General features: G+C 44.2%; 1 protein-coding gene across 5 annotated transcripts; it reads right to left on the reverse strand.

Annotated features, from left to right (window-relative positions):
- Nucleotides 1-451: 451 nt before the first annotated feature.
- On the reverse strand, nucleotides 452-114,297 carry klf8 (Kruppel like factor 8). 5 transcript variants are annotated; one of them, XM_020455719.2, is made up of 7 exons: nucleotides 113,954-114,297; nucleotides 70,177-70,359; nucleotides 24,492-24,773; nucleotides 23,866-24,103; nucleotides 14,911-15,022; nucleotides 6,699-6,841; nucleotides 452-4,692 (listed from the first exon to the last, which is right to left on the reverse strand). In XM_020455719.2, exons 1-7 carry the CDS (start codon nucleotides 113,978-113,980, stop codon nucleotides 4,511-4,513), a joined length of 1,167 nt encoding a protein of 388 aa, XP_020311308.1. In that variant the 5' UTR covers nucleotides 113,981-114,297; the 3' UTR covers nucleotides 452-4,510. The 5 variants fall into 5 exon arrangements, with proteins under 5 accessions (XP_020311308.1, XP_020311307.1, XP_020311309.1 ...); XM_020455718.2 differs by having other exon boundaries at nucleotides 24,492-24,776; nucleotides 113,954-114,293; XM_020455720.2 differs by having other exon boundaries at nucleotides 24,513-24,776; nucleotides 113,954-114,289.
- Between the last annotated feature and the right edge of the window lie 26,477 nt (nucleotides 114,298-140,774).

Genomic DNA, 140,774 nt, shown 5'->3' on the forward strand with positions numbered 1-140,774 from the left:
CAAAATTACCACGCTGCATTTTGGTCTGACTCTCCTTCGAAAGAAGAAAACCGTAACACTTAACCGTCATTTTTCTTGTCAAATAATATTTAAAGGGCGACATCTTTGTAATGCAAAAGATTTGTGTAAATTTGTTCAACAATGTGCGTTATAAGGAGGCGCTTATTTAACTAGAGTATAGTAAACTGAGCAATACATAAATAGTCGCCTCATTATAAACGCACATTGTCGAAGAAAAGTTTCTAATCATGCAGCCCGATTATTATGAGGTTCATGGTCATCTTTACACTTTGCACGATTATTTTAGCCTCGGCAGCCTGATCCCTGCATTCACCATTCTATGTAACTTACTTCAATGGTGAATGCAGTGATCCTGCTGGTTCCACCGGGATACAATTATTTTATGAACATTTCACCCGTAGTCAACAATAAAGACATTGCATCAACAATCTGCACCAAAAACCTTTTATTCTATAAAAGGAGTGGGGTAAATCTCAACTGTACAGGGGGAAACAGACTTAATGAAACACCATTTCTCACAGTATCAAAAAGCTCACCTTCTTCCTCACTGATCTTTACAGATTTGTTCTGTACAAATACAAAACAAATAATATTAATGACAATAACAATAACTGCATTGCACTGAGTAATATAGTACTGGCCCAAAAGTTAATGCATTCAATATAAAATACCTACAATTCTGGTTGTTAAAGTAACTGTCCAGTGACAATCTATTCTGTTAACTCAATAATGTTGTTGACCCATCCAATACTTGTATTTGTGGCCAAAGCATAATTTGGAGATTCTTTTCTTTAAAAAAAACCCAGCTCAAATGTGTATCTCAAACAGACCGTTTAAAAAATGCTTGCCATTTCCTCATAGAGGATGATGTCATCCTCCTGAAGGAGGATGAGCTGGCCAATCAGCGGTCTACTGGCACAAATATTTTTAATGACCGGTATACGCCCATACCATTCTGTTGTTGGGGTACACCTACACTATTGCAACGCAGAAAACCTGCGTTTTAACATAATGAATTAAAACAAACTGGAAGAAACAATTTCACTTGTTGTTATTAATTCTAGGTGATATGTCATAAAAATCTGCCAACACTAGACAGTTACTTTAAGAAAAGGAGTTTTGATTAATGATAAGAAGAGGCACACTCACACACATGCACACACACACACACACACACACAATCAATCCACGCTTACATTATGTGGTGCCATATTGTTGAAGTGAGGGGTGACTAGTGAAGTGGATAAATGGGCTTGTACAAATACAGTACAGTATAGAGTCTTAAGTCGTACGCTGCCATGGCTAAACCATAGATGGATCTATCTTTTGTTGGACAGAACATTTCTATATTGACGTACTGCATTGTATTGATCTATTCTGGTATTGTTTTCTTTGTGGTATATGGAGTAATACTTCACAATGGACAGTAAAGGGGAACTTGTATTGTACACATCAATGAGGTAAGGTGGGTTTGACCAATGATAACAGATGTTAGATCATATCAGATTTTCAACTCTGGGTTGACTAACACCTTTACCTCTCCATCCCCACCCATACTGTCTATGTCCCAACATTCCCTATATAGTGCACTACTTTTAACCAAAGCCCTAGGGGGCCTGGTCAAAAGAAGTGCATTAGATAGTAGGGTGCCATTTTGGACGGTTGTTCAGGTTGAGACGGTCCTTCATGGTTTTGTTGTTGCGTGTTGCAGGTCATTAGGACTGTAAGGTTAGGGCAGCATAATCACACCGACATGCTCACCAACCTCACAAAAACTAAATGTGCACGACACAAACGGGACCGATTTTTAGGACGTTAAAAAAAGAACACTTTTTTTTTATAACACATTTAAGTTGTAAATCCATCCAACAGAGTAGAAAATAAAATTAAAAAAAAAGATATTTTTCACATTGTTTAGTCAGTGTTAAAAATAGAACTCCACCTGTTACATGTATTATGCTTTTTGATTATATACAGTATGTACACTTCCTGCTCTTGAATTATTTCTCATAGTCCTTAATGTCTAATACCATCTAATAACAAGTTGCAATCAAATGCATGCCCTCTTCTGGAAATATGTGCTTAGTAACATTGTTAGGAGTTGAAGCAGAGAATGAGAGAATCTCATAGGAACATTGCATTGCTCTGTGTGGGGACCAATAAAATCCCTCTCTGCTTCAGGCATGCGCTCAACTCAACCCACAACAAGGCTGGGTTCCCAGTCAGAAAAGCACTATTATCTGCACTTTGTTTTTACATTGTCAACAGAAAAAAAGTAAAATGTTAAATTCAATCGTGTTTTATTTAGCTAGCGTTTGAAATGATGATGGCTGCTGCGACTGCTAGTGAGAGAGCCAAACACTTTGTTTACATGTTCTTTAGTATGCCCTCTGTACGCATGTACCATAGGAGCTGTACTTAGCCACTGACTTCAGAACAGCGCTTAAGAGGGAGGTTTGTGTATGTCCCAGTGTCAAGATGTACATTACCACTGACTCCAGAACAGTGCTTAGTAGCGAGTGCTGTATATGTTCAGGTAGCAACACATATTTAACCACTTACCCCAGTACAGCGCTAGGAGCGAGGTCTGTGGAGGTTGCATAATCAAGTGAACACAGAGAGCAGGAGCTAAAAACAACCACCTTAAGACATAGAGATCAGTCAGGCTCAGAGTAGGAGTACTGATCTAAGATCAGTTTAGCCTTTTAGATAATAATGAATGTGATAATATGGATCAGAACTCCTACTCTGAGACTCTTTGTGAATACAGGCCCTGATCTGGGTCGATATTGGGTAGAAATGCTGTGATGTGTCATCAGGGCAATGAGACGCCGTTTCCCGGGTAACCCTGAAGACCAAAACGAACGTGCGTTTCTAAAAACAGAGTTTCCCAGATTGACTTTGATTCATTAAGGCTCCGACGGGCTGCACCGAACACACACTTCTAAAATCCTCAGTTGTGATTATTTGTTACACACACAAACACAAGCTCCCCTAGTTTGTAATCTCAACCTTTTTCTTGTTATACTTTTACAGCCTCAAACACAATCTAAGGATATGAAATAGTCAAAAAAAGGGATGTTATCATGTTATGAGCCAATCATTAGCAAATAGAAAGAGAAGAAATTGAAAAAAACTTACAGAAGGCCTTTTTTTAAACAACACAAATACTGTTACTGAACAACAAGCTGTAAGTGAACATGATTTCATTTCTGATTGAAAATATTAATAAAACAGAATCTTCACAGTCTTGTAGCTCCCTGTTTTAGGAGATGGGGGGAGCGGAGAAATGGCGTGGAAGGGGGTTGAATAAGACGTTTCTACACCACCACACCCGAGGGGTCTGCTGACTCTGCTGAGGAAATGATATGTATGGAGGAGAGGACACGATGCATCATCAACTGTCTTTAAATAGCACACACTACACTAACACTCACACACAATCACACACACATACAGGCAGCTAGCCCATGCATGCAACGCAGGTTAGCAGAAGATGATAAAACACAGTAAACAGTTGCTAGACAGCTGAAATGTAATCTCTGAAGTGTTTTCCCCTCTCAAATAAACAAACATGCCTCCACCTCCTCTCTGTCCTCCTCCTCCTCCTCTTGCTCTGAGCTGAGTGTGTGATGTAGGTAACCCTGCATCATTTCAAAGTATGGCCTCCGCCTCTCTCTCTGTCCAGCCTGTCCATCTCTCTCTGCTGTATCCCAGGTTTGTCGATCTTCTGGATGGATAGGGTGCTGTTGAAGTAGATAGCCTCTGGCTGTGCACACTGAGTGGGGTGTGAGAGAGAAACGAGGAGGTAAACTGTGGGGTATGAGAGTTGTGGACTACCCCTTCAGGTGCTAAGCAACCAGAAAACAACAAACTCCTCTCATCCTTTTGGGATCTTCATTCTCCACCTATTTAATGTAAAGATCTCCACGATGACCCACAGTTCAAAATGGAGGACGAGGCGTAGCGTAGAGAAGATTAGGTCTAAACAATGGACCAGCAATGCGATCAAAAATGACAAAGTGAATTTTTGCAGTACAGAAAGCTTGCCATCAAAGTGGATAATAAACACAATCGAAGTGAATTTCAGCTAACTACTGTGCAAACACATAACTGTTTTACTGCCATTCTATTAATTTAAATGTATTTCAAATGATCTACAGCAACTTTATTACTTGATTTCCTGACCACCGGTGACATTTTCAATGCTAATCCTGTCGAATCAGCGCTGGTCCAATGAACAAGTTTATTTTCAAACGCTCCCGCATGGAACATGTATGTTGTCTTAACCTTGGTTCTTTTTAGAGAGAAGAGAGGAGAGGAGGGGGAACAGTAAAAGGAAGTGACACAGCAGAGAACCTCTAGGGGTCAGAGTTCAGGCCCTCCCATTTTAGTTCCATCTGAGTCCCGAGGGGGGCTGGGGAGGGAGGTGATGGGTTGGAGGGCGAAGGTAGTAGGGGGTTAAGGTTTAAAGGTCAGGGGTCATGGTTCACATCATGACGTGGCGTCTCCGGTGTAGGGCTAGGTGGTCAGACCGGGAGAAGGAGCGGTCACAGTCGGTGCAGCGGAAGGGCTTGATGCCTGTGTGTTTACGGAAGTGTCGCGTCAGCTCGTCTGACCGGGCGAACCTCCAGGTACAGCCCTCCCATGTACAGTGGTACGGCTTCTCTCCTACAGGGAAGAACATATGGAGATGATTAGTTGATTGGTTGATTGATTGTGAAAATATTGGATTAAAACCAGTTAAATCTAACTAAATGTAATATAAAACATAACCTAAGAAATCCCCAAAAGTAATTATTTATCCTGAGAGGGCCATAAACAATAACTAGTAATTATTTATCCTGAGAGGGCCATAAACAATAACTAATAATTATTTATCCTGAGAGGGCCATAAACAATAACTAGTAATGATTTATCATGAGGGCCATAAACAATAACTAGTAATTATTTATCCTGAGAGGGCCATGAACAATAACTAGTAATGATTTATCATGAGAGGGCCATAAACAATAACTAGTAATGATTTATCATGAGAGGGCCATAAACAGTAACTAGTAATGATTTATCATGAGAGGGCCATAAACAATAGCTAGTAATTATTTATCCTGAGAGGGCCATAAACAATAATTAGTAATGATTTATCTTGAGAGGGCCATAAACAATAACTAGTAATGATTTATTCTGAGAGGGCCATAAACAATAACTAGTAATGATTTATCTTGAGAGGGCCATAAACAATAACTAGTAATGATTTATCCTGAGAGGGCCATAAACAATAAAACTAGTAATGATTTATCCTGAGAGGGCCATAAACAATAACTATTAATGATTTATCCTGAGAGGGCCATAAACAATAACTAGTAATGATTTATCCTGAGAGGGCCATAAACAATAACTAGTAATGATTTATCCTGAGAGGGCCATAAACAATAACTAGTAATGATTTATCTTGAGAGGGCCATAAACAATAACTAGTAATGATTTATTCTGAGAGGGCCATAAACAATAACTAGTAATGATTTATCTTGAGAGGGCCATAAACAATAACTAGTAATGATTTATCCTGAGAGGGCCATAAACAATAACTAGTAATGATTTATCCTGAGAGGGCCATAAACAATAACTAGTAATGATTTATCCTGAGAGGGCCATAAACAATAACTAGTAATGATTTATCCTGAGAGGGCCATAAACAATAACTAGTAATGATTTATCCTGAGAGGGCCATAAACAATAACTAGTAATGATTTATCTTGAGAGGGCCATAAACAATAACTAGTAATGATTTATTCTGAGAGGGCCATAAACAATAACTAGTAATGATTTATCTTGAGAGGGCCATAAACAATAACTAGTAATGATTTATCCTGAGAGGGCCATAAACAATAACTAGTAATGATTTATCCTGAGAGGGCCATAAACAATAACTAGTAATTATTTATCCTGAGAGGGCCATAAACAATAACTAGTAATCCTGCATACTCCTAGAAAGGTTCAAATCATACCTTTCTGGTAAAAATAGTTATAAATTGATGAGGTGTAGTCACTTTTGATTATAAGATCTTATTTATTTTCTAAAGGTCTCTCCTGATCGAAATGTCTCATCGCTGTGAACGTCTCACAGAGCTCTAGCTTGGCTTCCTGAACTCGCTAGGAACTAGCCTTTCATCTCATATTAATATTGTCCATCTATGACAAACAGAAAGTGTTTTGTTTAAAATTATTTTAGATGAATGCCAATAAATCAATCTCTGAATGTGCTACCGTGATGAAACCACTCTCTCCTGCTGCGCTACGATGTAACGATTGCAGGCACGTGCTTTGTCTATGGCTGTGATGTAGGGTTCAGCGAGGAGTTGATGGACAGTCGGAAGAGCGAATGAAATGGTAAGAGGGACATCCCAGATTTCACATCCTACGTCATACAGACCCAGAAAAAAATACTGGTGTGTCCTTGGGAACAATGCAAGACATTTCGATCTACTGTATCCACAGATCGATTTATAAGAGAACATGTCATTCGGAGGCAGTACTTTAGGTAAAAAACAATAAGATATGAAGCTCTAGTATAGATCTACATCAAGTGTCTCTTCAATGGCTACAAAATGTGGGTCCTTGGGTCAGTCATTGGCTAAAGATTAGTATGTGGGTGGGACAGGGTCAGTGTGTGTTACCTGTGTGTATCCTGCGGTGGGCTTTGAGGTGTGAGCTCTTGGTGTACACCTTGTTACAGCCATCATAGTCACACATATGGACACGTCTCCTCTTCATATCTGGCGAATCAGGATCCACCTGCATGTCCATGTCTACGCCTGACCTGAGAGAGAGACAGAGAGAGAGGAAGGCAAAGGAGAGAGAGACAGAGAAAGAGACAATGGGAGAGAGAGAGAGAGAGAGGAGAGAGAGAGAGAGGAGAGAGAGGAGAGAGAGAGAGAGAGAGAGAGGAGAGAGAGAGAGAGAGAGGAGAGAGAGAGAGAGAGAGAAGGAAAGAGAGAGAAAGAGACAGAGAAAGAAACAATGAGAGAGAGAGAGGAGAGAGAGAGAGAGAGAGAGAGAGAGAGAGAGAGAGAGAGGAAAGAGAGAGAAAGAGACAGAGAAAGAAACAATGGGAGAGAGAGAGGAGAGAGAGAGAGAGAAGGAGAGAGAGAGAGAGAAGGAGAGAGAGAGAGAGAGAAGGAAAGAGACAGAGAAAGAAACAATGGGAGAGAGAGAGAGAGAGAGGAAGGCAAAGGAGAGAGAGAGAGAGAGAGGAAGGCAAAGGAGAGAGAGAGAGAAGGAAAGAGATAGAGAGAGAAACAATGGAAGAGAGAGAGAGAGAGAGAGAGAGAGAGAGAGAGGAAGGCAAAGGAGAGAGAGAGAGAGAGAGAGAGAGAGAGAGGAAGGCAAAGGAGAGAGAGAGAGAAGGAAAGAGATGGAGAGAGAAACAATGGAAGAGAGAGAGAGAGAGAGAGAGAGGAAGGCAAAGGAGAGAGAGAGAGAGAAGGAAAGAGATGGAGAGAGAAACAATGGAAGAGAGAGAGAGAGAGAGAGAGAGAGAGAAGGAAAGAGATGGAGAGAGAAACAATGGAAGAGAGAGAGGGAGGGGGGCTGTCATGATATGGGTAAGGCTGGAGTGACATGCATTGAGTCGTGTATTTAGTGAAATGACAGAATGTCAGAGGATCACCTGTATTAGCAGGATTACTAGAAAGAAGCGAGTTACCTGAATATGAACTGTTAGTGTTACCCGATCATATTTCATACATCTGACTAACACCTTTCCAGCCCCACCCATACTGTCTACGTCCCAAAGAACCCTGGAAGGAAATGACTAACACCTCTCCAGCCCCACCCATACTGTCTACGTCCCAAAGAACCCTGGAAGGAAATGACTAACACCTCTCCAGCCCCACCCATACTGTCTACGTCCCAAAGAACCCTGGAAGGAAATGACTAACACCTCTCCAGCCCCACCCATACTGTCTATGTCCCAAAGAACCCTGGAAGGAAATAACTAATACCTCTTCAGCCCCACCCATACTGTCTACGTCCCAAATAACCCTGGAAGGAAATGACTAACACCTTTACCTCTCCAGCCCCAACCATACTATCTATGTCCCAAATAACCCTGGAAGGAAATGACTAAAACCTCTCCAGCCCCACCCATACTGTCTATGTCCCAATTAACCCTGGAAGGAAATGACTAACACCTTTACCTCTCCAGCCCCACCCATACTGTCTATGTCCCAACTAACCCTGGAAGGAAATGACTAACACCTTTACCTCTCCAGCCCCACCCATACTGTCTATGTCCCAACTAACCCTGGAAGGAAATGACTAACACCTTTACCTCTCCAGCCCCACCCATACTGTCTATGTCCCAACTAACCCTGGAAGGAAATGACTAACACCTTTACCTCTCCAGCCCCACCCATACTGTCTATGTCCCAATTAACCCTGGAAGGAAATGACTAACACCTTTACCTCTCCAGCCCCACCCATACTGTCTATGTCCCAACTAACCCTGGAAGGAAATGACTAACACCTTTACCTCTCCAGCCCCACCCATACTGTCTATGTCCCAACTAACCCTGGAAGGAAATGACTAACAACGCTCCAGCCCCACCCATACTGTCTATGTCCCAACTAACCCTGGAAGGAAATGACTAACACCTTTACCTCTCCATCCCCACCCATACTGTCTATGTCCCAAATAACCCTGGAAGGAAATGACTAACACCTTTACCTCTCCAGCCCCACCCATACTGTCTATGTCCCAAATAACCCTGGAAGGAAATGACTAACACCTTTACCTCTCCAGCCCCAACCATACTGTTTATGTCCCAACTAACCCTGGAAGGAAATGACTAACACCTTTACCTCTCCAGCCCCACCCATACTGTCTATCTCCCAACTAACCCTGGAAGGAAATGACTAACACCTTTACCTCTCCAGCCCCACCCATACTGTCTATGTCCCAACTAACCCTGGAAGGAAATGACTAACACCTTTACCTCTCCAGCCCCACCCATACTGTCTATGTCCCAACTAACCCTGGAAGGAAATGACTAACACCTCTCCAGCCCCACCCATACTGTCTATGTCCCAAATAACCCTGGAAGGAAATGACTAACACCTTTACCTCTCCAGCCCCAACCATACTGTCTATGTCCCAACTAACCCTGTAAGGAAATGACTAACACCTTTACCTCTCCAGCCCCAACCATACTGTCTATGTCCCAACTAACCCTGGAAGGAAATGACTATGATGTAACACCTATAGCTTATAGTCGTAAAACCCTGAAATTACTTCTCTCTGGTTTGTTCAGAGTTTCCTATGGGGAAAATGAACGGGAAAAAATTGGGTTTTGGGATAAATGCCCAAAATATGGTTTGAGGTGAACACAAACTTAGGAGATCTTATATGTTTTGTTTTATGAGACAATATTGGGGCTCCTTGTGGCGCAGCGGTCTAAGGCACTGCATCGCAGACCCTGGTTCGATCCCGGGCTGTATCACAACCGGCTGTGATCCGGAGTCCCATAGAGCGGCCCAGTGCCATCCTGGTTAGGGTTTGGCTGTGTAGGCCATCATTGTAAATAAGAATTTGTTCTTAACTGACTTTCCCCTTTAAGTGGCTATGGAGTCTCAAAATGGACAAACACCACTATTGCTGCTTTTTTTCTCATTTTTCAAGTGAAGGTCTTTTAAGGGTGTATGCGAGCACACTTGTTCGGTTCGCCTAGCCGAGTTCAGCTAGGTGCCAGCCGAACTGAAGCATGCTGAGGCCTTAACAGAGCCTGACTCTTAATAATCACTGCAAATGAAGTCCATTTTTCATGTTCATCACATCTCATAGTGATGTCTGGTCCCTGGGTGAATTTACAGGCCACCAGAGAGGGCTAGACAGTAACTGTCAAAACCCCATACAGTTAGACAGCTTCCAGTTCAACGCTGATCTCTCACTCAATTCAATTCAATTCTCTTTATTGGCATGACGTAACAAAGTACATATTGCCAAAGCTTATTTTGGATATTTACAATATAAAAATAAATGAAAATGACAATCAAATTGTCAACTGGACAACAGTAACAACAATAACCAACCACTCTCTCTCTCTCTTCTCCCCAACTCTCCTCTCACTCTCTCTCTTCTCCCCAACTCTCACTCTCTCTTCTCCCCAACTCTCCTCTCACTCTCTCTCTCTCTTCTCCCCAACTCTCCTCTCTCTCTTCTCCCCAACTCTCCTCTCTCTCTCTTCTCCCCAACTCTCCTCTCACTCTCTCTCTCTCTCGCTCTCTTCTCCCCAACTCTCCTCTCACTCACTCTCTCTCTTCTCCTCAACTCTCCTCTCACTCACTCCTCAACTCTCCTCTCACTCACGCTCTCTCTTCTCCCCAACTCTCCTCCCACTCTCTTCTCCTCAACTCTCCTCTCACTCTCTCTTCTCCCCAACTCTCCTCACTCTCGCTCTCTCTTCTCCCCAACTGTCCTCTCACTCTCTTTTCTCCCCAACTCTCCTCTCACTCTCTCCTCCCCAACTCTCCTCTCACTCTCTCTCTCTCTTCTCCCCAACTCTCTTCTCACACTCTTCTCCCCAACTCTCCTCACTCTCTCTTTCTCTTCTCTTCAACTCTACTCTCACGCTCTTTTCTCCCCAACTCTCCTCTCACTCTCTCCTCCCCAACTCTCCTCTCACTCTCTTCTCCCCAACTCTTGCTCTCTCCCCCTCCCACTCTCCTTTTTTGTCTGTCCATCTCCCCTCCTTTACTTCCTCTCCCTCCCAACCTCCCTGTTCCTCGCTGCCATTCACTTTCTCCACCCTGCCAACTAGTTAACACCCTTTCCTCCTCTGCCTCTTCCTTTCTCTTGTTTTCACTGCCCAGCCATTGGCTCAAACACACTAAACCAGCACCAATAGAGCTAATATAATTCCTTCTTCATCCTATCCTGCCTGTTTAACACACTAACTCAACCCTCTCCTCTCCTTTTCTCTCTCCAAACCATTTATAAGGAGGTGTGATGGCAAACTGCATTACGTAATCTTGTTTACACCTGGTTCTGGGACAACCCTGCCCAGCAACACACACACACACACACACGCACAGCTAAGTGAACTCTCCAAGCACTACATTTCAGTTTAGAAAGAGTGACCTCTGTCTTCCCTGTTGCTGCCTCACTGCACGCACGAACATGCACGCACACCACACACACACACAGTTAAGTGAACTCTCCAAGCACTACATTTCAGTTAAATAGAGTGAGCTCTGTCTCATACAAAGTCACGCCTTTGGGGGTGTGGCGGCTGCTGCTCCCTCCTACCAAAACAATTACACATTTATACATTTTGTCTCCCCTGTTGCTGCCTCACTGCACATAGTGTGACACACACACACACACACACACACACACACACACACACACACACACACACACACACACACACACACACACACACACACACACACACACACACACACACACTCCTCTCCTCCAGTGTTCAGGGGTTACATAAGTGTCCAGAGCAGATCAGTGCTGCAGTAATGTAATTAGCGCCAGAGAGTGGAGAGGAGGGAGGAGGGACGGGCCCAGGTCACCACAGCCAAACCCCAAATGAAGAAGCAAATTCACCCTATATCATTATTCTCTAATAATACACTCAACCTTCCACAATCTTCCTGTAAAACTACTCATATATCAGGACTGCAAACTACCCTAAATATGTACCCCACAAAAGTCTGTTGAAATTGTGATAGCAATAAGTGTTTTATCGTATCTTGATAAAACAAACAATGGATCAATCAGCCACCATTATCTGACAATCACCCTGTGGAGGATGAGCCCTACAGAACCACCACCCTGTGTACTGGAGGACGAGCCCAACAGAACCACCACCCTGTGTACTGGAGGACGAGCCCAACAGAACCACCACCCTGTGTACTGGAGGATGAGCCCAACAAAACCACCACCCTGTGTACTGGAGGATGAAACCAACAGAACCACCACCCTGTGTGCTGGAGGATGAGCCCTACAAAACCACCACCCTGTGGAGTATGAGCCCTACAGAACCACCACCCTGTGTACTGGAGGATGAGCTCAACAGAACCACTACCCTGTGGATGATGAGCCCACAGAACCACCACCCTGTGGAGGATGAGCCCTACAGAACCACCACTCTGTGTACTGGAGGATGAGCCCTACAGAACCACTACCCTGTGTCCAGGCCCTGTGTACTGGAGGACGAGCCCAACAGAACCACCCCCCTGTGTACTGGAGGATGAGCCCAACAGAACCACCATCCTGTGTACTGGAGGACGAGCCCTACAGAACCACTACCCTGTGTCCAGGCCCTGTGTACTGGAGGACGATCCCTAAAGAACCACCACCCTGTGTACTAGATGATGAGCCCTACAGAACCACCACCCTGTGTACTGGAGGACGAACCCTACATAACCACTACCCTGTGGAGGATGAGCCCACAGAACCACCACCCTGTGGAGGATGAGCCCTACAGAACCACCACCCTGTGGAGGATGAGCCCTACAGAACCACCACTCTGTGTACTGGAGGATGAGCCCTACAGAACTACCACGCTGTGTCCAGGCCCTGTGTACTGGAGGTCGATCCCTACAGAACCACCACCCTGTGTACTAGATGATGAGCCCTACAGAACCACCACCCTGTGTACTGGAGGACGAACCCTATATAACCACTACCCTGTGGAGGATGAGACCACAGAACCACCACCCTGTGGAGGATGAGCCCACAGAACCACCACCCTGTGGAGGATGAGCCCTACAGAACCACCACCCTGTGTACTGGAGGAAGAGCCCTACAGAACCACCACCCTGTGTCCAGGCCCTGTGTACTGGAGGACGAGCCCAACAGAACCACCACCCTGTGTACTGGAGGATGAGCCCTACAGAACCACCACCCTGTGTACTGGAGGATGAGCCCTACAGAACCACCACCCTGTGTACTGGAGGACGAACCCTACATAACCACTACCCTGTGGAGGATGAGCCCAAAAGAACCACCACCCTGTGAACTGGAGGATGAGCCCTACAGAACAACCACCCTGTGGAGGACGATCCCTACAGAACCACCACCCTGTGTACTAGATGATGAGCCCTACAGAACCACCACCCTGTGTACTGGAGGACGAACCCTACATAACCACTACCCTGTGGAGGATGAGCCCACAGAACCACCACCCTGTGGAGGATGAGCCCTACAGAACCACCACTCTGTGTACTGGAGGATGAGCCCTACAGAACCACTACCCTGTGTCCAGGCCCTGTGTACTGGAGGACGAGCCCAACAGAACCACCCCCCTGTGTACTGGAGGATGAGCCCAACAGAACCACCATCCTGTGTACTGGAGGACGAGCCCTACAGAACCACTACCCTGTGTCCAGGCCCTGTGTACTGGAGGACGATCCCTACAGAACCACCACCCTGTGTACTAGATGATGAGCCCTACAGAACCACCACCCTGTGTACTGAAGGACGAACCCTACATAACCACTACCCTGTGGTCGATGAGCCCACAGAACCACCACCCTGTGGAGGATGAGCCCTACCGAACCACCACTCTGTGTACTGGAGGATGAGCCCTACAGAACCACTACCCTGTGTCCAGGCCCTGTGTACTGGAGGATGAGCCCTACAGAACCACCACCCTGTGTACTGGAGGACGAGCCCAACAGAACCACCACCCTGTGTACTGGAGGACGAGCCCTACAGAACCACGACCCTGTGGAGGATGAGCCCAAAAGAACCACCACCCTGTGAACTGGAGGATGAGCCCTACAGAACAACCACCCTGTGGAGGACGATCCCTACAGAACCGCGACCCTGTGGAGGATGAGCCCAACAGAACCACCATCCTGTGTACTGGAGGACGAGCCCTACAGAACCACTACCCTGTGTCCAGGCCCTGTGTACTGGAGGACGATCCCTACAGAACCACCACCCTGTGTACTAGATGATGAGCCCTACAGAACCACCAACCTGTGTACTGGAGGACGAACCCTACATAACCACTACCCTGTGGAGGATGAGCCCACAGAACCACCACCCTGTGGAGGATGAGCCCTACAGAACCACCACCCTGTGTCCTGGAGGATGAGCCCTACAGAACCACCACCTTGTGTACTGGAGGATGAGCCCTACAGAACCACCACCCTGTGTCCAGGCCCTGTGTCCTGGAGGAAGAGCCCAACAGAACCACCACCCTGTGTACTGGAGGATGAGCCCTACAGAACCACCACCCTGTGTACTGGAGGAAGAGCCCTACAGAACCACCACCCTGTGTACTGGAGGACGAGCCCAACAGAACCACCACCCTGTGTACTGGAGGATGAGCCCTACAGAACCACCACCCTGTGTACTGGAGGATGAGCCCAACAGAACCACCACCCTGTGTACTGGAGGATGAGCCCTACAGAACCACCACCCTGTGTCCAGGCCCTGTGTACTGGAGGATGAGCCCTACAGAACCACCACCCTGTGTCCAGGCCCTGTGTACTGGAGGATGAGCCCTACAGAACCACCACCCTGTGTACTGGAGGATGAGCCCTACAGAACCACCACCCTGTGTACTGGAAGATGAGCCAAACAGAACCACCACCCTGTGTCCAGGCCTACACCACCACCTTCCAGTCTGACACTCACCCTGTGTCCAGTCCTATACCACCACCTTCCAGTCTATGACACTCACCCTGTGTCCAGGCCTATACCACCATCTTCCAGTCTATGACACTCACCCTGTGTCCAGGCCTATACCACCACCTTCCAGTCTATGACACTCACCCTGTGTCCAGGCCTCTACCACCACCTTCCAGTCTATGACACTCACCCTGTGTCCAGTCCTATACCACCACCTTCCAGTCTATGACACTCACCCTGTGTCCAGTCCCGGTGTACTGAAGGAAGCTGAACCCGACTCTGTCCCACTCTCCACATCACTGTCACTCTGGTACTCCACTGGAGATGCCGAGCCAGGCTTGATACGCACTAGAGGAAAAGAGGGATACATGGAGAGGGGAAGAGGGAGGATGTAAGAAAGAGAGAAGGAGCAATGGGACAGAGTGAGAAGGAAAGAAATGAGCAATGTAGAGGAAGATGGAAAGGTTTACAGACAGAGAGGGGGAGAGAAAGGCAAAAACAACAGGGGGTTAGCAACTTAAATCCAACCACCATAACACATAGTACTTGGCAACACAAAAGGTAAGCCAGGCCTTCCCAGCTGAGTTGATTTGAATTTCTACTTGGGTGTGAGAGAACTCCCATTATACTTAGGTGTGGTTGGCTGTGCTGCGGAGGCAGGTGATTGTATTTGTGAACCCCCCTCTTTACCCTACCCCCATCCCTCTCTTAGTGGGTCAGAATGTGGCGAATGCATTGTTCAAAGTTTCTCTTCCCTGAGGATGCGAGGGGGTGGGGGTGTAGTGACGATGGAGTTGGGATTGGGGCGGGGTAAAGAACTGTCCTTTGTGCATGAGGACCCCCCCCCACCCCTATTACTACTGCAACCTACCTCATTCAACAACAAAATGACAAAATCTCCTCTGCATCTCCATAAACCACCTCCCGTCACACATACCCTCCTCACCACTGTTCTCTCTCTTCCCCCTGTGTCTTCCCCCCCTCCTCTCTCTCTCAATATAAAGGGCTTTATTGACATGGGAAAACACATGTTAAACATGGCCAAAGTAAGTGAACTAGATAATTAACTAAAGTGAAATAAACAATACAAATGAACAGTAAACATTACACTCACAAAAGTTCCGAAAGAATAAAAACATTTAAAATGTCATTATGTACAGTGGGGCAAAAAAGTATTTAGTCAGCCACCAATTGTGCAAGTTCTCCCACTTAAAAATATGAGAGAGGCCTGTAATTTTCATCATAGGTACACTTCAACTATGAAAAAAAATCCAGAAAATCACATTGTAGGATTTTTAATAAATTTATTTGCAAATTATGGTGGAAAATAAGTATTTGATGATTAAAAAAATGATGAAAAAAAAAAAATGATAAAAAAAAGGGGGGGGAAAAAATAGTTGTTTTGGTAAAGTTGCTTGTGGTTTCGTGTACTGTCGTCAGGTTTTCCGGCAGATACAGGCCTGAGCTACAGGCAGTTCGATTCTGGGTATGTCATTTTAGGCGAAAATTGAATAAAAAGGGGCAGATCCTTATGTTTGACCTAGTGGATGTTTGGAGAACTAGATATTCCAACACAAGACAGTATACATGGGTGAAGGCCTTTGGAACTAGGGTGAGTGCAGCCCGGCTTGATCGATTTTACCTGTCCAGGAATCAAAGCAATAGGCTGTTGGGCGCTACCATTCTCCCGGTGGGTTTTTCAGACCACATAACCATGTCTATTTCACCAGGGCCTCGGCAGGCATCCTATCCTCCCAGCTCCTTCTTCTTTAGTTTGGTAAGACAGAGCGGTGAAGCCAAGGGTATGCATTGTCTACAGCTGTCTGATGGGGGGGGGGGGGGGGGGGGGGGGGGAGTGACCTCTGTGGTGGGGGAGATGCGGTTGTATAGGGCAGAGTTGTATAGGGCAGAATTGTTTGATCCTATGTGTGCTCAGGTTTTGTTTGCAGAACTCCCTAAGCTCTGGCACAGAGGGATGAAATGGACATTCCCCTGTTGTCCCATGAACTGGCAGAGGCTGTAATCCAGATGTCCCCCGACTGTGCACCGGGGGTCGATTGACTCCCAGTGGAGTTTTATAAAAAAAATATTGTGAATAATTGGACTGGATTTATTCTGCGTGTTGCGTGAGTGCGTTGGGGTAGGAGAGTTGCTGATAAGCTGCTGTCGGGCGGCTCTGACTCTCCTGCCCAAAAAAGGGGACTTGTGTAAACTTAAGAGCTGGAGGCCTGTGGCATTGCTCTGTGCGGATAACAAGATATATGCCAAGGTCCTCGCTAACAGAGGTCCTCGCTAATATCCCATCTGGACTCTATAGGAGGACCAGACATATTGTGTTCCGGGACGCTCAATCACAGACAACTTGTTCTTAATCAGGGACAAGTTGGACTTGTCGAGAGGTTCTAATGTGAACTTTGGACTGGTCTCTTTAGATCAAGAGGCTTTTGATAGAGTGGACCATGAGTATCTGTTTAATGTCTGTGTTTGGGGAAAGGTTTTTGACCTGTGTGAAGATGTTGTATACTGGGGCGTCATATATGGTCAAGGTGGGAGGGGGGCTCAGTAGGCCAGTCTGGGTGAGACAGGGCATTAGACAAGGATGCCCTCTATCGGGCAGTTGCAGTTTAAGTCGGAGGTTTACATATACTTAGGTTGGAGTCATTCAAACTCGTTTTTCAACCACTCCACAAATAGTTTTGGCAAGTCGGGTAGGACATCTACTTTGTGAATGACACAAGTCATTTTTCCAACAATTGTTTACAGACATATTATTTCACTTATAATTCACTGTATCACAATTCCAGTGGGTCAGAAGTTTACATGCACTAAGTTGACTGTGCCTTTAAACAGCTCGCAAAATTCCAGATAATGATGTCATGGCTTTAGAAGCTTCTGATAGGCTAATTGACATAATTTGGGTCAATTGGAGATGTACCTGTGGATGTATTTCAAGGCCTACCTTCAAACTCAGTGCCTCTTTGCTTGACATCATGGGAAAATCAAAATAAATCAGCCAAGACCTCAGAAAAAAAATTGTAGACCTCCACAAGTCTGGTTCATCCTTGGGAGCAATTTCCAAACGCCTGAAGGTAACACATTCATCTGTACAAACAATAGTACGCAAGTATAAGTACCATGGGACCACGCAGCCGTCACATGTCGGTTCCTAACTAGGGAAATTCACAAGGCATGTGCTACTGAAATTGTATATAGTTAGGGACATTTTTTTTTTAAATAACAAATGCTCTTTCTCCCACGTTTGATAGTGGTCGCTGTACGCGGTTCCGAAACATCGGTCAGCGCTGTTGAATTGGTGCCTTTTCTTAGACCATGTTGCTATGTGAATAATATCAAAGTTAACCAGCATATTGGTGTTGGGACAGCCTCTTTACAATTCATTTAGCGTTGTTGACACTGTTCTGACTTATCCCCAAAATAATATTAATAATAATAATAATAATATCCCTCATTCTTCTTGATCTCCTTCTTATTGTTATTATTACTATTATGATCACCATGATAATAATAAGTCATGTCGTTATCATTAGTAGCCCGTAACAGCCTTGCATAACCACCATCGAGCTGTTGGCCAAAGAGAGCATCCTGTTTAGCCTTAATACCGTAACTTACTTAGGTCTTGTAGTTCAATGCTGATATAGGCTACTGTATCTGTCAGTCAGTCATTCGTTCATGTCATCACACAGCATAGAGTAACCCATGATTTGAAATGCAATCAAGCATTTTAGTTTTAAAATAAAATAACTAAGCGACCCATGAATAATTAGTGTTAACAATAAACTGTTCACAAAACAAAAGCAAATAGACAACAACAAAAAGACACTCTGGTACGCTTGTAAATGACGGTGTTCTGAGTTTATTATAAAACACGTTTATTGATGTGATTATAATATGCTGTAGGTCAGGCCCTATACACTTCCCAGTTATGTAGCAGCTTCAGCGACACGGACAGCGTAATAAACACTGTTGATGGTCTGTGGTGGTCGCTGCAGCAGGGAGGAGAGAGCGACAACGGGGGCAGGTCACACAGTCATCGCTGTCATTGTTACAAAGCGCAGCAAGTCTGAGCCCGGCACAATCAAATCAATAGCAATCGGACACCCTCTAGTCATTTGTGTCAACATTATTTTATCAAACAGCATCAGGCAACCTCGGTGCATTTAGTTGATTTGATTAAAACACATAGGATGTGTCTATATTTGGAAAAAATACAAGTATTATTTTTTGGGGGGAAAGAACAGATGACTATGGTCTCAGGCTTTGTCCCAAAAGGCACCCTATTTCCTATATAGTGCACTACTTTTGACCAGAGCCCTATAGGTCCTACCAGAGCCCTATAGTGCACTACATAGGAAATAGATGCCATTAGGGACACACTTCCTGACTCCTTTCAGGAAGAGATATACTGTGCTATACTGAGAGCTTTCCTGATAAATTGTATTACATCCGGCCGTGATTGGGAGTCCCATAGGGCGGCGCACAATTGGCCCAGCGTCGTCAGTGTTTTTCCGGTGTAGGCCATCATTGTAAATAAGAATTTGTTCTTAACTGCCTAGCCTAGTTAAATAACGTTAAATTAAAAAAAATATATATAGAAAAATATATATATATTTCAGTCTGTATATACAATGCATGTTTACTTGTGTGTGTTTTTGTGTGTTTATACACACACACACACACACACACACACACACACACACACAGAGGGAAAGTATTCAGACCCCTTGACTTTTTTTGACCCCACATTTGGTTACATTCTAGCCTTATTCTAAAATGGATTCAATCATTTTTTTCCTTCATCAATCTACAAAAAAATACACCATAAAAAAAAGCAAAAACAGGATTTGCAAATGAATTACTAATAAAAACTGAAATATCACATTTACATAACTATTCAATACTTCGTTGAAGCCCATTTGGCAGCAATTACAGCCTTGAGTCTTCTTGGGTATGACGCTACATGCTTAGCACACCTGTATTTGGAGAGTTTCTCCCATTCTTCTCTGCAGATCCTCTCAAGCTCTGTCAGGTTGGAGGGGGAGCGTCGCTGCACAGATATTTTCAGGTCTCTCCAGAGATGTTCGATCAGGTTCAAGTCCAAGCTCTGGCTGGGCCACTCAAGGACATTCAGAGACTTGTCCCGAAGCCACACCTGCATTGTCTTAGCTGTGTGCTTAGGGTCGTTGTCCTGTTGGAAGGTGAACCTTTGACCCAGCCTGAAGTCCTGAGCGCTCTGGAGCAGGTCTTCATCAAGGATCTCTCTGTATTTTGCTCCGTTCGTATTTCCCCTCAACCCTGACTAGTCTCCCAGTCCCTGCCGCTGAAAAACATCCCCACAGCAAGATGCTGCCACCACCGCGCTTCACCGCAGGGATGGTGTCAAGTTTCCTTCAGATGTGACGCTTGGCATTCAGGCCAAAAAGTTCAGATTGGCCTGGTGGCCAGCTCTAGGAAGAGTCTTGGTGATTTCAAACTATTTCCATTTAAGAAGGATAGAGGCCACTATGTTCTTGGGGACCTTCAATGCTGCAGACATTTTTTGGTACCTTCCCCAGATCTGTGCTTCGACACAATCCTGTCTCGTAGCTCTACGGACAATTTCTTTGACCTCATGGCTTGGTTTTGTCCTGACATGCACTGTCAACTGTGGGACCTTATAAAGACAGGTGTGTACCTTTCCAAATCATGTCCAATCAATTTAATTTACCACAGGTGGACTCCAATCAAGTTGTAGTAACATCAAGGATGATCAATGGAAACAGGATGTACCTGAGCTCAATTTCAAGACTCACAGCAAAGGGGCTGAATACTTATGTAAATTAAGGTATTCTGTTTTTTATTTTTAATACATTTTGAAAAAAATCTAAAAAACCTGTTTTCGCTTTGCCATTATGGGGTATTATTAAGATTTTTTAAAATCGATTTTAGAAAAAGGCTGTAACGTAACAAGATCTTTCCGAATGCAGTGTATACAGTGGGGCAAAAAAGTATTTAGTCAGCCACCAATTGTGCACGTTCGCCTGTAATTTTCATCATAGGTACACTTCAACAAAGACAGACAAAATGAGAAAAAAATTCCAGAAAATCACATTGTAGGATTTGGTGGAAAATAAGTATTTGGTCAATAACAAAAGTTTCTCAATACTTTGTTATATACTCTTTGTTGGCAATGACAGAGGTCAAACGTTTTCTGGAAGTCTTCACAAGGTTTTCACTGTTGCTAGTATTTTGGCCCATTCCTCCATGCAGATCTCCTCTAGAGCAGTGATGTTTTGGGGCTGTTTCTGGGCAACACAGACTTTCAACTCCCTCCAAAGATTTTCTATGGGGTTGAGATCTGGAGACTGGCTAGGCCACTCCAGGACCTTGAAATGCTTCTTACGAAGCCACTCCTTCGTTGCCCGGGCGGTGTGTTTGGGATCATTGTCATGCTGAAAGATCCAGCCACGTTTCATCTTCAATGCCCTTGCTGATGGAAGGAGGTTTTCACTCAAAATCTCACGATACATGGCCCCATTCATTCTTTCCTTTACACAGATCAGTCGTCCTGGTCCCTTTATAGAAAAACAGCCCCAAAGCATGATGTTTACACCCCCATGCTTCACAGTAGGTATGGTGTTCTTTGGATGCAACTCAGCATTCTTTGTCCTCCAAACACGACGAGTTGAGTTTTTACCAAAAAGTTATATTTTGGTTTCATCTGACCATATGACATTCTCCCAATCTTCTTCTGGATCATCCAAATGCTCTCTAGCAAACTTCAGATGGGCCTGGACATGTACTGGCTTAAGCAGGGGGACACGTCGTAACGTAGTAACGTTGTGTGTTACTGATGGTAGGCTTTGTTACTTTGGTCCCAGCTCTCTGCAGGTCATTCACTAGGTCCCCCCGTGTGGTTCTGGGATTTTTGCTCACCGTTCTTGTGATCATTTTGACCCCACGGGGGGAGATCTTGCGTGGAGCCCCAGATCGAGGGAGATTATCAGTGGTCTTGTATGTCTTCCATTTCCTAATAATTGCTCCCACAGTTGATTTCTTCAAACCAAGCTGCTTACCTATTGCAGATTCAGTCTTCCCAGCCTGGTGCAGGTCTACAATTTTGTTTCTGGTGTCCTTTGACAGCTCTTTGGTCTTGGCCATAGTGGAGTTTGGAGTGTGACTGTTTGAGGTTGTGGACAGGTGTCTTTTATACTGATAACAAGTTCAAACAGGTGCCATTAATACAGGTAACGAGTGGAGGACAGAGGAGCCTCTTAAAGAAGAAGTTACAGGTCTGTGAGAGCCAGAAATCTTGCTTGTTTGTAGGTGACCAAATACTTATTTTCCACCATAATTTGCAAATAAATTCATTAATTCTGGATTTTTTTCCCTCATTTTGTCTGTCATAGTTGAAGTGCACCTATGATGAAAATTACAGGCCTCTCTCATCTTTTTAAGTGGGAGAACTTGCACAATTGGTGGCTGACTAAATACTTTTTTGCCCCACTGTATATACAGCGCAAGTCCAAGGACTCACCTACTCATTCAAGGGTTTTTTACATTGTAGAATAATAGTATAGACATCAAAACTATGAAATAACACATATTGAATCTTGTAGTAACCAAAAAAGTGTTAAACAAATCAAAATATATGTTTTATTTTAAATTCTTCAAAGTAGCCACCCTTTGCCTTGATGACAGCTTTGCACACTCTTGGCATTCTCTCAACCAGCTTCACCTGGAATGCTTTTCCAACAGTCTTGAAGGAGTTCCCACATATGCTGAGCACTTGTTGGCTGCTTTTCCTTCACTCTGTGGTTGAACTCATCCCAAACCATCTCAATTGGGTTGAGGTCAGGTGATTGTGGAGGCCAGGGTCATCTGATGCAGCACTCAATCACGCTCCCTTTTGGTCAAATAGTCCTTACAAAGCCTGGAGGTGTGTTGGGTCATTTCCCTGTTGATAAACAAATGATAGTCCCACTAAGCGCAAACCAGATGGGATGGCGTATCGCTGCAGAATGCTGTGGTAGCCATGCCGGTTAAGTGTGCCTTGAATTCTAAATAAATCACTGACAGTGTCACCAGCATAGTCATTTTCAACATTAAGAATGTCTACACTGTATTTCTGATCAATTTGATGTTATTTTAATGGACTAAAAATGTGCTTTTCTTTAAAAAACAAGGACATTTCTAAGTGACCGCAAACTTCTGAACGGTGGTGCATCTCTTAACACCATCCATATTGGATTTCTATTTGCCATATGTTTTTAGTGTGTGTGTGTGTGTGTGTGTGTGTACATGCGTGTGTGCAGGGACAGGCGTCCTTATGAAGACAGTTAGGGACGGGTCACGTGTGAGATATCGTGACGGGGTGAATGAGAAACAGTGAGATATTATAACTGAAAGAGAGGAAAAAGAGAATGAGAATGTGCATGACAGTGAGATACAACAGGTGCATGTGTCTGTGAGAAAGAGCTTGTATGTCAGAGTGAGATTGTTTTGAAGAGAGTTAACATTGAAGAGACCCAGGAGAGATGTATTGCTTGCGAGAAAACCGTTCAGGAGGTCAAGTGACACCCGATTGTGCGATAAAGTGAGGAAGATGAGGAACGGCGTGTAAGTGAGAGAAATCACCTACTCCTTCCTGCTAGAGAAGAGGAGGATAGATGTGACCAGAGAGGACTCTATTATCGTTTCTCTATTAAAGGGATAGTTCACCCAAATTACAAAAGGACAAATAGATTTCCTTACTCTGTAAGCACTTTATGGAGAAAGTATGATAGCAATCCATGCTTTGGTTTTGTTCAGCTAACCACTGTTCCAAATGCAACATTTTTGCATTGTTGGCACAAATCCAATGCAAGTTAATGGTACCTATATTACCATTTCCACGCTTCATTTCCAAATAATCCTTTAGTATCTCAAAATGGATTGTTTCACTCAATGAAGTTACTTATAGATGTTTCGAAAATGAAGCGCAAAAATGCTAATAGGTGATTTGGGTGAATTATCTGTTTAACTTTGATGCTTTTTATTTCAAACATTATTTTATACTTCTGACGTTCGTATTGTGATCGTTTCAGCCTCATCACTTCAATGGACAAGAGCGTATGCTAACCGACTACAATCTATAACAAAAACCTCAAAGCCCCATCTCAACAACAGCACCATCCTCCCTGCATCGGACTCACCGGATCCCTCCGAGCGCCCGTCGCTCCCTATGAGCGGGACCGTGATGGCAGCGGTGGCCACCCCGTCCGTGGGAATGGTGGTGTAGACTACGGGCAAAGACTGGACCACCACGGGGATGGTCTGCAGCTGGCCCATCTTACTGGGCATGTTGACCGACGGGATGGTGTGGATGACATGCAGGATCTGCTGACCGCCTGCCCCCTGGGTGGACGCTAGGATGGACCCGGGGGAGAGCATCTGGAGGAGGGAGAGATGGATGGGTGGAGAAGAGGAGAGGGGATAGTGTGGGTATAGATGTAGAGGAGCAAGACCATCTGAAATGGCACTGTATTCACAGTACAATGCTTTTAACCAGAAAGGAGAATAGGGGACCATTTTGGACACAGACATTGTGTCAAGCATGAGAGTACTGTATTAGATTGTTAAACTGAAAGACAAAGCCTTTCAATAAAAACATTGTAAACTAACATTTACTACATAAGACATAGGAACCTGTCTTCCACATTTTTGGCAGGCCCTAATATGTGTGAGTGGTTTCACTTTTCAGCCAACAGACGCTTCTACCCATCATTCCAAAAGAGGAGCTAGCTAACAAGCCGACTGGCTTAATAACTGGCGTGGTTACCATGGTGTCTAGAAAGGTTACCGTAGGGATGGGGGTTGCCGACAGCGTGGGCATCGCCACGGAACTCGGGACGGGGTTGGCTGTCGGCGTAGAGACTGGCAGGGTGGAGCGAGGCTTGCCGAGTGACAGGTCGACAGGTTCCGTCTGGTCCTCCGGGGGGAGGGAGGAGTCGTCTGTTGTTGTGTCTGTGTCTGTGCAGAGTGGAGGGGGAGACACAGGTTGGGTCTTCTCGGTCTTGATCTTCAGGTCTGTAGGCTGGGGACACTCCTCACCTACATCAGCCTGCTAGAGAGAGAGAGAGGGAGGGGGCAGAAGAGGATGGAGGGAGGAAGAGAGAAAAAGAGAGAGGGAAAGGGAGATAAATAGAAGACCATGGAGAGGGGAAGAAAGAGAGATGATCAGTCAGCACATTATTTTTCTCCACACACACACACACACACACACACACACACACACACACACACACACACACACACACACACACACACACACACACACACACACACACACACACACACCTGACCCTGCTCTCCCCAGTGAAGTTCCGCTGTACTCTCTGGCTGCACAAACAGAGCAGGTTAGGGGAACAATGGTTGCTGTGTGGGGCCCTGGGAGCTGAGAGGGAGCTGGGAGGGAGAGGTGGAACTGAGAGGTGGAGAACAGAGCAGCAGACCTAGAGCTGGCACACTGCCATGAGAGAACAGCCCTGCGCTGAGGCACCGGGCCTGTTTGAGTGTTCACATAAATGACTGCAGAATGCAAAGCTCCAGTTTCAGTCATGTCTTTGGTCACGTTTGCATGGGTCAAACAAAAACACCCTAATGGTTGACAATAGAGACACAACGTAGGCGATGGTTGCAGAATTAAGTTAGTGAAGAGCAACTGCAGACAATTGCAGTCGACTGCAGTCAAAACCTCATGAACTTTTGAACAAATTATTTGTGTTAAGTTCAAACAGTTGGACAACTTTTTGCCCTAGAATGCAACACACTTTGAAAGGCGGTGACCAACGACTTGAAAAAAGGGATCCGCTCGAACGTGCCCACTGACTGCACCGTGCCCGCTGATCACGAGTAAGTACAGAGCATATGCTAGACCGACAATGCTAGCTCACAAAGCACGGTGTACAGTAGGACATACATTCAGCATAAAACAGCCTGTCCCTGGACTGACAGCACCCTGCTACAGCATACACAACACAGCCCTATCTAGCTTGGAGCAGTACACAACACAGCCCTATCTAGCATGGAGCAGCACACAGCATAGCCCTATCTAGCACGGAGCAGCACACAACAGCCCTATCTAGCACGGAGCAGCACACAACAGCCCTGTCTAGCACGGAGCAGTACACAACAGCCCTATCTAGCACGGAGCAGTACACAACAGCCCTATCTAGCATGGAGCAGTACACAACAGCCCTATCTAGGATGGAGCAGCACACAACAGCCCTATCTAGCATGGAGCAGTACACAACACAGCCCTATCTAGCATGGAGCAGTACACAACAGCCATATCTAGCATGGAGCAGTACACAACAGCCATATCTAGCATGGAGCAGTACACAACACAGCCCTATCTAGCATGGAGCAGCACACAACACAGCCCTATTTAGCATGGAGCAGCACACAACAGCCCTATCTAGCATGGAGCAGTACACAAAAGCCCTATCTAGCATGGAGCAGTACACAAAAGCCCTATCTAGCATGGAGCAGCACACAACACAGCCCTATCTAGCATGGAGCAACACACAACACATCGCTAAGCATGGAGCAGTACACAAAAGCCCTATCTAGCATGGAGCAGTACACAACAGCCCTATCTAGCATGGAGCAGCACACAACAGCCCTATCTAGCATGGAACAGTACACAACACAGCCCTATCTAGCATGGAGCAGTACTCAACACAGCCCAATCTAGCATGGAGCAGTACACAACACAGCCATATGTAGCATGGTGCAGTACACAACACTGCCCTAAGCATGGAGCAGCACACAACACAGCCCTATCTAGCATGGAGCAGCACACAACACAGCCCTATGTAGCATGCAGCAGTACACAACACAGCCCTATCTAGCATGGAGCAGCACACAACAGCCATATCTAGCATGGAACAGTACACAACACAGCCCTATCTAGCATGGAGCAGTACCCAACACAGCCCTATCTAGCATGGAGCAGTACACAACACAGCCCTATCTAGCATGGAGCAGTACACAACACAGCACTATCTAGCATGGAGCAGCACACAACAGCCCTATCTAGCATGGAGCAGTACACAACAGCCCTAACTAGCATGTAAAAGCACACAACACAGCCCTATATAGCATGAATCATACAACAGCCCTAAGCATGGAGCAGCACACAACACAGCCCTATCTAGCATGGAGCAGTACCCAACACAGCCCTATCTAGCATGGAGCAGTACACAACACAGCCCTATCTAGCATGGAGCAGTAAACAACACAGCCCAATCTAGCATGGTGCAGTACACAACACAGCCCTATCTAGCATGGTGAAGTACACAACACAGCCCTATCTAGCATGGTGCAGTACACAACACAGCCCTATCTAGCATGGAGCAGCACACAACAGCCCTATCTAGCATGCAGCAGTACACAACACAGCCCTATCTAGCATGGAGCAGCACACAACAGCCATATCTAGCATGGAACAGTACACAACACAGCCCTATCTAGCATGGAGCAGTACCCAACACAGCCCTATCTAGCATGGAGCAGTACACAACACAGCCCTATCTAGCATGGAGCAGTACACAACACAGCACTATCTAGCATGGAGCAGCACACAACAGCCCTATCTAGCATGGAGCAGTACACAACAGCCCTAACTAGCATGTAAAAGCACACAACACAGCCCTATATAGCATGAATCATACAACAGCCCTAAGCATGGAGCAGCACACAACACAGCCCTATCTAGCATGGAGCAGTACCCAACACAGCCCTATCTAGCATGGAGCAGTACACAACACAGCCCTATCTAGCATGGAGCAGTAAACAACACAGCCCAATCTAGCATGGTGCAGTACACAACACAGCCCTATCTAGCATGGTGCAGTACACAACACAGCCCTATCTAGCATGGAGCAGCACACAACAGCCCTATCTAGCATGCAGCAGTACACAACACACCCCTATCTAGCATGGAGCAGTATGCAACACAGCCCTAAGCATGGAGCAGCACACAACAGCCCTATCTAGCACGGAGCAGTACACAACACAGCCCAATCTAGCATGGTGCAGTACACAACACAGCCCTTTCTAGCATGGAGCAGTACACAACAGCCCTATCTAGCATGGATCAGTACACAACAGCCCTATCTAGCATGGATCAGTACACAACAGCCCTATCTAGCATGGAGCAGTACACAACACAGCCCTGTGTAGCATGGAGCAGCACACAACAGCCCTAAGCATGGAGCAGCACAGAGCAACAGCCCTATCTAGCATTGAGCAGTACACAACACAGCCCTTTCTAGCATGGAGCAGCACACAACACAGCCCTATCTAGCATGGAGCAGTACACAACAGCCATATCTAGCACGGAGCAGTACACAACAGCCATATCTAGCATGGAGCAGTACACAACACAGCCCTATCTAGCATGGAGCAGCACACAACAGCCCTATCTAGCATGGAGCAGTACACAACACAGCCCTATCTAGCATGTAGAAGCACACAACACAGCCCTATATGGCATGGAGCAGCACACAACAGCCCTAAGCATGGAGTAGCACAGAGCAACAGCCCTATCTAGCATTGAGCAGTACACAACACAGCCCTATCTAGCATGGAGCAGCACACAACAGCCCTATCTAGCATGGAGCAGTACGCAACACAGCCCTAAGCATGGAGCAGCACACAATACAGAACTAAGCATGGAGCAGTACACAACACAGCCCAATCTAGCATGGAGCAGTACACAACACAGCCCTATCTAGCATGGAGCAGTACACAACACAGCCCTATCTAGCATGGAGCAGTACACAACAGCCATATCTAGCATGGAGCAGTACACAACACAGCCCTATCTAGCATGGAGCAGCACACAACAGCCCTATCTAGCATGGAGCAGTACACAACACAGCCCTATCTAGCATGGAGCAGTAAACAACACAGCCCTATCTAGCAAGGAGCAGTACACGACACAGCCCTATGTAGCATGGAGCAGTACACAGCACTGCCCTAAGCATGGAGCAGCACACAACACAGCCCTATCTAGCATGGAGCAGCACACAACACAGCCCTATGTAGCATGGAGCAGTACACAACACAGCCATATCTAGCATGGAACAGCACACAACAGCCCTATCTAGCATGGAGCAGTACACAACACAGCCCTAAGCATGGAGCAGTATACAACACAGCCCTATCTAGCATGGAGCAGTACACAACAGGCCTATCTAGCACGGAGAAGTACACAACAGCCCTATCTAGCATGGAGCAGCACACAACAGCCCTATCTAGCATGCAGCAGTACACAACACAGCCCTATCTAGCATGGAGCAGTATGCAACACAGCCCTAAGCATGGAGCAGCACACAACAGCCCTATCTAGCACGGAGCAGTACACAACACAGCCCAATCTAGCATGGTGCAGTACACAACACAGCCCTATCTAGCATGGTGCAGTACACAACACAGCCCTTTCTAGCATGGAGCAGTACACAACACAGCCCTATCTAGCATGGAGCTGTACACAACAGCCATATCTAGCATGGAGCAGTACACAACAGCCCTATCTAGCATGGAGCAGTACACAACAGCCCTATCTAGCATGGAGCAGTACACAACACAGCCCTATCTAGCATGGAGCAGTACACAACAGCCCTATCTAGCATGGAGCAGTACACAACAGCCCTATCTAGCATGGAGCAGTACACAACAGCCCTATCTAGCAGGGAGCAGCACACAACAGCCCTAAGCATGGAGCAGCACAGAGCAACAGCCCTATCTAGCATGGAGCAGTACACAACACAGCCCTATCTAGCATGGAGCAGTACACAACACAGCCCTATGTAGCATGGAGCAGCACACAACAGCCCTAAGCATGGAGCAGCACAGAGCAACAGCCCTATCTAGCATGGAGCAGTACACAACACAGCCCTATCTAGCATGGAGCAGTACACAACACAGCCCTATCTAGCATGGAGCAGCACACAACAGCCATATCTAGCATGGAGCAGTACACAACAGCCCTCTCTAGCATGTAGAAGCACACAACACAGCCCTCTCTAGCATGTAGAAGCACACAACACAGCCCTATCTAGCATGGAGCAGTACACAACAGCCATATCTAGCATGGAGCAGTACACAACAGCCATATCTAGCATGGAGCAGTACACAACACAGCCCTATATGGCATGGAGCAGTACACAACCGCCCTAAGCATGGAGCAGCACAGAGCAACAGCCCTATCTAGCATTGAGCAGTACACAACACAGCCCTATCTAGCATGGAGCAGTACACAACAGCCCTATCTAGCATGGAGCAGTACACAACAGCCCTATCTAGCATGTAGAAGCACACAACACAGCCCTATATGGCATGGAGCAGTACACAACCGCCCTAAGCATGGAGCAGCACAGAGCAACAGCCCTATCTAGCATTGAGCAGTACACAACACAGCCCTATCTAGCATGGAGCAGCACACAACAGCCCTATCTAGCATGGAGCAGTACGCAACACGGCCCTAAGCATGGAGCAGCACACAACACAGACCTAAGCATGGAGCAGCACACAACAGCCCTATCTAGCAAGGAGCAGTACACAACACAGCCCTATCTAGCATGGAGCAGTACACAACACAGCCCTATCTAGCATGGAGCAGTACACAACAGCCATATCTAGCATGGAGCAGTACACAACAGCCATATCTAGCATGGAGTAGTGCACAACACAGCCCTATCTAGCATGGAGCAGCACACAACAGCCCTATCTAGCATGGAGCAGTACACAACAGCCCTATCTAGCATGGAGCAGTACACAACACAGCCCTATCTAGCATGGAGCAGTACACGACACAGCCCTATGTAGCATGGAGCAGTACACAGCACTGCCCTAAGCATGGAGCAGCACACAACACAGCCCTATCTAGCATGGAGCAGCACACAACACAGCCCTATCTAGCATGGAGCAGTACACAACACAGCCCTATGTAGTATGGAGCAGTACACAACACAGCCATATCTAGCATGGAGCAGCACACAACAGCCCTATCTAGCATGGAGCAGTACGCAACACGGCCCTAAGCATGGAGCAGCACACAACACAGACCTAAGCATGGAGCAGCACACAACAGCCCTATCTAGCATGGAGCAGTACACAACACAGCCCTATCTAGCATGGAGCAGTACACAACAGCCATATCTAGCATGGAGCAGTACACAACACAGCCCTATCTAGCATGGAGCAGCACACAACACAGACCTAAGCATGGAGCAGCACACAACAGCCCTATCTAGCATGGAGCAGTACACAACACAGCCATATCTAGCATGGAGCAGTACACAACAGCCCTATCTAGCATGGAGCAGTACACAACACAGCCCTATCTAGCATGGAGCAGCACAAAACACAGCACTAAGCATGGAGCAGTACACCACACAGCCCTATCTAGCATGGAGCAGTACACAACAGCCCTATCTAGCATGGAGCAGTACACAACAGCCCTATCTAGCATGGAGCAGTACACAACACAGCCCTATGTAGCATGGAGCAGCACACAACAAAGCCCAATCTAGCATGGAGCAGTACACAACACAGCCCTATGAAGCAGGGTGCAGTACACAACACAGCCCTATGTAGCATGGAGCAGTACACAACAGCCCTATCTAGCATGGAGCAGCACACAACACAGCCCTATGTAGCATGGAGCAGTACCCAAAAGCCATATCTAGCATGGAGCAGTACACAGCAGCCCTATCTAGCATGGAGCAGTACACAACAGCCCTATCTAGCATGGAGCAGTACACAACAGCCATATCTAGCATGGAGCAGTACACAACAGCCCTATCTAGCATGTAGAAGCACACCACACAGCCCTATATAGCATGAAACACACAACAGCCCTAAGCATGGAGCAGTACACAACACAGCCCTATGTAGCATGGAGCAGCACACAACAGCCCTAAGCATGGAGCCGCACAGAGCAACAGCCCTATCTAGCATGGAGCAGTATGCAACACAGCCCTAAGCATGGAGCAGCACACAACACAGCCCTATCTAGCATGGAGCAGCACACAACAGCCCTATCTATTATGGAGCAGTACACAACACAGCCCTATCTAGCATGGAGCAGTACACAACACAGCCCTATCTATCATGGAGCAGCACACAACAGCCCTAACTAGCATGGAGCAGTACCCAACACAGCCCTATCTAGCATGGAGCAGTATGCAACACAGCCCTAAGCATGGAGCAGCACATCTCACAGCCCTATCTAGCATGGAGCAGTACACAACACAGCCCTATCTAGCATGGAGCAGTATACAACACAGACCTAAGCATTGAGCAGCACACAACAGCCCTATCTATTACAGAGCAGTACACAACACAGCCCTATTTAGCATGGAGGAGTACACAACACAGCCCTATCTAGCATGGAGCAGTATGCAGCACAGCCCTAAGCATGGAGCAGTACACAACACAGCCTTATCTAGCATGGAGCAGCACAAAACACAGCCCTAAGCATGGAGCAGTACACAACACAGCCCTATCTAGCTTGGAGCAGTACACAACACAGCCCTATATAGCATGTAGAAGCACACAACACAGCCCTATATAGCATGGAGCAGCACACAACAGCCCTAAGCATGGAGCAGCACAGAGCAACAGCCCTATCTAGCATGGAGCAGTACACAAAAGCCATATCTAGCATGGAGCAGTACACAACAGCCCTATCTAGCATGGAGCAGTACACAACAGCCCTATCTAGCATGGAGCAGTACACAACAGCCATATCTAGCATGGAGCAGTACACAACACAGCCCTATCTAGCATGGAGCAGCACACAACAGCCCTATCTAGCATGGAGCAGTACACAACAGCCCTATCTAGCATGGAGCAGTACACAACAGCCCTATCTAGCATGTAGAAGCACACAACACAGCACTATATAGCATGGAGCAGCACACAACAGCCCTAAGCATGGAGCAGCACAGAGCAACAGCCCTATCTAGCATGGAGCAGTACACAACACAGCCCTATCTAGCATGGAGCAGTACACAACACAGCCCTATGTAGCATGGAGCAGCACACAACAGCCCTAAGCATGGAGCAGCACAGAGCAACAGCCCTATCTAGCATGGAGCAGTACACAACACAGCCCAATCTAGCATGGAGCAGTACGCAACACAGCCCTAAGCATGGAGCAGCACACAACAGAGACCTAAGCATGGAGCAGTACACAACACAGCCCAATCTAGCATGGAGCAGTACACAACACAGCCCTATCTAGCATGGAGCAGTAAACAACCGCCCTATCTAGCATGGAGCAGTACACAACCAACCTATCTAACATGGGGCAGTACACAACAGCCCTATCTAGCATGGAGCAGTACACAACCGACCTATCTAGCATGGAGCAGTACACAACAGCCTTATCTAGCGTGGAACATTACACAACAGCCCTATCTAGCATGTAGAAGCACACCACACAGCCCTATATAGCATGAAACACACAACAGCCCTAAGCATGGAGCAGTACACAACACAGCCCTATGTAGCATGGAGCAGCACACAACAGCCCTAAGCATGGAGCCGCACACAACACAGCCCTATCTAGCATGGAGCAGCACACAACAGCCCTATCTAGCATGTAGAAGCACACCACACAGCCCTATATAGCATGAAACACACAACAGCCCTAAGCATGGAGCAGTACACAACACAGCCCTATCTAGCATGGAGCAGTATGCAACACAGCCCTAAGCATGGAGCAGCACACAACACAGCCCTATCTAGCATGGAGCAGCACACAACAGCCCTATCTATTATGGAGCAGTACACAACACAGCCCTATCTAGCATGGAGCAGTACACAACACAGCCCTATCTATCATGGAGCAGCACACAACAGCCCTAACTAGCATGGAGCAGTACCCAACACAGCCCTATCTAGCATGGAGCAGTATGCAACACAGCCCTAAGCATGGAGCAGCACATCTCACAGCCCTATCTAGCATGGAGCAGTACACAACACAGCCCTATCTAGCATGGAGCAGTATACAACACAGACCTAAGCATTGAGCAGCACACAACAGCCCTATCTATTACAGAGCAGTACACAACACAGCCCTATTTAGCATGGAGGAGTACACAACACAGCCCTATCTAGCATGGAGCAGTATGCAGCACAGCCCTAAGCATGGAGCAGTACACAACACAGCCTTATCTAGCATGGAGCAGCACAAAACACAGCCCTAAGCATGGAGCAGTACACAACACAGCCCTATCTAGCTTGGAGCAGTACACAACACAGCCCTATATAGCATGTAGAAGCACACAACACAGCCCTATATAGCATGGAGCAGCACACAACAGCCCTAAGCATGGAGCAGCACAGAGCAACAGCCCTATCTAGCATGGAGCAGTACACAAAAGCCATATCTAGCATGGAGCAGTACACAACAGCCCTATCTAGCATGGAGCAGTACACAACAGCCCTATCTAGCATGGAGCAGTACACAACAGCCATATCTAGCATGGAGCAGTACACAACACAGCCCTATCTAGCATGGAGCAGCACACAACAGCCCTATCTAGCATGGAGCAGTACACAACAGCCCTATCTAGCATGGAGCAGTACACAACAGCCCTATCTAGCATGTAGAAGCACACAACACAGCACTATATAGCATGGAGCAGCACACAACAGCCCTAAGCATGGAGCAGCACAGAGCAACAGCCCTATCTAGCATGGAGCAGTACACAACACAGCCCTATCTAGCATGGAGCAGTACACAACACAGCCCTATGTAGCATGGAGCAGCACACAACAGCCCTAAGCATGGAGCAGCACAGAGCAACAGCCCTATCTAGCATGGAGCAGTACACAACACAGCCCAATCTAGCATGGAGCAGTACGCAACACAGCCCTAAGCATGGAGCAGCACACAACAGAGACCTAAGCATGGAGCAGTACACAACACAGCCCAATCTAGCATGGAGCAGTACACAACACAGCCCTATCTAGCATGGAGCAGTAAACAACCGCCCTATCTAGCATGGAGCAGTACACAACCAACCTATCTAACATGGGGCAGTACACAACAGCCCTATCTAGCATGGAGCAGTACACAACCGACCTATCTAGCATGGAGCAGTACACAACAGCCCTATCTAGCATGGAGCAGTACACAACACAGCCCTATCTAGCATGGAGCAGCACACAACAGCCCTATCTAGCATGGAGCAGTACACAACAGCCCTATCTAGCATGTAGAAGCACACAACACAACCCTATATGGCATGGAGCAGCACACAACAGCCCTAAGCATGGAGTAGCACAGAGCAACAGCCCTATCTAGCATTGAGCAGTACACAACACAGCCCTATCTAGCATGGAGCAGCACACAACAGCCCTATCTAGCATGGAGCAGTACGCAACACAGCCCTAAGCATGGAGCAGCACACAATACAGAACTAAGCATGGAGCAGTACACAACACAGCCCAATCTAGCATGGAGCAGTACACAACACAGCCCTATCTAGCATGGAGCAGTACACAACACAGCCCTATCTAGCATGGAGCAGTACACAACACAGCCATATCTAGCATGGAGCAGTACACAACACAGCCCTATCTAGCATGGAGCAGCAAACAACAGCCCTATCTAGCATGGAGCAGTACACAACAGCCCTATCTAGCATGGAGCAGTAAACAACACAGCCCTATCTAGCATGGAGCAGTACACGACACAGCCCTATGTAGCATGGAGCAGTACACAGCACTGCCCTAAGCATGGAGCAGCACACAACACAGCCCTATCTAGCATGGAACACCACACAACACAGCCCTATGTAGCATGGAGCAGTACACAACACAGCCCTATCTAGCATGGAGCAGTACACAACAGCCCTATCTAGCATGGAGCAGTACACAACAGCCCTATCTAGCATGGAGCAGTACACAACAGCCCTATCTAGCAGGGAGCAGCACACAACAGCCCTAAGCATGGAGCAGCACAGAGCAACAGCCCTATGTAGCATGGAGCAGTACACAACACAGCCCTATCTAGCATGGAGCAGTACACAACACAGCCCTATGTAGCATGGAGCAGCACACAACAGCCCTAAGCATGGAGCAGCACAGAGCAACAGCCCTATCTAGCATTCAGCAGTACACAACACAGCCTTATCTAGCATGGAGCAGCACACAACAGCCATATCTAGCATGGAGCAGTACACAACAGCCCTCTCTAGCATGTAGAAGCACACAACACAGCCCTATCTAGCATAGAGCAGTACACAACAGCCATATCTAGCATGGAGCAGTACACAACAGCCATATCTAGCATGGAGCAGTACACAACACAGCCCTATCTAGCATGGAGCAGCACACAACAGCCCTATCTAGCATGGAGCAGTACACAACACAGCCCTATCTAGCATGGAGCAGCACACAACAGCCCTATCTAGCATGGAGCAGTACACAACAGCCCTATCTAGCATGTAGAAGCACACAACACAGCCCTATATGGCATGGAGCAGTACACAACCGCCCTAAGGATGGAGCAGCACAGAGCAACAGCCCTATCTAGCATTGAGCAGTACACAACACAGCCCTATCTAGCATGGAGCAGCACACAACAGCCCTATCTAGCATGGAGCAGTACGCAACACGGCCCTAAGCATGGAGCAGCACACAACACAGACCTAAGCATGGAGCAGCACACAACAGCCCTATCTAGCATGGAGCAGTACACAACACAGCCCTATCTAGCATGGAGCAGTACACAACACAGCCCTATCTAGCATGGAGCAGTACACAACAGCCATATCTAGCATGGAGCAGTACACAACAGCCATATCTAGCATGGAGTAGTACACAACACAGCCCTATCTAGCATGGAGCAGCACACAACAGCCCTATCTAGCATGGAGCAGTACACAACAGCCCTATCTAGCATGGAGCAGTACACAACACAGCCCTATCTAGCATGGAGCAGTACACGACACAGCCCTATGTAGCATGGAGCAGTACACAGCACTGCCCTAAGCATGGAGCAGCACACAACACATCCCTATCTAGCATGGAGCAGCACACAACACAGCCCTATCTAGCATGGAGCAGTACACAACACAGCCCTATGTAGTATGGAGCAGTACACAACACAGCCATATCTAGCATGGAGCAGCACACAACAGCCCTATCTAGCATGGAGCAGTACGCAACATGGCCCTAAGCATGGAGCAGCACACAACACAGACCTAAGCATGGAGCAGCACACAACAGCCCTATCTAGCATGGAGCAGTACACAACACAGCCCTATCTAGCATGGAGCAGTACACAACAGCCATATCTAGCATGGAGCAGTACACAACAGCCCTATCTAGCATGGAGCAGTACACAACACAGCCCTATCTAGCATGGAGCAGCACAAAACACAGCACTAAGCATGGAGCAGTACACAACACAGCCCTATCTAGCATGGAGCAGTACACAACAGCCCTATCTAGCATGGAGCAGTACACAACAGCCCTATCTAGCATGGAGCAGTACACAACACAACCCTATGTAGCATGGAGCAGCACACAACAGCCCTAAGCATGGAGCAGCACAGAGCAACAGCCCTATCTAGCATTGAGCAGTACACAACACAGCCCTTTATAGCATGGAGCAGCACACAACAAAGCCCAATCTAGCATGGAGCAGTACACAACACAGCCCTATGAAGCAGGGTGCAGTACACAACACAGCCCTATGTAGCATGGAGCAGTACACAACACAGCCCTATCTAGCATGGAGCAGCACACAACACAGCCCTATGTAGCATGGAGCAGTACCCAAAAGCCATATCTAGCATGGAGCAGTACACAACAGCCCTATCTAGCATGGAGCAGTACACAACAGCCCTATCTAGCATGGAGCAGTACACAACAGCCATATCTAGCATGGAGCAGTACACAACAGCCCTATCTAGCATGTAGAAGCACACCACACAGCCCTATATAGCATGAAACACACAACAGCCCTAAGCATGGAGCAGTACACAACACAGCCCTATGTAGCATGGAGCAGCACACAACAGCCCTAAGCATGGAGCCGCACAGAGCAACAGCCCTATCTAGCATGGAGCAGTATGCAACACAGCCCTAAGCATGGAGCAGCACACAACACAGCCCTATCTAGCATGGAGCAGCACACAACAGCCCTATCTATTATGGAGCAGTACACAACACAGCCCTATCTAGCATGGAGCAGTACACAACACAGCCCTATCTATCATGGAGCAGCACACAACAGCCCTAACTAGCATGGAGCAGTATGCAACACAGCCCTAAGCATGGAGCAGCACATCTCACAGCCCTATCTAGCATGGAGCAGTACACAACACAGCCCTATCTAGCATGGAGCAGTATACAACACAGACCTAAGCATTGAGCAGCACACAACAGCCCTATCTATTACGGAGCAGTACACAACACAGCCCTATTTAGCATGGAGGAGTACACAACACAGCCCTATCTAGCATGGAGCAGTATGCAGCACAGCCCTAAGCATGGAGCAGTACACAACACAGCCTTATCTAGCATGGAGCAGCACAAAACACAGCCCTAAGCATGGAGCAGTACACAACACAGCCCTATCTAGCTTGGAGCAGTACACAACACAGCCCTATATAGCATGTAGAAGCACACAACACAGCCCTATATAGCATGGAGCAGCACACAACAGCCCTAAGCATGGAGCAGCACAGAGCAACAGCCCTATCTAGCATGGAGCAGTACACAAAAGCCATATCTAGCATGGAGCAGTACACAACAGCCCTATCTAGCATGGAGCAGTACACAACAGCCCTATCTAGCATGGAGCAGTACACAACAGCCATATCTAGCATGGAGCAGTACACAACACAGCCCTATCTAGCATGGAGCAGCACACAACAGCCCTATCTAGCATGGAGCAGTACACAACAGCCCTATCTAGCATGGAGCAGTACACAACAGCCCTATCTAGCATGTAGAAGCACACAACACAGCACTATATAGCATGGAGCAGCACACAACAGCCCTAAGCATGGAGCAGCACAGAGCAACAGCCCTATCTAGCATGGAGCAGTACACAACACAGCCCTATCTAGCATGGAGCAGTACACAACACAGCCCTATGTAGCATGGAGCAGCACACAACAGCCCTAAGCATGGAGCAGCACAGAGCAACAGCCCTATCTAGCATGGAGCAGTACACAACACAGCCCAATCTAGCATGGAGCAGTACGCAACACAGCCCTAAGCATGGAGCAGCACACAACAGAGACCTAAGCATGGAGCAGTACACAACACAGCCCAATCTAGCATGGAGCAGTACACAACACAGCCCTATCTAGCATGGAGCAGTAAACAACCGCCCTATCTAGCATGGAGCAGTACACAACCAACCTATCTAGCATGGGGCAGTACACAACAGCCCTATCTAGCATGGAGCAGTACACAACCGACCTATCTAGCATGGAGCAGTACACAACAGCCTTATCTAGCGTGGAACATTACACAACAGCCCTATCTAGCATGTAGAAGCACACCACACAGCCATATATAGCATGAAACACACAACAGCCCTAAGCATGGAGCAGTACACAACACAGCCCTATGTAGCATGGAGCAGCACACAACAGCCCTAAGCATGGAGCCGCACACAACACAGCCCTATCTAGCATGGAGCAGCACACAACAGCCCTATCTAGCATGTAGAAGCACACCACACAGCCCTATATAGCATGAAACACACAACAGCCCTAAGCATGGAGCAGTACACAACACAGCCCTATCTAGCATGGAGCAGTATGCAACACAGCCCTAAGCATGGAGCAGCACACAACACAGCCCTATCTAGCATGGAGCAGCACACAACAGCCCTATCTATTATGGAGCAGTACACAACACAGCCCTATCTAGCATGGAGCAGTACACAACACAGCCCTATCTAGCATGGAGCAGCACACAACAGCCCTATCTATTATGGAGCAGTACACAACACAGCCCTATCTAGCATGGAGCAGTACCCAACACAGCCCTATCTAGCATGGAGCAGTATGCAACACAGCCCTAAGCATGGAGCAGCACATCTCACAGCCCTATCTAGCATGGAGCAGTACACAACACAGCCCTATCTAGCATGGAGCAGTATACAACACAGACCTAAGCATTGAGCAGCACACAACAGCCCTATCTATTACGGAGCAGTACACAACACAGCCCTATTTAGCATGAAGGAGTACACAACACAGCCCTATCTAGCATGGAGCAGTATGCAGCACAGCCCTAAGCATGGAGCAGTACACAACACAGCCTTATCTAGCATGGAGCAGCACAAACACAGCCCTAAGCATGGAGCAGTACACAACACAGCCCTATCTAGCTTGGAGCAGTACACAACACAGCCCTATATAGCATGTAGAAGCACACAACACAGCCCTATATAGCATGGAGCAGCACACAACAGCCCTAAGCATGGAGCAGCACAGAGCAACAGCCCTATCTAGCATGGAGCAGTACACAACACAGCCCTATCTAGCATGGAGCAGTACACAACACAGCCCTATGTAGCATGGAGCAGCACACAACAGCCCTAAGCATGGAGCAGCACAGAGCAACAGCCCTATCTAGCATTGAGCAGTACACAACACAGCCCTATCTAGCATGGAGCAGCACACAACAGCCCTATCTAGCATGGAGCAGTACACAACACAGCCCTAAGCATGGAGCAGTACGCAACACAGCCCTAAGCATGGAGCAGCACACAACACAGACCTAAGCATGGAGCAGTACACAACACAGCCCAATCTAGCATGGAGCAGTACACAACACAGCCCTATTTAGCACGGAGCAGCACACAACAGCCCTAAGCATGAAGCCGCACAGAGCAACAGCCCTATCTAGCATGGAGCAGTATGCAACACAGCCCTAAGCATGGAGCAGCACAAACACAGCCCTATCTAGCATGGAGCAGCACACAACAGCCCTATCTATTATGGAGCAGTACACAACACAGCCCTATCTAGCATGGAGCAGTACACAACACAGCCCTATCTAGCATGGAGCAGCACACAACAGCCCTAACTAGCATGGAGCAGTACCCAACACAGCCCTATCTAGCATGGAGCAGTATGCAACACAGCCCTAAGCATGGAGCAGCACACGACACAGCCCTATCTAGCATGGAGCAGTACACAACACAGCCCTATCTAGCATGGAGCAGTATACAACACAGACCTAAGCATTGAGCAGCACACAACAGCCCTATCTATTACGGAGCAGTACACAACACAGCCCTATTTAGCATGGAGCAGTACACAACACAGCCCTATGTAGCATGGAGCAGCACAGAACACAGCCCTAGGCATGGAGCAGCACACAACACAGCCCTATCTAGCATGGAGCAGCACACAACACAGCCCTATCTAGCATGGAGCAGTACACAACACAGCCCTATCTAGCATGGACAGTATGCAACACAGCCCTAAGCATGGAGCAGTACACAACACAGCCCTATCTAGCATGGAGCAGTACACAACACAGCCCTATCTAGCATGGACAGTATGCAACACAGCCCTAAGCATGGAGCAGCACAGAGCAACAGCCCTATCTAGCATGGAGCAGTACACAACACAGCCCTATCTAGCATGGAGCAGTACACAACACCGCCCTATGTAGCATGGAGCAGCACACAACAGCCCTAAGCATGGAGCAGCACAGACAACAGCCCTATCTAGCATTGAGCAGTACACAACACAGCCCTATCTAGCATGGAGCAGCACACAACAGCCCAAAGCATGGAGCAGCACAGAGCAACAGCCCTATCTAGCATTGAGCAGTACACAACACAGCCCTATCTAGCATGGAGCAGCACACAACAGCCCTATCTAGCATGGAGCAGTACACAACACAGCCTTAAGCATGGAGCAGCACACAACACAGACCTAAGCATGGAGCAGTACACAACACAGCCCAATCTAGCATGGAGCAGTACACAACACAGCCCTATCTAGCATGGAGCAGTACACAACCGCCCTATCTAGCATGGAGCAGTACACAACAGCCCTATCTAGCATGGAGCAGTACACAACAGCCCTATCTAGCATGGAGCAGTACACAACAGCCTTATCTAGCGTGGAACAGTACACAACAGCCCTATCTAGTATGTAGAAGCACACCACACAGCCCTATATAGCATGAAACACACAACAGCCCTAAGCATGGAGCAGTACACAACACAGCCCTATGTAGCATGGAGCAGCACACAACAGCCCTAAGCATGGAACCGCACAGAGCAACAGCCCTATCTAGCATGGAGCAGTATGCAACACAGCCCTAAGCATGGAGCAGTACCCAACACAGCCCTATCTAGCATGGAGCAGTATGCAACACAGCCCTAAGCATGGAGAAGCACCCAACACAGCCCTATCTAGCATGGAGCAGTACACAACACAGCCCTATCTAGCATGGAGCAGTACACAACACAGCCCTATCTAGCATGGAGCAGCACACAACAGCCCTAACTAGCATGGAGCAGTACCCAACACAGCCCTATCTAGCATGGAGCAGCACACAACAGCCCTATCTAGCATGCAGCAGTACACAACACAGCCCTATCTAGCATGGAGCAGTATGCAACACAGCCCTAAGCATGGAGCAGCACACAACACAGCCCTATCTACCATGGAGCAGCACACAACAGCCCTATCTAGCAGTACACAACACAGCCCTATGTAGCATGGAGCAGTACACAACACAGCCCTATGTAGCATGGAGCAGTACACAACACAGCCCTATGTGGCATGGAGCAGTACACAACACAGCCTTATGTAGCATGGAGCAGTACACAACACAGCCCTATGTAGCATGGAGCAGTACACAACACAGCCCTATCTAGCATGGAGCAGCACACAACAGCCCTATCTAGCATGGAGCAGTACACAACACAGCCCTATCTAGCATGGAGCAGTACACAACACAGCCCTATCTAGCATGGAGCAGTACACAACAGCCCTATCTAGCATGGAGCAGTACACAACAGCCCTATCTAGCATGGAGCAGTACACAACACAGCCCTATATAGCATGGAGCAGTACACAACACAGCCCTATCTAGCATGGAGCAGTACACAACACAGCCCTATCTAGCATGGAGCAGTACACAACACAGCCCTATATAGCATGGAGCAGTACACAACACAGCCCTATCTAGCATGGAGCAGTACACAACACAGCCCTATCTAGCATGGAGCAGTACACAACACAGCCCTATCTAGCATGGAGCAGCACACAACAGCCCTATCTAGCATGCAGCAGTACACAACACAGCCCTATCTAGCATGGAGCAGTATGCAACACAGCCCTAAGCATGGAGCAGCACACAACCGACCTATCTAGCATGGAGCAGTACACAACAGCCCTATCTAGCATGGAGCAGTACACAATCGACCTATCTAGCATGGAGCAGTACACAACAGCCTTATCTAGCGTGGAACAGTACACAACAGCCCTATCTAGCATGAAACACACAACAGCCCTAAGCATGGAGCAGTACACAACACAGCCCTGAGTAGCATGGAGCAGCACACAACAGCCCTATCTAGCATGGAGCAGTATGCAACACAGCCCTAAGCATGGAGCAGCACACAACACAGCCCTATCTAGCATGGAGCAGCACACAACAGCCCTATCTATTATGGAGCAGTACACAACACAGCCCTATCTAGCATGGAGCAGTACACAACACAGCCCTATCTAGCATGGAGCAGCACACAACAGCCCTAACTAGCATGGAGCAGTACCCAACACAGCCCTATCTAGCATGGAGCAGTATGCAACACAGCCCTAAGCATGGAACAGCACACAACACAGCCCTATCTAGCATGGAGCAGTACACAACACAGCCCTATCTAGCATGGAGCAGTATACAACACAGACCTAAGCATTGAGCAGCACACAACAGCCCTATCTATTACGGAGCAGTACACAACACAGCCCTATGTAGCACGGAGCAGTACACAACACAGCCCTATCTAGCATGGAGCAGCAGACAACACAGCCCTATCTAGCATGGAGCAGCACACAACACAGCCCAATCTAGCATGGTGCAGTACACAACACAGCCCAATCTAGCATGGAGCAGTACACAACACAGCCCTATCTAGCATGGTGCAGTACACAACACAGCCCTTTCTAGCATGGAGCAGCACACAACACAGCCCTATCTAGCATGGAGCAGTACACAACACAGCCCTATCTAGCATGGAGCAGCACACAACAGCCCAACAGTGTTCTTAGCCCTCTCCTGTACTCCCTGTTCACCCACGACTGCGTGGCCACGGACGCCTCCAACTCAATCATCAAGTTTGCGGACGACACAACAGTGGTAGGCTTGATTACCAACAACAACGAGACGGCCTACAGGGAGGAGGTGAGGGCCTTCAGAGTGTGGTGTCAGGAAAATAACCTCACACTCAAACTGAACAAAACTAAGGAGATGATTGTGGACTTCAGGAAACAGCAGAGGGAACACCCCCCTATCCACATCGATGGAACAGTAGTGGAGAGGGTAGCAAGTTTTGAGTTCCTCGGCATACACATCACAGACCAACTGAATTGGTCCACCCACACAGACAGCATTGTGAAGAAGGCGCAGCAGCGCCTCTTCAACCTCAGGAGGCTGAAGAAATTCGGTTTGTCACCAAAAGCACTCACAAACTTCTACAGATGCACAATCGAGAGAATCCTGTCGGGCTGTATCACCGCCTGGCACGGCAACTGCTCCGCCCACAACCGTAAGGCTCTCCAGAGGGTAGTGAGGTCTGCACAACGCATCACCGGGGGCAAACTACCTGCCCTCCAGGACACCTACACCACCCAATGTTACAGGAAGGCCATAAAGATCATCAAGGACAACAACCACCCGAGCCACTGCCTGTTCACCCCGCTATCATCCAGAAGGCGAGGTCAGTACAGGTGCATCAAAGCTGGGACCGAGAGACTGAAAAACAGCTTCTATCTCACGGCCATCAGACTGTTAAACAGCCACCACTAACATTGAGTGGCTGCTGCCAACATACTGACTCAACTCCAGCCACTTTAATAATGGGAATTGATGGGAAATGATGTAAAATATATCACTAGCCACTTTAAACAATGATACCTAATATAATGTTTACATACCCTACATTAAGAGGCAGAACACAACAGCCCTATCTAGCATGGAGCCGTAGACAACAGACCTATCTAGCATGGAGCCGTAGACAACAGACCTATCTAGCATGGAGCAGTACACAACAGCCCTAAGCATGGAGCAGTACACAACAGCCCTATCTAGCATGGAGCAGCACACAACAGCCCTAAGCATGGAGCAGTACACAACAGCCCTATCTAGCATGGAGCAGCACACAACAGCCCTATCTAGCATGGAGCAGTACACAACAGCCCTATCTAGCATGGAGCAGTACACAACAGCCCTATCTAGCATGGAGCAGCACACAACAGCCCCATCTAGCATGGAGCAGCACACAGCAGCCCCATCTAGCATGGAGCAGCACACAGCAGCCCTATCTAGCATGGAGCAGTACACAACACAGTCTGCTGTGTGCTGCTCCATGCTTAGGGCTGTGTTGTGTACTGCTCCATGCTAGATAGGGCTGTGTTGCATACTGCTCCATGCTAGATAGGGCTGTGTTGTATACTGCTCCATGCTAGATAGGGCTGTGTTGTATATTGCTCCATGCTAGATAGCTGCTCTAGCATGGAGCAGTACACAACAGCCCTATCTAGCATGGAGCCGTAGACAACAGCCCTATCTAGCATTGAGCAGCACACAGCAGCCCTATCTAGCATGGAGCAAAACACAACACAGCCCTATCTAGCATGGAGCAGTATACAACACAGCCCTATCTAGCATGGAGCAGTACGCAACACAGCCCTATCTAGCATGGAGCAGTACACTACACAGCCCTAAGCATGGAGCAGCACACAGCAGTCCTATCTTGCATGGAGCAGTACACAACACAGCCCTATCTAGCATGGAGCAGTATGCAACACAGCCCTAAGCATTGAGCAGCACACAGCAGCCCTATCTAGCATGGAGCAATATACAACACAGCCCTATCTAGCATGGAGCAGTATACAACACAGCCCTATCTAGCATGGAGCAGTATGCAACACAGCCCTATCTAGCATGGAGCAGTACACAACACAGCCCTAAGCATGGAGCAGCACACAGCAGTCCTATCTTGCATGGAGCAGTACACAACACAGCCCTAAGCATGGAGCAGTACACAACACAGCCCTATCTAGCATGGAGCAGCACACAGCAGCCCTATCTAGCATGGAGCAGTATGCAACACAGCCCTAAGCATTGAGCAGCACACAGCAGCCCTATCTAGCATGGAGCAATACACAACACAGCCCTATCTAGCATGGAGCAGTACGCAACACAGCCCTATCTAGCATGGAGCAGCAGACAGCAGCCCTATCTAGCATGGAGCAGTATGCAACACAGCCCTAAGCATTGAGCAGCACACAGCAGCCCTATCTAGCATGGAGCAATACACAACACAGCCCTATCTAGCATGGAGCAGTACGCAACACAGCCCTATCTAGCATGGAGCAGCAGACAGCAGCCCTATCTAGCATGGAGCAGTATGCAACACAGCCCTAAGCATTGAGCAGCACACAGCAGCCCTATCTAGCATGGAGCAGTACACAACACAGCCCTAAGCATGGAGCAGTACACAACACAGCCCTATCTAGCATGGAGCAGCACACAGCAGCCCTATCTAGCATGGAGCAGCACAGAAAAGCCCTATCTAGCATGGAGCAGAACACAACGGCCCTATCTAGCATGAAGCAGTACACAACAGCCCTATCTAGCACGTAGCAGTACACAACAGCCCCATCTAGCACGGAGCAGTACACAACAGCCCTATCTAGCACGGAGCAGTACACACCAGCCCTATCTAGCACGGAGCAGTACACAACAGCCCTATCTAGCACGGAGCAGTACACAACAGCCCTATCTAGCACGGAGCAGTACACAACAGCCCTATCTAGCACGGAGCCGTACACAACAGCCCTATCTAGCACGGAGCCGTACACAACAGCCCTATCTAGCATGGAGCAGTACACAACAGCCCTATCTAGCATGGAGCCATACACAACAGCCATATCTAGCATGGAGCCGTACACAACCGTCCGATCTAGCTTGGAGCCGTACAGAACATCCCTATCTAGCATGGAGCAGCACACAGCAGCCCTATCTAGCACGGAGCAGCACACAACAGCCCTATCTAGCACGGAGCAGCACACAACAGCCCTATCTAGCATGGAGCAGTACACAACAGCCCTATCTAGCATGGAGCAGTACACAACAGCCCTATATAGCATGGAGCAGTACACAACAGCCCTATCTAGCATGGAGCAGTACACAACAGCCCTATCTAGCATGGAGCAGTACACAACAGCACTATCTCTCATGGAGCAGTATGCAACACAGCCCTAAGCATGGAGCAGCACACAACACAGCCCTATCTAGCATGGAGCAGCACAGCAAAACACAGCATAGTATACAACCCTATCTAGCACGGATCAGCACACAGCAGCCCTATCTAGCACGGAGCAGCACACAACAGCCCTATCTAGCACGGAGCAGCACACAACAGCCCTATCTAGCACGGAGCAGCACACAACAGCCCTATCTAGCACGGAGCAGCACACAACAGCCCTATCTAGCACGGAGCAGTACACAACAGCCCTATCTAGCATGGAGCAGTACACAACAGCCCTATCTAGCATGGAGCAGTACACAACAGCCCTATCTAGCATGGAGCAGTACACAACAGCCCTATCTAGCATGGAGCAGTACACAACAGCCCTATCTAGCATGGAGCAGTACACAACAGCCCTATCTATCATGGAGCAGTACACAACAGCCCTATCTATCATGGAGCAGTATGCAACACAGCCCTAAGCATGGAGCAGCACACAACACAGCCCTATCTAGCATGGAGCAGCACAGCAAAACACAGCATAGTATAGGGAAGGAGAGAAAGAACCCAACAGTAGAGAGAAGCAGCACAGCTTTGCCCTGGCCTAACCAAAGGCCAAGCACTGAACCCAGATCTTCTACACACATACGCTGCAAACTTGTCAGTGAGCGACAGCTATAAGGGATGATGTGCTATTCTTAACCCTACCAAAACTAGCCTACATCACAACAACGACAGAGTGGACACAGGTAGACCCAGAAAAGAGAGGGGATTCAGTCAGGGTTCAAAATAACAAATAGGCCAGGCTACATGTTATTGGTCAAAAAAAGAGTGAGAGAGCAAAGGAGTGGATGGGGGTGGTGGAGAGCGAGAGAGAGACAGAAGGAGAGTGGGTGGGAAAGGCCTCCAGGTTGCCATGGAAACTTGGAGGTATCAGCTGACTCGTTTTTTCCCTCATTATATCTTCACGCCCACCCACTCCCTTCCTCCCTCCCTTCCTCCCTCACCCCCTTTCCTTCCCTCCATCCCTCTCTCTGCTTCCACACCCTTTCACCTCGCCCTCTCATGTTAGTCTGTTTGTCCTCCACACCTTCCCTCCATCTCTCTACCTCTTTACTCCCCTTCTCTCTGTTTCTTACAATCCATCTCTCTCCTATATCCCCTTTCCCAATGGTTTAGATTAGACTCATAAGAATATTCAGACACCCACTGTTCTCAGCTGAAACACTTCAAACGGAGATCCTAACAATCTGTCAGAAATGAAAGCCCATTACACACTGACAGAAGAGAGAGGCTGTGTCAGAATGAAACCCCATTACACACGGCCAGAAGAGAGAGAGGCTGTGTCTGAAATGAAACCCCATTACACACTGACAGAAGAGAGGTTGTGTCTGAATGAAACCCCATTACAAACTGACAGAAGAGAGGTTGTGTCTGAATGAAACCCCATTACACACTGACAGAAGAGAGAATGTGTCTGAAATGAAACCCCATTACACACTGACAGAAGAGAGAGAGGCTGTGTCTGAAATGAAACCCCATTACACACTGACAGAAGAGAGAGAGGCTGTGTCTGAAATGAAACCCCATTACACACTGAAAGAAGAGAGAGAGGCTGTGTCAGAATGAAACCCTATTACACACTGACAGAAGAGAGGCTGTGTCAGAATGAAACCCCATTACAAATTGACAGAAGAGAGGCTGTGTCAGAATGAAACCCCATTACACACTGACAGAAGAGAGGCTGTGTCAGAATAAAACCCCATTACACACTGACAGAAGAGAGGCTGTGTCAGAATGAAACCCCATTACAAACTGACAGAAGAGAGGCTGTGTCTGAAATGAAACCCCATTACACACTGACAGAAGAGAGGCTGTGTCTGAAATGAAACCCCATTACACACTGACAGAAGAGAGAGAGGCTGTGTCAGAATTAAATCCCATTACACACTGACAGAAGAGAGAGAGGCTGTGTCTGAAATGAACTCCATTACACACTGAAAGAAGAGAGAGAGGCTGTGTCAGAATGAAACCCCATTACACACTGACAGAAGAGAGGATGTGTCAGAATGAAACCCCATTACACACTGACAGAAGAGAGGCTGTGTCAGAATGAAACCCCATTACACACTGACAGAAGAGAGACTGTGTCAGAATAAAACCCCATTGTACACTGACAGAAGAGAGGCTGTGTCAGAATGAAACCCCATTACACACCGACAGTAGAGCGAGAGGCTGTGTTAGAATGAAACCCCATTACACACCGACAGTAGAGCGAGAGGCTGTGTCAGAATGAAACCCCATTACACACTGAAAGAAGAGAGGCTGTGTCAGAATGAAACCCCATTACAAACTGACAGAAGAGAGGCTGTGTCTGAAATGAAACCCCATTACACACTGACAGAAGAGAGAGAGGCTGTGTCAGAATTAAATCCCATTACACACTGACAGAAGAGAGAGAGGCTGTGTCTGAAATGAACTCCATTACACACTGACAGAAGAGAGGATGTGTCAGAATGAAACCCCATTACACACTGACAGAAGAGAGGCTGTGTCAGAATGAAACCCCATTACACACTGACAGAAGAGAGGCTGTGTCAGAATAAAACCCCATTGTACACTGACAGAAGAGAGGCTGTGTCAGAATGAAACCCCATTACACACCGACAGTAGAGCGAGAGGCTGTGTTAAAATGAAACCCCATTACACACTGACAGAAGAGAGGCTGTGTCAGAATGAAACCCCATTACAAACTGACAGAAGAGAGGCTGTGTCTGAAATGAAACCCCATTACACACTGACAGAAGAGAGAGAGGCTGTGTCAGAATGAAACCCCATTACACACTGAAAGAAGAGAGAGAGGCTGTGTCAGAATGAAACCCCATTACACACTGACAGAAGAGAGGATGTGTCAGAATGAAACCCCATTACACACTGACAGAAGAGAGGCTGTGTCAGAATGAAACCCCATTACACACTGACAGAAGAGAGGCTGTGTCAGAATAAAACCCCATTGTACACTGACAGAAGAGAGGCTGTGTCAGAATGAAACCCCATTACACACCGACAGTAGAGCGAGAGGCTGTGTTAGAATGAAACCCCATTACACACCGACAGTAGAGCGAGAGGCTGTGTCAGAATGAAACCCCATTACAAACTGACAGAAGAGAGGCTGTGTCTGAAATGAAACCCCATTACACACTGACAGAAGAGAGAGAGGCTGTGTCAGAATTAAATCCCATTACACACTGACAGAAGAGAGAGAGGCTGTGTCTGAAATGAACTCCATTACACACTGACAGAAGAGAGGATGTGTCAGAATGAAACCCCATTACACACTGACAGAAGAGAGGCTGTGTCAGAATGAAACCCCATTACACACTGACAGAAGAGAGGCTGTGTCAGAATGAAACCCCATTACACACCGACAGTAGAGCGAGAGGCTGTGTTAGAATGAAACCCCATTACACACTGACAGAAGAGAGGCTGTGTCAGAATGAAACCCCATTACAAACTGACAGAAGAGAGAGAGGCTGTGTCTGAAATGAACTCCATTACACACTGAAAGAAGAGAGAGAGGCTGTGTCAGAATGAAACCCCATTACACACTGACAGAAGAGAGAGAGGCTGTGTCAGAATGAAACTCCATTACACACTGACAGAAGAGAGAGAGGCTGTGTCTGAAATGAACTCCATTACACACTGAAAGAAGAGAGAGAGGCTGTGTCAGAATGAAACCCCATTACACACTGACAGAAGAGAGAGAGGCTGTGTCAGAATGAAACTCCATTACACACTGACAGAAGAGAGAGAGGCTGTATCAGAATGAAACCCCATTACACACTGACAGAAGAGAGAGAGGCTGTGTCTAAAATATAACCCCATTACACACTGACAGAAGAGAGAGAGGCTGTGTCAGAATGAAACCCCATTACACACTGACAGAAGAGAGGCTGTGTCGGAATGAAACCCCATTACACACTGACAGTAGAGCGAGAGGCTGTGTCAGAATGAAACCCCATTACACACTGAAAGAAGAGAGAGAGGCTGTGTCAGAATGAAACCCCATTACACACTGACAGAAGAGAGAGAGGCTGTGTCAGAATGAAACCCCATTACACACTGACAGAAGAGAGGCTGTGTCGGAATGAAACCCCATTACACACTGACAGTAGAGCGAGAGGCTGTGTCAGAATGAAACCCCATTACACACTGACAGTAGAGCGAGAGGCTGTGTCAGAAATGAAACCCCATTACACACTGACAGAAGAGAGAGAGGCTGTGTCAGAATTAAATCCCATTACACACTGACAGAAGAGAGAGAGGCTGTGTCTGAAATGAACTCCATTACACACTGAAAGAAGAGAGAGAGGCTGTGTCAGAATGAAACCCCATTACACACTGACAGAAGAGAGAGAGGCTGTGTCAGAATGAAACTCCATTACACACTGACAGAAGAGAGAGAGGCTGTGTCTAAAATATAACCCCATTACACACTGACAGAAGAGAGAGAGGCTGTGTCAGAATGAAACCCCATTACACACTGACAGAAGAGAGAGAGGCTGTGTCAGAATGAAACCCTATTACACACTGACAGAAGAGAGGGTGTGTCAAAATGAAATCCCATTACACACTGACAGAAGAGAGGGTGTGTCAAAATGAAATCCCATTACACACTGACAGAAGAGAGGATGTGTCAGAATGAAAACCCATTACACACTGACAGAAGAGAGGATGTGTCAGAATGAAACCCCATTACACACTGACAGAAGAGAGAGAGGCTGTGTCAGAATGAAACCCCATTACACACTGACAGAAGAGAGGCTGTGTCGGAATGAAACCCCATTACACACTGACAGTAGAGCGAGAGGCTGTGTCAGAAATGAAACCCCATTACACACTGAAAGAAGAGAGAGAGGCTGTGTCAGAATGAAACCCTATTACACACTGACAGAAGAGAGGGTGTGTCAAAATGAAATCCCATTACACACTGACAGAAGAGAGGGTGTGTCAAAATGAAATCCCATTACACACTGACAGAAGAGAGGATGTGTCAGAATGAAACCCCATTACACACTGACAGAAGAGAGGATGTGTCAGAATGAAACCCCATTACACACTGACAAAAGAGAGGCTGTGTCGGAATGAAACCCCATTACACACTGACAGTAGAGCGAGAGGCTGTGTCAGAATGAAACCCCATTACACACTGACAGTAGAGCGAGAGGCTGTGTCAGAATGAAACCCCATTACACACTGAAAGAAGAGAGAGAGGCTGTGTCAGAATGAAACCCCATTACACACTGACAATAGAGCGAGAGGCTGTGTCAGAATGAAACCCCATTACACACTGACAGAAGAGAGAGAGGCTGTGTCTGAAATGAAACTCCATTACACACTGAAAGAAGAGAGAGAGGCTGTGTCAGAATGAAACCCTATTACACACTGACAGAAGAGAGGATGTGTCAGAATGAAACCCCATTACACACTGACAGAAGAGAGGCTGTGTCAGAATAAAACCCCATTACACACTGACAGAAGAGAGGCTGTGTCAGAATGAAACCCCATTACAAACTGACAGAAGAGAGGCTGTGTCTGAAATGAAACCCCATTACACACTGACAGAAGAGAGGCTGTGTCTGAAATGAAACCCCATTACACACTGACAGAAGAGAGAGAGGCTGTGTCAGAATTAAATCCCATTACACACTGACAGAAGAGAGAGAGGCTGTGTCTGAAATGAACTCCATTACACACTGAAAGAAGAGAGAGAGGCTGTGTCAGAATGAAACCCCATTACACACTGACAGAAGAGAGGCTGTGTCAGAATGAAACCCCATTACACACTGACAGAAGAGAGGCTGTGTCAGAATGAAACCCCATTACACACCGACAGTAGAGCGAGAGGCTGTGTCAGAATGAAACCCCATTACACACTGAAAGAAGAGAGAGAGGCTGTGTCAGAATGAAACCCCATTACACACTGACAGAAGAGAGAGAGGCTGTGTCAGAATGAAACTCCATTACACACTGACAGAAGAGAGAGAGGCTGTATCAGAATGAAACCCCATTACACACTGACAGAAGAGAGAGAGGCTGTGTCTAAAATATAACCCCATTACACACTGACAGAAGAGAGAGAGGCTGTGTCAGAATGAAACCCCATTACACACTGACAGAAGAGAGGCTGTGTCGGAATGAAACCCCATTACACACTGAAAGAAGAGAGAGAGGCTGTGTCAGAATTAAACCCCATTACACACTGACAGAAGAGAGAGAGGCTGTGTCTGATATTAAACCCCATTACACACTGAAAGAAGAGAGAGAGGCTGTGTCAGAATGAAACCCCATTACACACTGACAGAAGAGAGGATGGGTCAGAATGAAACCCCATTACACACTGACAGAAGAGAGGCTGTGTCAGAATGAAACCCCATTACACACTGACAGAAGAGAGGCTGTGTCAGAATAAAACCCCATTGTACACTGACAGAAGAGAGGCTGTGTCAGAATGAAACCCCATTACACACCGACAGTAGAGCGAGAGGCTGTGTTAGAATGAAACCCCATTACACACCGACAGTAGAGTGAGAGGCTGTGTCAGAATGAAACCCCATTACACACTGAAAGAAGAGAGAGAGGCTGTGTCAGAATGAAACCCCATTACACACTGACAGAAGAGAGAGAGGCTGTATCAGAATGAAACCCCATTACACGCTGACAGAAGAGAGAGAGGCTGTGTCTAAAATATAACCCCATTACACACTGACAGAAGAGAGAGAGGCTGTGTCAGAATGAAACCCCATTACACACTGACAGAAGAGAGGATGTGTCGGAATGAAACCCCATTACACACTGACAGTAGAGCGAGAGGCTGTGTCAGAATGAAACCCCATTACACACTGAAAGAAGAGAGAGAGGCTGTGTCAGAATGAAACCCCATTACACACTGACAGAAGAGAGAGAGGCTGTGTCAGAATGAAACCCCATTACACACTGACAGAAGAGAGGCTGTGTCGGAATGAAACCCCATTACACACTGACAGTAGAGCGAGAGGCTGTGTCAGAATGAAACCCCATTACACACTGACAGTAGAGCGAGAGGCTGTGTCAGAAATGAAACCCCATTACACACTGAAAGAAGAGAGAGAGGCTGTGTCAGAATGAAACCCTATTACACACTGACAGAAGAGAGGGTGTGTCAAAATGAAATCCCATTACACACTGATAGAAGAGAGGGTGTGTCAAAATGAAATCCCATTACACACTGACAGAAGAGAGGATGTGTCAGAATGAAACCCCATTACACACTGACAGAAGAGAGGATGTGTCAGAATGAAACCCCATTACACACTGACAGAAGAGAGAGAGGCTGTGTCTAAAATATAACCCCATTACACACTGACAGAAGAGAGAGAGGCTGTGTCAGAATGAAACCCCATTACACACTGACAGAAGATAGGCTGTGTTGGAATGAAACCCCATTACACACTGACAGTAGAGCGAGAGGCTGTGTCAGAATGAAACCCCATTACACACTGAAAGAAGAGAGAGAGGCTGTGTCAGAATGAAACCCCATTACACACTGACAGAAGAGAGAGAGGCTGTGTCAGAATGAAACCCCATTACACACTGACAGAAGAGAGGCTGTGTCGGAATGAAACCCCATTACACACTGACAGTAGAGCGAGAGGCTGTGTCAGAATGAAACCCCATTACACACTGACAGTAGAGCGAGAGGCTGTGTCAGAAATGAAACCCCATTACACACTGAAAGAAGAGAGAGAGGCTGTGTCAGAATGAAACCCTATTACACACTGACAGAAGAGAGGGTGTGTCAAAATGAAATCCCATTACACACTGACAGAAGAGAGGGTGTGTCAAAATGAAATCCCATTACACACTGACAGAAGAGAGGATGTGTCAGAATGAAACCCCATTACACACTGACAGAAGAGAGGATGTGTCAGAATGAAACCCCATTACACACTGACAAAAGAGAGGCTGTGTCGGAATGAAACCCCATTACACACTGACAGTAGAGCGAGAGGCTGTGTCAGAATGAAACCCCATTACACACTGAAAGAAGAGAGAGAGTCTGTGTCAGAATGAAACCCCATTACACACTGACAGTAGAGCGAGAGGCTGTGTCAGAATGAAACCCCATTACACACCGACAGAAGAGAGAGAGGCTGTGTCAGAATGAAAACTCATGACACACTGACAGAAGAGAGGCTGTGTCTGAAATATAACCCCATTACACACTGACAGAAGAGAGGTTGTGTCTGAAATGAAGCCCCATTACACACTGACAGTAGAGCGAGAGGCTGTGTCAGAATGAAACCCCATTACACACTGACAGAAGAGAGAGAGGCTGTGTCAGAATGAAACCCCATTACACACTGACAGAAGAGAGAGAGGATGTGTCTGAAATGAAACCCCATTACACACTGACAGAAGAGAGAGAGGCTGTGTCAGAATGAAACCCCATTACACACTGACAGAAGAGAGAGAGGCTGTGTCAGAAATGAAACCCCATTACAAACTGACAGAAGAGAGGATGTGTCAGAATTAAACCTCATTACACGCTGACAGAAGAGACACTGTTTCTGAAATGAAACCCCATTACAAACTGACAGAAGAAAGGATGTGTCAAAATGAAACCCCATTACACACTGACAGAAGAGAGGAGGTGTCTGAAATGAAACCCCATTACACACTGACAGAAGAGAGGTTGTGTCTGAAATGAAGCCCCATTACACACTGACAGAAGAGAGAGAGGATGTGTCAGAATGAAACCCCATTACACACTGACAGAAGAGAGAGAGGATGTGTCAGAATGAAACCCCATTACACACTGACAGAAGAGAGAGAGGATGTGTCTGAAATGAAACCCCATTACACACTGACAGAAGAGAGGCTGTGTCAGAATGAAACCCCATTACAAACTGACAGAAGAGAGGCTGTGTCTGAAATGAAACCCCATTACACACTGACAGAAGAGAGGCTGTGTCTGAAATGAAACCCCATTACACACCGACAGTAGAGCGAGAGGCTGTGTCAGAATGAAACCCCATTACACACTGAAAGAAGAGAGAGAGGCTGTGTCAGAATGAAACCCCATTACAAACTGACAGAAGAGAGAGAGGCTGTGTCAGAATGAAACTCCATTACACACTGACAGAAGAGAGAGAGGCTGTATCAGAATGAAACCCCATTACACACTGACAGAAGAGAGAGAGGCTGTGTCTAAAATATAACCCCATTACACACTGACAGAAGAGAGAGAGGATGTGTCAGAATGAAACCCCATTACACACTGACAGAAGAGAGGCTGTGTCGGAATGAAACCCCATTACACACTGACAGTAGAGCGAGAGGCTGTGTCAGAATGAAACCCCATTACACACTGACAGAAGAGAGGTTGTGTCTGAAATGAAGCCCCATTACACACTGACAGTAGAGCGAGAGGCTGTGTCAGAATGAAACCCCATTACACACTGACAGAAGAGAGAGAGGCTGTGTCAGAATGAAACCCCATTACACACTGACAGAAGAGAGAGAGGATGTGTCTGAAATGAAACCCCATTACACACTGACAGTAGAGCGAGAGGCTGTGTCAGAATGAAACCCCATTACACACCGACAGAAGAGAGAGAGGCTGTGTCAGAATGAAAACTCATGACACACTGACAGAAGAGAGGCTGTGTCTGAAATATAACCCCATTACACACTGACAGAAGAGAGGCTGTGTCTGAAATGGCAGCCCTGTATATCCTTGTCCCTGAGTGTGCCCTGGTCAAAAGCAATACATATGAGCAACACCAGGAGAGACAAACTCTCTCTCTCTGACCCAACTTCTTCTTAAACTTCTTAAACCCTCTCCTGTCTCTCGCTCTCCCCCATCTCTCTCTCTCTCCCCCAGTCTCGTCCTCACCCCCCCGTCTCTCATCCCCCATCTCTCCCGCTCTCTCACACCCCCCCTCCCATCTCTCACACCCAGTCTCGTCTCGCCCCCCATCTCGTCTCTCTCTCCCCCAGTCTCTCCCCCCTCTTGCTCACCCCCCCCCCCCCCCCCCCCCCTCCTCTCTCTCTCTCAGTATAAGGGCTTTATTGACATGGGAAACAAGGCAAGTGAAGTAGACAATATACAAAAGTGAAATAAACAATAAAACTGTAAACATTACACACCAAAGTTCCAAAAGGATAAAGACATTTAAAATGTCATCACATCCGGCCGTGATTGGGAGTCCCAAAAGCCAGAAAACAGCCGTTGAATTCCACAACCACCTAAAAGGAAAGTGATGCCCAAAACTTCCATCACAAAGCCCTAACCTTCAAGGAGATACCTAGAGAAGAATCCCCTCAGCCAAATGATTTTGGGGCGCTGTTCACAAATACACGAGCCCTAGGACAGCAACACAATTACACCCAACCAAATTACGAGAAAGGAGAATTACTTGATAAATTGTCAAGAATCAACCCAAAAAAACTGAGCAAATTGGAATTCTACCTTGCCTGAAAAAAGAGAGTAAACTGACCCAAAGCTAAGAAAAGCTTTGACTATGTACAGACTCAGAGCCTTGCTATTGAGAGAGGTCACAATAGGCAGACTGCCACATTTGGACAAACTCCCGTATCTGTTAGGTGAAATACCACAGTGTGCAATCCAAGCAGCAAAATGTGTGACCTGCTGCCACAAAAGTAGGTCAACCAGTGAGTCAGAAACACTAAAGTAAATATAACCTATATCTATCTGCCTATTTATTTCCCCCCATTATTTGTACATGCTACTCTTTGCACATTGTCAAAACATTGTATATAGCTTTTGTAACATTTTTAATGCTACACTAGATTTTAATAATGACATATTTGAAACTTTGTTATTCTCTTGAAACGTTTGTGTGTAATGTTTACCGTCTGAATTTTTGGTCTATGTTTTGTTTCATTTGCTTTGTTGGTATTTGTCGTTGTTTTGGTTGAGTTTTTTTTTTTTTAAGTTGCTTTGGTCATGTATAAACAATGCCAATAAAGCCTGGTGTAATTGAGTGAAATTGAGAGAGACAGAAGAAAAGGCACTGTCACCCTCGCTGGTCCGTAAAGATGGAGTGAACACTGTTGTGTTCCAGCTATAACTAGAGAGCGGAGGTGCATGTCGTCACGGGTTTCATCATAGCTATCGTAACTGTGTGTCTGGGCTCCACATCCACCTCTCTCTGTTTCTTTATCTCCTGTCATTGATACACTGGTTATGTTAGTTAAGTATGTTTCCAGATGGCTTGTTGTGGTAGTTGTGTTATATACAGAGGGTCCAAAAGTTATTGACACCCTCGATAAAGATTCTTATGAATTCATAAGTTTAGTATTTGGTCCCACATTCCTAACACGCAATGACTACATTAAGCTTGTGACTCTACAAACATTTTAGATGCATTTGCCATTACAAGCCTGATGTAGTCATTGCGTTCTAGGAATATGGGACCAAATACTAAACCTTTGACTACTTTATTTATAAGAATCTTTAGGCATCAAAATTATTGACACCCCTACCTTTTTGAGAGAGAAAAATATGACTTATTAAACAAAATCTATTTCGATGGGCACACTATATGTGATATTAGCTGTGGAGCACGCAGGAAGTCCGGCCAACACACAGCACTCTGCCGTCCACCCTAACTGCAACCTCTACACTGTATAAAACACCCACTCTGGTCTGACTGTACGTACCAACCAATCAACTCTTCCCTTCTCACAGACAACTTCAACAACCACTGAACACCGACCAGTGTGCCTTTATACTTGTAAATAATGCCTAAATAACAAAGCAGCTGTACTTGAACATGCTATACATGACGTCAGAGCTCAGGGTCTCCTCTTCACGCCTCTGTATGGGCTTTGACTGACATCCATTCTGAACTTGAGCACCACACGCTGAAAGAAGTTGCCCCCATCCCTAACGCTAATTGGGAAACTTTTGCACAATTGATGCTGTTTGAGTGGGGGAAATGCTATAAATTAAGCAGCTCAACGTATTTTGAAAGACGTTGAGGATTATAATAACAATGTTGCACCTATTCCAGAACATTCCTACTATGTTACTGAATGGGATCCAGAGTATTTTCCAGAATATTCTATCTATGTAACTGAATGGATCCAGAGTATTTTCCAGAATATTCTATCTATGTAACTGAATGGATCCAGAGTATTTTCCAGAATATTCTATCTATGTAACTGAATGGATCCAGAGTATTTTCCAGAATATTCTATCTATGTAACTGAATGGATCCAGAGTATTTTCCAGAATATTCTATCTATGTTACTGAATGGATCCAGAGTATTTTCAGATTTCATTATCAACACATACGGTGTAAAGTACAGTAAACATAAAATGCACATAAAATCAAGAGTGCAATGTTTGGATTTACTCATGTCAGGTCCTCACAATTAGTCTAATATTTTTCCCATAAACGACAAACTGTTCCACTTTGAAAAGAACGTTGATGACATCTGTTCCTCATTCACTAAGCCTATTGAGTCCACTGGTCCTACTCACACAGAACTACCCTACGGCTTTGACCTATTTCTCCCCTCTCTTTTCAGATGAAATCCTGCGACTCGTGAGGTCCAGCCGTCTGACAACCTGCCCGCTCTACCCCATCCCCTCCTCCCTTCTCCAGACCATCTCTGGAGACCTTCTCCCATTCCTTACTTCCCTCATCAACTCATCCCTGACCAATGGCTGCGTCCCCTTTGACTTCAAAATGGCCCATGTCGCTCCCCTCCTCAACAAACCAACACTCTACTCCTCTGATGTCACAAAAACTACAGACTCTTTTCTTTCCAAAACACTTGTGCGTGCTGTCTCTGACCAACTAACTCTCTCAGAACAATCTGCTTGATCCTAACGAGTCAGGCTTCAAGACGGCTCACTCAACTGAGACTGCTCTCCTCTGTGTCACAGAGGCTCTTTGCATGGAACGAGGCCCTCTCCTCTTCTATCCCTATACACCAAGTCACTCAGCTCCGTCATATCCTCACATGGTCTCTCCTATCACTGCTATGCAGATGACACTCAACTATTTTTCTCCTTTCCCCCTTCAGACATCCAGGTGGTGACATGCATCTCTGCGGGCCTGGCAGATATCTCAGCTTGGATATCACCACCTCAAGCTCACTTCGTTCACTTGACTCCCCCACCCTTACTAGCTCTGACTTTGCTGGTCATTTCTTTATTTTGACCATTTTTACTTACTGTGACTGTCAGACCTAGCTATCTTAAGGTACATGCACTGTAAGTCACACTGGATAAGAGCATATGCTAAATGACAAAACAAAGTGTGTATGTATATACAGTGGGGCAAAAAAGTATTTAGTCAGCCACCAATTGTGCAAGTTCTCCCACTTAAAAATATGAGAGAGGCCTGTAATTTTCATCATAGGTACACTTCAACTATGACAGACAAAATGAGATTTTTTTTCTCCAGAAAACCACATTGTAGGATTTTTTATGAATTTATTTACAAATTAATTATATACATGTATGTATACACACTACCGTTCAAAGGTTTGGGGTCACTTAGAAATGTGTTAGCTAATCCAAGTTTATCATTTCAAAAAGGCTAATATATCATTAGAAAACCATTTTGCAATTATGTCAGCACAGCTGAAAACTGTTGTCTGATTAAAGAACATATAAATCTGGCCTTCTTTAGACTAGTTATGTACCTGGAGCATCAGCATTTGTGGGTTGGATTAGCTAACACAATGTGCCATTGGAACACAGGAGTGATTGTTGCTGATAACGGGCCTCAGTTTTTCACAATTCCTGACATTTAATCGTGGTAAAAATTCCCTGTCTTAGGTCAGTTAGGATCACCACTCTATTTTAAGAATGTGAAATGTCAGAATAATAGTAGAGAGGATTATTTATTTCAGCTTTTATTTCTTTCATCACATTCCCAGTGGGTCAGAAGTTTACATACACTCAATTAGTATTTGGTAGCATTGCTTTTAAATTGTTTGACTTGGATCAAATGTGTTGGGTAGCCTTCCACAAGCTTCCCACAATAAGTTGGGAGAATTTTGGCCAATTCTTCCTGTCAGAGCTGGTGTAACTGAGTCAGGTTTGTAGGCCTCCTTGCTTGCACACACTTTTTCAGTTCTGCCAACAAATGTTCTATAGGACTGAGGTCAGGGCTTAAGCCATTTTGCCACAACTTTGGAAGTATGCTTGGGGTCATTGTTCATTTGGAAGACCCATTTGTGTCCAAGCTTTAACTTCCTGACTGATGTCTTGATGTTACTTCAATATATCCACAACCTTTTCCTGCCTTATGACGCTATCTATTTTGTGAAGTGCACCAGACCCTCCTGCAGCAAAGCACCCCCACAACATGATGCTGCCACCCCGTGCTTCACGGTTGGGATAGTGTACGTCGCCTTGCAAGCCTCCCCCTTTTTCCTCCAAACATAACGATTATGGCCAAACAGTTCTATCAGACCAGAGGACATTTCTCCAAAAAGTACGATCTTTGTCCCCATGTGCAGTTGCAAACTGTAGACTGGCTTTTTTATGGTGGTTTTGGACCAGTGGCTTTATCCTTGCTGAACGGCCTTTCAGGTTATGTCGATATAGGACTCGTTTTATAGATACTTTTGTACCCGTTTCCTCCAGCATCTTCACAAGGTCCTTGCTGTTGTTCTGGGATTGATTTGCACAGGCTGTTTAAAGGCACAGTCAACTTAGTGTATGTAAACTTCTGACCCACTGGAATTCTGATACAGTGAGTGAATAAATAAGTGAAATAATCTGTCTGTAAAAAATTGTTGGAAAAATTACTTGTGTCATGCACAAAGTAGATGTCCTACCCGACTTGCCAAAACTATAGTTTGTTAACAAGAAATTTGTGGAGTGGTTGAAAAACAAGTTTTAATGACTCCAACCTAAGTGTATGTAAACTTCCGACTTCAACTGTATGTATTACATTGATGGAAGCAACAATTTATCCGCAATATTAAAGCTGATCCACTCCCTAAAATTAAAAAATATATATATATATATTCATTATTACTAAAATGTCAAATGTAAAATGTTCCCTTTTAATTGCTACCAAGGTTATGCACATGCTTCCGATATTTCTTGTGTAAGAAACATTTCAAATGAGCCCTATCCATATAGACCAATTCCCATAGACGCATTCAGGCACACACACACACCCTAGGGTTAATACTTAAACAGCTGACTGACATCAAACTGTGTCAAACTGTGACTTTACAACCTAATTGTCCAAATGTTGACAGTGTGTTTATACCCTGTGATACTCCCTCAGCCTATAGACCTTAGTAATAACCTTCAATTAGCCTGTAATCTGTGCTTTAAAAGCAGGGTGGAACCCAACGTTGATTGTAGATACAACAGCTTAAAAACACAGAATCTAACACATCAACACACAAAATGAAGAGCCGTCGGTCAAAGACAACAAACATGTCAGTGTAAAGTCTTGAATGTTCTGACAACCCAACATGACACACACACATACATAACCTAACGTGGAGTTACTGTTATTTCTGGTCCAGGAGGAAAAATTGCTCGCACTGGCCAACGATGACATCATCACTCTGCACCATGACTGATTGTGGGTGAATAGGGATGGAACGCTAGCTGCATCCTAGCAATACTACAGTAATGTGTGGTGAGTGTGTGTGCGTGTAAATGGAGTGGGTAGAGTGGGGGTGTGTGTGTGTGTGTGTGTAAATGGAGTGGGTAGAGTGGGTGTGGTACGCATCTTTCTGCATTAGCGCTCCAGATAGCTGGAGGACAAGTCCCTGGGTGTGTGTGTGTGTGAGTGTGAGTGCTTCTGTGTGTGTGTGAGTGTGTGAGTGAGTGAGTGAGTGAGTGAGTGAGTGAGTGAGTGAGTGAGTGAGTGAGTGAGTGAGAGAGAGAGAGAGAGATTCAAATGAAAATGTGTATTTCTAGCAGGCAACAAGTTGTGTGTGTGTGTATGTGTGTCTTTGTGTCGGTTTATCTGGGTGTGCGCGCATGCGTGTCAGTTTTACTGTGTGTATTTGTTTGTGCCTTTGGGTGTAGTAGTGGTGTGTTGTGGGGGATGGAGGGGAGAGTTGCAGGGGGGTAGCAGTGAAGGGGTGGAGGAGGGGTGTGTGTGTGAGGGGTGTGGGCAGGCAGGCTCCAACTCCCACCAGAGCCCCGTTGCCATGGCTACCAGAGAGCGGAAGCCTCCCTCGATATATCCTATTAGGGCCTAGGCGAGACTCAGAGAGCAAGAGAACTTCTGTGAGTGTAATGTTAACTGTTCATTTTTATTGTTTATTTCACTTTTGTTGATTATCTACTTCACTTGCTTTGGCGATGATAACATATGTTTCCCATGTCAATAAAGCCCTTAAATTGAAAAAAAATGAGAGAAACTGATCGTGGTAGCCGGAGCGAGAGAGAAAAAGAGTGAGGGTGAGGAAGGGAGAGGTGGTAAGGGAGGGGAGTGACAAAGCAGGGTGTGAATGTACACTACCGTTCAGAAGTTTGGGGTCACTTAGAAATGTCCTTTTTTTTAAAGAAAAGCACATTTTTCATCAATTAAAATAACATGAAATGGATCAGAAATACAGTGTAGACATTGTTAATGTTGTAAATGACTATTGTAGCTGGAAACGGCACATTTTTTATGGAATATCTACATAGGCGTACAGAGGCCCATTATCAGCAACCATCACTCCTGTGTTCCAATGGCATGTTGTGTTAGCTAATCCAAGTTTATAATTTTAAAAGGCTAGTTGATCATTAGAAAACCCTTTTAGAATTATGTTAGCACAGCTGAAAACTGTTGTTCTGATCAAAGAAACAATAAAACTGGCCTTCTTTAGACTAGTTGAGTATCTGGAGCGTCAGCATTTGTGGGTTCAATTACAGGCTCAAAATGGCCAGAAACAAAGGCCTTTCTTCTGAAACGGCGAGAAATTGCCAAGAAACTGAAGATCTCGTACAAAGCTGTGTACTACTCCATACACAGAACAGCGCAAACTGGCCCTAACCAGAATAGAAAGAGGAGTGGGAGGACCCGGTGCACAACTGAGCAAGAGGACAAGTACAATAGAGTGTCTCGTTTGAGAAACAGACGCCTCACAAGTCCTTAACTGGCAGCTTCATTAACTAGTACCTTCAAAACACCAGTCTCAATGTTAACAGTGAAGAGGCGACTCCGGGATGCTGGCCTTCTAGGTAGAATTGCAAACAAAAAGCCATATCTCAGACTGGCCAATAAAAATAAAAGATTAAGATGGTCAAAAGAACACAGACACTGGACAGAGGAAGATTGGAAAACAGTGTTATGGACAGACTAATCTAAATTTGAGAAGTTCGGGATCACAAAGAAAAACATTTGTGAGACGCAGAAAAAATGAAAAGATGCTAGAGGAGTGAACCATCTGTCAAGCATGGTGGAGGTAATGTGATTGTCTGGGGGTGCTTTGGTGTTGGGAGATTTGTACAGGGTAAAAGGGATCTTGATGAAGGAAGGCTATCACTCCATTTTGCAAAGCCATGCCATACCCTGTGGACGGCGCTTAATTGGAGCCAATTTCCTCCTACAACAGGACAATGACCCAAAGCACAGCTCCAAACTATGCAATAACTATTTAGGGAAGAAGCAGTCAGCTGGTATTCTGTCTATAATGGAGTGGCCAGCACAGTCACCGGATCTCAACCCTATTGAGCTGTTGTGGTACGTAAGAAGTGCCCATCAAAGCCAATCCAACTTGTGGGAGGTGCTTCAGGAAGCATGGGGTGAGATCTCGTCAGATTACCTCAACAAATTGACAACTAGAATGCCAAAGGTCTACAAGGATGTAATTGCTGCAAATGGAGGATTCTTTGATGAAAGCAAAGTTTGAAGGACACAATTATTATTTCAATTAAAAATCATTATTTATAACCTCGTCAACGTCTTGACTACATTTCCTATTTATTTTGCAACTCATGTCATGTATATTCTCATGGAAAACAAGGACATTTCTAAGTGAGCCCAAACTTTTGAACGGTAGTGTGTGTACTGTACTTCTGCATCTCATTGAGTGTGTGTGTCTCTCTTTTCCCCATCTCCCTCTCACTATGTCCATCTCTTACACCCTTTCCCTTTCTCTCTTCTCTCAGTCTCTATCCATCTCCCAGTTCCTAGTCTGGTAAGGTCCAGACCAGGGTCCTGTTTAGCACAAAAGGGGAGATTTATTTTGTATTAATTTGAACAACAAAAACATGACCTTTTCCCTCATTTTACTCCAGATATTTCATACTAAACAGTGCTCAGTGGAGCCCCTCAAAAGAGCCCAGAGTAGAGTCCAATAGAGCCCATGTAGCAGTTAGTCTGTCAGCTGTGTTTGGGAACTTAAGGCCTTAGCAGTGTCCCAAATTGCAGCCCATATCCACTTACAGTGCACTACTTGTGACCAGGCCTATAGAGCTCTGGTCAAAAGTCGAGCACTGTGTAAGGAATACAGTGCCATTTGGGACGAACCCCTTATCTCTGAACAGGAAACCCACTATCCTGCTGTGTTCTTACTGGGCGGCTTCCTTGAGGGGGTGGTCAACACACACACACACACACAACAACCCAACCACACCCCTCTCAAACTAGGCCTAATGCAACTGTGACCCACCCTATCTGCCCACCCCTCCTCCCTCTCTTTCCACCATTTTCTCTCTCTCTCTCCCTCTCCCCTCTGAAAGCTCTCCCAGGTAACAACAAAATGTTCCCACAACTTCAGAGAAAGTTCTCTTAAAGAGTCTCATTAAGTCACAAACTAACGTTTTTATAGGAATGTCCCCGTGATGTGCAAGGAATGTTTCCAAGAGACCACCCCCTTAATGTCAAATGCAACTTTGGAGTTACTGTGGTTACCATTTTTTCTGAATATAAGACAAATGCTCTTGACACGTTTCATAGGAACGTGGCAAACACATCCATGTGTCCAGTTTTCTGTTTGGAGAATATTCCATCAACGTCCCACCCAACATGTTCTCAGAACATGAGATATTAAAAGTGGAACTGACAGCAAAAGATCATTTTCACACTTCCATCACTTCCATCAATTCATGCAATGTTTGGGAATGACGTAGACTAAGGCATTTGTGAAAGGTCTATAGCAATATAGAGTGGGAAAGCAGCCATGCGTTTGGACAAGAAATAGACACTGCAGTAAATAAAACCAAATAAAAACATCTGTCTCGTCCAGGACCGGAGTCTAGGCAGAACGGTGCACTATAGCCAATCAGAGGTACAGTAGGCCTTTATGCAAATAAACCATCTGACATAATTCAATTTGAACTGGACTGTGTGTTTACAGGCAGTAGGGCCTATATGTAAATACACGGGATTCCTCTGACATTTGGGAACTTCACAGTCCTATTGATCAAACAACCACAGTCCTGCACATCAACAAGATCAACAACTAATGCTAGCCAGAGTGAGATTAGATCAAATCTAACGAGGGAACATTAGATAAACGCTCTCAAACTTTTCCAGCTAGTTGGCCATCAGTTTTGAACAAATTAATTTCTTCAAAAATGGAGAAGCGAAGGAGAGAGAACTATATTTTGTTGTATTTCTTTTTCACTTTCACTTACTCAGCTAGCAAATGCAGCTAGCTAGTTTAGCCTACTCAAACACCTGGCTCAAACAGAGAGGGATGCTATGTTAGCAAGCTGGCTATGGCTATCCAACACTGGAACTCTTCCAAGTCAAGGTAAGCTTTCGGTTGTATTCAATTATTGCCACCTGGGCCCACCAATGTAACTGCTAAACTGCTTGCTGCTGACTGTACACTGTATTACTGCATGATTGCAGCAGGTTTACTAACACCTTATTTCTATTACCTATGTTGACTATGATGTTAATATGGTGACAACGATGTAGGCTGTGTGTAGCGGTTAGCCTGGTCAGACAGCTGATTTCAGACAGCTGATGTGTTGTGCATTGAAGTCCACAAGCGAAGGGAAAAGGTGAAACGAGTAGAGCATGTAGATGCGAGAATAAATTATACGCCGCCACAGTTTGGGAACCACTGGCATGTACTTATCGGGCCAGTATACAGTGGGGCAAAAAAGTATTTAGTCAGCCACCAATTGTGCAAGTTCTCCCACTTAAAAAGATGAGAGGACTGTAAATTTTATCAGCACACTTCAACTATGACAGACAAAATGAGGGGGAAAAAATCCTGAAAATCACATTGTAGGATTTTTTATGAATTTATTTGCAAATTATGGTGGAAAATAAGTATTTGGTCACCACCAAACAAGCAAGATTTCTGGCTCTCACAGACCTGTAACTTCTTCTTTAAGAGGCTCCTCTGTCCTCCACTCGTTACCTGTATTAATGGCACCTGTTTGAACATGTTATCATTATAAAAGAAACCTGTCCACAACCTCAAACAGTCACACTCCAAACTCCACTATGGCCAAGACCAAAGAGCTGTCAAAGGACACCAGAAACAAAATTGTAGACCTGCACCAGGCTGGGAAGACTGAGTCTGCAATAGGTAAGCAGCTTGGTTTGAAGAAATCAACTGTGGGAGCAATTATTAGGAAATGGAAGACATACAAGACCACTGATAATCTCCCTCGATCTGGGGCTCCACCAAGATCTCACCCCGTGGGGTCAAAATGATCACAAGAACGGTGAGGAAAAATCCCAGAACCACACGGGGGAACCTAGTGAATGACCTGCAGAGAGTTGGGACCAAAGTAACAAACACACTACGCCACCAGGGACACAAATCCTGCAGTGCCAGACGTGTCCCCCTGTTTAAGCCAGTACATGTCCAGGCCCGTCTGAAGTTTGCTAGAGAGCATTTGGATGATCCAGAAGAAGATTGGGAGAATGTCATATGGTCAGATGAAACCAAAATATAACTTTTTGGTAAAAACTCAACTCGTCGTGTTTGGAGGACAAAGAATGCTGAGTTGCATCCAAAGAACACCATACCTACTGTGAAGCATGGGGGTGTAAACATCATACTTTGGGGCTGTTTTTCTGCAAAGGGACCAGGACGACTGATCCGTGTAAAGGAAAGAATGAATGGGGCCATGTATCGTGAGATTTTGAGTGAAAACCTCCTTCCATCAGCAAGGGCATTGAAGATGAAACATGGCTGGGTCTTTCAGCATGACAATGATCCCAAACACACCGCCCGGGCAATGAAGGAGTGGCTTCGTAAGAAGCATTTCAAGGTCCTGGAGTGGCCTAGCCAGTCTCCAGATCTCAACCCCATAGAAAATCTTTGGAGGGAGTTGAAAGTCCGTGTTGCCCAGCAACAGCCCCAAAACATCACTGCTCTAGAGGAGATCTGCAATGGAGGAAAGGGTCAAAATAGCAGCAACAGTGTGTGAAAACCTGGTGAAGATTTACAGAAAACATTTGACCTTGCCAACAAAGGGTATATAACCAAGTATTGAGATAAACTTTTGTTATTGACCAAATACTTATTTTCCACCATAATTTGCTAATAAATTCATAAAAAATCCTACAATGTGATTTTCTGGATTTTTTTCTTCTCATTTTGTCTGTCATAGTTGAAGTGTACCTGTGATGAAAATTACAGGCCTCTCTCATCTTTTTAAGTGGGAGAACTTGCACAATTGGTGGCTGACTAAATACTTTTTTGCCCCACTGTATATAATCATGCTAGCTAATTGTTTCAATAGACCTTCCAAATGTGAAATCATAAGACAGAAGAAAACCTAACCCATCCTCCCTAGGCACTTGATAGTTGTAAGCAATAGGGTGAATACACTTCAAAGTAAATCTGAGCTCTGTTAAAAGTACACTAACGAAAAACAGATTGATCATAGTGGTTGAGGAGTATCATTAAAACAGTTTAATATGCCTCACCAACATTAGACAACTACAAATAAGTAAATCAAATCAATGATGTGAGAATTGTGAAATGAGCTAATAACTGACACAGACATGGTGGCATAGCAGGAAGATCTGAATGCTATGAGGTCAAATCCCAGCTGAGGACATGTTGAATAATAATTACTGTATAAATGAACATGCACAATGTCATCATGTGTGTGAGTATCCCTTGCCAACAAACAAAAAGAGCTGTGAATGGATCAGTGGTTGGTTCACCAACCAGGGCCTTGATGGGCAACAGTAACAAGGCATGATGTGTAATGAATGTCTTTTTGTGTGGGGGGGGGGGGGGGTGTTTCTTTGGGACCATCAGGCCACAACTGACACACAGACATGTTCTGGCAACGTTCCCATTAAACATGTCTAGAACATGAAAATCTTACATTCTGAGAACATGGCAACCGTGTTCTGTGTATGTTTGAAATGATGTTGATGGAATATTCTCTGAACCCGCAGAAAAATGTCAGCGGAACTTTATGGGTAACATTCTCTCGCTACAGCTCACCCAACTCTATCTCTACATGCACAGAGAAATGTAATGTAGACCTATAGAGCTGGCATGATTTCCCTTTCCATATGACAGGGAATCTGTCCTACACAATACATTCACCCTCAGTCGTCTTATCTGCACCAGGACTGTTCAATTCCGGTCCTGGAGGGCCGAAACACTTCTGCTTTTTGTTTCTACCTGGTAGTTAACTATACTCCCCTGGTGTCCCAGGTCTGAATCAGTCCTGATTAGGAGAGGATGAAAACCAGAAGTGCTTTGGCCCTTCAGGACCGACAATGAACAGCCCTGCTCTACACCCTTCTCTCTCTAACACTCTCTTTCCTCTCCAGCCCCCATTTCTTCTGCCCTTTCTAACAATCTACAGACAGACCCAGACTCGATTTCCTGTAGCCTCTCTCTCTACAACCATCCACCCAGAACTCTTTCTCTTCAATTTAAGTCATCTATCCCCCTCTTCTTCACCACCCCACACTCCCCAAACCCTCCATCCATTCCTCTACACCACTCTTCCACCCCTCATTCAATCTCTCACCGTGGACTCCACCTCCTGTGGTTCTGGTTTGATGTGTACTGAGGGCATGTTTTCTTCTTCCTCCTGGGTATGAGGCTCTGTCTTGGGTTCCTTCTTGGTCAACTTGGGCTGCTGGGGTTGGGACTTCTTCTTGGGTTGTGGTTGGGAGCTGGCACCACCGCTGGCCTTAGGACTCGACAGGCACTGCAGAGGAGAGGGAGAGAGAGGACTGTTAGCCACATAATACATATAGATCAGAGACAAAGAGAGACACACAGTTATCTGTACAGGGGTACAGTTAGACTACTGCTACACTGGGAGATAAGACATGTTAGCCAACTGCTACATACGCTGACATGCAACAGACAGATGCGATAGAGGATGGGTGAGATAGAGGTAGAGAGGGAAAGACAACAGAACCATTAGAGGAGAGGTGAGAACAGGGGGGATGGGGAGGAGTAGAGACAGGTAAGAAGAGGAAATGACAACCAGAGTAGTGCCACCCACACAAATATACCCAGCATTACCTCTTCTCAAACTGTAGGCTTACTACTCAGAAACAAAAATACTAATTTGGTGTAGAGAGAAATACAATAAAGAGTAGTCTTATGTGAGAGGAAAACAGAAGGAAATAGGGACATATATGTAGCGAGAGAGAGAAAGCCTAATCCTTGCCCTGCTAGTAAGTTAATGAGACCGAAAGAGAAAGAGAGAAACAGGGAGGAGTAGCTCAACAAGAATGTCCCCTCCCTCTCTCTTACTGGTAGACAGTCACACCCTTCTCTAGAAGCAGAGGGGAGTGGAGAGTCTCTCTCTCTCTCTCTCTCAACAAAGCAAGTGAAATAGATAAAACAAAAGTGAAATAAACAAAATGAACAGTAAACATTACACTCACAAAAGCTCCAAAGGAATAAAGACATTTCAAATGTCCTATTATATATGTATATATATATATATATATATATATATATATATATATATATATATACACAGTGTTGTAACCATTTGCAAATAGTTAAAGTAGAAAAGGGAAAATAAATTAACATAAATATGGGTTGTATTTACAATGGTGTTTGTTCTTCACTTGTTGCCCTTTTCTTGTGGCAACAGGTCACAAGTCTTGCTGCTGTGATGGCACACTGTGGTATTTCAGTTTATCAAAATTGGATTGGTTTCTGAATTCTTTGTGGGTCTATGTAATCACTCACGCACACACACACACACACACACAAACACACACAGTAACGCAATTACGGTTTGACTCAAGTTTTCACTTTAAAATGTATGCCAAACAAAAAACATTGATTTCAAAGTTTAACCATAAACCTCTATGCACAAGGACTAAATAAACAATTTACAAAGAACATTTCACAAAAACATATTTCCTGGAAGAACTGCAGAAGTTCAGTGACAGAATTACAGTAAAATCTCCCTCAGCTATTTATGCGACCAAATTCTCCAAAAACTCGTAAATATCGGCTACGAATTATGATTAAAAGATGTCTGCAGAAAGAATGGGGTGTCAGCTATGAAAAAAAATGTGGGTTATTGAAGTACAGTAGGCGAAGTGGATTTACATCTGGTAACGGAATTACGGTAAGGGAATCATAGGTACCTGTTCTGTACTCTACACAAATTCATAATTATGCTTATGAATATCATTCTTCATGGTGATGTACCTAGGAACTCAAAAAGGTAGACATTTGCAATATCCTTATTTTTACATATTTAGGTATTATTCTAATCACTGGCTCTTATTGTAATGAGCTCGACCCCCAAACAAGAGCACATTTGGTTGGTCCAGACCAGATCAAATGTGATAGGATCCTAGATGTCTATGGTTCCCAAGTTTGGACAGTACAGCACGGTAGAGCACAGGGTCCGGTTTCCTGGAAGTGATGGAACTTAGCATCTTCCCATCAACGGCAAACATGCGTTTCAGGAAGGCCAAGAAGATCGTCAAGGACCTCCATCAAGGCCAAATCACAATGAAGAGAGAACGGTTGCGTCATTGGAGCATGTGACGATACTGATAGGATCGGAAAGAAAGGAGCGCTGCACTCGAATCAGCTTTCTCAAATAAAATCTTTCCTTAACATTATAATTATTCAACAATACTGACGACAGATCAGCTCCTCGAGAGATATTACAATCTACAGCTGCAAATACTGAGGCGGCTTATTGTAACTCTTACCCAATGAAAGAAAATGCACTAAATCACGATTTTGTACATCATTGCTGTTAGGCTACACATATTTCAAGACAAATTACAGACAGTAGCCTACAAGTAGCAAAATACAACTCAATTGATTGAACATGAAATGTATGTCAATGTGATATATTTTAATGCAGTCATCTTGGGTTTCATTTGAAGCATCATTTTATACGTCGCTTGTCTGTATCAATTGCAAAGACATTGGCAACTTTTGTATTTCTACTGTAGTCAAGTTTATTCTGAAGTTATCGGCAGTCAAACCATGTAATTCTTTGTTTAGCGGAGATCTTGTGTATAAAGTGATGCTGGAGTGCAAAAAAACATCTAACGACGCACTGTTCTACGAGTGGTCTGAGGCAGGCGTTAGATTAACGGTAGAGTTCAGTACAGTAAACCCAGCATGCACATAACGTTCCGAAGACCATGTTTTCTTAGAGCCTGGTGAGAGTGTGGTTGTCCTATGGTTATTTTGCATACAACCTTCCCACAACGTTCTGGGAATGGTGCAGGATAGTTGCTTGGCTTCGGAACACTCTCAGAACATTTAAGAAACTTGACAAAACAATGTTATTTTCTTGGTATTTCATTACTTTAACAGAACGTTTCCTAAAAGTTCAAACGTGATAACATTTATCCATTTTGTTCATGTTATAGGAAGGTTTTCCAACTGGTTTGACATTGGGAATGTTCTCAAATGGTTTCTTAACGCTCTCTGAACTATGTTCTTCTCTGAACTATGTTCTTCTGTGGGAATTTCAGTACTTCGGCAAGTTTTCCTCACGGTTCTATGTATAGTCGTTTTCTCAGAACATTAAGAAAGCTTTCCATAAATGAAAATAAATAAAACATTAGTAACATTACAAAAAACACTTCCTAAAAACGTTATTAAAAAACATATACATTTTGTTGTCAGCATCAACAAAACTCTCATTATCCTCTATCTTGTTAAGTGTGTTTAGGTGTGTTGGCCTCACCTGATCTTAATGAGTGCTTGTTACCTTAAAAATGGGGTCTGTTTAACAAAAATGAACAGCTTCGTATGAGTAAAAAAAAAAACATATCATGATTGCTCCAACCTGGTGGCGTAGTGGACTTTCCATGGATACATAACAAAAGATAATAGGTTTGAATCTCATTGACGCTGTGCCACAATAAAAAATAAATGTATTTGCATGATTAATGCCTAAATAAAAATGAATTTCCATGTGTCCCATCTGTGCTTGGAGTTCAAAGCAGTTAACCTAAGCTAGCAGTGTTATTAAAAGTCGTATTGAAACATTCAGGTAAAGTTTTAAGGAGCTACATGCAGATACATGCAGGGTAGTAACGTCATGAGTTGGGATTATGGTTAATTGTTTTAACAATAGACGATCGGAGTGTGCCAGAGCGCAGAATAACTGATGAATATATGAACGCTCAACACCGGTTGAAATTATCCCGATGTCGGCTAAAAAAGCATAATTAAATTGTTGCCAGGAGCACAATTACAGTCACCCAGCTCTGCTAGGGGGAGTAAAATGGTCAGAGTGGGGTGTTCTCTCATCATGTGTCTGGAAGTAGCTAGCCAATGTTAGCTTGGATGTTTGACTGCCGTTGTGAGGTCATAACGTTCGGACCAACCTTACTCATCGGTCAGAAAGTCCAGTATGTGCTCTGAATGCTCCTAGAGCGAGAAGCTCTGAATTTACAAATGGACAATCTGACAGCACATTTGCCGTCACCAACTCTCTGGATAACAAAACAGCCTAACCAGATCTGCTAGGGCAAGCAATGTTCAGTGAACTGTTCTCACATGTGTGTCTGGAAGTAGCTAGCAAGTTAGCTAGCTTGGGTGCTGGACTGGGTACAGAACACTCGGATCAACCCTTAAAGAGATGGGTGGGGCTAAAGCTTAAGAGGGTGTGAAAGATGCTGAATGGGTGTAGACAAAGAAGGGCTCTCCAGTAGGTGTACCAAAACATTCAAAGGCCATTTTCTCAAAAATGAGGTTACAAGTTTATCAACTTTCAAAGCAGAATTACATTCCCATTGTTCCTCAAATGCAGTGTATTATATACCATTTTGTAGCTCTGTGTCTTTGCTTTTATCCAATCTAAAGCCACCTAAGACCGATTTGGTCGGTCGGTCCCAATTTGACATGCTCCTATGAACGTCACATGTTGGGTCCATTTAGATGGAAATGCCTCTTACAGTTCGTACTGTAACAAAATAGACTCTTAGCTTTAATTTGAAATGCTCTTCACATGTTGGTGCTCATGGGTCCTTTTAGATGGAAAGGCCACAGCCCAGCTCCTTAGCAGAATGCCAGAATACAGCTTAGCAGAGCGCGAGAGAGAACTTTTGAAACTTTTGTGAGTGTAATGTTAATGTCTGATTGGGATAGGTAATAAAGTGACAAACTATGTAAACATATGTTTCCCATCCCAATAAAGCCCTTTGAATTCAATTTAATTGGAGAGAGAGCGGGCGAGAGAGAGAAGGGGTAGACATGTGACCCAGCTGCAGCAGATTCCTCACGGAGGTGTGGTCCCCCAATCAGCCTGGGTGTGGCTCTGCTCACACACACACACACACACACACACACACACACCTCCCCACTACACACACACACATCCCCTTGCTACACACAAACCCTCCTACCCCCGCTACACGCACACACCCCTCCCCCTGCTAAAAACACACATGCTGTGCCCTCTCCCAACACCCACTGTAAAAGGGACAGCCCAGCTAGCACATTTGGTTCCTTGGAAGTTGTGGGAACGTACGTTTTTTGGCCCCCAAGTCCCCAAGGCCCCCGGTTTTTAAATGCTCTAAGAACGAAAGTGAACATTTCCTCTGTTCTGGGAACATACATTTTTAAGTTGAAGGGAGATTCTGAGAATGTTTTACAATTGTTCCCTGGGAGGTTTTATTATCATTCAGACAATGGAATTCTCAGTTATTTGAAGGTAAATACAGTTCTGAGAATATGCTTATCTACCGACTCTCTTCTATGTATATATCAATGATGTCGCTCTTGCTGCTGCTGGTGAGTCTCTGATCCACCTCTACGCAGACGACACCATTCTGTATACTTCTGGCCCTTCTTTGGACACTGTGTTAACAACCCTCCAGGCAAGCTTCAATGCCATACAACTCTCCTTCCGTGGCCTCCAATTGCTCTTAAATACAAGTAAAACTAAATGTATGCTCTTCAACCGATCGCTACCTGCACCTACCCGCCTGTCCAACATCACTACTCTGGACGGCTCTGACTTAGAATACGTGGACAACTACAAATACTTAGGTGTCTGGTTAGACTGTAAACTCTCCTTCCAGACCCATATCAAACATCTCCAATCCAAAGTTAAATCTAGAATTGGCTTCCTATTTCGCAACAAAGCATCCTTCACTCATTCTGCCAAACATACCCTTGTAAAACTGACCATCCTACCAATCATCGACTTTGGCGATGTCATTTACAAAATAGCCTCCAATACCCTACTCAACAAATTGGATGCAGTCTATCACAGTGCAATCCGTTTTGTCACCAAAGCCCCATATACTACCCACCATTGCGACCTGTACGCTCTCGTTGGCTGGCCCTCGCTTCATACTCGTCGCCAAACCCACTGGCTCCAGGTCATCTACAAGACCCTGCTAGGTAAAGTCCCCCCTTATCTCAGCTCGCTGGTCACTATAGCATCTCCCACCTGTAGCACACGCTCCAGCAGGTATATCTCTCTAGTCACCCCCAAAACCAATTCTTTCTTTGGCCGCCTCTCCTTCCAGTTCTCTGCTGCCAATGACTGGAACGAACTACAAAAATCTCTGAAACAGGAAACACTTATCTCCCTCACTAGCTTTAAGCACCAACTGTCAGAGCAGCTCACAGATTACTGCACCTGTACATAGCCCACCTATAATTTAGCCCAAACAACTACCTCTTTCCCTACTGTATTTAATTTATTTATTAATTTAGCTCCTTTGCACCCCATTATTTTTATTTCTACTTTGCACATTCTTCCATTGCAAATCTACCATTCCAGTGTTTTACTTGCTATATTGTATTTACTTTGCCACCATGGCCTTTTCTTTGCCTTTACCTCCCTTATCTCACCTCATTTGCTCACATCGTATATAGACTTGTTTCTACTGTATTATTGACTGTGTTATTGACTTTGTTTTACTCCATGTGTAACTCTGTGTCGTTGTATCTGTCGAACTGCTTTGCTTTATCTTGGCCAGGTCGCAATTGTAAATGAGAACATGTTCTCAACTTGCCTACCTGGTTAAATAAAGGTGAAAAAAATCTAGGGACACAACTCCTGTATTGGTAAGAACTAGCTTGCTAAGTAGATCTGAGAACATATTTAATTAGCTAACTAGCTAGTGAGCATAGACTAACAATGTTACCGGCTCCCATAAGAGATCTGCAATTAAATCTGACTTCAATGTTTTAGCCCGATAATGAATTATATTCAGAAATGGATTCTTTGAATAAGTACACCACACACACAATTCCTAGCCAGTGAAAGCCACCTAGCTAGAACTGACACGCCCCTACCAAAATTTAAAAACCTACCTACATAGCATTAGCATGAAGCAATATATTTGTGCTACCTGCTCCCATAAGAGGTGATCAGCAATTTATACTAGCTTACATCTATTATTCCTATAATGAATATAAACACTGTAATTGTATTCTGTCATTCCATGGGTTTTTGAATCAGTAACGATACACCACACACACGATCTCTAGCCAGTCAGTTTGAGGTGCACCCCATACTGAATTGTCACCCTCGTTTTCCGGTTGAGCACCCACACAGCATTGCTACCTCTCTAATAATATATCTACGCACATGTCCAGGGTTTTTGGTGTTCTTTTATATTCCAATATTGCCTGACTGTCCCAGTCAAAGTTGAAGTATGAGGGTGCATTAGGACAATGACCGCCCATGCAATCTAAATAAGCAATAGGGCAATAACAGTCCAAGATAATGGACATCATCACCACGCTGTGTCCTCTGATGCCAGCAAATCGAAGGCAGTTCGACAATGACTTGGCTGTGAACAGCATTGCTGAGGATGAGGAGTGATATGGAAGACCACTGAACAAGTTTGACTTAAAAAATGAAAAAAGAAATGATACTAAAAAATGAAATATACAGTTGAAGTCGGAAGTTTACATACACTTAGGTTGGAGTCATTAAAACTCGATTTTCAACCACTCCACAAATTTCGTGTTAACAAACTACAGTTTTGGCAAGTCGGGTAGGACATCTACTTTGTGCATGACACAAGTCATTTTTCCAACAATTGTTTATAGACAGATTATTTCCCTTATAATTTACTGTATCACAATTCCAGTGGGTCAGAAGTTTACATACACTAAGTTGACTGTGCCTTTAAACAGCTTGGAACATTCCAGAAAATGATGTCATGTCTTTAGAAGCTTCTGATAGGCTAATTGTCATCATTTGAGTCAACTGGAGGTGTACCTGTGGATGTATTTCAAGACCTACGTTCAAACCCAGTGACTCTTCGCTTGACATCATGGGAAAATCAAAAGAAATCAGCAAAGACCTCTGAAAAGAAAATGTAGACCTCCACAAGTCTGGTTCATCCTTGGGAGCAATTTCCAAACGCCTGAAGGTACCACGTTCATAGTACACACGTATAAACACCATGGGACCACGCTGCAGTCAAACCTCTCAGGGAGGAGACGCATTCTGTCTCCTAGAGATGAACGTACTTTGGTGCGAAAAGTGCAAATAAATCCCAGAACAACCGCAAAGGACCTTGTGAAGATGCTGGAGGAAACAGGTACAAGAGTATCGATATCCACAGTAAAACGAGTCCTATATCGACATAACCTGAAAGGCTGCTCAGCAAGGAACAAGCCACTGCTCCAAAACCGCCATAAAAAGCCAGACTACGGTTTGCAACTGCACATGGGGACAAAGATCGTACTTTTGGAGAAATGTCCTCTGGTCTGATGAAACAAAATAGAACTGTTTGGCCATAATGACCATTGTTATGTTTGGAGGGAAAAGGGGGAGGCTTGCAAGCCAAAGAACACCATCTCAACCATGAAGCACAGAGGTGGCAGCATCATACATCACAAAATAGATGGCATCATGAGGTAGGAAGATGATATGGATATTTTGAACATCAAGACATCAGTCAGGAAGTTAAAACTTGGTCACAAATGGGTCTTCAAAACAGACAATGACCCCAAGCATGCTTCCAAAGTTGTGGCAAAATGGCTTAAGGACAACAAAGTCAAGGTATTGAAGTGGCCATCACAAAGCTCTGAACTCAATCCTATAGAAAATGTGTGGGCGAGAACTGAAAAAGCGTGTGAGAGCAAGGAGGCCTACAAACCTGACTCAGTTACACCAGCTCTGTCAGGAGGCATGGGACAAAATTAACCCAACTTATTGTGGGAAGCTTGTGGAGGGCTACCAGAAACGTTGAATATGGCCAGTTTCAGTAAACGTCAGCAAAAAATTAAATTGTTGCCAAGAGCACAGTTACAGTCACCAACGCTCTGGATAACATGAAAACAGCCTAACCAGCTCTGCTAGGGCGAATAAAATGACCAGAACGAGGGTCGAGTGAAGTGTACTGTTTGTTAGAGGCGCGTGACCTGAACACTCGCTCCACTTTGTTTTTATCCGCTATTGAACGCAGTTTATCCCGTCTTAAATTTGATTGATTATTTACGCTAAAAAATACCTAAAGTTGTATTAGGAAAGTTGTTTGAAATGTTTGGAACAAGTTTACAGGTAACTTATTAGATATTTTATAGTCATGTTGCGCTAGTTGGAACCAGTGTTTTTGTTTTATCAAACGCGCCAAATAAATTGACATTTTGGATATATATCGATGGAATTAATCAAACAAAAGGAACATTTGTGATGTTTATGGGACATATTGGAGTGTCAACAAAAGAAGATCTTCAAAGGTAAGGCATGAATTATATGCTTATTTTGCGTTTTGTGTCGCGCCCGGCGGGTTGAAATATGAATGTCATGTGTTAGTTTGGTGGGGTCCTCAGATAATCGCATGGTTTGCTTTCGCCGTAAAGCCTTTTTGAAAATGGATACATTGGCTGGATTAACAACAAGTGTAGCTTTAATTTGGTGTATTGTCTGTGTGATTGCATGAAAGTTTAATATTTATAGTAATTTAATTTGAAATTGGCGCTTTGCCATTTCACCGGATGTTGTCGAGGGATTCCGCTAGCGGAACGTCTAGCCGTAGCAAGTTAACTAGACATGGTTTATTATATTACTAGTTGATCTAGCTTGTCCAGCATTGCATATAATCGATGTGTTACATGTTAATTTATCATCGAATCACAGCCTACTTCACCAAATGGGTGATTATTTAACAATTGCATTTGCGAAAAAAGCACTGTCGTTACACCAATGTGTACCTAACCATAAACATCAATGCCTTTCTTAAAATCAATACACATGTATATATTTTTAAACCTGCATATTTAGTTAAAATAAATTCATGTTAGCAGGCAATATTAACTAGGGAAATTGTGTCACTTCTCTTGCGTTTTGTGCAAGCAGAGTCAGGGTATATGCAGCAGTTTGGGCTACCTGGCTCGTAGCAAACTGTGTGAAGACCATATCTTCCTAACAAAGACCGTAATTAATTTGCCAGAATTTTAGATAATTATGACATAACAGTGAAGGTTGTGCAATGTAACAGCAATATTTAGACTTAGGGATGCCATCCATTAGATGAAATACGTAACGGTTCCATATTTCACTGAAAGAATAAACATTTTGTTTTCTAAATTATAGTTTCCGGAATTGACCATATTAAAAGTCCTAAGGCTCATATTTCTGTGTGTCATTATGTTATAATTAAGTCTATGATTTGATATTTGATAGAGCAGTTTGACTGAGCGGTGGTAGGCACCAGCAGGCTCGTAAGCATTCATTCAAACAGCACATTCGTGCGTTTGCCAGCAGCTCTTTGCTGTGCTTCAAGCATTGCGCTGTTTATGACTTCAAGCCTATCAACTCCTGAGATTAGGCTGGCAATACTAAAGTGCCTATAAGGACATCCAATAGTCAAAGGTATATGAAATACAAATGGTATAGAGAGAAATAGTTCTATAATTCCTATAATAACTACAGCCTAAAACTTCTTACCTTGGAATATTGAAGACTCATGTTAAAAGGAACCACCAGCTTTCATATCTTCTAATGTTTTGAGCTAGGAACTTAAATGTTAGCTTTCTTACATGGCACATATTGCACTTTTAATTTCTTCTCCAACACTTTGTTTTTGCATTATTTAAACCAAATTGAACATGTTTCATTATTTATTAGAGACTAAAGAGATTTTATTGATGTATTAAGTTCAAATACAAGTGTTCATTCAGTATTGTTGTAATTGTCACTATTACAAATATATATATAAAAATGGTTTTGCTTTTTTTGGTCCTCCAATAATCGTTATCGGCTTTGAAAAATCATAATTGGTCGACCTCTAGTTCGGGGTCAGCGCATCGCTGACATCCTTCCTCCCATAGATGGTCTGCCTGGACAAGCACCACCTGGACTGGACACAGCTAGACAAACTTATCTTTTTGAGAAGATCAGGGAGTTTTGTGACGAAGAGCCTATGGACATCACGTGCCCTGCACCAAAGTCAAGGGCAGGACAGAAACAGGCTCTCCGAATATAGATTATCTTGATCGCGCGTGGTTCGGACAGACCAGTTGATCACTGGGGGCGAGTTCCCAGTCATCAGCACTATCTGCAGTGCCTCTATTCACATGACTCTCTCTTAACACACACGCCATAAGTTGCTGCTACTATTTTTTTTTATCCTGCTGCTCAGCCACTTTAGCCCTGATTGTATGCAAATAACTACCTCATCTGTCACTGATATCGTTATTGATATTGTTCTGGTACATACTGGTTATTATTTTATTAATATTGACAATATCTATATGTGATACAGCAAAGTAAACACTTGACTGTACAGTCTACACCTTCTGTAGAGAACCATCCAAGATGTGGCTGAGGATTACAGCATTTCATTCACATGTCCCATCAATTTAGACAAGTGTGTCTGGGTAAACCTCATCCCGTCAGTAGAGGATGCCTGGTTATTGGGGCGGCAGCGTAGCCTAGTGGTTAGAGCGTTGGACTAGTAACCGGAAAGTTGCGAGTTCAAACCCCTGAGCTGACAAGGTACAAATCGGTCGTTCTGCCCCTGAACAGGCAGTTAACCCACTGTTCCCAGGCCGTCATTGAAAATAAGAATGTGTCCTTAACTGACTTTCCTGGTTAAATAAAGGTAAAATTAAAAATAAAATAAACATCTTTAAAAGTGATTTTCCTCGCCATCTTAACTATGCATGCCCCTTTCAAAAAATGGAGAACTAAGAACAGATATAGCCCTTGGTTCTCACCAGACCTGACTGCCCTTAATTAACCAACACAAAAACATCCTGTGGCGTACTGCATTAGCATCAAACAGCCCCTGTGATATGCAACTTTTCAGGGAATATACACAGGCAGTTTGAAAAGCTAGCCGTAGCTTTCCTAACAGAAATTTGCATCCTGTAGTACAAACTCAAAAAAGTTCTGGGACACTGTAAAGTCCATGGAGAATAAGAGCACCTCCTCCCAGCTGCCCACTGCACTGAGGATTGAAAACACTGTCACTACCGATAAATCCACAATAATTGAGAATTTCAATAAGCATTTTTCTACGGCTGGCCATGCTTTCCACCTGGCTACCCCTACCCCGGTAAACTGCCCTGCACCCCCCACAGCAACTGGCCCAAGCCTCCCCCATTTCTCCTTCACCCAAATCCAGATAGCTGATGTTCAGAAAGAACTGCAAAATCTGGACCCCTACAAATCAGACGGGTTAGACAATCTGGACCCCCTCTTTCTAAAATTATCTGCCGAAATTGTTGCAACCCCTGTTCAACCTCTTTCGTATCGTCTGAGATTCCCAAATATTGGAAAGCTGCCACAATCATCCCCCTCTTCAAAGCGGGAGACACTCCAGACCCAAACTGCTACAGACCTATATCTATCCTACCCTGCCCTTCTAAGGTCTTCGAAAGCCAAGTCAACAGATTTCCGACCATTTCGAATCCCACCGTACCTTCTCAGCTATGCAATCTGGTTTCAGAGCTGGTCATGGGTGCACCTCAGCCACGCACAAGGTCCTAAACGATGTCATAACCGCCATCGATAAAAGACAGTACTTAGCAGCCGTCTTCCTCGACCTGGCCAAGGTCGAGGAAGACTCAACAACCTTGGTATCTCAAATGATTTGCCTGGTTCACCAACTACTTCTCTGATAGAGTTCAGTCTGTCAAATCAGAGGGCCTGTTGCCTGGGCCTCTGGCAGTCTCTATGGGAGTGCCACAGGGTTCAATTCCCGGGCAAAATCTCTTCTCTGTATACATCAATAATGTCGCTCTTGATGCTGGTAATTCTCGTATCCACCTCTACGCAGACAACACCATTCTGTATACCTCTGGCCCTTATTTGGACACTGTGTTAACTAACCTCCAAACAAGCTTCAATGCCATACAACTCTCCGTCCGTGGCCTCCAACTACTCTTTAAATGCAAGTAAATCTAAATGCATGCTCTTCAACCGATCACTGCCCATACCTGCCTGCACATCCAGCATCACTACTCTGGACGGTTCTGACTTAGAATATGTGGACAACTACAAATACCTAGGTGTCTGGCTAGACTGTAAACTCTCCTTCCAGACTCACATTAAGCATCTCCAATCCAAAATTAAATCTAGAATCGGCTTCCTATTTCGCAACAAAGCATCCTTCACTCATGCTGCCAAACATACCCTCGTAAAACTGACTATCCTACCGATCCTCGACTTCGGCGATGTCATCTACAAAATAGCCTCCAACACTCTACTCAACAAATTGGATGCAGTCTTTCACAGCGCTATCCATTTTGTCACCAAAGCCCCATATACTACCCACCACTGCGACCTGTACGCTCTCGTTGGCTGGCCCTCGCTTCATACTCGTCGCCAAATCCACTGGCTCCAGGTCATATACAAGACCCTGCTAGGTAAAGTCCCCCCTTATCTCAGCTCACTGGTCACCATAGCAGCACCCACCCGTAGCACGCGCTCCAGCAGGTATATCTCACTGGTCACCCCCAAAGCCAATTCCTCCTTTGGCCGCCTTTCCTTCCAGTTCTCTGCTGCCAATGACTGGAACAAACTACAAAATCTCTGAAGCTGGAGACTCCTATCTCCCTCACTAGCTTTAAGCACCAGCTGTCGAAGCAGCTCACAGATCACTGCACCTGTACATAGGCCATCTGTAAATAGCCCATCCAACTACCTCATCCCATACTGTATTTATTTATCTATCTCTACTTGCACATTCATCTTCTGCACATCTATCACTCCCGTGTTTAATTGCTAAATTGTAATTATTCCCCCACTACGGCCTATTTATTGCCTTACCTCCCTTATCTTACCTCATTTACACACACTGTATATAGACTTTTTCTACTGTATTTTTGACTGTATATTTGTTTATCCCATGTGTAACTCTGTGTTGTTGGATGTGGCGAACTGCTTTGCTTTATCTTGGCCAGGTCGCAATTGTAAATGAGAACTTGTTCTCAACTCGCCTACCTGGTTATATAAAGGTGAAATAAAAAACTAACAAAAAAACACAATCTAATATTTATATCTGGATACTGTTTACCTGGAATGGATCCTTATTGTAGGCTACTACTTTGACCACTTTTAGTCTTAATCTTTACTACACTACTCACTGTTTAGCACATGACCTTACATGTGAATCCTTAAAGAGATGGGTGGGGCTAAAGCTTAAGAGGGTGTGAATGAATGATGCTGAATTGGTGTAGACAAAGAAGGGCTCTCCAGTAGGTGTGCCAAAACTTTCCAAGGCCATTTTCTCAAAAGAGAGATTACAAGTTTATCAACTTTCAAAGCAGAACTACGTTCCCATTGTTCCGCAAATGCAGTGTATGATATACCATTTTGTAGTTCTGTGTCTCTGCTTATATCCAATGTAAAAATAAAAAAAATAAACATTTCAAATGTTGCTACATAAACCAGAATCAAGGAGGTCGGTCACAAAATGTCTACTGTTTGCTGATGATCTGGTGCTTCTGTCACCAACCAAGCAGCACCTAGATCTTCCGCACATATTCTGCCAGACCTGGGCCCTGACAGTAAATCTCAGTAAGACCAAAATAATGGTGTTCTAAAAAAAGGTTCAGTCGCCAGGACCACAAATACAAATTCCATCTAGGCACCGTTGCCCTAGAGCTCACAAAAAACTATACATACCTCGGCCTAAACATCAGCGCCACAGGTAACTTCCACAAAGCTGTGAACGAGCTGAGAGACAAGGCAAGAGGTTCCTTTCTATGCCATCAAAAGGAACATAAAATTCAACATACCAATTACGCTCTGGCTAAAAATACTTGAATCAGTTATAGAAACCATTTCCCTTTATGGTTGTGAGGTCTGGGATCCGCTCACCATCCAAGAATTCACAAAATGGGACAAACACCAAATTGAGACTCCATGCAGAAGTCTGCCAAAATACCCTTGTGTACAATGTAAAAGACCAAATAATGCAGAGCAGAATTAGGCTGATAGCCGCTAATTATTAAATCCAGAAAAGACACGTGGGAGGCTGCGAATTTTCGCATCTTTTTGTTAAAACTCGCGCAAAATTTCAACGTCCTGCTACTCACGTTTACTAATACTTAAAGTTGGATTACAAAAGTAGTTTGAAGTGTTTTGTCAAAGTTTATAGGCAATTTTTTTCATTTAAAAAAATGACGTTGCGTTTTGGAACGGTGCTTTTCCATGGATCAGACGGGCTTCATAAATGGACATTTTGGGTATACATGGACGGATTTAATCGGAAAAAAAGACCCAATTGTGACGTTTATGGGACATATAGGAGTGCCAACAAAGAAGCTCGTCAAAGGTAATGAATGTTTTATATTTTATTTCTGCGTTTTGTGTAGCGCCGGCTACGCAAATTATTCTGTTTACGTCCCCTTTGGGTATTTCGGGTTTGCATGCTATCAGATATTAGCATTTTAAAAATCTGACATGTTGGCTAGATTCACAACAAGTGTAGCTTTAATTGAGTACCCTGCATGTGTGTTTTAATGAAAGTTTGAGTTGTATCGAGTACTATTAGTTGTCACTCTGAAATTTCCGCTGATGTTGATCCCTGTACAGGGACAGCAGCCGTAAAAGGTTAAATTCTACAACCACCTAAAAGGAAGCTATTGAGAAAGGCCGCCGTAGGCAGACCTGGCTATGTGCACTGCCCACAAAATGAGGTGGAAACTGAGCTGCACTTCCTAACCTCCTGCAAAATGTATGACCATATTAGAGACACAGTGGTTAGAGCGTTGGACTAGTAACCGGTAGGTTGCAAGTTCAAACCCCCGAGCTGACAAGGTACAAATCTGTCGTTCTGCCCCTGAAGAGGCAGTTAACCCAATATTCCTAGGCCGTCATTGAAAATAAGAATTTGTTCTTAACTGACTTGCCTAGTTAAATAAAGGTAAAATAAAAAATAAAAAACATATTTCCCTCAGATTACACAGATCCACAAATAATTTGAAAACAAACCCAATTTTGATAAACTCCCATATCTACTGGGTGAAATACCAGTGTGATATCACAACAGCAAGATTTGTGACCTGTTGCCACAAGAAAAGGGCAACCAGTGAAGAACAAACACCATCGTAAATACAACCCATGTTAATGTTTATTTGTTTTCCCTTTTATACTTTAACTATTTGCACATAATATGACATTTGAAATGTCTTTATTCTGGAACTTTAGTGAGTGTAATGTTTGCTGTTGAAATTGTATTGTTTATTAACTTAACACGTTTCCCATGCCAATAAAGCCCTTGAATTTAATATATATAAAAGAGAGAGAGAGAGAGAGAGAGAGAGAGAGAGAGAGAGAGAGAGAGAGAGAGAGAGAGAGAGAGAGAGAGCACACAAAAAACTATACATACCTTGGCCTAAACATCAGCACCACAGGTAACTTCCACAAAGCTGTGAACGATCTGAGAGACAAGGCAAGAAGGGCATTCTATGCCATCAAAAGAAACATAAATTTCAACATACCAATTAGGATTTGGCTAAAAATACTTGAATCAGTCATAGAGCCCATTGCCCTTTATGGTTGTGAGGTCTGGGGTCCGCTCACCAACCAAGACTTCACAAAATGGGACAAACACCAAATTGAGACTCTGCACGCAGAATTCTGCAAAAATATCCTCCGTGTACAACGTAGAACACCAAATAATGCATGCAGAGCAGAATTAGGCCGATACCCACTAATTATCAAAATCCAGAAAAGAGCTGTTAAATTCTACAACCACCTAAAAGGAAGCGATTCACAAACCTTCCATAACAAAGCCATCACCTACAGAGAGATGAACCTGGAGAAGAGTCCCCTAAGCAAGCTGGTCCTGGGGCTCTGTTCACAAACACAAACACACACCACAGAGCCCCAGGACAGCAGCACAATTAGACCCAACCAAATCATGAGAAAACAAAGAGATAACTACTTAACACATTGGAAAGAATTAACAAAAAAACAGAGCAAACTAGAATGCTATTTGGCCCTACACAGAGAGTACACAGCGGCAGAATACCTGACCACTGTGACTGACCCAAAATTAAGGAAAGCCTTGACTATGTACAGACTCAGTGAGCATAGCCTTGCTATTGAGAAAGGCCGCCGTAGGCAGACATGGCTCTCAAGAGAAGACAGGCTATGTGCTCACTGCCCACAAAATGAGGTGGAAACTGAGCTGCACTTCCTAACCTCCTGCCCAATGTATGACCATATTAGAGAGACATATTTCCCTCAGATTACACAGATCCACAAAGAATTCGAAAACAAATCCAATTTTGAAAAACTCCCATATCTACTGGGTGAAATTCCACAGTGTGCCATCACAGCAGCAAGATTTGTGACCTGTTGCCACGAGAAAAGGGCAACCAGTGAAGAACAAACACCATTGTAAATACAACCCATATTTATGCTTATTTATTTTATCTTGTGTCCTTTAGCCATTTGTACATTGTTAGAACACTGTATATATATATAATATGACATTTGTAATGTCTTTACTGTTTTGAAACTTCTGTATGTGTAATGTTTACTGTTAATTTTTGTTGTTTTTCACTTTATATATTCACTTTGTATGTTGTCTACCTCACTTGCTTTGGCAATGTTAACACATGTTTCCCATGCCAATAAAGCCCTTGAATTGAATTGAATTGAGAGAGACTCCCCTTCCCTGGGATCTGTTGCAGCAGGAGAAAAAAAGACACAGAAAGAGAGAGTGATGAGTGTAAGAGAGGAAGAGCGTGTGTGACAGAGATGGAGAGGGGGGAACAGAGTGACAATCTGGGTCACTGCTCTTCCCTCCCTCATCATTCCTCCCACACCCCCATGGCTCTGTGGCTGCGCCCCTCCCAGCTAGGCCTGCTTTCTGGGACACACACACGTCTGTCCCTCACTCCTTCCTCTCCTATTTCCCACAGACACACAGTCGGACACCGGAGTCTCTGGGAACATTGTGGCTCTAACAGCACACACACAGTGAAAGAAGGCCCATTACCATCGACTATGAGGTGAGGAAACTGGGATACATCCTGTAATGCTGTAGCCCCAGAATGGAGGAAGTGACAGAATGTCTACTGTAACTGTACCATGACCCCATATTGGTTTGGTATGAAGCTAGACAGTTAATGGTTTACCCTCAGATCACACAGGCCACGGCTGCCATAAATAAAACCCCACAGCCAGGAGGTGCCTGAGGGGGAGAGAATACAGACATACACACCATAACGCTGTCTTTGTCTCACACACAAACTGTACATGTGACACATTAACAAACACATAAATCACAACGCATACACAGCAAAGGTACACGCCAAACACACACACGCCTTGCCCCGTACCCTCCAGTTTCAGCCCTGCCTCTCAGTACCATGGCCCCTGACCTCTGTGTGTTCTGCTTAACGGTCATGATGAATAGGAAGCATAATTACAGTTGGTACCCTGGAGACACACACAGAGAGAGAGAGAGAGAGAGAGCGAGAGAGCGAGACACACGCACAGAGAGAGAGAGAGAGACACACGCAGAGAGAGAGAGACACGCACAGAGAGAGAGAGACACGCACAGAGAGAGAGAGACACACGCACAGAGAGAGAGAGAGAGAGACACACACGCACAGAGAGAGACACACAAAGAGACACACACAGAGAGACACACACATAGAGAGACACACACACACATAGAGAGAGAGACACACACACACATAGAGAGAGAGACACACACACATAGAGAGAGAGACACACACACACATAGAGAGAGAGACACACACACACACATAGAGAGAGAGACACACACACACAGAGAGAGAGACACACACACACATAGAGAGAGAGACACACACACACACAGAGAGAGACACACACACACACATAGAGAGAGAGACACACACACAGAGAGAGAGACACACACACAGAGAGAGACACACACAGAGAGAGACACACACACAGAGAGAGAGACACACACACACACACACACATAGAGAGAGAGACACACACAGAGAGAGAGACTCATTAATGTGAGACTTTAAAACTCTATAAACGTACACTCAGAACCAAAAAGGTACAGTACAACAGCAAGCAGCTGACACTAATTGAGTCCATAAAAACAAACAACTTCTGGCAAAATTGGAAGAAAAAAACGACAAAAATCTAAACAAGAGGAATTAGCAATACAAAATGTTGACATATGGACAACCCATTTTAAAACAGTCTACGGCAGCGTTCAAATTGACACAAACATAGAACGCCAAATTCATGAGAAGTTGAATGTATTAGAAAAGACTATAAAGGACAATCAAAATCCACTGGACTCCCCAATTACTGACCAGGAGCTCTATAAACTTCAGGCTCTCAAATATAAAACAGCATGTGGACCTGATGGCATCCTAAATGAGATGCTCAAACTCACTAGTGCAAAATTTCAATTGGCTATATTAAAACTGTTTAATTTGATCCTGAGGGTAGGTTATTCCCCTGACATCTGGAATTAAGGACTCAAACCCCCAATATTTAAGAACTGAGACAAATTTGACCCTAACAATTACAGAGGCATTTGTGTGAAAAGTAACCCGTGGAAGGTTTTCTGTAGTATTATAAATGTAAGAGTTCTAAACTTCCTTAATAAGCACAATGTCTTGAGTAAAAGCCAAATTGGATTTATACCAAAACATCGCACAACTTATCATATTTACACCCTACACACCCTGATAGATAAACATGTCCATCAAAATATACACTTGCTTTATCAACTTCCAAAAAGCATTTGATTCTATTTGGCAAACAGGACTGTTCTACAAAGTTAATGAAAGTGGTGTAGGGGGTAAAACATATGACATAATTAAATCAATGTATACTGGCAATATGTGCAGCATTAAACTTGGCAAGAAAATAACAGAATTCTTTAACCAGGGGCGGGGCCTTCGCCAGGGTTGCAATCTGAGCCCTGCACTCTTCAATATTTACATCAACGAATTGGCCACTATTCTAGAAAAATCCTCAGCCTCTGGTGTTAGTCTCCACAATTCAGAAGTTAAATGCCTACTCTTCACAGATGACCTATGTCTGCCGTCACCCACAGCACATGGCCTACAGCAGAGCCCGGACCTGCTAGAGCAGTAATGCCAGACGTGGGCCCTGGCAGTAAACCCCAAAAATACCAAAATAATGATTTTCCAGAGAAGATCCAGATCTCAGGGAATTAGACCAAAGTTCTCAATTGGTACAACATATATAGAGTACTGCACACACTACAATTACTTAGGTTTAAAAATAAGCTAAACTGGACACCTTAATGATGCAGTGAATAAACTGAGAGAAAGCACACAGGGCATTCTACTCCATTAAAAAGATAATTCAAATACCTATTACAATTTGGATAAAACTAATTGAATATGTCATTGAACCAATTGCACTTTATGGCAGTGAGTTGTGGGGTCCACTTGCAAAACAAGATTTAATCAAATGGGACAACAAACCCATTGAAACCCTGCATGCAGAGTTCTGTAAGATTCTCCTACATGTCCAGAGGAAAACTACAAACAATGCATGCAGGGCAGAATTAGACCAATATCCACTAATAATACAAACTCCAAAAAGAGCAATTAAGTTTTGGAAACATCTAAAATACAGTGACCCCCTCGCATATCATTACCAAGCCCTGCATTGCCAAGAGCTGAGCAAAGAAAAGAGTTCCCTCATCCAGCTGGTCCTGGGGCTGAGTTCACAAACCTGTCTACTTACACACTAAAACCTCAGGATTAGAACCTCCAATCAATCAGAATAAACCAAATTACAACACAGTCAAAACAAAACTACATTGCTTATTGGGAAACACAAGCACAAACACAAAGCAAAAATGCAGTGCTATCTGGCCCTACATCGACAGTACATTGTCGCTAACTATTTGACCATGGTTACTGATCAAAACCTTAGAAAACCCTTGACAAAGTACAGGCCCAGTGAGCACAGCCTTGCCATTGAGAAGAGTAGACACAGGAAAACCTGGCTCCCTGTAGAGGAAAGGCTGTGCAACCACTGCACAACAGCAGAACCTGAGACGGAGCTGGATCTCCTGACAAAATGTGAAAAATATAAAACAATTAGAGAGTGTTATTTCCCCAAATTTGAAACCCTTATTCAAGGTTTCAAAGACCTCTCTGATGAGAGTAGGCTACCCGTCCTGTTGGGGGAGGACGCAGAGAGCTGTGGGTTGGAAGCGCACTATATTGCCTCATAAGATGAGGGACATTGTCTGACAGACCAATCAACCTGTACATGTCCTCTATTGTATGCTTATTGTTGTTGTTCAATGTATGGTTATTTTGACACTTGGTTATTGTTGTTACTGTTGTCCCGTTGACAATTTAAATTCTTATTATTTTCTTATTGTAAATAAGTAAGCTTTGGCAATATGTACATTGTTACGTCATGCCAATAAAAAAATTTGAATTGAATTGAGAGACACACACACACAGAGAGAGAGAGAGAGACACACAGAGAGAGAGACACGGAGAGAGACACACACAAAGCACCCACAACCAATTTCTCTGTTGGAGAGCAGTTGGTCAACACATTCATTCATGAAAGAGATAAAATGTCCTGTTTACCATACAGGCAGATGATGGAGGGAGGGAGGCTCCCCTCTAGGCTCGACTAGACTCATAACCTCTACAACGGGTTGCTTTTCCTCCTTATGAGGCCTACAGCACTGGGGGAAGAGGGGACAAAAAAGGAGAGGAAAGAAGGTGGGGTAGAGAGTAAAGAGAAGAGAAGACAGGAGAGGATTTGACAGTAGAGGAGAAGATAAGGGTACAGATATAAGGGGAACAGGGAGAGGATTTGACAGTAGAGGAGAAGATAAGGGTACAGATATAAGGGGAACAGGGAGAGGCTTTGACAGTAGAGGAGAAGATAAGGGTACAGATATAAGGGGAACAGGGAGAGGATTTGACAGTAGAGGAGAAGAAATGGGACAGTGAACAGGGAAGAAGAAGAGAGGGGACAAGGGCTATGAGGGGGAGAGGCTGAGAGGTTCACACAGACAGAGGTTCACTATAACCAGCGCTGTGGGGCTAGAGCAGGGCTGGAGGGCTGGGCCTATAGAGCCCAGGAGGACCCCACCGAGGAAGGGCCCCACCGAGGAAGGGCCCCGGGGCCAGATGCCAACACCACCCACTGGGCTGAGGGTGGGAAAGTGTGTGGCAGGTTCTCCCACTGCGAAAGGCTCAAGGGGGAGAACCAGATTGAGCCACTCAAATGAACTCCCCCTCTCCAAACACACACACACACACACACACACCACACACACACACACACACACACACACACACACCAGGCCAACCTCTACCTAACCAACCACCACTATTCTCAGACCTCAAACCTTTGCCCAAATTCCATAGTGCAGTCTAGCCCCTTTGCCCTTCCCTCTCCCTCTAAGGGGTGGGGAAACCAACCTCTCTGTGCCAAAGGGGGAGGGGTGTGACCGGAGAGAGGACACTCACAAATATACACACACGCCTACAGACAAACATGTGATCAGATAATCTTAACTCAGTGTTTGTGTGTGTGGACATGTTGAACTATTCTTGCGGAGACCAGAAGTCCCCACAAGAATAGTAAACAAACACATATTTGACCAACTGGGGACATGTTGTTGGTCCCCACAAGGGAACCAACACATTTCTAGGGTTAGTTTTTTGGGTTATGGTCAGAATTAGTGTTAGGGTTAGGTTTAGGGGAGATGGGGTTAGTTTTAGGGTTAGAATAAGAGTACGGATTAGGGAAAATAGTAATAACAACACAACACCACAGATGTTTCTAGTTGAGGGAGTGTACTGGCATGCTGACTGCCGGGATGTCCACCAGAGCTGTTGGCAGAGAATGTAATGTTCATTTCTTTACCATAAGACACCTCCCAACATGGTTTTAGAGAATTTGGCCATACGTCCAACAGGCCTCACAACCAGAGACCACGCCAGCCCAAGACCTCCACATCCGGCTTCTTCACCAGCGGAATCGTCTGTGGATTATTTCTGTCTGTAACAAAGCCCTTTTGTGGGACAAAGAACTCATTCTGATTGGCTGTGCCCCTGCCCAGTCGTGTGAAATCCATTGACTAATCAACGTATCTCAATTGACTGATAACCTTCTGTGAACATTAACTCAGTCAAATCTTTCAAATTGTTGCGTGTTGCGTTCAGATTTTTGTTCAGTGTACATGGTCATCTTCAAACAAATCGTCCTATTTTTTTGTAGGAGGCTAAAATCATGATTTGGACATTCAGTGAAGTGCATTATCCTCATGATTCCTGTAATGAAAGTGTCTGCCTGCCCTTGGAACCGTTTTGGCTGGGGCCTGCTGCTGTGTCGGGGCCACTCTCTCTCTACTTTCCCAGGAGGGGGAATTATCCAGGATAAGAAGAAAAAAAAGGTGTTCTGACCGTACACAGAGTGTACAAAACATTAGGAACATTTCCTCTTTCCATAACACACAGACTGACAAGGTGAAACCAGGTGAAAGCTATGATCCCTTACTGATGCCATCTGTTAAATCCACTTCAAATAGTGTAAATGAAGGAGAGGAGACAGGTTGAATAAGGATTTTTATGCATAGAGACAATTGAGCCATGGATTGTGCATTTGTGCCATTCAGCAGGTGACAAGACAAAATATTTAAAGTGCCTTTGAATGGGGTATGGTAGTAAGTGCCAGGTGCACCGGGTTGAGTGTGTCAAGAACTGCACATTTCCCGTGTTTATCAAGAATGGTCCACCACCCAAAGGACATCCAGCCAACTAGTCACAACTGTGGGAAGCATCAGAGTCAACATGGGCCAGCAATCCTGTGGAATGCTTCAACACCTTGTAGAATCTATGCCCTGACAAATTGAGGTATTTTTCTGAGGGCAAAAGGAAGGTGTTCCTAATGTTTTGTCCACCCAGTGCCTTAGGAAAGGAGTCACACACCGTAACCTTTTCCACATTGTGTTGTGTTAAAGTGGGATTCAAATGGATTTACTTGTGATTTTTTTGTTGTCAATTATCTAAACAAAATATTCTGTAATGTCAAAGTGGAAAATTCTAACATTTGTTAAGAAAAAAACACTAATATATCTTGGTTAGATAAGTATTCAACCCTCTGAGTCAATACATGTTAGAATCACCATTGGCAGTGATTTCATTGGCACATCATTATTTTAAAAAATTCTTCAAGCTCTGTCAAGTTGGTTGTTAATCATTGCTAGACAGCAATTTGTAAGTATTGCCACAGATTTTCAAGCCGATTTAAGTCACACCTGTAACTAGGCCACTCAGGAACATCCAATGTCGTCTTGGTAAGCAACTCAAGTGTATATTTGGCCTCGTGTTTTAGGTTATTGTCCTGCTGAAAGATGAATTTGTTTCCCAGTGTCTGTTGGAAAGCAGACTGAACCAGGTTTTCCTCTAGGATTTTGCCTGTGCTTAGCGTTTGTTTTTATCCTAAAGAAAAGTCCTTGCCGGTGACAAGCATACCCATAACATGATGCAGCCACCCCCATACATGAACATTTGAAGAGTGGTACTCAGTAAAGTGTTGGATTTTAAACAAACAACACTTTGTATTCAGAACATAGTTAATTTATTTTTCCATATTTATTTGCTGTTTTACTTAAGTCCCTTATTGCAATCAGGATGCATGTTTTGGAATATTTTTATTATGTATAGGCTTCCTTCTTTTCACTCTGTAAATTAGGTTAGTCTTGTGGAGTAACTACAATGTTGTTGATCCATCCTCAGTTTTCTCCTACCACAGCCATTAAACTCTGTTTTAAAGTAATCATCATGGTGAAAACTCTAAGCTGTTTCCTTCCTCTCCAGCAACTGAGTTAGGAAGGACACCTGTATCTTTGTACTGACTGGGTGTATTGATACACCATCCAAAGTGTAATTAATAACTTCACCACGCTCAAAGGGATATTCAACGTCTACTTTTTTATGTTAACCCATCTACCAATAGGTGCCCTTCTTTGTGAGGCATTGGAAAACCTCCCTGGTCTTTGTGGTTGAATCTGTGTCTTAAATTCACTGCTCAACTGAGGGACATTATAGATAATTGTATGTGTGGGGTACAGAGATGAGGTAGTCATTCAAAAATCATGTTAAAAACACTATTATTGCACAGAGAGTGAGTCCATGCAATTTATATGACTTGTTAAGCAAATTATATGGCAAGCCTAAATAAATGACTCCTGAACTTATTTAGGCTTTTCATAACAAAGGGGCTGAATACTTATTGACCTAAAAAAACAGCATTCTACTTTGACATTATGGGGTATTGTGTGTAGTAGGCCAGTGACACATCATCTACATTGAATCCATTGTAACACAACAAGTCAAGGAGTGTGAATACCTTTCTGAAGCAGACCACCATAGTCCCTGTGCCCAAGAACAACACTATTGCACTCCACACTACCCTCTCCCACTTAGTGTTCAAATCAAATCACATTTTATTGGTCACATACACATGGCTAGCAGATGTTCATTTGAGTGTAGTGAAATGCTTGTGCTTCTAGTTCCGACAGTGCAGTAATATCTAACAAGTAATCTAACAATTCCACAACCACTACCTAATACACACAAATCTAAAGGGATGGAATAAAACATGTACATGTAAATATATTGGTGAGCGATGACCGAGCAGCATAGGCAAGATGCAATACAGTGGCAAGAAAAAGTATGTGAACCCTTTGGAATTAACCTGGACTTCTGCTTAAACTGGTCATACAATTTGATCTGATCTTCATCTAAGTCACAAACAGACTGCTTAAAACTAACTAACTAACTAAACTAACTGCTTAAAACTAATAAAACACAAACAATTATAAATGTTCATGTCTTTATTGAACACATCGTGTAAACATTCACAGTGTAGGGTGGAAAAAGTATGTGAACCCTTGGATTTAATAACTGGTTGACCCTCCTTTGGCAGCAATAACCTCAACCAAACGTTTTTAGTAGTTGCGGATCAGACCTGCACAACGATCAGGATGAATTTTGGACCATTCATCTTTACAAAACTGTTTCAGTTCAGCAATATTTTTAAGATGTCTGGTTGTGAACCACTCGAGGTCATGCCACAGCATTTCAAAATCAAGTTGAGGTCAGGACTCTGACTGGGCGCATTTTCTTCTGTTGAAGCCATTCTGTTGTTGATTTACTACTGTGTTTTGGGTCGTTGTCCTGTTACAGCACACAACTTCAATTGAGCTTCAATTGGCGGACAGATAGCCTTACATTCTCCTGCCAAATGTCTTGAAAACTTGGGGGATTTATTTTTCCGTCGATGATAGCAATCTGTCCAGGCCCTGAAGCAGAAAAACAGCCCCAAACCATTATGCTGCCTCCACCATACTTTACAGTTGGGATGAGGTTTTGATGTTGGTGTGCTGTGCCTTTTTTTCTCCACACAGTGTTGCGTGTTCCTTCCAAACAACTCAACTTTAGTATAATTTGTCCACAGAATAGTTTGCCAGTAGCGCTGTGGAACATCCAGGTTCTATTTTGCGAACTCCACACGTGCAGCAATGGTTTTTTTGGACAGCAGAGGCTTCTTCCGTGGTGTCCTCCCCTGAAAACAATGATTGTTTAGTGTTTTACGTATCGTAGACTCGTAAACTGAGATGTTAGCATGTTCCAGAGGTTTCTGAAAGTCTTCAGCTTACACTCTAGGATTCTTCTTTACTTCATTGAGAATTCTGCACTGTGCATGTGCAGTCTTCTTGGCAGGACAGCCACTCCTAGGAAGAGTAGCAACAGTGCTGAACTTTCTCCATTGATAGACAATGTGTCTTACCATGGACTGATGTTCATCAAGGCTTTTAGAGATACTTTTGTAACCCTTACCAGCTTTATGAAAGTCAACCATTCTTAATTTTTATTTATTTTACAATTTTCCACCATAATTTGCAAATAAATTCATAAAAAAATATTACAATGGGATTTTCAGGTTTTTTTTCTCATTTTATCTGTCATAGTTGAAGTGTACCTATGATGAAAATTAGCTTACAGTTGAATTTACTTTGTGATAATACGTTCCTTACTGTTCACAAAACACTAGCTTACAGCTGAATTCACTATGTGATGATATGTTCATTACTGTTCACAAAACACTAGCTTACAGCTGAATTCACTATGTGATGATATGTTCATTACTGTTCACAAAACACTAGCTTACAGCTGAATTCACTATGTGATGATATGTTCATTACTGTTCACAAAACACTAGCTTACAGCTGAATTCACTATGTGATGATATGTTCATTACTGTTCACAAAACACTAGCTTACAGCTGAATTCACTATGTGATGATATGTTCAGGGTAAACCAGGGTATAACCTAGCCTGGCTCCAGCCTGATCACTGTTCACCATATAATGTCCAGGGGATAACCTAGACTGGCACCAGCCTGATCACTGTTCACCATATAATGTCCAGGGTATAACCTAGCCTGGCACCAGCCTGATCACTGTTCACCATATAATGTCCAGGGTATAACCTACCCTGGTAGAACCAGCCTGATCACTGTGTTCACCATATAATGTCCAGGGTATAACCTAGCTCGGTGGAACCAGCCTGATCACTGTTCACCATATAATGTCCAGGGTATAACATAGCCTGGTGGATCCAGCCTGATCACTGTGTTCACCATATAATCTCCAGGATATAACCTGGCCTGGCACCAGCCTGATCTGTGTCCACCATATAATGTCCAGGGTATAACCTAGCATGGCACCAGCCTGATCAGTGTCCACCATATAATGTCCAGTGTATAACCTAGCCTGGAACCAGCATGATCAATGTTTACCACATAATGTCCAGGGTATAACCTAGCCTGGCACCAGCCTGATTACTATGTTCACCATATAATGTTCAGGGTATAACCTAGACTGGTGGAACCAGCCTGATCAGTGTCCACCATATAATGTCCAGGGTATAACCTAGCCTGGTGGAACCAGCCTGATCAATGTGTTCACCATATAATGTCCAGGGTATAACCTAGCCTGGTGGAACCAGCCTGATCAATGTGTTCACCATATAATGTCCAGGGTATAACCTAGCCTGGCACCAGCCTGATCAATGTGTCCACCATATAATGTCCAGGGTATAACCTAGCCTGGAACCAGCCTGATCACTGTGTTCACCATATAATGTCCAGGGTGTAACCTAGCCTGGCACCAGCCTGATCACTGTGTTCACCATATCATGTCCAGGGTATAACCTAGCCTGGCACCAGCCTGATCAGTGTTTACCATATAATGTCCAGGGTATAACCTAGCCTGATGGAACCAGCCTGATCACTGTGTTCAACATATCATTTCCAGGGTATAACCTAGCCTGTCACCAGCATGATCAATATGTTCACCATATAATGTCCAGGGTATAACCTAGCCTGGTGGCACCAGCCTGATCACTGTTCACCATTGATAATGTAATTAGTGCTCTGTGCGTGTGTGACCAACCAGTATCTTTGATGAGGGGCCAGGAGATGATCTTTGCTGCTATGCCCATCAATGGGGCTCTGGCAAAGACCTCACCTCCAGCCTGTTCACCACTGGTCCTCGAAGGAGAGAACAGAATTAGGTAGCACTCAGTGATAATAATCATACAAGACATATCGATTACTTTTTACAATATTTTGTTATTATTGAATCGAATGGTACTATCAATGGGGGGGATATGAGACACCAAAAAAAGAAGGAATGACGACTGGCAAGGTAGCCCCAGCACCACCAGACAAAATGTTAATAGATATAGTATCTGTGACAATAAAAGATGAAAGACCAGTGTAATATTTCACATTGTTATGTTAGCAGAACACTGCTTCTCCTGTATTATGTGAAGGATGGTTGACTCTACATGAAACTGTTACACTTGAACGTCATCAAAACACTTTGTTTAGAATATCTACATATGTTCAGCAATTATACTCTTCTCATATTACTTTGTAGGCTAATTAGTACGAGAAGAGTGCCATTTTCCTGCATCTCATATCTGCCTGTAGTTATTGAACACTCCCTTCTGGACCCATGAGGCAAACTCAATCATATCCAGGAAGGTGTGCCATGCACTCCACCCCTCCTGCCACCTGACTGCACATGTCCATAATCTGTAATAATTACATAGATGGAAGGGACTTCATCACCCACTGGAGACTTGAAGACAGAACCTCACACAGAGACCTGTGTATGTCAGTGTCTTAGACAGACAAATCCATAGATTTGGGAAAATATACCATAGAATTATATTTCTATCTCTGGTTAGACAGCTGAAGTGGTACTCTACACACAAATGACTTTGATGTATTAGGTAAAGGGTAGGCATGCTGTCTTTATAAAGAACATCAATATGATATGTACAGCACAATCATTTGTCTAACACAAACACACCCATCGACTTTATGAAATCTACACTCAAGCTGGCCATGTTTGTGCCATGTCCACGTGTAGCCTACCTACACCTGTAGGGATAGTCGTTCTGGGATTTGTCTCCCCGGGAAAGATCTGACAGCGGATATCAGGAAAGACGAAAGTAGCCAGTTATAGAATATTGTGTTGTAGGACAGCTGAGCTGACTTGAACGCTGCAGGCATTCAACTCGCAGCAGTTAATATTGTTTCCACGGTGACGTGATAAAACATTCAAACTAAGTTGCCAGTTACTTTCGTGGCAAGGCGTTGTACAACGACTGTCTTGTGAAACAGCATCCAGACACTGGCTCTTGTGATCTTGCCATAACTGATTTGACAGAAATATCCGCTAGATTGGCTAGCCAGCTGCAGCTAAACTGCTGTCAGCTTGGCTAAACACGAGGTCTGCGCAGGCTCGAACATGTTGAGATGGGTGAGTCAATCACCAAGGCCAGAAGTCCTCATCTTGAAAACTCTTACTAGCCGGCTACCACCTGGTACTCTACCCTGAACCTTTAGAGAGAGTGCTTGCCCTATGGACAAACAAAGAGACATAGAACAATGGTCACTAGCTCTGGAAAAAAATTAAGAAACCACTGCAAAATGTTCAGATTCTCTGGTTTTACAATTTATAGGTATGTGTTTGGGTAAAAATGAAAATTTTTGTTTTATTCTATAAAACTACTGACAACATTTCTCCCAAATTCAAAATATTGTCATTTAGAGCATTTATTTGCAGAAAAGGACAACTGGTCAAAATAACAATAAAGACGCAGTGTTGTCAGACCTCGAATAATGCAAAGAAAATGAGTTCATATTCATTTTTAAACATCACAATACTAATGTTTTAACTTAGGAAGAGTTCAGAAATCAATATTTGGTGGAATAACCTCCACCAGTCTTTCATATTTTGGCTGCAAATAAATGCTCTAAATGACAATATTTTGTGGTCACTAGTTTATAGAAAACAAAGATGTTTATTTTACACAAACATATACAGTTGAAGTCAGAAGTTTACATACACTTGGGTTGGAGTCATTAAAACTATTTTTTCAACCACTCCACAAATTTCTTGTTAACAAACTATCGTTTTGGCAAGTCGGTTAGGACATCTACTTTGTGCATGTCTAACATGCACCGATTGAAACGCTATTAGCGCGCACCACCGCTAACTAGCTAGCCATTTCACATCGGTTACACATGACACAAGTCATTTTTCCAACAATTGTTTACAGACATATTATTTCAGAAGTTATTTCAGAAGTTTACATACACTAAGTTGACTGTGCCTTTAAACAGCTTGGAAAATTACCATATAATGGTTCTCAATCAGAGACAACGATTGACAGCTGCCTCTAATTGGAAACTATACCAGGCCAAACGCATAGAAATAGAAAACATAGAAAGAAACACAGAACGCCCACCCGAACTCACGCCCTGACCAAACCAAAATAGAGACATAAAAAAGGAACTAAGGTCAGGACGTGACAGGACCCCCCCCCAAAGGTGCGGACTCCGGCCGCAAAACCTGCACCTATAGGGGAGGGTCTGGGTGGGCATTTCACCGCGGTGGCGGCTCTGGTGCGGGACGTAAACCCCACTCCACTTAGTCTTGGCTCAATTAAGTGGCGCCTTTGGAGCGGCGACCCTCGCCGCCGACCTCGGACTAGGGACCCTTGCAGCGGACCCCGAATAGACGGGAGACTCCGGCAGCGCCAGAGTGAAAGGCGACTCCGACTCCGTTGCCGGAGTGAAGGGCGGCTCCGGCAGCGCCGGAGTGAAGGGCTGCTACAGCGGCTCCCGACTGACGGGCGGCTCCTGGCTGAAGGGCGGCTCTGGCGGTTCCTGACTGACGGGCGGTTCCGGCAGCTCCTGGCTGACGGGCGGCTCCGGCAGCTCCTGACTGACGGGCGGCTCCGGCAGCTCCTGACTGACGGGAGAACCTGGAGGGAGGAGACGGAGAGACAGCCTGGTGCGTGGGGCTGCCACAGGACCCACCAGGCTGGGGAGACCAACTGACCAACTGACCTGTCACCTGCTCGCCCCCGTTAACATCGGGGTCTTCTTGTGGTGGCTAATTCTGTCACGCTCGCTATCCTCAAGCTCCCAGTCATAAATCGACCAAGGTGCAGCGTGCATGTAGTTCCAAAAACCAAAATAAAACCAAATCCAAAATAACCAAAAAATAAACAGGTAAACAGCAAAGAACGTGACACAACCGAGGTGCACACAAACACACGGAGGTATTGAAGTGGCCATCACAAAACCCTGACCTCAATCCTACTGAAAAAGCATGTGCGAGCAAGGAGGCCAACAAACCTGACTCAGTTACACCAGCTCTGTAAGGATTAAATGTAAAGAATTTTGAAAAACTGAGTTTAAATGTATTTGCTAAGGTGTATGTAAACTTCCGACTTCAACCCCTTGACTTTCTCCAGATTTTGTTATTCTAAAATGGATAAAATAAAAAACATTTCCTCAGCAATCTACACGCAATACCTCGTAATGAAAAATGTAAGAATTCAGACCCTTTGCTATGAGAGACTTGAAAATGAGCTCAGGGGTATCCTGCATCCTGGGTGGTAGTCCAACTAGGGTGACGACAAGGTATAACAGGGCTTATACACCACAGTAGAGGAACCCTGCTCTAGGCTATGTATTACCTACGTATACCTGGGTGGTAGTTCAACTAGGGTGAAGACAAGGTAGAACAGGGCTTATACACCACAGTAGAGGAACCCTGCTCTAGGCTATGTATTACCTACGTATACCTGGGTGGTAGTTCAACTAGGGTGAAGACAAGGTAGAACAGGGCTTATACACCACAGTAGAGGAACCCTGCTCTAGGCTATGTATTACCTACGTATACCTGGGTGGTAGTTCAACTAGGGTGAAGACAAGGTAGAACAGGGCTTATACACCACAGTGTTGGTCTTAGAAGAACAAGTCAAATGTTTGGCATCTCACCTCCTTCTTTCTATACCTCCTTCTCTTTCCCTCCCTCTCTCTGCCCTACAAACAGAGCCCTGAGCAGCTTACATCAAACTCCCAACATCAATACACACTTACGCACGTGTGAGTACACACAGTCTCTCTCGCTCTCTCTCTCTCACACACACACACATTCAGAAACACCATCCCCTCATACTGTCTCTTTTCAGTTTGGCCCGTGTGTTTGGCAGAGCTACAGGGGTTGCTAGGGGGACCGGATTATTTCGCTGGTTAATGATTGTGGTGCGATGGTAGGGGGTCACTCCGTCACATCAGCCCTAATCTGGAAAACCCCTACGACACACACATTAACACAAACACACCCTACTCCACCCACCATACACACTAAAGAACACCCTCTCAAAAGTATACTACAGTACAGTGGTGAAATCCTATTTCAACAGCCTGAGGGAGATAAGGAAACAGCTCTCTCTCATCCTACCCCGCCCTCATCCCCAAACTAAACCACACAGCCGGACTCCCTCCATCCCAGTTACCAGCCTGTTCTTCTCGCATGCTTCCATCCCTTCACCCCTCCTTTCCCCCAGAACCACACATACACTCCCATAACACACAAACCAGATGCTGAATAGAGGCCCAGAATATAACACATTCTACTACACCGGATTCATGGAACAGAAGTTCTACATGCCACACAGACCCAAATAGAACTGGACTGCTCTGTTTCTTACTGGACTCTCATGCTGCACTAGAGGAAAGAGAGGGGAGAAAAAGAGAGAGAGAGAGAAAGAGAGAGAGAGATTGAGATTCTACCACCTCAAACTCAATATATATAACGCATTGGTGGAGCATAGGGTTGCAAAGGGTCAGAAACTGTCCGGTATATTTCCCGAATTCTTGCGAAATTTTTCGATGGGAAGTTATTAAGCCCGGGAATTTGGGGAATTTTGCCTAAATTCATCAAAAAAGATAGCTTATAACAGTGAACCTTTTTTTTGTGGTATACACATGAGGCCATTCTAGGTCTTGTGGCATATTTTGGTTAAACTATCCCCAATTCAATGGAATTGCAACCCTCTGCATGCACAGTGCATTCTTCTATCACATGTACAGTGCATTCTTCTATCACATGCACAGTGCATTCTTCTATCACATGCACAGTGCATTCTTCTATCACATGCACAGTGCATTCTTCTATCACATGCACAGTGCATTCTTCTATCACATGCACAGTGCATTCTTCTATCACATGCACAGTGCATTCTTCTATCACATGTACAGTGCATTCTTCTATCACATGCACAGTGCATTCTTCTATCACATGCACAGTGCATTCTTCTATCACATGCACAGTGCATTCTTCTATCACATGCACAGTGCATTCTTCTATCACATGCACAGTGCATTCTTCTCTTTCTTGCTTTCTGGTAAGTTTTGATTACAATACTGGGTGGGGTGATTATATTCTATACGACATACATGCTTTTTTGTTAACAAGCAAACAGTAGCCTACAGAAAAGTGTGTTTAAATCATTTTTAACATGTTAACCATTTCTGAGAGTTAGTTTTTGCTACCATGTGGGTTTTTAGCTTGCTTGAGCCTGCTAACTGAGGAGTGTTGATTCACCTGTTTCTATTCATGTTTCATTTTAAAACCGTTATCTTACAAAGGAGTTGTTTAATCTAGCTGCTTAACTATTTATCTGTACATGGAATTGTATTTATTTATTTTTACTTGTTTTATTCTAATCTTTACAGGAAAATACCACAGGCACTATCTGATGTGTGGAGACATTTCACTGCAGCTAATGTAGGAAAAGCTGTGTACATTTGCAAGTACTGTGCCAAATCATATGTGATGAAAAAGTCCCTCTACTTCTATTTGAGGTGGAAATGATGAATCAGACACCTTATCGATAGCAACAGCTCATGGTCCTCCTGGAATCAGATGTTTTTTAGACTCAATGGAGGAACGTAGTCAGAGAAATGCTGATGAATGTCTTGCTTGAGCTGTGTATGCAACTGGTTCACTTCTGATGCTCACAGGCAATGTGTATTGTTAGAGATTTCTGAAAGTTCTTTGCCCAGCAACCACCCCTCCAACCAGACATGCTTTATCTACTCATTTGCTGGATGCAGAGTTCAACAGAGTTCAAGTGAAGGTCAAGCAAATCATAGAGAAAGCAGACTGTATTGCAATCATCTCTGATGGGTGGTTGAATGTTCGTGGGCAAGGAATAATTAACTACATCATCTCCACCCCTCAACCAGTATTCTACAAGAGCACAGACACAAGGGACAACAGACAAACTGGTCTCTACATTGCAGATGAGCTGAAGGCAGTCATCAATGACCTTGGACCACAGAAGGTATTTGCACAGGTGACAGACAATGCTGCAAACATGAAGGCTGCTTGGTCTAAAGTGGAGTCCTACCGTCACATCACACCCATTGGCTGTGCTGCTCATGCATTGAATCTGCTCCTCAAGGACATCATGGCACTGAAAACAATGGATACACTCTACAAGAGAGCCAAGGAAATGGTTATTAAGTTATAGCAGCAAAGTGAGAAGAATAAGAACACCACATTGAAGCTGCCCAGCAACACCCATTGGGGTGGTGTTGTCATCATGTTTGACAGTCTCCTGGAGGGGAAGGAGTCTCTCCAAGAAATGGCCATATCACAGTCTGCCGATATGGACAGCCCCATCAAGAGGATCCTCCTGGATGATGTATTTTGGGAGAGAGTGGTAAGCAGCCTGAAACTCCTGAAACCTATAGCAGTAGCCATTCGACAGATTGAGGGAGACAAGGCCATCCTGTCTGATGTTCAGACTCTGCTTGCAGATGTAAGAGAAGAAATCCATACTGCCCTGCCCACCTCACTGTTGCTCCAAGCAGAGAAACTGCAGTTCTGAAATACATCAAAAAGCGTGAAGACTTCTGCCTGAAGCCCATACACGCCACAGCGTACATGCTGAACCTCAAGTATGCTGGCAAGAGCATCCTGTCTGGTGCAGAGATCAACAAGGCCTATGGTGTCATCACTACCGTGTCTCACCACCTTGGCCTGGATGAGGGCAAGGTTCCTGGCAGTCTGGCGAAGTACACTTCCAAGGGCTTTGGGATGGAGATGCAATATGGCAGTCGTGCCAACATATCTCATCAGCCACCTGGTGGAAGGGACTTCATGGATCTGAGGCTCTTTCTCCTGTTGCCTCCATCATCCTCCAAATCCCACCAACATCAGCCACCTCAGAGCGCAACTGGTCCTTGTTTGGGAACACACACCAAAGCACGCAACAGACTGACCAATACAAGGGTTGAAAAATTGGTGGCCATCCGGGCAAATTTGAGGCTTTTTGAGCCTGACAACAAGCCATACTCAACAAGGTTGGAAAGTGACAGTGAAGATGAGGCCTCAGAGTCCGATGTTCAAGAGGTAGACATTGAGGAGGTCCAGGGAGAAGACATGGAAGCCTGAGAGGAAGACAACCAAAGCTTTAGTTTCTAGACTATCATTTGTCCGTTAATTCCCATATATTTCCCACGGAAAGTTTCCACCTCTGAATATGCCCCAAAATGTGCAACCCTAGTGGCGCATACTGTTCATGCAGTGGGCTGGGGAGGAACTTTCCCTTTAAAGAGAATAGAGTGCCATCTGGGAGGCAGCCCTTGTGGTAGTAGAGGAAACCCCTTTAGTGTTTTATCATACTCGACCACTGTCTGTGATTTATTTAGTGGGTCTTCCATTTGCTTATCAACAGGACAATGACCCAAAACACCTCCAGGCTGTGTAGGAGATATTTGTCCAAGAAGGAGAGTGATGGAGAATGATGGCTCTGAGCAGGCCAGTCAAGTTCTTCCACACCGATCTCAACAAACTACTTCTATATGGACCTTGCTTCGTGTATGGGGGCATTGTCATGGGAAGGGCCTTCCCCAAACTGTTGACACAAAGTTGGAATCACAGAATTGTTTAGAATGTCATTGTACTGTATGCTGTAGTGTTAAGATTTCCCTTCACTGGAATTAAAGGGGCCTAGTCAGAACCATGAAAAACAGCCCAAGACCATTATTCCTCCCCCACCAAACGTTACAGTGGGCACTATGCATTGAGGCAGGTAGCGTTCTCCTGGCCAAACCCAGATTCGTGTGTCGGACTGCCAGATGGTGAAGCATTATTCATTACTCCAGAGAAAGCATTTCCACTGCTCCAGAGTCCAATGGCAGCGAGCTTTACACCACTCCAGTCGTCTCTTGGCCTTGCACATGGTAATCTTTGGCTTGTGTGCGGCTGCTCGGCCATGGAAACACATTTCATGAAGCTCTTGATGAACAGTTATTGTGCTGGTGTTGCTTCCAGAAGCAGTTTGGAACTCGGTAGTGAGTGTTGCTACCGAGAACAGGCGATTTGTTACGCGCTACGCACTTCAGCAGTCCTATTCTATCAGCTTGTGTGGCCTACCACTTCGCGGCTGAGCCGTTGTTGCTCCTACACGTTTCCACTTCACAATAACAGCACTTACAGTTGACCGGGAAAACTCTAACAGGCCAAACATTTGATGAACTGACATGTTGGAAAGGTGGTATCCTATGACGGTGGCACGTTGAACGTCACTGATTGGAGATTGCATGTCTGTGTGCTCGATTTTATACACCTGTCAGAAACTGGTATGGTTGAAATAGCTGAATCCACTAACTTGAAAGGGTGTCCACATACTTCTGTATATATGGTGTATTTTGGACTTTAAAGAATTCCCAGAGCATACATTTGGCTGGATATCTTTCATTTGGACAGATGTCCATCCCAGCAAACATATGTTTCTTGATATATTAGATGTTTGGTATTGACACTTCTTAAAATTCCATTTTTGATTTTGATTTATTTTACTAGGCAAGTCAGTTAAGAACAAATTCTTATTTTCAATGACGGCCTAGGAACAGTGGGTTAACTGCCTGTTCAGGGGCAGAACGACAGATTTGTACCTTGTCAGCTCGGGGGTTTGAACTTGCAACCTTTCGGTTACTAGTCCAATGCTCTAACCACTAGGCTACCCTGCCGCCCCACATGAAGATTTACCAACTTGCTCACTCCTTTTTCCAAAATATTTGCAGACAAACTACTCAACATGTGGCCATGCTGGAGCCATTGGCTGCTAACAGCTTAGAACTGCTAGCTAACTGGCAAGCGCAAAAACAGTCAACAACTTCTGGAGTACAGACCCATAGAAAGTGGCCGATCAAGTGGTGGAAGTAAGAACTGCCAAAAATGCAGTCAGGAGAATATTTTTTTATTATTTTTATTATTATATATTTATTTTTTTACACCTTTATTTAGACTAGTTGAGAACAAGTTCTCATTTACAACTGCGACCTGGCCAAGATAAAGCAAAGCAGTGCGACACAAATGACAACACAGAGTCACACATGGAATACACAAACATACAGTCAATAAAACAATAGAGAAAGTGTGCAAATGAAGTAAGATTAGGGAGGGAAGGCAATAAATAGGCCATGGTGGCGAAATAATTACAATATAGCAATTAAACACTGGAGTGATAGATGTGCAGAAGATGAATGTGCATGTAGAGATACTGGGGTGCAAAGGAGCAAAAAAATAAATAACAGTATGGGAATGAGGTAGTTGGGTGGGCTATTTACAGGTGCAATGACCTGTGAGCTGCTCTGACAGCTGGTGCTTAAAGCTAGTGAGGGAGATATGAGTCTCCAGCTTCAGTAATTTTTGCAGTTTGTTCCAGTCATTGGCTGCAGAGGACTGGAAGGAAAGGCGGCCAAAGGAGGAATAGGCTTTGGGGGTGACCAGTGAAATATACCTGCTGGAGCACGTGCTACAGGTGGGTGCTGCTATGGTGACCAGTGAGCTGAGATAAGGCGGGGCTTTACCTAGCAAAGACTCATAGATGACCTGGAGCCAGTGGGTTTGGCAACGAAAATGAAGCGAGGGCCAACCAACAAGAGCGTACAGGTCGCAGTGGTGGGTAGTATATGGGGCTTTGGTGACAAAACGGATGGCACTGTGATAGACTGCATTCAATTTGCTGAGTAGAGTGCTGTAAAGGACATATTTTCTATAGAGGCATACTAAGACAAAAACATGACAGTGTGTAAATGATAACCATTAGTGCTATAAATGAAAACATGTATTAAAATGTTGGAAGTAAAAGCTGGAATTAAGAAATGAACTATGCAAATGAGCAAAAGCTGTGTGCATTAAGGAAATAAAGTGAATAAAGAGTCCAAAAAAAAAAAGTGGAATATTATAGCGTTGCGCCCTCTGCCCTCAGAACAGCCTCAATTTGTTGGGGCATGGACTCTACAAGGTGTCAAAAACATTCCACACAATCAACCCGGTGTGCCTGGCACCTACTACCATACCCTGTTCAAAAGCACTTCAATATTTTGTCTTGCCCATTCACCCTGTGAATGGCACAAATACACGTCTCAATTGTCTCAAGGCTTAGAAATCCTTCTTTAACACCGTCTCCTCCCCTTCATCTACACTGATTGAAGTGGATTTAATAGGTGACATCAATAAGGGATCATAGCTTTCACCTGGTCAGTCTGTCATGGAAATAGCAGGTGTTTTGTACACTCAGGTGCCTATCTCTAAACAGCACCTGTTCAGTGAATTAAGCAAATACATACTCAGGCTATTAATTGAAGTTTGACCGTTTGTTAATTTAACAATATGTTGGTTATTGCCTTGGATTGAATAAGAACATATCATGATGTAAATAAAATGTCCTTTATTTGGAGACAATTTGCACCACTTCTATAGAATCACCCATATTTTTTATTTTAGGCATGTCAGTTAAGAACAAATTCTTATTTTACAATGACAGCCTACCCCAGCCAAACCCTCCCCTAACCCAGACGACACTGGGCAAATAGTCTGCCGCCCTATGGGACTCCCGATCACGGCCGGTTGTGATACAGCCGGGCATCGAACCAGGGTCTGTAGAGATGCCTCTAGCACTGAGATGTAGTGCCTTAGACCGCTGTGCCACTAGGGAGCCAAAATAGGGCATAGGCTGCCATTTGGGACCCAGAAGACACTCATGGCGCATTTCCATACATGATTTACCCCAGTGTTTTACGCAGAAGGCTCAGACTCATCTGTTTCCATCTAAACGGGCCAGCACCCGTATCTCACTGGGCCATGGCTCCGTCTCACTGGGCCATGGCTCCGTCTCACTGGGCCATGGCTCCGTCTCACTGGGCCATGAATACGTCTCACTGGGCCATGGCTCAGTCTCACTGGGCCGTGGCTCAGTCTCACTGGGCCGTGAATCCGTCTCACTGGGCCGTGAATCCGTCTCACTGGGCCATGGCTCCGTCTCACTGGGCCATGGCTCCGTCTCACTGGGCCATGGCTCCGTCTCACTGGGCCATGGCGCCGTCTCACTGGGCCATGGCGCCGTCTCACTGGGCCATGGCTCCGTCTCACTGGGCCATGGCTCCGTCTCACTGGGCCATGGCTCCGTCTCACTGGGCCATGAACCCATCTCACTGGGCCATGAACCCATCTCACTGGGCCATGAACCCATCTCACTGGGCCATGAACCCATCTCACTGGGCCATGAACCCATCTCACTGGGCCATGAACCCATCTCACTGGGCCATGAACCCATCTCACTGGGCCATGAACCCATCTCACTGGGCCATGAATCCGTCTCACTGGGCAATGAATCCGTCTCACTGGGCAATGAATCCGTCTCACTGGGCAATGAATCCGTCTCACTGGGCCATGGTTCCGGCAGACCTGCTCATACTTGGGGCCACAGCCAGGCCACTGGTACTTTTCAGATGGCATTTCCATAACAATGGCCAACTGTGACCTTTAACACCTTCTCACAAAGCAACTCTGTTGATTATTGATTCTGCTCTTCACAAGTCCTCATTGTCAGCCCTTGCTTTGGGAACACAAATTCCCTGGTATAACATAAGGGTGTATACACTAGTGTAACACTGGTGTTACAATCGAAAAGCAGCAATCAGAGAGAACTGGACTATGCATTCCCAGATGGTTGCAGGCTAAGCTAGGAGCTAGCTGATCCTTGTTAGCTCAGGCGAGAGTGTTGGGGAATTATATTCCAGGCAGAGCTCTCTTTATGTTTTCACTCCTACACTTCTTTCCATGTTGGGCAGGTGGGCTAGTTTAGGGAGGGGAAGAAATAAGAGGGAGAAAGGTGGACAGAGAGAGGAGACAGATTCTAGGCGTGCCTGTGGTCTCCGACAGCCTCTGCATGCATGCTTCTACCCACAGCCCCAGCCCTATCCTCCTGTCCCAACCCAGTCCCTAACCTCCTGTCCCAACCCCGGCCCTATCCTCCTGTCCCAACCCCGGCCCTATCCTCCTGTCCCAACCCCGGCCCTATACTTCTGTCCCAACCCTGTCCCTATATTCCTGTCCCAACCCCGGCCCTATCCTCCTGTCCTAACCCCGGCCCTATCCTCTTGTCCCTATCCTCCTGTCCCAACCCCGGCCCTATCCTCCTGTCCCAACCCCGGCCCTATCCTCCTGTCCCAACCCCGGCCCTATCCTTCTGTCCCCAACCCCGGCCCTATCCTCCTGTCCCCAACCCCGGCCCTATCCTCCTGTCCCCAACCCCGGCCCTATCCTCCTGTCCCCAACCCCGGCCCTATCCTCCTGTCCCCAACCCCGGCCCTATCCTCCTGTCCCCAACCCCGGCCCTATCCTCCTGTCCCCAACCCCGGCCCTATCCTCCTTTCCCCAACCCCGTCCCTATCCCCCAACCCTATCCCAGACCTAAAACCTATCCCCCAGCCTCCCCCTTGCCCTATCCCTCAACTGCAGCCCTAACCCCCTCCGTGTCCCAAACCTAGCCCTATATCCCAACCCCACCCATACCCTCAGCCCAACCCCTCTAGCCCATCCCAGCCCTAGACTAACTTCACATTATAAATGGTGTGCTGGTCCTAAAAATAGTATCTGAGGCAGGACAGGCCCCATGCACCGACCGTCTCACTCACCGGAAAAAGACATGGTGACCCCCCCCCTACCACCGCCCCTGTCCTCTAAAACGAATACCCATGTGACATCATCCACCCCAACCCTTCCTACCCACCCCTCCCCTCCTTCCAAACTAGCTTATACCTCTGTTAAAACTATCCACCCCAACCCCACCCTCCTGTCCTGCCCTTCCTTCTAAACTAATACCCTTGTGACACCATCCACCCTTTTTTCTGACTCAGCTCATACCCCCATGACTGGCTGCCCCACAGTCAGCCAATGTCCCCTGTCCCCCATGTCAGGGTCACCTCACCTCTCTTTACCCCCTGTTGTGACACCCTCACCAATGAATCCCCTCTTCCTCTTATATCATGCTCCATGTGACAGTACAACCCCGTTATAGCACAGGGTCACTCCTGTCTAGATCTCAACGGGAATGGGGCCACCAGTCCTAACCTGGGTGCCTGTCTGTTTCTGCCTTAATTAACTTGTCAGTTTTATTTGGTAAGGTGACAATTTGGCATGGTTGAATGCAGGCCTAGGTTACCTAGAAGCCAGTACCTTGGCACCACCAGTCACTGTCTGTCCCTTATGTCAATCTGACAGTCACCTCCCTTGGGTGGGTTACTATGTGGCCAGACACACACACACACAGGAGATGGCTGCCTTCACCTCCCATCTCGCATTTAACCAGTTTGAGCAAGGTTTGTCCTCCACTGTTAATCATTGCCTACCATCTGGCACACCCTGGGCTGATCCACACACTCAAACAGAAACAAACACTCAGAGACAAGGCTGGGTGTGCCACACAGAGACAAGGCTGGCCTCTAAATGACAGGGCCTCTCCCTGTGCTCACCATTAGGCCTGCTGAGGCTGCTGCTGCCCTGCACAGGAATGTATTATAGGCCCTGTTTATAGATTACACCTTCAGAGCTGGCCTAATCCATGCCATACACACACACAGGGCCGCATACCCACAGACGCACACACAGGAAAGGGAGTGAGCTCTGTATCTCGCGTAGCACTGACGAGTGACGACATCCGATTCATGTCTCATTGCAGCATGACTGTCATTCATCATAATGAGACAACTACACTGACTACAGAAATCGATTTATGTCATGCTCATAGAAAAACAATGGCTGAGACCAAAAGTAACGTGGAGGTATCGCAGAGATCATGTATAATTTGTCAGCATGATGATAGATCGGTAAGAGATCTATTCAATGAATCATGAGAATCCTTACTGCTGTATGAGGCTAATGATCTTGTGAATGATGAAGCTTGAAGGATGTTTTCCTTTCTGGTCCCTGGTTGAGCCTGAATTCTTCTCTTGCCCTCTGACCCTTTGCTACTGTACCGAAAGTTCTAGGCAGAAGACGCAGCATGCTGGGTACATGTACAGTATAGCTCTAGGCAGTACACCTGGCTCATTCCCAGGGTTGGGATTTGATCGAGCGCTACTGTCCCTTTAAGGAACTAAGATGGTGTCCTACAAGCTGCAGTGCATTTCCTTCCTGCCTAGCTCACACAGTGCACTTTAAAAAAAAACTGTACCACAAAGTTCGCACAGAGAGAGAGGATGAGAGCAGGCTGTGTCACCCAAGAACCAATGCATAGAAAACCCGTTCCAGTGTCTGCATGCGCGTTAATTGTCAACGTTTACAGAGGAGTGTACAGTTATTTGGAGAGAGAGAGATGCAACAGCACAGTCTGCTGTCGATTGTCGGAGCTATCGAACCAATCAAGCTCTCAGTAGCCTGCGACAGTCCCCTATCTAGCTGGAGAGCAAACTAATATGCTAGCTATTATTATAAGTACCGTTGCCCAACGTTAGTTTGCCAGCCAGCTAACAATGTAATGCTGCGTTGATAAAGAAGTGGGAACGTGGTAATTATCAGAGGGGAAGTCGTAAATATCAGTTTTTTTTATATCTTTACTTAACTAGGCAAGTCAGTTAAGAACAACTTCTTATTTACAATGCCAGCCTAGGCACAGTGGGTTAACTGCCTTGTTCAGGGGCAGAACGACAGATGTGTACCTTGTCAGCTTGGGGATTTGAACGAGCAACCTTTTGTTACTAGTCCACAGCTCTAACCACTAGGCTACCTGCCGCCCCCAGTTGAACACAATCACGTGCTTTGAAGTCGTTGAGAAATGCCGATTGGCCAAGAGCTGAGTCAACCATAAACTATTAGTACAGCTATCATGCCTGTAAACAAATTGTGTTCAAAAGGTAATTTCCTTAGTGGTAACATCAGAGGTCAGTATGTGGGAGAGCTCGGGGCTCAAGGATGATAGATGAGTTTCCCACTAGTCATTTTCCCAGTTATGTGGTAAATACCACCTTCCCACTTGGATATGAACGCACCATAACAGTACAACTGCCTTCCACCTTGTCAGACACTCTTCAATTTTGTTTCAATTGGCACATGATGTAACTGACAATGTCAACGCATTTCAATATCGGCCGATCACAGTTTGCTGGACAGGGCAAAGTCAATAATGGTCAAGACTTACTTTCTTGCTTCGAGTCTCGGTGTGCATCTCGGTGGCTAGGGTGGAGTAGAGGGAGGGGGGGTCGGTATGGTGAATTTAAATAATAGTAATCTTGTTGGCAGTTTTCCACCTTTCGAATCAAAGTGCTATTTGGGAGAAAGGTGTACTGTTTGCCTCTTCGGATATTATTTTAGATCATATCCACGGCGTCGACTGATCCTCTTCCCTCCCCCAGTAGCGCCTCTCTCTCTCGGTGTGTTGTTGCCGCGTACAGTATGAAGGGTGATCGATGCCACCGAGAAGGAGGAGCTAGCGATGAGGGGTGATCAATGCCACCGAGAAGGAGGAGCTAGCGATGACGGGTGATCAATGCCACGGAGAAGGAGGAGCTAGCGATGAGGGGTGATCGATGCCACCGGGAAGGAGGATCTAGCGATGAGGGGTGATCGATGCCACCGAGAAGGAGGATCTAGCGGTGAGGGGTGATCGATGACACTGAGAAGGAGGATCTAGCGATGAGGGGTGATCGATGCCACTGAGAAGGAGGATCTAGAGATGGTTGGTGACACTTGTAAATTATGAACATTTTATCCAGCTAGCTGGTTTACATGATTGTGCATACTGATACTGTACTTTACAACTAAAGTAGCTACAGTTAGTTAGTAGTAAGCTAACTCTATATGTCAATGTTTGAATTTGATATGGTTTCAATGCAAAGTATTTGCCGTGGATTGCAGTGATTCGAAGCTACAAAACATTTTCCTGACTATTCATTAGTGCTGAGCGATTAGTGCTTTTTGATGTCAGTTCGGTTTGATCATTTTTTTGTTATGATAATTTGTTTTACAATGACTGTAAAGCTTTTTAATGGGAATTCCAAAGTCCAAACTATTCAACAGTCAATTGGCAAAACATTTAAAATATTCAAATGTCTCTGTCTGGTCCACATTCGGTAGAAAACAATAGAAAAATAGGAAATTACTATGAAATAATAAAATATTTCAATTGTGTATGCACAGTGAGCTTCAAAGGTATTGGGACAGTGAACATTGTGTTGTTGTTTTGGCTCTGTACTCCAGCACTTTAGATTTGAAATGATACAATGACTATGAGGTTAAAGTGCAGACTGTCAGCTTTAATTTGAGGGTATGCTGAAATAGTCTATGTGCCGTGGCTAGGGTCAGTCTGTTATATCTGTTGTAATTATCCTGTCTTATTTGGTGTCCTGTCACTCCCCTTCCGGAAGACCTGAGCCCTTGGACAATGCCTCAGGACTACCTGGCCTGATGACTCCTGGCTGTCCCCAGTTCACCTGGTTGTGCTGCTCCTCCAGTTTCAACTTTTCTGCCTGCTGCTATGGAACCCTGACCTGTTCACCGGACCTATCTGTCCCAGACCTGCTGTTTTCAACTCTCTAGAGGCAGCAGGAGCGGTAGAGATACTCTCAATGATCGGCTATGAAAAGCCAACTGACATTTACTCCTGAGGTACTGACCTGTTGCACCCTCTACAACCACTGTGATTATTATTTGACCCTTCTGGTCATATACTCTTATAATCTCCACCCGACACAGCCAGAAGAGGACTGGCCACCCCTCAGAGCCTGGTTCCTCTCTAGGTTTCTTCCTAGGTTCTGGCCTTTCTATGTAGTTTTTCCTAGCCACCGTGCTTCTACACCTGCATTGCTTGCTGTTTGGGGTTTTAGGCTGGGTTTCTGTACAGCACTTTGTGACAGCTGATGTAAGAAGGGCTTTATAAATAGATTTGATTTAATGCAGCTGGTGTCCACACCAGATACTGACTGTTACTTCTGATATTTACCCCCCCCCCCCCCCCTCCTTTGTTCAGAGACACGTTATTCAATTTCTGTGGAACTTGTTCAGTTTATGTCTCAGATGTTGAATCTTACATTCATACAAATATTTACACATGTTAAGTTTGCTGAAAATAAACATAGTTTACAGTGAGAGGACGTTTATTTTTTTGCTGAGTGTATATATATATATATACACACACACAGTTGAAGTCGGAAGTTTACATACACTTAGGTTGGAGTCATTAAAACTAGTTTTTTCAACCACTCCACAAACTTCAAACTATAGTTTTGGCAAGTCGGTTAGGACATCTACTTTGTAAATGACAAGTAATTTTTCCAACAATTGTTTACAGACAGATTATTTCACTTATAATTCACTGTATCAAAATTCCAGTGGGTCAGAAGTTCACATACACTAAACTAAGTTGACTGTGCCTTTAAACAGCTTGCAAAATTCCAGAAAATTATGTCATGGCTTCAGAAGCTTCTGATAGGGAAATTGACATCATTTGAGTAAATTGGAGGTGTACCTATGGATGTATTTCAAGGCCTACCTTCAAACTCAGTGCCTCTTTGCTTGACATCATGGGAAAATATAAAGAAATCAGCCAAGACCTCAGAAAAAAGATTGTAGACCTCCACAAGTCTGGTTCATCCTTGGGAGCAATTTCCAAACACCTGAAGGTACCACGTTCATCTGAACAAACAATAGTACGCAAGTATAAACACCATTGGACCACGCAGCCGTCATACCGCTCAGGAAGGAAATGCGTTGTGTCTCCTAGAGATGAACGTACTTTGGTGCGAAAAGTGTAAATCAATCCCAGAATAACAGGAAAGGACATTGTGAAGATGCTGGAGGAAACAGGTACAAAAGTATCTATATCCACAGTAAACAAGTCCTATATCGACATAACCTGAAAGGCCGCTCAGCAAGGAAGATGCCACTGCTCCACAACCTCCATAAAAAAGCTAAACTACGGTTTGCAACTGCACATGTGGACAAAGATCGTCCTTTTTGGTCTGATGAAACAAAAATAGATCTGTTTGGCCATAATGACCATTGTTATGTTAGGGGGGGTAAAGGGGGAGGCTTGCAAGCAGAAGAATACCATCCAAACTGTGAAGCATGGGGTGGCAGTATTATGTTGTGGGGGGTGCTTTGCTGCAGGAGGGACTGGTACACTTCACAAAATAGATGGCATCATAAGAGGGGAAATTATTTGGATATATTGAAGCAACATCTCAAGACATCAGTCAGGAAGTTAAAGCTTGGTCTGACCTAAAACAGGGATTTTTACTAGGATTAAATGTCAGGAATTGTGAAACACTGAGTTTAAATGTATTTGGCTAAGGTGTATGTAAACTTCAGACTTCAACTGTGTGTATATAGAGTGGGGAAAAAAAGTATTTAGTCAGCCACCAATTGTGCAAGTTCTCCCACTTAAAAAGATGAGAGGCCTGTAATTTTCATCATAGGTACCCTTCAACTATGACAGACAAAATGAGAAAAGAAATCCAGAAAATCACATTGTAGGATTTTTAATGAATTTATTTCCAAATTATGGTGGAAAATAAGTCAATTTTCTCTGTAAAGTTTTTTTGAAATCTGACACAGCAGTTGCATTAAGGACAAGTTTATCTAAAGTTCCATGTATAATAGTCATATCTTTATCAATGTTTATTATGAGTATTTCTGTAAATTGATGTGGCTCTCTGCATATGAACTTTATCAAACAAAACATACATGTATTGTGTAACATGAAGTCCTATGAGTGTCATCTGACGAAGATCATCAAATATTAGTTATTAATTTTATTTATATTTCAGATTTTTGTGACTCCTCTCTTTGGCTGGAAAAAATAGCTGTGTTTTTCTGTGGCTTGGTGGTGACCTAACATAATCGTTTGTGGTGCTTTCGCTGTAAATCCTTTTTGAAATCAGACACTGTGGCTGGATTAATGAGAATTCTATCTTTAAAATGGTGTGAAATACTTGTAGGCTTGAGGAATTTAAATTATGAGATTTTTGTTGTTTTGAATTTGGCGCCCTGCACTTTCACTGGCCGGGGGGGGGGGGACAGGTTAACTTCTTTGGGCTAGGGGGCAGTATTCGGAAGTTTGGATGGATGAGGTGCCCAAAGTAAACTAGCTGTTACTCAGGCCCAGAAGCTAGGATATGCATATAATTGGTAGTATTGGATAGAAAACACTCTAAATGTTCCAAAACTGTTAAAATAATGTCTGTGAGTATAACAAAACTGATATGGCAGGCGAAAGCCCGAGGACAATCCATCCAGAAATGTTTTTTTTCCAGCTTACCCTTGATTACTATGGCTGTCAATTGGAATATAAAAGGAATACCTCCCAGATTGCAGTTCCTAGAGCTTCCACTAGATGGCAACCGTCTTTAGAAAGAGTTTCAGGCTTGTTTTTTTTTTAATTAGCTAGAATTTGTAGTTATGGTGTTTGTTGCGCGTTCCGGTGAGTGAGCGTACTTCGTTATTTATCTCCGGTAATGGTCTCCGGTATTCTCCGTCTGAAATTTTATCATTTAATTACATATTAGGGTAGCTGAGGATTGATTAGGAATGTTGTTTGATATGTTTGGAAGTTTATTGGTAACTTACGGGATTCATTTGTATGCATTTTGAACGAGGGAAACCGGTTGATTACTGAGTCACGCTCGCCAATGAAACTGACTTTTTGGGGATATAAAGAAGGACTTTATCAAACAAAATGACCATTTGTTATGTAGCTGGGACCCTTTGAAGTTAAGCTTTAAAATGATGTATGACACTTGTATTTTCATGAATGTTTAATATTACGATTTCTGTCATTTGAATTTCGCGCTCTGCAATTTCACCGGACATTGTCAAGGTGAGACGCTAGCGTCCCAATGATCCGTAAGAAGTTTTAAGCATTGAATACATTGCAAGTTGAGGGATTTTCAGTAGCCGGGCTATAAAAAGTCTATTGTCCTGCTAATAGGAAACATTTTCATGACTGGCTACATTCTTTATTGTAACCACAATGTCACACATAATTTGCATCTACCTTTCCAATTACTTTTAGAGTTTGGGATTTACAAATGTGTGCTTTTAATTATTAGTTACATTGTTTTAGTTTGAATGTGCAGACTTTTTTTCTTTAAATGATTGTTTTATGTAGGATGCTACATTTTTGATCAGTTGCAATTGTAAGTAGGCTTAGTAAAAAAATAATGCTTCTATTAGGATGTCAAGCCTCATAGCTAGCTGAGTTATTTTATAAAGGTCCAGGTTCCGAAGAAATAGACTCCAATTAAGCCCTCTTGTTGTTTGAAAAGTCTAATTAAAATTAAGAGTATTGTTGAAATGACTTGCTCGACTGGTGTAGGTTGTCTCCGGTTGCCACCACTTGTTCTTTTAACCTGTTTAAACAAAGTGAATATTATTATTAATTAACTTAGATTTATTTAAAATCCCCTTAGGATCTGTGAGAATATCTAATGGAAAATGCCCCTTAAATATTAATTTAATGTCCGCCAATCCCCGAAATGTAATTATTGACAGATAGTCACGTCATTTAATTTTTTTTCTTCTTCGATATACTGTAGGCTTACCATAGGCGTAATGAGTCTCACTAGTGTTGAGTGATGTGCTGTTAAAAATTGTGTAGGTCTTATTTATTTAAAGAGCATATAAAAGAAGCAAAAGCCTACAACTATTTTAGCACCATTTCGCGCTGCTCTAAGGCAAGCATTGGGACTGGTCTTGACAAATTGCTTCTCAACAGTTTTCACCCCCAAGCCATAAGACTCCTGAACAGGTAATCAAATGGCTACCCGGACTATTTGCATTGTGTTTTACTTTTGTTTATATTTCTATTGTTCACCTAATAGCTTTTTTTAAACTTAAAAATGGTGTTGTTGGTTAGAGCCTGTAAGTAAGCATTTCACTGTAAGGTCTACTACACCTGTTGTATTCGGCGCACGTGACAAATAAACTTTGATTTGATTTGACATCTAACCTGGATCGATATTTGGTTTTAATGCAGTCCAAAGCACTGAATCCTGCTTCACAAAGATATGAGATGGCGAAGGGTACCATGACTTTTATAGTTCTTTCAAGACAACACTTTCCAGTGTCTGTGTTCTTTTGCCCATCTTAATCTTTTCTTTTTATTGGCCAGTCTGAGATATGGCTTTTTCTTTGCAACTCTGCCTAGAAGGCCAGCATCCCGGAGTCGCCTCTTCACTGTTGATGTTGAGACTGGTGTTTTGTGGGTACGTTCACTCACTCACTGACTCAGTTGGGCGGCAGGGTAGCCTAGTGGTTAGAGCGTTGGATTGGTAACGGAAGGTTGCAAGTTCAAACCCCCGAGCCGACAAGGTACAAATCTGTCGTTCTGCCCCTGAACAGGCAGTTAACCCACTGTTCCTAGGCCGTTATTGAAAATAAGAATTTGTTCTTAACTGACTTGCCTGGTCAAATAAAAAAACTCACTCAGTCAGTCACTCATTCAGGAGACTCACACCTGACCTGACTGTATCTGAACTTATCTGAATACTTGAATATTCCACACCACACCTATTCACCAACCTACTTTTGGTTTCGGCTCTCTCTTTCATGCGCCTGTGTGTAGGCCTTGCAGCTGGACGAAGCCATTGAGAAGGCTCTATTCCGGAGAGGGGAGGCGCTGTTTGCCATGAAGGACTTTGATAGGGCGAGGTCAGACATTGAATATCCTTTTGAGCATGGTGAAGTTATTAATTACATGCAGGCGTCCTTCCTAACTCAGTTGCTGGAAAGGAAGGAAACCGCTCAGAGATTTCCCGATTAGGCCAATGGTGACTTTAAAACAGTTAGTTTCATGGCTGTGATAGGAGAAAACTGAGGATAGATCAACACCATTTTAGTTATTCCACAATTACTAACCTAATTGACAGAGGGAATAGAAGCCTGTACATAATAAATGTATTCCAAAACATGCATCCTGTTTGCAACAAGGCACTAAAATAATACTGCAAAAAATGTGGCAAAGCAATTCACTTTTTGTCCTGAATACAAAGTGTTAGGCTTGGGGCAAATCCAATACAACACATTACTGAGTACCACTCTCCATATTTTCAAGCATAGTGGTGGCTGCATCATGTTATGGGTACAGTGCCTTGCGAAAGTATTCGGCCCCCTTGAACTTTGCGACCTTTTGCCACATTTCAGGCTTCAAACATAAAGATATAAAACTGTATTTTTTTGTGAAGAATCAACAACAAGTGGGACACAATCATGAAGTGGAACAACATTTATTGGATATTTCAAACTTTTTTAACAAATCAAAAACTGAAAAATTGGGCGTGCAAAATTATTCAGTACTTGAAAATCTATGGAAATACCAGAAAATGGTTGTCATGCAGACTTTTTTTAAAGAATAATGGGAAAATGTTGCACAATCCAGGTGTAGAAAGCTCTGGAATCTTACTCAGAAAGACACAGCTGTATTCACTGACAAAGGTGCTTGTACAAAGTATTGACTCAGGGGTGTGAATACTTAGTTTTGTATTTCATTTTCAATACATTTGCAAAAAAATCAAAAAACCTTGTCACTTTTTCATTATGGGGTATTGTGTGTAGATGGGTGGGAAATCCATGTCGAATTCAGGCTGTAACGCAACAAAATGTGGAATAGGTCAAGTGTATGAATACTTTCTGAAGGCACTGGAGGTGAGCTGGCATGATATTGTGCTCTCTAAAAATAACACTGTATTTTTTCATAGTTTATAAAGCAGCATTCTTCCTTTTCTACACAATTCTTATGGTAACTTGCTTTTCAGAAATTAAGTTAGGCACTCCATTAAAACATCATAATATGCATGCTGTGCCTATATAACATGCATTTATGTAATGCATTATTTTTGATGAATAAATGATTTTGAGAGTTGTTAAACATGTCTGCTTGTTGAAGCTCTAGATTGGTCAGTTTAAATTAATTTGTCAGTCCAACAGCTATAGACTCAAATGACTTGAGAGTACATTCATACTATTTCCCTACCAGACAAATTCGGTCAACGTTATTTTGCTTGACTAAATGGTGAGGAACAGGTCTTCCGTAGGTTTGTGCAACAGTGTTGATGAATCGCTTATTCAACTGATCTAATCAGAAAGATACAAAAAAATGTTTAGCTAAAAGGCCTGTTTTTTTTTATGAAATAGCGCAACTCTACCACTAGATGGCGGTGTCCTCATCACCTCATTAAAGCATGTTAAAACATGGATGATATCCCACATTTTCCTGTGCATTTAACAAACAATTTGCAAATGCTCTGGGGACCCAGATTCTCTATTACCACACTGCCTTGGCTGTCAGAGACATTTTCATTTTAAATATTGCAGTTTTGAAACTGAGGAAATAACTTAATCTAAGGTGCGTGTATTTGGCTGGCAACAAATAGGACTTGGGTGACGCAGACTGAGCAACGGAGGAAGTAGTTTCAACTGTAGTAGGAGCAGCCTGGGGCTGGCAGCAGAGAAGTCAGTGGTGGTTGTATGGAGGTGGTCATCCATAACACGACAAACTGTCCGTTACTCATCCTGCAATGTCTTCATCCTCAAGGTCAGCAGCATCTCAGTCCAGTATGACCTTCTGAGTATGCCTGAGCAGGTAGTCCACACCAATCAGTGTTCCTGAACATTTTTAAGACAATATAAAACCAACACAAGACAAAAAATGAGTTTGATTTCTTCTGATGTTTTGAGGGATGCAATGATATCAGTTACGAAATGACAGTGCATAATGTACCGAGGTTCTAGCAGAGCTGAGAGACAGCGAATGCAGTGGTCTTCACAGAGGCTAAACCAGAGAGGGTCTGAGAAAAAAGGCAACGTGGTCATCAAATAGGCCATAGCAGGGCTGAAGATGGGTCTGGAGAAAGGGAAATTCTTGATTAGAAAAATATTCAGGGTAAACTGTATTAACTTCTGTCTTTCATTGTCACCGGTGGCAACCCATAATTCAGGGTAGTGTTTTGCATGTTATTTTGGCATTCACTCGTGTCACTAATCCGTTTGCAAACAAGGTAAAAACACATTTATTGAGTGGATAAAGCCGCATACAAACATGGTATCTTTCTTGCTTTATTGAGTAAGGCAGCTCCAAAATGCAGGTGTTACTGCATAATTAGCTCATGTGTTTTCTTGATGAGGAGTAGATACTATATAATGTTGTTGGGTCTGTAACCATGCTTGCCAGTGACAGTCTCTTCCCATTCAAAAATGTGTTTTCAACAAAAACTTCAGTAGTAGACCCATGTCATGGGGTGGCAGGGTAGCCTAGTGGTTAGAGCGTTGGACTAGTAACTGGAAGGTTGCAAGTTCAGACCCCCGAGCTGACAAGGTACAAATCTGTCGTTCTGCCCTTGAACAGGCAGTTAACCCACTGTTCCTAGGCCGTCACTGAAAATAAGAATTTGTTCTTAGCTGACTTGCCTAGTTAAATAAAGGTAAAAGTTGATGTTTTATTTGCGTAATGCGCTGTCTTTGCGTTGGTATATTGTATATAAAAGTGGATCCTCATGATTGTATCTTCCTTCCTTTTTAGACCACATACAGTAAGCCTAATAAAATACTTTAAACGGTAGGCTGAGTCTCTCTCTTTCTCTCTGTGTGGTGACTTAAAGAAGAGTAAGGTTAAACCTCAACATCTTGCTGAATTTATCTGAATGAACTAACATCTCTCTGAATTTCTGTCTGTCTGTCTGTCTGTCTGTGTCTGTGTGTGTCTGGTTACAGTAGGCTAAGGTATGTCAATGGTTTTAGGAACAGCAGTAACATCAGGCAGGATTTAGATTACCAACTGCTTAGCCAGTTGTAGCTCAATCTTGGGTGCAATGATCACGTTCCCGCACTGACTGACTGTGTGGAGGCGCATTGATTTAATGTTACGTTAGCCTAAAATAGTAAAGTAATAAAATATATATCTGTCGGCTATATTAGCCACGACTTACTGTTCTTTGTGTAGCTTCAAATGTCGAACAAAGTTGAAAATTGTTGCGCCTCTGTCTGTAATTTTCTTCCCACATGTTTTGCAAGTCGCAATCCATTTTGTGTTGATACAGCGTTGTCTTTATATCCGGAAATAAATTGTGTGTCATCTTTCCAAGGGCTCCAATTGAATTCACCTGCCGTTCCTCTGCACTGACACGCACAACTTTTTCTCAGCTGGCACAATTTGATTGGCTGCTGTCCGATTCAAACTGTAATCCATTAAATGAAGAGTTGATGTGCTGCACACTTTTTTCTAACTGCATCTATCTGTTACTGCATCTATCACTTCATCTGTTACTGCATCTATCACCTCACCTGTTACTGCATCTAACACCTCATCTGTTACTGCATCTAACACTTCATGTGTTACTGCATCTAACACTCCATCTGTTACTGCATCTAACACCTCATCTGTTACTGCATCTAACACTTCACCTGTTACTGCATCTATCACTTCACCTGTTACTGCATCTAACACTGCATCTGTTACTGCATCTAACACTTCATCTGTTACTGCATCTAACACTCCATCTGTTACTGCATCTAACACCTCATCTGTTACTGCATCTAACACTTCACCTGTTACTGCATCTATCACTTCACCTGTTACTGCATCTAACACTGCATCTGTTACTGCATCTAACACTCCATCTGTTACTGCATCTAACACCTCATCTGTTACTGCATCTAACACTCCATCTGTTACTGCATCTAACACCTCATCTGTTACTGCATCTAACACTTCACCTGTTACTGCATCTATCACTTCACCTGTTACTGCATCTAACACTGCATCTGTTACTGCATCTAACACTGCATCTGTTACTGCATCTAACACTTCATCTGTTACTGCATCTAACACTTAATATGTTACTGCATCTAACACTTCACCTGTTACTGCATCTAACACTGTTACTGCATCTAACACTGTTACTGCATCTAACACTTCACCTGTTACTGCATCTAACACTCCATCTGTTACTGCATCTAACACCTCATCTGTTACTGCATCTAACACTTCACCTGTTACTGCATCTATCACTTCACCTGTTACTGCATCTAACACTGCATCTGTTACTGCATCTAACACTTCATCTGTTACTGCATCTAACACTTAATATGTTACTGCATCTAACACTGTTACTGCATCTAACACTGTTACTGCATCTAACACTTCACCTGTTACTGCATCTAACACTTCATCTGTTGCTGCATCTAACACTGTTACTGCATCTAACACTTCATCTGTTACTGCATCTAACACTTCATCTGTTACTGCATCTCACACTTCACCTGTTACTGCATCTAACACTTCATCTGTTACTGCATCTAACACTGTTACTGCATCTAACACTGTTACTGCATCTAACACTGTTACTGCATCTAACACTTCACCTGTTACTGCATCTAACACTTCACCTGTTACTGCATCTAACACTGTTACTGCATCTAACACTTCATCTGTTACTGCATCTAACACTTCATCTGTTACTGCATCTAACACTGTTACTGCATCTAACACTGTTACTGCATCTAACACTGTTACTGCATCTAACACTTCACCTGTTACTGCATCTAACACTGTTACTGCATCTAACACTGCATCTGTTACTGCATCTAACACTTCATCTGTTACTGCATCTAACACTTCACCTGTTACTGCATCTAACACTGTTACTGCATCTAACACTTCACCTGTTACTGCATCTCACACCTCATCTGTTACTGCATCTAACACCTCATCTGTTACTGCATCTAACACTTAATATGTTACTGCATCTAACACTTCACCTGTTACTGCATCTAACACTGTTACTGCATCTAACACTGTTACTGCATCTAACACTGTTACTGCATCTAACACCTCATCTGTTACTGCATCTAACACTTAATATGTTACTGCATCTAACACTGCATCTGTTACTGCATCTAACACTTCACCTGTTACTGCATCTAACACTTAATATGTTACTGCATCTAACACTTCACCTGTTACTGCATCTAACACTTCACCTGTTACTGCATCTAACACTGTTACTGCATCTAACACTGTTACTGCATCTAACACCTCATCTGTTGCTGCATCTAACACTTCACCTGTTACTGCATCTAACACTTAATATGTTACTGCATCTAACACTTCACCTGTTACTGCATCTAACACTGTTACTGCATCTAACACCTCATCTGTTGCTGCATCTAACACTGTTACTGCATCTCGCACTTCACCTGTTACTGCATCTAACACTGTTACTGCATCTCACACTTCACCTGTTACTGCATCTAACACTTCACCTGTTACTGCATCTAACACTGTTACTGCATCTCACACTTCATCTGTTACTGCATCTAACACTGTTACTGCATCTCACACTTCACCTGTTACTGCATCTAACACTTCACCTGTTACTGCATCTAACACTTCACCTGTTACTGCATCTAACACTGTTACTGCATCTCACACTGTTACTGCATCTAACACTGTTACTGCATCTCACACTTCATCTGTTACTGCATCTCACACTTCATCTGTTACTGCATCTAACACTTCACCTGTTACTGCATCTAACACTTCACCTGTTACTGCATCTAACACTGTTACTGCATATCACACTGTTACTGCATCTAACACTTCACCTGTTACTGCATCTAACACTTCACCTGTTACGCATCTCACACTTCATCTGTTACGCATCTAACACTTCACCTGTTACTGCATCTAACACTGTTACGCATCTCACACTTCATCTGTTACTGCATCTAACACTGTTACTGCATCTAACACTGTTACTGCATCTCACACTTCACCTGTTACTGCATCTAACACTTCATCTGTTACTGCATCTAACACTGTTACTGCATCTAACACTTCATCTGTTACTGCATCTAACACTGTTACTGCATCTAACACTTCACCTGTTACTGCATCTAACACTTCACCTGTTACTGCATCTCACACTGTTACTGCATCTAACACTGTTACTGCATCTAACACTGTTACTGCATCTAACACTTCACCTGTTACTGCATCTAACACTTCATCTGTTACTGCATCTAACACTGTTACTGCATCTAACACTTCATCTGTTACTGCATCTAACACTGTTACTGCATCTAACACTTCACCTGTTACTGCATCTAACACTTCATCTGTTACTGCATCTAACACTTCATCTGTTACTGCATCTAACACTGTTACTGCATCTAACACTTCACACTGTTACTGCATCTAACACTGTTACTGCATCTAACACTTCACCTGTTACTGCATCTAACACTTCATCTGTTACTGCATCTAACACTGTTACTGCATCGAACACTTCACCTGTTACTGCATCTAACACTTCACCTGTTACTGCATCTAACACTTCACCTGTTACTGCATCTAACACTTCATCTGTTACTGCATCTAACACTGTTACTGCATCTAACACTTCATCTGTTACTGCATCTAACACTGTTACTGCATCTCACACCTCATCTGTTACTGCATCTAACACTGTTACTGCATCTCGCACTTCACCTGTTACTGCATCTAACACTGTTACTGCATCTAACACTGTTACTGCATCTAACACTGTTACTGCATCTCGCACTTCATCTGTTACTGCATCTAACACTTCATCTGTTACTGCATCTAACACTGTTACTGCATCTCGCACTTCATCTGTTACTGCATCTAACACTGTTACTGCATCTAACACTGTTACTGCATCTAACACTGTTACTGCATCTAACACTGTTACTGCATCTAACACTGTTACTGCATCTAACACTGTTACGCATCTCACACTTCACCTGTTACTGCATCTAACACTGTTACTGCATCTCACACTTCATCTGTTACGCATCTAACACTTCACCTGTTACTGCATCTCACACCTCATCTGTTACTGCATCTAACACTGTTACTGCATCTAACACTTCACCTGTTACTGCATCTCACACCTCATCTGTTACTGCATCTAACACTGTTACTGCATCTCACACTTCATCTGTTACTGCATCTAACACTTCATCTGTTACTGCATCTAACACTGTTACTGCATCTCGCACTTCACCTGTTACTGCATCTAACACTTCATCTGTTACTGCATCTAACACTGTTACTGCATCGAACACTTCACCTGTTACTGCATCTAACACTTCACCTGTTACTGCATCTAACACTTCATCTGTTACTGCATCTAACACTGTTACTGCATCTAACACTTCATCTGTTACTGCATCTAACACTGTTACTGCATCTCACACCTCATCTGTTACTGCATCTAACACTGTTACTGCATCTCGCACTTCACCTGTTACTGCATCTAACACTGTTACTGCATCTAACACTGTTACTGCATCTCGCACTTCATCTGTTACTGCATCTAACACTGTTACTGCATCTAACACTGTTACTGCATCTAACACTGTTACTGCATCTAACACTGTTACTGCATCTAACACTGTTACTGCATCTAACACTGTTACTGCATCTCGCACTTCACCTGTTACTGCATCTAACACTTCATCTGTTACTGCATCTAACACTGTTACTGCATCTCGCACTTCATCTGTTACTGCATCTAACACTGTTACTGCATCTAACACTGTTACTGCATCTAACACTGTTACTGCATCTAACACTGTTACTGCATCTAACACTGTTACTGCATCTAACACTGTTACTGCATCTAACACTGTTACGCATCTCACACTTCACCTGTTACTGCATCTAACACTGTTACTGCATCTAACACTGTTACTGCATCTAACACTGTTACTGCATCTAACACTGTTACTGCATCTAACACTGTTACTGCATCTAACACTGTTACGCATCTCACACTTCATCTGTTACTGCATCTAACACTGTTACTGCATCTCACACTTCATCTGTTACGCATCTAACACTTCACCTGTTACTGCATCTCACACCTCATCTGTTACTGCATCTAACACTGTTACTGCATCTAACACTTCACCTGTTACTGCATCTCACACCTCATCTGTTACTGCATCTAACACTGTTACTGCATCTCACACTTCATCTGTTACTGCATCTAACACTTCATCTGTTACTGCATCTAACACTGTTACTGCATCTCGCACTTCACCTGTTACTGCATCTAACACTGTTACTGCATCTAACACTGTTACTGCATCTCACACTTCATCTGTTACGCATCTAACACTTCACCTGTTACTGCATCTCACACCTCATCTGTTACTGCATCTAACACTGTTACTGCATCTAACACTTCACCTGTTACTGCATCTCACACCTCATCTGTTACTGCATCTAACACTGTTACTGCATCTAACACTTCATCTGTTACTGCATCTAACACTGTTACTGCATCTAACACTGTTACTGCATCTAACACTGTTACTGCATCTAACACTTCATCTGTTACGCATCTAACACTTAATCTGTTACGCATCTCGCACTTCATCTGTTACGCATCTCGCACTTCACCTGTTACTGCATCTAACACTGTTACTGCATCTCACACTTCATCTGTTGCGCATCTCACACTTCACCTGTTACACTTATTTACTGTTCACTTGTTTTTCTTAAAAAATATTTGTACAGGTTTTTAGAAGAACAACCAAGCAGGTGAAACAAATGAGGAGAGGCCTAAAAAACACCTGTCTTTGGGAGTTTTTTTTAATCTCCAGGCCAGATTATTTGCCAGTTCTTTTTCCAAGGGCCAGTGAGATGGAGAACACCACAAATAAGTTAAATGAATTAATAAATAGATCAAACAAAACTATCTTAGTTAGCCTTCCTAAATGTCATGTAATGAATCATGTATTTTGTTGGATTTGAAACTTTATTGACTTTGAGTCATAAGATTTCTGTTTTATGATATAGCTTGCTCAAATGTACAGTATAGCTTACTCAAAACGTACATTTTAACATGGACATTTCTACATTTTGGTCCCATTCATAATTGTTTGATAGTTATCTGTAGGAGTGTACTAATTTAATTCCTTTGTAAATAACCACAGACTAATGTAATGTAGGTCTGAAGAAGCTTAGTTCTTATGAAGAATGCAACCAATTATTCTAGTATTTGTTTTGGATGATTCTGGACAAGATTGTCATCAACATGCTTTTTTACCCTGAAGCTGTCTGACTGTGCCCTTCCACAGTCATCAACATGCTGTTTTACCCTGAAGCTGTCTGACTGTGCCCTTCCACAGTCATCAACATGCTGTTTTACCCTGAAGCTGTCTGACTGTGCCCTTCCACAGTCATCAACATGCTGTTTTACCCTGAAGCTGTCTGACTGTGCCCTTCCACAGTCATCAACATGCTGTTTTACCCTGAAGCTGTCTGACTGTGCCCTTCCACAGTCATCAACATGCTGTTTTACCCTGAAGCTGTCTGACTGTGCCCTTCCATAGTCATCAACATGCTGTTTTACCCTGAAGCTGTCTGACTGTGCCCTTCCACAGTCATCAACATGCTGTTTTACCCTGAAGCTGTCTGACTGTGCCCTTCCACAGTCATCAACATGCTGTTTTACCCTGAAGCTGTCTGACTGTGCCCTTCCACAGTCATCAACATGCTGTTTTACCCTGAAGCTGTCTGACTGTGCCCTTCCACAGTCATCAACATGCTGTTTTACCCTGAAGCTGTCTGACTGTGCCCTTCCACAGTCATCAACATGCTTTTTTTACTTTTGAGGATTTTGAAAAAGATCTGATGGCAAGCATCTCCTCATCCTACTCTGGGTTTGGTCCGTTTTGATTCAAAGCCCTGCAGGAAGACACAATGTTCATGTCAGCGCAAGAAACGTTTTATAGAGCTTTTTACTGTTAATTGTTATTTGATATACTTTACACTAGGTATAGAGTTTAGTAAACATTGATACAGTGATACAGACACATTGATAAAGTGGCTTACATTCTACATTTTAACAGTAATGGTTAACCCAAAAGGTCTGTACAATTTGAAAGATTAAGGGTAGAGCTAGATTAAAGATAGTGCACGCTACCTCGTCAATTCCCAATTACCTTGCAGGCAGATGCATTCTAGATCCTACTGGAGGTGGAACCTGAAGCTGAGGGGCCAGTTCAAAGGCCTGCCCTCCATATCCACTCCCATTGTCCCTATTTAAAAGTCCTGTCTTGAAAGGTTTCCTCAAGGAAGTGCCTAGGCAGTCAAGCTGCAGAAGAGAAATGTGCCTTTAGAAGCTCAGAGTAATTGGCTAATCCAAATTGATGGCCACAAGCTAGCAGAGGAAAATAATTGCTGGTTGTAATTTAACATTTGAATGCAGTTTCTAGGAAATGGTGATATTAATGCACTGCCTCATTTCTATATTGGATAAATGAATTAAGGTGATGACAAATATATTGAGTTGGTATGTGTTCTGGGTCCCTCTCAAAGAAACAAATACTAATTGTGACTGACAACTCCTCTTTATAGATGGCAAACTATTTACTTTTGAAGCCAGGTGGGGTTTTCCAACTGTGGGAATCATACTGTATTAGGGAATATTATGTGGTATATCAGAATTCCCTGTCACGACTCCCGCCGAAGTCGGTCCCTCTCCTTGTTTGGGCGGCATTCGGCGGTCGACGTCACCAGTCTTCTAGCCATCGCCGCTCCACCTTTCATTTTCCATTTGTTTTGTCTTGTTTTTCCGCACACCTGGTTTACATCCCCTCATCACTCTACGTGTATATTATTCTCTGTTCCCCCCCATGTCTGTGTGTGGTATTGTTCATTCCGTATCGTGTGTGACGCTTCAGGCTGGTTTTGCGCCGGGTATGGCTGTAACCCATGGTTTTGTATAAAGTGTGCCTGTTCACTCATCCCTGCTCTCCTGCAATTGACTTCCTTCGACCAGTTGCGCACACTCTGACATTCCTATTCACTTTTTCTATGCCTGACTGCACTACAAGTTGAACTGTAAGGCAAGTTACCCTCTAAAACTGTACAAGAAACTGAAGGAAAAAAATGCTTCATCAGATGTTTTAATTTTTTTTATACATCTCCAACATATCCTCTCGATTTAACTGCATTTACCCTGAAATATGTTTTTCACCACACCGAGGGAGAAGGTGTCTCAACTGGCCAATCAACGTTAGAGGTGCCCTTGACAAACCAGGCCCATCGCTCCTCCAGCTTAACTTGACCTCTACCTGCCTGTGGCTCTGCTGGATCCACTTTGTGCTCTCGTTTTCTGCAATACAGCACCTGATGTATATTAACCAACATTGGTGTTCATAAGGTTCAGAGGTCTGATAAAGACACATACCTCCACTTTTTCACAAGATGAGGGTTTCTTCTTTATTGCGGTGAACTGGGTCTGAGAGGAGCAGGATTCTGAAAGCTGAAATTAGGGGAAAAAATGTAATAGTGTACAGGGGCATCCCAACTGCCTGTGTGCACTCTGGGCTTGTATAATTCAACTGAACACGTCATGCTACAAAACTGTTTTCAGGAGTTAACACAGGCCAGGGGAAATCTGGGTGGACTAAAGGCTAAAAACCAGCCAGAGACTTAAATGTAGCATGTCCATGGGTAGGGGGCCAGATCCAAGCCAAAGCAATGTTATAAATTCAAACAGGCATTGTCTTTATGTCTCATTTCCTTAGAAAAACATTGGAATTTGTAATGTTTCTGCTTATTTACCGAGTTACCTCAAAAGGCCTGTCCCTTGAATTGAACATGAAGTTTTAGGAAGGACAAGCCCTTCTGAGAAAACAAATTATGACTGTGTGCACTCCACAGTTAGGAAGTCTTCTCTGCCTTGTTCTGCAAGACATGGACATTATAGCTCTAACGCTGTATAAATGTTCAAACAGTGTGGGACAGAGTGATAAGACATTACTCTTACTTTTCAGCCCCCTGCCTTCTCTTATATTGAAATATGCTGCAAGGCCTTTGGCACAGTTCATTAATACAGGAAGATCCAGTAAATCTTGAATACATTATTTGACTTTGAGTATATGTGACGGCAGGTAATTACAGCGAACTGTGTATGAGGTAATTACAGTGAACTGTGTATTAGGTAATTACAGTGAACTGTGTATAAGGTAATTACAGTGAACTGTGTATAAGGTAATTACAGTGAACTGTGTATAAGGTAATTACAGTGAACTGTGTATGAGGTAATTACAGTGAACTGTGTATGAGGTAATTACAGTGAACTGTGTATGAGGTAATTACAGTGAACTGTGTATGAGGTAATTACAGTGAACTGTGTATAAGTTAATTACAGTGAACTGTGTATTAGGTAATTACAGTGAACTGTGTATAAGGTAATTACAGTGAACTGTGTATAAGGTAATTACAGTGAACTGTGTATTAGGTAATTACAGTGAACTGTGTATGAGGTAAATACAGTGAACTGTCTATGAGGTAATTACAGTGAACTGTGTATGAGGTAATTACAGTGAACTGTGTATGAGGTAATTACAGTGAACTGTGTATGAGGTAATTACAGTGAACTGTCTGAGGTAATTACAGTGAACTGTGTATGAGGTAATTACAGTGAACTGTGTATGAGGGAATTACAGTGAACTGTGTATGAGGGAATTACAGTGAACTGTGTATGAGGGAATTACAGTGAACTGTGTATGAGGGAATTACAGTGAACTGTATATAATGTAATTACAGTGAACTGTGTATGAGGTAATTACAGTGAACTGTGTATGAGGTAATTACAGTGAACTGTGTATGAGGTATTTAGAATGAAGTCTGTATGAGGTAATTACAGTGAACTGTGTATAAGGTAATTACAGTGAACTGTGTATGAGGTAATTACAGTGAACCGTGTATAAGTTAATTACAGTGAACTCTGTATAAAGTTGCATTAACATCATTTGATTAATTTACACTATCAAATTGGAGCCATGAGGATATTTAAGGCCAACAGGGGTTAATTCAACACCCAGGAGACGGTGTTTCCTGTGACACACTGAGGGATGAACATGTGAACTGAGTCTCAAGGCCTCCCCAGTGTTAGAAATCTGACAGTAGACGGGCAGTGCAGCCATTTGACCCTTTAACTCTCCTGATGAGAGGGCGATGTTTGAAGGCAATGATAAGGGCTTTAGCCCAGGGAATCCTGACACTGAATAAACGTGATGTAGTGTATTGTAACAGAAGCCAGATGTGGGGTCGTTCCACTTGCACCGCCACTAACACCTTATAATAACCTTCTCACTTCTCTCAGACTCCAAACATTTAATAAAGAAAATGATACAGTCTAGTGTGAGAGTCAGAGAGTGAAAAGGAGAGGCACCTTTATATGTATTAGTGTGCCCTACCAAGGTGACTGGCTTTGGTCTTGACAGGGTTTGGAGCACCTGATCCTGTTTGAGGCCCCCGGTCACGTTCCGTCCCTGGCTCCCCACGTTGTGATGTGATGTCCTTGTTCTGTGGCCTGGCTCAAATTGAAATAACAAGTTGCTCCAGAGGCCGTTGCCTCTGTGTTCTGGGGGTCTGTGGAGAGCAGGCTGTGTCGGTAAGCCTTTCTACACTGTTACAGTGTTCGCCCCAGATGATTATAGCATAGATAGCACTGAGGAATAAAAGGACCACAATGGTCATTACGGTGCGTGATATGGTCGTGGTGAGGGTAGTATTTTGAGTTTGTCTCAGGAGGGGCATGATTGATAGAAGTACATCACAAGAAATACATGTTTTAATATATTTTCTAAACAGTCATGAAGAATAGATTCAGCTGAAGTTGAAGTGACACTTTTCGTTATACTCTTTAGTTGAACTGCTCAGACGGTCTGTCTGCTCACTAGTGTACAGACAGTAGCATGTCTTATTATTGACCGTTTCTCGCTGCAGTTTTACTGAGACAGTGAATGGGGACAGGGCAAACTGTACAAATTCGAATTAAAGAATAGAATTGAGCAGTTATTGAACACCCTTTCTTAAAGGCTCCACAAGTAAACATCAGTAATGTTTGTTTACCATGTCATTTTGGCTTAAATCCGATTTTCAAAGGCAAACTCAAAATTGGTGATGACAGTTTTCACAGAACAGCATCTAAAGTAAAGCACTTCGGCAACTGAATACACCTTAGACACGTTTTTTTTTAAATTGGATTTATTTTACCCCTTTTGTTCTCCCCAATTTCATAGTATCCAATTGTTTTTAGTAGCTACTGTCTTGTCTCATTGCAACAACTCCCGTACGGTTGAAAGTCTTGCGTCCTCCGATACACAACCCAACCAAGCCGCACTGCTTCTTCACACAGCGCTCATACAACCTTGGAAGCCAGCCGCACCAATGTGTCGGAGGAAACACCGTGCACCTGGCAACCTTGGTTAGCGCGCACTGCACCCGGCCCGCCACAGGAGTCGCTGGTGCGCAATGAGACAAGGACATCCCTACCGGCCAAGCCCTCCCTAACCCGGACGACGCTAGGCCAATTGTGCGTCGCCCCACGGACCTCCTGGTCGCAGCCGGTTATGACAGAGCCTGGGCGTGAACCCAGAGTCTCTGATGGCACAGCTGGCGCTGCAGTACAGCGCCCTTAACCACTGCACCACCTGGGAGGCCACACCCTAGACAAGTTGTCAGACAATCAATGATTGATTTTAAAACACATTCGCTCATTCTTTTGGGAGGTAAAATGCTTGGGAACTAAATCAGCCAAATACAACACATTTTACGTTGGCTTTACACTTTGCACAAGCGCAAAGTCTTCAAGACAGCAATGCAAATGGACATGATGAGTGAATTAGTAATACCCTATATAACAAATACATCCTTGTCCCAGCTTGTTGAATAGGTCTCTGACATAAACGTTGCTCTGTGACGGTTAGTGGCATGAGTTCAACTGAGAATGGAGGGGATGGGGATGTCCCCCAAGATGATGAGGGTTTGCTCGTAGAACGAGGCCTGGATACGGAGGGGCACACCAGTGACTTTGGAGCAGGTTTTAATTAACAATGGCTTGGAGACCTGTTTGGTTACCTGCCACAGTTACAAGAGGAGATTAAATGGCAACTACCAAACGGAGTTGCTTCCTTACAATAGATTCAGTTTCATCAATTAATACCTTTGTAACACCTGTTATGAAACATTGAAACACCCATATGGGTCCATAACTCCATATCAAACACGATTTTGGGGAAACATGTAGACAAAACTGCTCATGTGTCCTGTGACAGAAGCTAGGAGCGACTGACATTTTTTAAGTACACCATCCAACTGAAGAAATGCAATCAACTCATACCCATATGCGAAGGCATTAATACTTTTTAGACAATCATGTTTATGTAGATATGGTATACCCCACACATATGGGGACATTGGGGGGTATTGGAGAGACCCTTACAGTAGTTAAGGACTGTTGTAACATTATTATTGTTAAAATGATGTAGTGGTTAACACTGAGAATGGCTTTTACAGGGACTTTGATCACTCTCTCTTCTCTAATACTTTGTAGTCTGCACTAATAACACAGTGCGTCACATACAAAAAGTATTGCATGATTTTGCATTGTATTGTACTGTTCCATTGACAAAAACTCAGCCTTACCTTATGAGTTTATGGTTGCCATCTATATGCCACAAACTGTTTGGAGCTGGCACAGAACATCTTCTGCAGCTGGAGAGTATCTGAACTCCTTCTCGATCTATAAGACACATTCTTGAACACATCGTCCTTCATAAACGGTTAGAGGTTAGAATGTTGTTTCACACAAATGTCATATTCACTTCTGTCAGGTAAGCCCACATATTGATAGACAATGCTCTTCCCCATTGCACAGAACATCTACGCAAAATGCAACACTTACGTTCGATCCGTATACCTCTAGCGTTGAGGTGGACCAACATCATTTTATAGCCTGTATTTGGATGATGACTGAGGATTTCACGCACAATTGCTTCCAACTCCTCATTGCCAATGGTGGTGTTAAACAAGTCAAACACCCTTAAGAACAATATTTCATATATGTCAGACAAATAAGACTTTGCGAGTTATAGATCTAACTTTGCACGATTGCCATTTCATCACACAGACCAAGTTATCAAGCTTGACAAGGCAAGTGTTATCAGCTAGATGTCACCTGCTAACAAATAACTTTCATTCATAGGCAGTAGGTGAGCAGGGCGTCCAACTGCTCCGGTGTCATCTGAATGTTGGATTGAAAGATTCAGGCGATGGCACACTTCACTTCATCCAAATTGCTGAACACTACAGGCTCTGTGTCAGTAGATGCAGCTAACTGGAACAAATTGTCAGCCAGAGACTACACACAAAAAAAGTACATAATCAGATTCAGCACTAGCATTTTCAGCTAGTGTAGCGGCGTTCTTCGTTTGTTGAGAGAGAGTCGGACCGAAATGCAGCGTGGTGGTTAATCATGATCTTTTATAAAGAAAACGGCGATACATGAAATAACTAAATAAATACAAAAAACAACAAACGGAACGTGAAACCTAATTACAGCCTATCTGGTGAACACTACACAGAGACAGGAACAATCACCCACGAAAGACAAAGCGAACTCAGGCTACCTAAATACGGTTCCCAATCAGAGGCAACGAGAAGCACCTGACTCTGATCAAGAACCGCCTCAGGCAGCCAAGCCTAACTAGACACACCCCTAAACCTAGCAATCCCAAATCCTATAAAACCCCAATACGAAACACAACACGTAAACCCATGTCACACCCTGGCCTGACCAAAATATATAACGAAAACACAAAACACTAAGACCAAGGCGTGACAGCTAGGTTAGCCAATACTCTCAAATCTCTGCCTATCTCTTGCATGTGTGTAGCCATTTTGCGTAGTGTCTGTGTCATAGCAACCAGGCATGTGAAGTCGATCTTCGTACTCTGATACCGATCAACCAATGGGAGTAAGGTCACACTGACATAGTTTGATTGACAGCCTTGTCATTTGCACAAGGATGAAGAAATACAGAAATAAATACAGAAATAAATTAAAGTTGACATGAATAAATAAATAGGGAAATAAATAAATACAGGAATAAATGGTGCAAAAGTACTCATTTTTATTTATTTATGATTTTGACCGTCTTGGTCCTCCATATATATCTCTCGGCCCTAACAGTCTGTGGGCACTGTTTGTCACTGTTATAGTGCAATTCATGTATTGTTTAGTGTCGTAAAATTGTCAAATAAAAGGGAATACCTGTGGCATCACACTATCAATTTTTAAAATATTAACACACCACACCTACAACTGAGAAGATTCTTAACCAGAATGTTATGGTGGTAAATTAGATTTAGGAGTATGATGCATGTTAATGGAGGTTGGTTGTTTGATGTTAGGTTGATCCAGGGAGAGGAATCTAGATGTTGGGAAAGGAGCCCTGGGGGTATCTGCTTTCTGGCGCCGCAGAACCTCTCTGTAGATCCTGTAGAGATGGAGCAGAGTAAACAGGTAGAGGGCAGGTAACTGTACATCATGAGGGTATATATGTATATATGACTATGCAATCACAATGTCAAAATTAAAATGATGGTAATGACACAAGTAGCACACACCAGAGCTATGGAGGACAATGGCTCGAGTCTTAAATTCAAAATATAGAGATAGCTTACTATTAACTGCAGACCCTGCTGAGTATTCCCAACACCACTCTTACCTCTGCACACAGAATAGTTTTTTCTCTGTAAGCCAATATGTACAGTAACTCATATACAGTTTATTGCATTGTGGCTAATGGAATGGGTGGAGTAGGAAGTGCTGTTGGTTATTTAGACCTCAGTCCCCCAAGAAATAACACCATAAAAAGATTCTGCAGACCCTAATGAGTATTTCCAACCCCACTTTTACCTCAGCACATAGAATAGTTTTTTCTCAACAGCCCAATATTGTGAGCATACCAGTCTGAACATTGTATATTTTTATTAGCTGTCTTAAAAAGGTAAAATAAAATAAAAATACCAAATACCATTTTATACCTTCCTTCCTGTATTTTCTTATAAGCACAATGAAAATTAAAAGCAATGTTTTAAAATGCTGGCTTTTACTTTCAAGGTTTCCTTCCTCATTATCATACAAAAGTGACATAGTAATTTGTGCTGCTGTAGGAATACTAGTGGCAGTGAGAGAAGTTTTATTGGAATTCAGTAATTGAGGACAGAATGGAAAAAAGCATGCTTAACACCTTAGAGGTTTTGTATACCAAACAAGGCTAGAATGGTCCATTTGAAGGTGCTACATAATATACATCCAACAAATGCCTTGATTTCGAAGTTCACAGATGTGGAAGAGAATTGCTCTGTTTGTGGAAATAAATCTAAATTGCTGTGTCACCTTTTTTATGAATGTAATGTAATACCCAAATTCTGGAATGATCTTGTTGTATATTTCTCAAACAAGTGTTTCTAAATTTACCTTGAGCGTTTCATTTGGACAACATTGCTAAGAAGCTAGATTTCATTGTTAAACATCATTGAGTAGATTCCATATTCATAAATCTACATTTTCAAAGAAGACGCCCACATATCAAGCATTCATGTATGAATTTGTAGCTTTATTTGCTAAAAGCTACAAAATTACATAGTAACAAAAATAGTATGTGCACTGTAGAATTTTATTACATTTTTGAAGTACCGGTATTTATTTTTATTTTCATGAAACCTTTATTTTATCAGGGATTCATACTGAGGCCAAGGTCTCTTTTACACATGAATTACAGAAAATACACACATCAAAATACACAAAATGAAAGTAGAAAGAAAACACGATCATAAAGAACAAACACATTCATCAATGATACTCAATCAGCTTTCTGAATAGCCCTTGAGGCACCAAAACATCAAATTTAAAACAAGTTTGGACACACCTACTCATTGAAGGGTTTTCCTTATTTTTTTTTACTATTTTCTACATTGTAGAATAATAGTGAAGACATCAAAACTATGAAATAACACCAATGGAATAATGTAGTAAACAAAAAAGTGTTAAACAAATGTATGTATTTTTAATTTTAGATTCTTCAAAGTAGCCACCCTTCGCCTTGTTGAGAGCTTTGCACACTCTTGGCATTCTCTAAACCTGGAATGCTTCTCCAACAGTCTTGAAGGAGTTCCCACATATCCTGAGCACTTATTGGCTGCTTATCCTTCACAATGCCATCCAAATCATCCCAAACCATCTCAATTAGGTTGAGGTTGGGTGATTGTGGAGGCCAGGTCATCTGATGCAGCACTCCATTGCTCTCCTTCGTCAAATAGCCCTTACACAGCCTGGAGGTGTGTTGGGTCATTGTCCAGTTGAAAAACAAATGATAGTCGCACTAAGGCAAACCAGATGGGATGGCATATCGCTGCTAAATGCTGTGGAAGCCATGTTGGTTAAGTGTGCCTTGAATTCTAAATAAATCAGTGTCACCAGCAAAGCACCCCTACACCTCCTCCATGCTTCACGGTGGGTTACCACACATGCAAAGATTAACCGTTCACCTATTCTGCGTCTCAAAAATGTCTAATTTCGATTTATCAGACCAAAGGACAGATTTCCACCAGTCTAATGTCCATTGCTCGTGTTCCTTGGCCCAAGCAAGTCTCTTCTTCTTATTGGTGTTCTTAAGTTGTGGTTTCTTTGCAGCAATTCAACCTTGAAGGCCTGATTCACGTAGTCTCCTCTGAACAGTTGATGTTGAGATTGATCTGTTACCTGAACTCTGTGAAGCATTTATTTGGGCTGCAATTTCTGAGGCTGGTAACTCTAAGCACGTCTGTAACCATGAAGTGCTTTGAAAGGCTGGTATTGGCTCACCATTATCCCAGAAACCCTAGACCCACTCCAATTTGCATACCGCTCTAACAGATCCACAGATGAGTGCAATAGAGATTGCATCCACACTACCCTTTCCCACCTGGACTAAATAAACACCTACGGGAGAACGCTATTCATTGACTACAGCTCAGCGTTCAACACCATAGTGCCCTCGAAGCTCATCACTAAGCTCAGGATCCTGGGACTAAACACCTCCCTCTGCAACTGGATCCTGGACTTCCTAACGTGCCGCCCCCAGGTGGAGATG

This window comes from Oncorhynchus kisutch, linkage group LG22 (assembly GCF_002021735.2).
Source record: "Oncorhynchus kisutch isolate 150728-3 linkage group LG22, Okis_V2, whole genome shotgun sequence".
In the NCBI taxonomy this organism is placed as follows: Eukaryota; Metazoa; Chordata; class Actinopteri; order Salmoniformes; family Salmonidae; genus Oncorhynchus; species Oncorhynchus kisutch.

Excerpts from the sequence above, each read along its gene's own strand:
- klf8 (XM_020455718.2), bottom strand. The coding sequence starts at position 113,980 with ATGCACACCGAGACTCGAAGCAAGAAA. Across the intron at positions 15,023-23,865 it reads CGGGCGCTCGGAGGGATCCG|TGCGTATCAAGCCTGGCTCG; the intron begins GTGAGTCCGATG and ends CTTTTCCTCTAG. Across the intron at positions 4,693-6,698 it reads CCACCGCAGGATACACACAG|GAGAGAAGCCGTACCACTGT; the intron begins GTAACACACACT and ends TCTTCCCTGTAG.